Source organism: Oncorhynchus masou, chromosome 31 (genome assembly GCF_036934945.1).
Source record: "Oncorhynchus masou masou isolate Uvic2021 chromosome 31, UVic_Omas_1.1, whole genome shotgun sequence".
Lineage (NCBI taxonomy): Eukaryota > Metazoa > Chordata > Actinopteri > Salmoniformes > Salmonidae > Oncorhynchus > Oncorhynchus masou.
This window is the reverse complement of record NC_088242.1, coordinates 61,419,084-61,542,544: the sequence shown is the minus strand read 5'-3', so window position 1 is coordinate 61,542,544 and position 123,461 is coordinate 61,419,084. Positions and strand designations below refer to the sequence as shown.

Genomic DNA, 123,461 nt, shown 5'->3' with positions numbered 1-123,461 from the left:
GGTCTAAAATCTGCCCTCAGGCCTTCAGAATCAACAGTGCAGGCGCTTGTAGCTTAAAGTGAATGGAAATTAAAATTTAGTGTCAACCAATCAGCTTTAGAGTTGGCTATTGTACGCCTGCTGGCTGGCTCCAGTGTTACACAGGAGCCAGCTAGCAGGCGTAGTGCCTGCACGTCTTTTGATTGGATTACCAATATTGAGAGGCAGGTCCTATATGGGCAGGTCTCAGAACTAGGAAACTGAAATTGATCAACAAATTACTACTAAGCTGTTTTTTCAACCCACAATGGCGGAAGGAGAAGATATCGATTTGGTTGAGGATATAATTATAACGGCATTCTCAAGACAAACTTTTCAAGAAAAGTTAGACATTGTCAGGAGAGGTAGACGTCGACGCTACAAAGCCGACGCTACAAAGACAGGCTCCGAGAAGCACTGCAAACTGTACTGCTGGGAATGCCTATTATTTGCAAGTGATCGATTTGGTGTTTGGAGCCACACTGGCTTTGCAAACCTGAGTTGTCTAACCAAGGCAGCAACGAGACACCAAAGTATTGCTGGGCACTTACAAACAATGGTGCTTTTGAAAACTTTTGGGGACACCCGAGTGGATCTACAGCTCAACGAACAAGTGCGCAGGGCAACGAAGCTGCACAATGAAAAAGTATTGTACTCTTTCCCTGCAATTCTCTGAATAAAAATGTCAATTTCAAGGTGACGCAACGCCTGGTTATACTGCGTTTCTGTCTAAATATATAGTGTCTAGAGCCATGGCATCATAATGATGGTAATAAGAGGTGGATTAATTCGGGTGGGACTGTGTAGGACTTCACTGAAGGCCCAGGCCCCAGAACCACGGCATGCTACTGGATCTAGAACTAGCATCTCCGAGTTTAAAAGGAAAGAATTTGTCGCCATCCACTTCCTGAGACGTATACTACGTAAACTCACAAACCGTAAATCCCACCTCACTTCTCAACACATTGAATAGAAGGGCATTTTCCATTTCGACTGTTTATTGATTCATGGGATCAAGTGGGGATGTCACACGATTGGTTGCCACTTGCATGTCAAATCTGGCCAATCACGAGCATGATCAAAGATTATGGCACAGACAGTAAAGCCATGGTAGAGCCTTATTCAACACAGCTCATTCTCAACAAGCAAACAAACCGTGAGGTGTGAAAACATGTGCCATAAATACAGGCTGGTCCTAAGAAAAAGACAAACATTTGATTATATCTGTTTTAGATTTAAAGATTCGTTTTTTACTAAATTAATTGTACTATTTTTGTGAATGCCCTGAATTGAGACTGTTAAAGTGTGAGTTTGTACAGTAGGCCTAAAGCCCACCTTATTGTTGTTGTGTGGTGGCATTGAGTGGAAGTGAAATACTGTTCTGTGCTTTGGTTTGAGTCTACCTCCATTGCTCCTGTCCCAGTTAAAAATATCAAGTCTTATCCAGGGTAGATTTTTAGATTTACTATTTTTTTCTTTTCTTTTCTGTCCTGCTCAGCTATCACATTGCATGCAGCTTTCATATCCTTTTAGTAGTTTGTTTTTCAAACTGGTGCTTCTACACCTGCATTGCTTGCTGTTTGGGGTTTTAGGCTGGGTTTCTGTACAGCACTTTGAGATATCAGCTGATGTACGAAGGGCTATATAAATCAATTTGATTTGATTTCAAATTTTTGGGGGTTAATGACTCAGGTGTTTTTTGCCTTTAAGACAGACAGGTGTGTGTAAGCGTGGGAATGAGAAGCCTAACCATTAAACATAAAGTGTCACCGGTAACCTGTTAGTCTAGCCACACTTAAAAACTTATTTGGGATCAGCATCCCTTCCACGGGATGGATGAGATAACGTAGGCTAATGCAAATAGCGTGAGGTTGTAAGTTACAAGAACATTTCACAGTACATAGACATATTTGATATTGTCAGAAAGCTTAAATTATTGTTAATCTAACTGCACTGTCCAATTTACAGTAGCTGTTACATTGAAATAATACCATGCTATTGTTTGAGGACAGTGCAAAACTTTGAACACAAAACGTTATTTAATAAACATATTGGGCACAATTTGGCAGTCTTGATACAACATTTTAAACAGAAGTGCAATGGTTCATTGGATCAGTCTAAAACATTGCAGGGTGGCAGGGTAGCCTAGTGGTTAGAGCGTTGGACTAGTAACCGAAAGGTTGCAAGTTCATATCCCCGAGCTGACAAGGTACAAATCTGTCCCCTGAACAGGCAGTTAACCCACTGTTCCTAGGCCGTCATTGAAAATAATAATAATTTGTTCTTAACTGACTTGCCTAGTTAAATAAAGGTAATAAAAAAAAAAAATACACTGCTGCCATCTAGTGGACAAAATCTAAATTGCATTTAGGCTGGAATAATACATTATGGACTTTCTCTTGCATTTCAAATATGATGGTACAAAAAAAATACAAAATAATGTTTTTTTTTCTTTTACCAGATCTATTCTGTTATATTCTCCTACATTCCTTTCACATTTCCACAAAGTTCAAAGTGATTCCTTTCAAATGTTACCAAGAATATGCATATCCTTGCTTCAGGTCCTGAGCTACAGACAGTTAGATTTGGGTATGTCATTTTAGACGAAAATTGAAAAAAATTTGGTGTATCCTTAAGAGGTATTAAGCAAAGCCATTTACAGTAGCTGTGGGCTCTGAGAAGCGCTATTTGTTAGGAAGCGAGGCTAGTTAGTGACACATTCACAGTGACACATTCATCTACAGCTTCAAAATGTAATATTCAGCTAAAGCACTAAATAAACTTCAGTTTGTGCTAAATACTGCTGCTTGAATCCTGGATAGAACCAAAAAATTTGATCATATTACTCCAGTGCTAGCCTCCCTACACTGGCTTCCTGTCAAGGCAAGGGCTGATTTCAAGGTTTTACTGCTAACCTACAAAGCATTGCATTTGCTTGCTCCTACCCATCTCTCTGATTTGGTCCTGCCGTACATACCTACACATACGCTATGGTCACAAGACGCAGGCCTCCTAATTTTTCCTAGAATTTCTAAGCAAACAGCTGGAGGCAGGGCTTTCTCCTATAGAGCTCCATTTTGATGGAATGGTCTGCCTATCCATGTGAAAGACGCAGACTCGGTCTCAACCCTCAAGTCTTTACTGAAGACTCATCTCTTCAGTGGGTCATATGATTGAGTATAGTCTGGCCCAGGAGTGTGAAGGTGAAGGGAAAGGCTCTGGAGCAATGAACCTCCCTTGTTGCCGGTTCCCCTCTTTCCACTGGGATTCTTTGCCTCTAACCCTATTACAGGGGCTGAGTCACTGGCTTACTGGTGCTCTTTCATGCCGTCCCTAGGAGGGGTGCATCACTTGAGTGGGTTGAGTCACTGATGTGATCTTCCTGTCTGTGTTGGCGCCCCCCCTTGGGTTGTGTCGTGGCGGAGATCTTTGTGGGCTATCCTCGGCCTTGTCTCAGGATGGTAAGTTGGTGGTTGAAGATATCCCTCTAGTGGTGTGGGGGCTGTGCTTTGGCAAAGTGGGTGGGGTTATATTCTTCCTGTTTGGCCCTGTCCGGGGGTATCATCGGATGGGGCCACAGTGTCTCCTGACCCCTCCTGACTCAGCCTCTAGTATTTATGCTGCAGTAGTTTATGTGTCGGGGGCTAGAGTCAGTTTGTTATATCTGGAGTACTCCTGTCTTATCCAGTGTCCTGTGTGAATTTAAGTATGCTCTCTCTCTCATTCTCTCTCGCTTTCTCTCTCTTGGTGGACCTGAGCCCTAGGACCATGCCTCAGGACTACCTGGCATGATGACTCCTTGCTGTCCCCAGTCCACCTGGCCGTGCTGCTACTCCAGTTTCAACTGTTCTGCCTGCGGCTATGGTATCCTGACCTGTTCACCGGACGTGCTACCTGTCCCAGACCTATTATTTGACCATGCTGGTCATTTATGAACATTTGAACATCTTGGCGATGTTCTGTTATAATCTGCACCCGGCACAGCCAGAAGAGGACTGGCCACCCCTCATAGCTTGGTTCCTCTCTAGGTTACTTCCTAGGTTTTGGCCTTTCCAGGGAGTTTTTCCTAGCCACTGTGCTTCTACACCTGCATTGCTTGCTGTTTGGGGTTTTAGGCTGGGTTTCTGTACAGCACTTTGAGATATCAGCTGATGTACAAAGGGTATATAAACACATTTGATTTGATTCACAATCACCTTTGTTTTTTTATATATCTGTTTTGTTTGTTTTATTGGTGGGCTTATTATGAGGCACTTAAATGTTCAAGGCATTATTGTTGCTTCAACAGTTCTGGTTTGTGGCAGAGAATGCATCTCTCCAAGCTGTCTTGTAAAAAAGGTTTTTAATAAACATTATTTTCCTTTTACTACAGTTGTCCTTCGGTACACATGCACATGTGCACACTACATATGAAATCAATGTTGTTGTTGTTTCCTGTCTGTACAAATGTACTCTTTCAATCCATAGACTTACTTCGTCAACATCCCTGTAAGGCTAAAAACTAGGTCACTCATGACTGCAGCTTCTTTTTGGGTAATTACTTTTATCTCAACCTCACTCCTTCCCACTCCTCCTTTTTGCCTCCGTACTAGAGGGATTACATTTCCCTAATTTCTCAAATGTGATGATAGGGCACTGGTAAGTGTGATTAAGTGTGCCCAGGGTAAGCTGGGATAGTCCTGTATTCATAAAGCACCTCGGAGTAGGAGTGCTGATCTAGGACTAGTTTTGCCTTCCAAATCATGACAAATAAAATTACATAGACGGGAGGGACCTGATCCTAGGTCAGCACTACTACTGTAAGATGCTTTGTGAATACAGGCCCAGGTGTATATATAAAGTCAGCACTGTGGAGGATCCATTCTGTTGAGGATGGGACGAGCTGCCTCTCTACCCTGCAGGAGAGGAACCACCTATGTCACAGAGATCTATGAGTGGTTAAGGTAAGACTTGTATCTAATTGTATCTACATTCAAAATATCAATTTGTGCTTTAAAGATCTTAATTGATTGTTCTTTTAAGGACTTTGAAGTTAAATATTGATTTTGTCTGGTTAATGAATGATGGCAATCAACTAGATGGGTTGGTTGTTTAGCAAAAAAACTGATGCGTGCTCAACTATGGGGCAACACAGACGGGGTTGGATTTGATTGTTGGCAACATGTAACTATATTTTGTCTTCAATGTTTATTGAAAACGTAAATAAATGTGCACAGTGAGCACTTGTTGTCTCTCAAATACATTGTTTCAGTTGTTTTTTTAGCTAGCCAGCAAATGTTTTGCCATATTAGCATAGACTTGAAATCAGTCAAAACAGCTAAAAACAAGACATGGTATCAACAACATAAAACTAGCTTCTTGTCATTGTTGCTAGCTATCGGGCCATCCAGAATCACAACATCACACAGACTTCTGCCCCATTGAAGTGTTTATAGATAACCACTTAGAAAAGTGACCATAAAAACCAAAACCCATTCAACTAAAGGCAAGAAAAGCAATCTACTGTATTACACATTGAACCTCATGTAGATTTAGAAATCCATTGAACAGTTTGATGACAAAAGTATTTAAAATTATAAGTCTATTTCAGAAAAGGACAGTGAAAAGTAAAATTGTACACTTCTGTTAAAAGTCTCAAATAGCTACAATTGTTTGCAATTTTCCATCAATCTTTTGCTGGACTGCTTAAATAGAAGTGTCCTGAAATGGCTTCCCACTGGACACTGGTTGAATCAACGTTGTTTCCACATCATTACAATAACATGAGTTTGAACCAACCTGGAATAGATGCTGAATTGACGTCTGTGCCCAGTGGGTTATCAGTGATAGTTTAGCCTAATTACCCTAACACTCACCTGCCAGGATGTAAAGAAGCCTTCAGCCATATTAAACCACTCCAGGTTATTAAAGAGCCAGTGTTGGAGCTGTTTTTTTTTTACTTAGCTGTCTCAGGCACTGCATCTCAGTGCAAGAGGCGTCACTAAAGTACCTGGTTTGAATCCAGGCTGCATCCCATCAGGCCGTGATTGGGAGTCCCATTGGACGGCGCACAATTGTCCCAGCATTGTCCGGGTTTGGCCGGTGTAGGCCGTCATTATAAATAATAATTAGTGAACTGACCTGCCAAGTTAAATAAATAATAATACATGTAAATCCATTATTCACGATACAGTTGAGTCTATATAATTTTACACTGCTGATTGATGAGATCTACTTTTATAATTAAGCGGAGTAAATCTTTTCATTTTAAAACATTTTTGTCTGTGTTCTTTCTTTGGTTGTGTTTATTTGTGATAGAACATTTATGAATGAGTGCCCTAGTGGACTGATCACTCTGCATGAGTTCCGGAGACACTTCTGTAAGGGTACTGTGGGCAATGAGTCAGCTGAGTATGCGGAGCAGATATTCCGTACCTTGGATAATAATGGGGTAGGCACCAAAAACAAACTTTTCTCATCTTTACGTCTTTTTACGTTTCTTATCTTTAATTCTTTCCCGTCTGAAAATCTGAAAAGTGTTAGCCATCCTTAAAACAGACTGCATATCAGCTCTGTATAGGTGCACTGCTATTAACATATTTCTTTACAAAATAATGGAAATAATTTACATTGTGTACCTGTGTAGTATCACACTAACTATTCTATAACAACATTGTATTAATATGTTGCTAGTAAGTTAGAAATGTACTGCAAATCATTTCCTGGTAATTGCATAGTAGTGGAATTAAACATTATTTGGTTATTGCACAAGTGGAATAGGGAACAGGCGTTACCACACAGGTATAAGGGAAACTTAGTGTAAAGATTTACTGGAATGCTTATCACTGTGTGTGAAACTGAGGTTCTGTGGTTATCCACAGGATGGGGTTGTTGACTTCCGGGAGTATGTGAAAGCCATCAGTATGCTGATTGAAGGTACCCCAGTGGAGAAACTACGCTGGTCCTTTAAACTCTATGATAAAGACAAAGATGGAGCCATATCACGCAGGGAGATGCTGGAGATCATGCAGGTAGGTCCTAACCATAGATATATAACATAATACATTATATTTCATTTTGTGGTTCCAACTGGAAGGTGCAATGCTAGGACACAGTGGGAGGATGCAAATTGAACAATGTTACTGTTCTTTACCTTTACTCAAAAAATATTTGCTCAAAATCAGATTACCTCTCAGGATAATTCATGACTGGAATTTGTGTGGCTGCTGTGGGAGCCTACTGGCACTGCATTGCACTGGCAGTGGCACTTGCCCTAGCTGCATTCATAGCAGACATAACTGTGCTGGTTGTTATTCACTAGATGGCGCTAGATGTCCAATTTCACAACAATGTGTATGGTCTCTGTTTACAGGCTGTGTACAAGATGAGCGTGGCAGCCTCACTCACCAAGCCTAACCCGCTTACAGCTGAGGAGTGCACCAACAGGATATTTGCAAGATTGGATAAAGACAACAATGGTGAGGACTGCACAGAAACCATTCCAAAACACACATTATCCTAATTTACGGTTATAAAACTTTTAGCATCCTCAGCTGGTTACCTATTGCTGCCATTATTCTGCTTCTACTGTAATCATCCAGCCCTGCCTTGAACTCTATGTTCTGGGACTTGTGATTGTATCTTAGTCTTGTGAGTGTGCAGCCAATACAAGGCTGTAAACATATTTTTTATTATTCTATTCTATTCAGCCATCATCAGCCTGGAGGAGTTCATCGAGGGGGCCCTGGATGATGAGTGGATAAGGGAAATGCTGGAGTGTGACCCCAACATTGTGAAGGTTGAGAGGCCCCCCAAGGGCCACATCTTGCTTTAGTAAGGACAGACAGAGAGGTGCTGTGGATCCAGAGTTTTGTTTCATTCTACCTTGGATGTCAGCTGATGAACTGAACTGGGCTGAGACAATATATGTAATCTAGCTATATTTGTAATGCTTCAACTGTTTCCAAAAGCCAAAACTACATCAAAGTGTTTACATGGTGTTACAGGTCTTAAGCGCATTTCTATAGCCTACTACCATTTCTGAACAAAATGCCATTCTATTAATTAGGTCTAAGATGTGATTTATTTTCTTACTTTGTGTAAGCTATACATATTTATTTGATTTTTTTGCCGTTTTATTCTGTCCTCACACTATTTAAAAAGGCTCATTAGTGTTTTCTAGCTGACATTCATTTCACATTATGTAGTTTTACTCTGTCCTCTTGTATAACAACACTTATTTTAGCAGTGTCTGTGTCTGAGACATACTACAAGCCAAATAAAATGTGTGGGAAATGGCATCTTAGTTATCCCTTATATTTATGAGCAGAAAGAAGGATTATAAAACACTGACATTTGTAAAGTAACGATGAAATACATTTACAGACAATTTCACTTAGGCTAATTCTGTGCCCCCGTCAGACCACATGGGAACATCTTGCTTTTTCAAAGTTGATTGGCAGGCACCTCCCAAACACGGAAAAGATCCCAGAGAAATGACTCTTCCCAAACCAATCCAATCGGGAGCGGGGCGGGATGTATATTCAATGACGTTTCCACTTTCCAACTTTCCACTCAACTCCCATTTTTGACATGGCGTAGGGAAGAGGCAACGCAGCGGGCAGGCATTGTAGCGGGAAAACCGCGATCAGTTGATAAAGTAGAGGAATTTCTATGTTTTTATTTCAGTAGGTTGATATACATTTGCAAGTTGTAACTAAGAGTCAAGCAGAGTTTAGGTAAGTGCGACATTTACGCAGTTTTGTATCCATCAAACTCTGTCTTATTGCGTAGCGTCTGCTGTGATTCAACGCAGAAGTTGGCAACAACGTTGACAGACGTTGTAATGTTACTGTTATCCGTCTCGTTCTAATCTTTGCCATTTTAATAATGGCATTGTTTCAATATTATCTTTGCACGTTGATTTATTTGCCAGGGAACTTGTCTTAATCATTTTCGAGTAATTGCTTCTACAGTTATTTGCCTTCAGACAGCATTTATTTTGATCCAGTGAATGCATTTCGCCTACGTCAAAGGAGTTTGTTCCAGTGAAAAGTTTTAATAATTAAAACCTAAGATACAATGTAGTCAGCAACGTGGCTTGTCCCTACATTGCTTTTGTTAGGTTTGAAGTATTATAACATTTCACTACAGACAGCTTTGAGATGCTTTCAAACACTTGCTGCCATTCATCAATAGCATGTTAACGATTTCGCAACACAGACAGCAGTGTTTTTACAGATTGCCCGGAATGTTCTCACCCAGATTCAGCTTGATAACTTTTCTCTAACCTTACAGGGTAGAGTTTATAGACCTAGACACAATCTCAACTGTAACTAATGCTTTTCGTGGTTTGTTTTGGTTGATTGCTCATTGCTCCAATCCAGACAGTAGTCAAGTCAACTGTGATATTGACATGTTCTATTCTGTTATATATTTTTTTAAATGTCTTAGTTAATATTTCTGCATTGGCTTTTCGGGTAGAGAATGCATCTCAAAAGGAGTCTACTGCAGCTAATAGCCAACTAGTCAAAGACAACACATTTTGTTGTTGTCACTCACAGATGTTGGGCAAATTGAGGTAATGATTAGTTTGCCCCATATTCAGAGCACTGGTCTCCTCCTGTCTTTTTCCACAGATGTCCAACCCTGGTTCAAAAGTCAGGGAACCCCTTCATGTCAGAGGTTGTTCTCCTCTACACTGCACAATAGCAAATAGAAGTCGACGGTAAAATCAATCAGTTCAATGGCGTCCTTGGTATGTTCTCTTCTTATCAGGCATAGGTTACTTGGCTTTTGAGTATGACCTGTTCTAGAGCGGCCAAAATGGAATGCTATTTTTTTTTATTCCAAACTTGAACAACTGCTGAGTAATGTTAAAATAATGTCATTCATGCTACTTAAAAGAGTAACTATAAGTCCTCCAACCAACTGAACAAGGCATGCATGTGGCGAAACATAGACACTTCAGAACTCTGTAAAAAAAAAAATGTATTCAGATGCTTGTCATCACATTCAAACTATTTATTTTAGCTGACAGCTGTCTCTGATTTTCTCTGAAGCTTCATACTTTTTTGTTTTTGTAGCTCTTGTCTTGCACCATGTGCACATAAAAATGCCATAGAGATGCAGTATTTTTTACAGTAAACTAAGCTATATAGAGACATAGGGGAAGGCCCCTTTTGATCATTAGCTTTTAACCATTCATATAGTTGTGTGGGGTATAAAATGTGTGATATATTTTGCCCCCTCACCCAGACCAGGTTTGAAATAGCTGGGAGTTTATATCAGATCAGCCAGTGTCCTAGAGGCTGCCTGCCCTGGATGGCTTGACTGCATCTCCTGCCTGTGGAGAATAGAAATGCCATGATTACATGCAGGTGGGAATAACTCTGGACAGCTCTGAACTTGAGGACATCACAGGTGTAAATAGCAATTTGTTGCCATACTGGCACTGTGTGTGTGGCACGTACATTGACATATATAAATGGGGCATTTACAATAGAGAAATATACTAAAGAAAATCACATGTTGATTGATTGGGGAACCAAGTGTACAGTAAAGACACAGCTAGACCACAGCTAATACTGCATACTAAAATAAGGTGCTGAATAGCAAGAGCATGGCATGAAGTGAAAAAACTACTTTTCTGACAGTCAAGATCCAGGTAACCTCTAGTTCGCTGTCACATAATATTGTGATTACCTTCTCTATCATTCATCCTCAGTACAGATGTCTGTCTTTGCTATTTCCTGTGCTGGGGAGTACATTCCTTCTTTGAGCTAAGAGGAGAAGATCATAGGGTAAGAAAGCTAGGCTCAAAGTGGGTCAAACAGACTCAGTTCTGAGTTGTTAATGTGTAAAAGTGGTTTATTCAAGGCATATGTCTCAAGAAATGAAATCCTAGGAGGAAAGCCAAGTGTATCTATGAAGAATGTCTTTGGTGGATCCAGCTCTGGCTGAATCAGATGTTTATGATTGAGTATTGTTAGATGTTCTATTATTTTAACATTGACTGGGTCAACAGTACTGTCCCTCCCTCCCTGGCTGTCTGTCAGAATACTGTGCAGCACACATGGGGATCGGTGCCAAGATCGTAAATTCCTCTCTACTATGCGGAGCTCTTTATTGCCAGAGAAACAACACATAGCAATGCATTTCAGCTTAGTCTCTTGGGATTCAGAGCCAGCTCCCAGAGTTGCATGGCTGCCATAAATGCTTATTTTCTTCCCAGACGAGTGGCCCTCAGGCTAGTGTTTTTCTGAAGCATGTGCCAAGAGAGGGTTTTCTCTCTGTTAGTCAGACAGGCAGAGTTCAGCATAGGACAGGGGTTTGTATGCTGTGCTCATCAGGGAACGCGGGGGAAATCGCTTTAAAACGCTTCGCCACTGAAATTAAAATGAGCATTTCTTATTGTCCAGGTTGTCCCTTCTTGTTTTAGTCCATTTTCTTCCATTTGGTGACAAATTAATGCGACCCAGGATGTGCTTGGTGCTCTGTGGTGTGCAGAGGATGGGTTGTGATGCTTTCTCAGCCTGAAGGGCCCAAAGCTGGATCTGAAAAGCCATTAGTGAGATGATTACATGCCTGAAGTTGCTTCTTGAGGACAATAGTGTTTGTGAGTGACTGTTGAGCAATGTTTTTACTCAGTACAGTAGGTCTGAAAAGCATATTCAATCAGACAACTGCCATTACTGTGCAGTGTTGCCGCTTGGTATTGTCATTGTGATTTCTTTGCAACCGTCCCTAGAGTCTTTGTGTTTGTCAGTTCAAACCCCCTTCAGCATCAACAACAGTTGATCTTGTGTCTTCTTGCACTTAGTAGTTATGGAACACACTAGGTTTTTCTCAATATGCATGCTACCGTGCACCACACGCTCATGCTCCTAGTGCATTCTCCGAGGATGTTCTCTTGAGTACATCCTTGTGTGCATAAAACATTACATTTGAGAAGCACTCTCACTCCTACTGTATTACCTCACTCTGCACCTCCCCATTCACTGGGTCGCAAGATAGCAATTCTTTGTAGCCAGCCAGCCCTATTGACTTGCTATGGACTTACCCATTCACTGAACCTTCTTCCAGCCAGAACAATGGCAACAATAGTCAAAATAAGATATACACAAAGCAAATGTTTTGAAAAAAATGACCTAAAACTAATGTTATGTAAGGTAGATGTCAATTCTTTGTGGGTAGCTAGCTAACTAACAATTATTTGTGGCTATCTGGCAAGCTAACAGTAGTAGCTAGCTAGTTAGCCCCATTGACTTACTATGGGCTTGCGATCTACGCACACTACGGTGGGTATTGTAGGCAGGTAAAGATGTCAAAATTTAAATGGCATGTATTTATTAACATATCAAGATCAACTATTGTAGTCGGGCAACATATGAGATGTGAATAGGCAACATTTCATTCCAAAGTTGGCGTGTATACTGTCTCGCTTCAGCTCAATGTCTGCCATTGATTTCAAGAAATGTTGTGAAATTCTTTGTGGTTGGGGCATATTTCTGGGCATACTTTCAGTTGAAGCTTGCATTGATGCATGCTTCAAAATATGTACAAACTGAGTACGCATTCGAGAAGTGCCCGCCGTGTTCTATTTCGCATACTTTCATTTGGACCATTCCGTGCTCTAATTTGCGTGTTTGGAGAATGGCAGTATGCATTTTGAGAAACACCCGCTGAGGCCTAGATGACTTTCAAATTATTTCAAATAGTATTTGAACCCATGTCAGGCTGGCTGCAGACAGTTGTTCATGAGCGATGAGTGGAACATAGCTGCAGAGTAAGCATTACCTCCATTAAGCATGCTTTGTTAGGAAGTCTTGTCGAGCTGTTGCGTACACAACACTAACACATTGAATGCATAGAGGCCTTGGAGGATGATTTAATGTCAGAACCGCTCAGATGGAAGTGTTCAGACATGATTCCTGAACTTGTGAACTTAAAGTGGATGACAAGTGGGCAGCAAGCTTCAGAGCAGTGAGCACATCTGGTGTGGAGATGCCTGTCTGTTTGAAGTGTGAGGGGCCAAGTGTTTGGCAGGTGTCAGCCAGGCAGGCCACTATTTGTCTTCAGGGATGTGCTGAAATAGGGGTTTTGAGTTGGGCTACATCACAGATTGTGTCTTTGACTTTGATTGAATAGCATCATGAGACATTGTAAACAAATTGCTCCCGCAGAAAGGATGCAGGACATGTGCAGTCTTAGCTGTGGATTGTTACGGCTGTTGGCTCTGTGACGTTGTGGCTTAGTATATCTTAGCCTTACTGTTAATTGATCAGATTCTAGTTTTTCCATGGTTCCTCCAATGCACAGTGAGAACACTGCTATCACTAATAGCCTCAACCTTTCATTTTTTTTCTGGATTGTGCTGAGTCGAGTGCAGTCTACCATCTAATTCTGTTTGTCTGACATGTGAAGAGACAAAATAAAAGCAGACTTGTGGACAAATTCCACCTTGAGACAAGTCAAGTTAATTCTCCACTTGCCCTCTGTGATTCTCTGAAGCTTTGTATGTCTGCAGCTTAGGCTAAATCAGTGAAGATGCAACTTTTTACAAATAAACAGGACTGACTTTTGTTATATGCTCTATTGACAGTTTGTGTCACTGATGTTGATTGTCTTTTGCTCTGAAATGATTTAGTCCTATTTTTGGCCACCTGAGTTTTGGATTATTACTTTTGAAATGACTTCAACCATGAGCCTAATACAAATCCCAAATATTTAGAACTGCGTATGCTTCTGAAAGTTAATCATTTTAGAGTTACCAGAAACTCTGGAATTACATTTCAGGGGGAGATTAAAGGGTTTTAGGCTCTTGGAAGTATTTTAAAGTCATTCAAAGGATTTCTGTCAAACTTGCTGATTAGCCCCAAATTACAGTGCCTTCAGAAGTATTCATACCCCTTGACATTTATCACATTTTGTTGTAAGAGGCTGAATTTAAAATTGATTAAATTGAGATTTTCTGTCACTGACCTACACACAATACCCCATCCATGTCAGTCTTGCATCATTAAGTATTCAACCACTTTATGGCAAGCCTACAGTGCATTCAGAAAGTATTCACCTTTGGCAGTGATTAGAGCCTCAAGTCTTCTTGGGTATGATGCTATTAGCTTGGCGCACCTTGTCCCGAAGCCACTCGTGCGTTGTCTTGGCTATGTGCTTAGGGTTGTTGTCCTATTGGAAGCTGAGCCTTTGCCCCAGTCTGAGGTCCTGAGTGTTCTGGAGCAGGTTTTCATCAAGGATATCTCTTTCCCTTGATCCTGACTAGTCTCCCAGTCCCTGCCGCTGAAACATCCCCACAGCATGATGCCGCAACCACCATGCTTCACCGTAGGGATGGTGCCAGTTTTCCTCCAGACGTGACGCTTGGCATTCAGGCTAAAGAGTTCAATCTGGGTTTCATCAGACCAGAGTATCTTGTTTCTCATGGTCTGAGAGTCCTTTAGGTGACTTGTGGCAAACCCCAAGCGGGCTGTCATGTGCCTTTTACTGAGGAGTGGCTTCAGCCTGGCCACTCAGCCATTAAGGCCTGATTGTTGGAGTCCTGTAGAGATGGTTGTCCTTCTGGAAGGTTCCCTCATCTCCACAGAGGAACTCTGGAGATCAGTCAGAGTGAACATCGGGTTTTTGGTCACCTCCCTGACCAAGGCCGTTCTCCCCCGAATGCCCAGTTTAGCCTGGAGGCCAGCTCTAGGAAGAGTCTAGGTGGTTCCAAACTTCTTCCATTTAAGAATGGTGGAGGGCACTGTGTTCTTGGGGACCTTCAATGCTGCAGACATTTTGTGGTACCCTTCCCTAGATCTGTGCCTTGACATAATCCAGTCTCGGAGGTCTACAGACAATTCTTTCAACTTCATGGCTTGTTTTTTGCTCTGACATGCACTGTCAACTGTGGGACCTTTCCAATCAGGCCTGATCATCGACAACGACGAGACAGAGACCTGGCCGTGTGGTGCCAGGACAACAACCTCTCCCTCAACGTGATCAAGACAAATGAGATGATTATGGACTACAGGAAAAGGAAGACCAAGCACGCACCCATTCTCATCGACATGGCTGTAGTGGAACAGGTTGAAAGGGCACAACAAAACAGGAGACTGAAAAGATTTGGCATGGGTCCTCAGATCCTAAAAAAAAAGCCAGACTACGGTTTGCAACTGCACATGGGAACAAAGATCGTACTTTTTGGAGAAATGTCCTCTGGTCTGATGAAACAAAAATGGAACTGTTTGGCCATAATGACCATCGTTATGTTTGGAGGAAAAAGTGGGAGGCTTGCAAGCCGAAGAACAACATCCCAACCGTGAAGCATGGGGGTGGCAGCATCGTGTTGTGGGGATGCTTTGCTGCAGGAGGGATTGCTGCACTTCACAAAATAGATTGCATCATGAAGGAAGAAGTTGCTTCATTATATCCACATCAATATCTCAAGACATCAGTCAGGAAGTTAAAGCTTGGTCGCAAATGGGTCTTCTAAATGGACAATGACCCCAAGCATACTGCCAAAGTTGTGGCAAAATGGCCTGACAACAAAGTCAAGGCATTGGAGTGGCCATCACAAAGCCCTGACCTCAATCCCTTGAATGTATTAGCAGAACTGAAAAATTGTGTGTGAGCAAGGAGGTCTACAAACCTGACTCAGTTACACCAGCTCTGTCAGGAGGAATGGGCCCAACTTATTGTGGGAAGCTTGTGGAAGGCTACCCAGAACATTTGACCCAAGTTAAACAATTTTAAAGGCAATGCTACCAAATACTAATTGAGTGTATGTAAACGTCTGACCTACTGGGAATGTGATGAAAGAAATAAAAGCTGAATAATAATCAATGAATAATCAATAATTCTCTATTATTCTGACATTTCACATTCTCAAAATAAAGTGGTGATCCTAACTGACCTAAAACAGGGAATGTTTTCTAGGATTAAATGTCAGGAATTATGAAAAACTGAGTTTAAATGTATTTGTCTAAGGTGTATGTCAACTTCCGACTCCAACTATGTAATTATAAATAAGTTGACGCTCAACTACTGTATGACTCTTTCCACATGCAACTGAAACGGTTGAAAGCTACAATTAATTTTATTACACCTGACAATACTGCAGAGTAATTTAAAGCCATTTGCAAATAACAAGTTGGATGCTTTGCAAAACACATACTTTACCATGTTTGAAGGGATAGTTTTTTAATAATACAAACTAACATGAAACTCTATATTAACTATATTCGACTACCTCAAGTATTTGAAAAGTTTGTATTTTCAAATAAACTACAACTTTTTTCTGCCCAGGTCTGGTGCCAAGTCGTCAGACGAGTATCATAACGGATATGAGCAATTGTCCTGATACAATTATGATCAGAGTTTTTTTTAATTTGATTTTATCCTTGATCAGGAACGCCTCTGGGTGACTGGCAAACCTGTCTGCCCACTGCAAATTGAGGACACAGACACACACACACCCCTCTGCACACTGTTATTAATCCGCAGCTTGTTTAAATCTATAAACATGCAGGAAGAATATTTTGCCAACCTCCTAGTTAGGCATATTAAAACACTTAAGTGTTTTACGATCATGAGTATGATCTGATCCGACTATCAACTGTCATTACGGATACAATTATGAATATGAGTATGGCCACGTCGACACACCCCTAGTAAGGCAACAGCCGGTGAAGGAAAGCTCTCAGGAGTGTGTGACTCGAGTGGAGTATCACAGGCTCTGGAGAACACTGCACTGTGTGAGTGGGTCAGTGGGATGATTGAAGTGGGCAGGACCACATCGACTCAAATCGTAAAGCAGTGTCCTAACATGCTGGACAGTTGAACTGATGGACTGATTCATTTTGAAAGTAATTTTGACATAGAAAAGGCCTGTATTGTTACTTGCATTGATGAAGATTGTCAGAGCTGATATCGTGTGTGTGTGTGCGCAGCCTTTTGATCGGGAAGCTAGACTGAAAGAATGGCCCTGCTGTGCTTTTTTGGCATTTGTACAATCTATGGCCCAGAAGATGTTTCCTCACTGGTCTCCAAAACAAAGTGTCCAGTGTCCATAGCGGCAGCTCACTCAGTGCAATAAGTAGGGTAAATGTCTTAGTTCTTATCCTAAATGTGTCCAATGACCCACACCTGACAGGGTTACCCAGGGAACACAGGAAGGGCTGAACTTTGGCCAACATTTCACCTCAAGCACAACAAGGAAATCCTATTTCTCATTTGGATGTGAATATGAACCCCACCTCCTGCCTGTATTAAAACAACTGTGTCCGTGTTTGAACAGAAGCAACCACTTTAAGAGTGGGGAGAAAAGAAAAGGGGCTACTTGTGATGCTGCCGCACATTTACATTGTTTGTTAAATCCTCCTTATGTGAGGGTCTTGTTCCAGCCAATACGGTGTGTGAGTTTTCATTTTCTTATTAATTATGAGTCTTAAACATGTGCACCCGTGGAAAAAAACAACAACTCCCTATTACTGATTGTTGTTATGTACAGTCTCATTCAACCTGGAGTACTTCTCACAACACTACATGTCTTCTCTTCCTGGCCAAACTCTCTAACAGCTAAATCTATAATAAAATAGGTGTACAATGTGTCATTTGAGAGTGTTTTCTCCTTTCATCCACTGAAGAATTTCCATCCCATTGCCTCTGTGCAGACTGGGTGTAATTTCTGGGTGGATAGCTTATGAAATGACAGGCTTATCAACAGAGCTGCGCATTGAGGTGTACAGTAGGGAGCTGCTGCGTTGCTGCTGAGGCTTTGGTTTAAGACTGCTCTGGATTTGCTACATTGCTGCTCAAAAGTTGTTTCAAAGTTTGCTACTGAATCGAAGTATTTCAGGCTATTTGTATTAACCAACAGAGCCTATGCACATCTTCAAAATCTCCCCATGATTCTGGTCCAGTAAAGCCTACACTTACAGTGCCTTCAAAGTATTCAGACCCATTGACTTTTTACACATTTTGTTACGTTACAGCCTTATTCTAGAATTGATTAAAAAAAATGTTTTCTCCCTCATCAATCTAAAGACAGTACCCCATAATGACAAAGCAAAAACAGGTTTTTTGCTCATTTATAAACATTTAAAAAAGTGATATGACATTTACATAGGTATTCAGACCCTTTACTCAGTACATTGTTGAAGCACCTTTGGCAGCGATTACAGACTCGAGTCTAATTTGGTATGACGCTACAAGCTTGGCACACAAGTATTTGGGGCAGATCCTCTCAAGCTATGTTAGGTTGGATGGGGAGCGTTGCTGACCAAGACCCTTCTCCTCCGCTTGCTCAGTTGACCTGGTGACCAGCTCTAGGAACAGTCTTGGTGGTTCCAAACTTCTTCCATTTAAGAATGATGGAGGCCACTGTGTTCTTGGGGACCTTCAATGCTGCAGAAATGTTTTGGTACCCTTCCCCAGATCTGTGCCTTGACACAATCCTGTCTCGGAGCTCTACGGACAATTCCTTCAACCTCATTGCTTGGTTTTTGCTCTGACATGCGCTGTCAACTGTGGGACCTTTTTTTTTTATATAGCCAGGTGTGTTCCTTTCCAAATCATGTCCAATCAATTGAATTTACCACAGGTGGACTCCAAGTTGTAGAACATCTCAAGGATGTCAGTGGAAACAGGATGCGCCTGAGCTCAATTTTCGAGTATCATGGCAAAGGGCCTGAATACTTATGTAAATAAGGTATCTGTTTTTAATTTGGGAACATTTCTAAAAATGGGGTGTTGTGTGTTGTGTGTAGATTGATTAGGAAATGTTTTAATGAATCCGTTTTAGGATGAGGCTGTTACGTATCAAAATGTGGGAAAAGTCTGAATACTTTCTGAAGGCATTGTGTATATAATGTGTATACTTGTAGGCAATCGGCATATCATGAATACACCGCAATCATGAACGATTCAGTTGTAGTGCTGAGCGATTGGTGCTTTTTGAAGTCTGTTTCGAATAGATTTTTACTAAATCATTTAAAAAAAGTGTCCCTGTCAATTGTGCATTCTTCTCTCCGTGTCTTCCCCATACAGCCTAGACAAGCAGGCATGCAATGGATTATGGTTATTGTACTTAATTACCATGTTTTCTGCACTAAACAATGTAGAATATTGGCCTGTTGGAAACTACAACCCCCTTCACATTGCACATTTCAGGCTTGATCTGATTTATCTCTAGAGAAACTGCATATTGAGATCACAGAACAAAATGTAATTCAAATAATTGAACCGACGTTGGTCAGTTGTTTTAAAAAAACATTTGGTTAATCGCTCAGCACTAATCAATTGTCATTTCCTTCCTTTGTCCATTTTACTTTACGTAGTTTTTCTGCCCTTGTATACACTCAGCGCCACTGTAGTACTGTAGTACTGTATTGTAGCTTCTTTATGCCGACTGACAGTGTTGCAGGACTCGCGCGTGGGCCTAAAATGTAGGCGCTCAATAAAAAATTATTTTGGTAATAAAGCTAGAGTCCTTAATTTTTCTTGGCGCTCTGGTGCTCCTAAATTACAATTCCAGGTCGCAGAGCAAAATATTTTGGCTCAGATGCGAGTAAAATGGTCGCACTGTAGAGCCCTGTGTGGTGGAGAAAATTCCATGTGAGATGCAGACCTTTCTCTAACTTGATGATGCTCCATTTGTCATGTCTCCACCATGATATTATTAACTGCAAGTCTGCACTTAGATATTTTTGTCCCCTCGAGACTTTTATTCCAGACAGTTAATATTTACTTAGGTAACCATTCTACCTAACCATGTCATTTCGTGACCGGCTAATGTCAGAAGGCATGTTTGACTAAGAGGAATCCTTTAAGTTCTTATTGTATTCTTCTTGCATAGCTAGATTTATTGGCTAGGTTTTGGCTGTGTCCTTGCATATTCTGGCTCTTGGTGATCTCGTATAATGGCTTTTGTGTCAGCAAGCCAGTAATGAGATTTCCCTGTGAAACACTGAGCCGACTGTTGACAAGAAAGCGTCACATTTCTGTGCAGGGGTTTCCTCTACTCACTTCCTACCCTTTTCGACTCTAGCTTGGCCTCCCCAGGGTTTGTTTCCATTTCATTATTTTAGATTTTCCTTTTAAAATACTTACATCTCCTTAACTGCTCTAGTGATGTAGTGATTTCATTTTTAAAGTAGGTAGGTGTAAGTAGGTCTACGAGCCTATACTTATGAGCAGCATTTTTTTTCTGATCACAGATCAGTTGATAAGAGCATGACAGAGCAATGCCCTGGTCATGGGTTCCATTCCCACAGGGATCACACAAATACAAAACTTTTACTCACTGCAACGTAAGTAAATAGTGGCATGTATTACACAACCCTAGTGGGGGAACTCCTATCCCAATTATATGTTTCCTTCAGCCGCATGATTCCCATCCAAAACATTTTGTGCATATATATAATGACATTTTGTGACATTTTGGTCTTTGGCAAGGTTTTTTTCTCGAGGCAAGCCGAAGTTCGGAGCTGGCGGCTACACCCCTTCATCGCCATTGGTCAACAGATTCTTCAATTAAGTGTTTGTCATTCAACAATAGACTTTGTTTTCGTGCACATTTTTTCTTGAGAAATACTGCACCAAACATACTTTTGGTCATGTAGTGTGGACACCTTTTTGTCGAACATCTCATTCCAAAGTCGCTGGCATTAATATGGAGTTGGTTTCCCCTTTGATGCTATAACAGCCTCCACTCTTTTGGTAAGGTTTTCCACTAGATGTTGAAACATTGCTATGGGGACTTGCATCCATTCAGCCATGAGCATTATTGAGGTCGGGCACTGATGTTTGACAATGAGGCCTGGCACGCAGTCGGCGTACTAATTCATCCCAAAGGTATTAGATGGGGTCAAGTTCTTCATTTACATTACATTTACATTTAAGTCATTTAGCAGACGCTCTTATCCAGAGCGACTTACAAATTGCACACCAGTCTCAACAAAACATTTCTGTATGGACCTCGTTTTGTGCACGGGGGCATTGACACGCTGAAACAGGAAAGGGCCTTCCCAAAACTGTTGCCACTAAGTTGGAAGCACAGAATCATCAAGAATGTCATTGTATGCCATAGCTATAAGAGTTCCCTTCACTGGAACTAAGTGGCCCAAACATGAAAAACAGCCTAGACCATTATTCCTCCTCCACCAAAATTTACAATTGGCACTATGCATTGGGGCAGGTAGCGTTTTCCTGACATCCGCCAAACCCTAATTCGACCGTCGGACTGCCAGATGGTGAAGTGTAATTCATCACTCCAGGGAAGGTGTTTCCAGTGCTCCAGAGTCCAATGGCGGCGGGATTTACACCTCTCCAGCCGACGCTTGGCATTGCGCATGGTGATCTTGGTGTGCGACTGCTCGGCCATGGAAACCCATTTTATGAAGCTCCCGGAGAACACTTCTTGTGCTGACATTGCTTCTAGAGGCAGTTTGGAACTCTGTAGTGAGTGGTGCAACCAAGGACCGAAGAATTTAACGCGGCATGCGCTTCAGCAATTGGCGGTCTCGTTCTGTGAGCTTGAGGCCTACCACTTTGCGGCTGAGCTGTTGTAGCTCCTAGACATTTCCACTTCACAATAACAGCACTTAAATTTGACCGGGGAAGAAATTTGGCGAACTGACTTGTTGGAAAGGTGGCAGTCTTTGACAGTGCCACGTTGAAAGTCCCTGAGCTCTTCAGTAAGGCCATACTCTACTGCCAATGTTTGTCTATGGAGATTGCATAGCAGTGTGCTTGATTTTTATACACCTATCAGCAACAGGTGTGGCTGAAAAGGCCAAATCCACTCATTTAAATGCGTGTCCACATACTTTTGTATACAGTACCAGTCAAGTTTGGACACATACTCCTTCAAGGGTTTTTCTTTATTTGACTATTTTCTACATTGTAGAATAATAGTGAAGACATCCAAACTATGAAATAACACATATGGAATCATTTAGTAAGCAAAAAAGGGTTAAACAAATCTAAATATATTTTAGATTCTTCAAAGTAGCCACCCTTTGCCTTGATGACCGCTTTGCACACTCTTGGCATTCTCTCAACCAGCTTCACTTGGAATGCTTTTCCAAAAGTCTTGAAGGAGTTACTATGTATGCTGAGCACTTGTTGGCACTTTTCCTTCACTCTGTGGTCAAACTCATCCCAAACCATCTGTTTGGTTGAGGTCGGGGGATTGTGGAGGCCAGGTCATCTGATGCAGCATTCATCACTCCTTCTTGGTCAAATAGCCCTTACACAGCCTGGAGGTGTGTTGGGTCGTTGTCCTGTGATAGTCCCACTAAGCACAAACCAGATGGGATGGAATATCGTTGTAGTAGCCATGCTGGTTAAGTGTGCCTTGAATTCTAAAACAAATCTGACAGTGTCACCAGCAAAGCACCCCCACACCATCACACCTTGTCTATGCTTCACGGTGGGAACCACATACATGCGGAGATCCGTTCATCTACTCTGTCTCACAAAGACACGCCGGTTGGAATCAAAAATCTCACATTTGGAGTCATCAGACTAAAGGACCGATTTCACCCTGTCTCATGTCCATTGCTTGTGTTTCTTGGCCCAGCAAGTCTCTTCTTCTTATTGGTGTCCTTTGTTAGTGGTTTCTTTGCAACAAGGCCCGATTCACAGTCTCCTCTGAACAGTTGATGTTGAGATGTGTGTTACTTGAACTCTGAAGCATTTATTTGGGCTGCAATTTCTGAGGCTGGTAACTCTACTGAACTTATCCTCTGCAGCAGAGGTAACTCTGGGTCTTCCTTTCCTGTGGCGGTCCTCATGGGAGCCAGTTTTATCATAGTGTTTTGGTTTTTGAGACTGCACATGAAGAAACTTTTAAAGTTCTTGAAATGTTCCTTGATTGACTGACCTTCATATCTTAAAGTAATGATGGACTGTCATTTCTCTTTGCTTCTTTGAGATGTTCTTGTCATTAATATTGACTTGGTCTTTTACCAAATAGGAATGTCTTTTGTATACCACCCCTACTTTGTTACAACACAGCTGATTGGCTCAAACGCATTAAAGAAATAAATTCTACAAATGAACTTTTTCCATGGCACACCTGTTAATTGAAATGCATTCCAGGTAACTACCTCATGAAGCTGGTTGATTGAATGCCAACAGTGTGCGAAGCTGTAATCAAAGCAAAGGTCATTTCAAATATAAAATATATTTAGCTTTGTTTAACAATTTTTTTTGGTTACTACATTATTCCATATGATTTCATAGTTTGGATGCTTCACTATTATTCTACAATATAGAAAATTGTAAAACTAAAGAAAAATCCTTGAATGAGTACAGTAGGTGTTTCCCAACTTGACTGGTACTGTGTAGTCAGATGTAAAATTGTGTGACTAAGATCTCCTTGTCAAAATATTAATTTCTTAGACAAAATCTGAGTATTTTGAGGAGGTACATACTGGCTACAGTAAGATGGACAAACGGTACTATAGTTCCTTTCTCAGAATGTTCAATGAAGGTCTTTTAAGGGAGTATGCGATCACACTCCTTCATCTTGCCGAACCTAACCCGAAGCATATTGAACCCTTAATGGTTCATTGTCCCTTTCTCTTTCTCTCCCAGGGTGCCCACTAAGTGTTGAAGATGATGTCTGATGCCAGTGACATGTTGGCAGCAGCTTTGGAGCAGATGGATGGGATAATAGCAGGTAAGGGTCTATTTTGCATTGACATGAGGAAGAACAAGGAGTGATCTCGCAACGTCACATTCACTGGCTCCACATTATCAGTCAGTAAGACTTGTGACTGTATTCACAGTGAGTCATTTTTTTAACTTCTAGGTCATAATAAGCTCATATGGTCAGGGGGTACCTGATCCTCTCTAGATCAGCACTCCTTCGCGGAGACGCTTGGTTAATACAGTAATTAATTTACAGTAAAATATGCGTCAAAATGCTCACTAATGGCTTGTTGGTCATACCTGGCCAAACCAGTGTAGCTCTACAACACATATTTCAACATGAGGACTAACATTTTTAGACTGGTAAATTAACCTTTTCACACATGAGTTCCAAATATCTCTAACGGTCGCCCCAGCTTGAGTTTTTTTTTAATGCGCGTGATGTCACAATGCACTCACTGTTCCAAAATGTGATCGGTACGCCACAGGACAGTTAACCAGCACTGCCCTCAAGCCAAGGCACGTTGCCTGCTAATTATCTATAGGCTATGTTTCAACTTCTCAATCTCAATTTATTTTCTAACAATTTCAAGTTTTTAACAACCGTTTGAATTAAGATGTTTTCCGCATCATTCATGTACATAGAAGTAGCCCATTTCACTGTTGGGGACAATTTCTGTTTGAGGCTTTTCTGATCCGTACAAACTTCTCTCTTCAACGAGAGGCCAAGCACTTCCCCAATGTTTTCCCAGATTGAGTATGCAGATATTTGTGCATCTCCAGGTTCTGTTTGAACAGAACCTGCGCAAACTATTATCCCTGGCACATTTTCCTGCGGGCAACGGCATTGGCTTTGTTGTTTTCCTTACTACTAATAACTTTGGACATGTGTGCGTTCCTATCAAAGTAAGTGCCTTATTACGTTATCAATATAGTTTCTGTATATCGTGTTGTCATTTCTACTCGAGCACACCGTGTGTATTCAGACCACTTATTCTAAAATGAATGAGTGAAATAAATACAAAATCCTTAATCTACACACACTACCCCATAATGACAAAGTGAGAGCAGGTTGTTAGACATGTATTAAAGATACCTTATTTACATAAATATTCAGACCCTTTGCTATGAGACTTGAAATTGAGCTCAGGTGCATCCTGTTTCCATTGATCATCCAACTTGATTGGAGTCCACCTGTGGTAAATTCAATTGATTGGACATGATTTCCAAAGGTACACACCTGTGTGTATATATATAAGGTCCCACAGTTGACAGTGCATGTCAGAGCAAAAATCAAGCCGTGAGGTTTGAAAGAATTGTCCTTAGAGTGCAGAGACATGATTGTGTCGAGGCACAGATCTGGGGAAGGGCATCAGAAAATCTGCAGCATTGAAGCTCCCCAGAAACACAGTGGCCATCATTCTTAAATGGAAGAAGTTTGGAACCAGCAAGACTCTTCCTAGAGCTGGCCGCCTGGCCAAACTGAGCAATTTGGGAAGAAGGGCCTTGGTCAGGGAGGTGACCAAGAACCCAATGGTCATTCAGACAGAGCTCCAGAGTTCCTCTGTGGAGATTGTTTTTGTTTTGGAAGGTTCTCCAATCTCTGCATCACTCCACCAATCAGGCCTTTATGGTAGAGTGACCAGACGGAAGCCACTCGTCAGTAAAAGCCACATGACAGGACTCTCAGACCATGAGAAAGACTCTTTGTCCTGAATGCCAAGCGTCATTTCTGGAGGAAACCTAGCACTATCCTTACGGTGGAGCATGTTGGTGGCAGCATCATGGTGTGGGCATGTTTTTCAGCGGCAGGAACTGTGAGACTAGTCACGATTGAGGAAAATATGAACGGAGAAAAGAACAGAGTTCCAATGCTGTGTACGATTCCCTACACAGAACTGCGCAAACTGGCTCTAACCAGAATAGAAAGAGGAGTGGGAGACCCGGTGAACAACCAAGCAAGAGGACGAGTACATTAGTGTCTCGTTTGAGAAACAGCTGCCTCCCAAGTCCTCAACTTTCTCGCTGTCTCAACTTCTCAATATATTCCCGATCAATTAAATAAGGCTGTGTTCCGATGTAAAAGAACATAGAAAGAAGAAGCAGCCATTGTAATTATTTAGCAATCTCGGATAAACAGTGCACTGTGACATAGTGCCCATGAACCTGTATAAACTAGTATTTCCCCCATTTTGAAAAGCCAGCTTTCGAGGGTGGGAACACCGTTTGAACAAGGAAAAGGGCTCCTGTCAGGCTGTAGTATTTACAAAGCCAGGGAAAATAAGTAATCCTAGATATCCTGCAATATCCTGGCAGATAGGAACATCATTGAGACAAGTCCAGTGGCTCTATTGAACAAGGACAACCATTGCTACAGAACACGACTCCATTCTTGTTCAGATCAGACAGCAGGCTCAATCAACCGATGACATCATTGGTTGAACTCTCGCTGTGCGACCCCAAAAAAGTAGACTGGAAAAACACCCCAAATTGTGTGTAGCTGTGAAGTTTCCCTTGAACTCTTTTTGATGATTATCATGTTTTCAGGCCAGAACTGTTGTCAGGCTAATTCCATAAAGGTTTCTCTTCAGGAAGTGGACATTTCTTCGGTTGTTTTTATAGTAGCTGATAAGAGTGAATCTATGTGAAGCCCATTTCAGTACTGCTGTATGATTGTTTTAGTATAATGTTAATGCCCAGAGTCGGCGTGGACCTATTTTTCTGCTTTGGGTTAATTATAGGTCTGACATTTTTGTAAACTTTCCGATCACATGAAGTCCAGGTCCACATTGCCCAAGTAACTCTTTCTACTGTCCTCATTCAAGTTTTCTCTTTCTCACCATCTCGATCTCTCGGTCTCCCGTAGCTGTTTTCCTATAGTCTCTTGTGTAAAGTGATTTGGCTTTAAGTAGCCAGATTTCCCCACTTGCCATGTTGGCTAATTCTTGTAACAGGGAGCATGATTTAATGGTCGAACCAAGAGTTACTTTCCACTATTCATTGATGTTTGGCCTGTGCTTCATGCATTGATTAGAAATGCAGGGCTGGCATGCACCCATTATATGTACCATACAATCTTGTTTCTTGGGCTAAAATAAACTCCTCCTTGTTATGTGGGTATAACATTGAAATTGGACTCAAATAATCAATTGATTAACTTAATACCATTGATCTACAGTAGACCTTATGAAAGACTGAACCTTTGTCCCTCTTTCATAGGGAGGCACGTTGCAAATGGAGAAAGATGCTCTATCTAATTGTGTGCCTCCCCCACCCAGGCTCCAAGTCCATGGACTACTCCAACAGCCTGTTTGACTGCCAGTCACCAACCTCTCCCTTCTTGGGAAGCCTGCGGGCACTGCATCTGCTGGAGGACCTCCGGGGCGTGCTGGAGCTGATGGACACAGAGGAGAGGGAGGGCCTTCGCTGCCAGATCCCTGATGCCACCACAGACAGCCTGGTGGACTGGCTGCAGCAGGGACACCTGATGGTAAGAGCAGTCAAAAGTAGTGCACTATATAATCCATAATGGGTCTGCGGTCAAACGACCACCCCTCATCACTGTCAAACGCTCTCTAAAACACTTCAGCGAGCAGGCCTTTCTAATTGACCTGGCCCGGGTATCCTGGAAGGATATTGACCTCATTCTGTCAGTAGAGGATGCCTGGTTATTATTTTAAAAGTGCTTTCCTCAAAATCTTAATTAAGCATGCCCTGTTATAATTTTTTTTAACCAGGAACAGATATAGCCCTTTGTTCACTCCAGACCTGACTGCCCTTGACCAGCACAAAAACATCCTGTGGTGTACTGCATTAGCATCGAATAGCCCCCGTGACATGCAACCTTTCAGGGAAGTTAGGAACCAATATACACAGGCAGTTAGGAAAGCAAAGGCTAGCATTTTCAAACAAATTTTCATCCTGTAGCACAAACTCCAAAAGTTCTGGGACACTGTAAAGTCCAGGGAGAATAAGAGCACCTCCTCCAAGCTTCCCACTGCACTGAGGCTAGGAAACACTGTCACCACCGATAAATCCACGATAATTGAGAATTTAAATAAGCATTTTTCTCCGGCTGGCCATGCTTTCCACCTGGTTACCCCTACCCCAGTCAACAGTCCTGCACCCCCTACAGCAACATGCCCAAGCCTCCCCATATCTCCTTCACCCAAATCCAGATAGCTGATGTTATGAAAGAGCTGCAAAATCTGTACCCCTACAAATCAGCCGGGCTAGACAATCTGGACCCTTTCTTTCTAAAATTATCTGCCGAAATTGTTGCAACCCCTATTACTAGTCTGTTCAATCTCTCTTTCGTATCATCTGAGATCCCCAAAGATTGGAAAGCTGCTGCGGTCATCCCCCTCTTCAAAGGGGAGATACCCTAGACCCAAACTGTTACAGACCTATAGCCATCCTGCCCTGCCTTTCTAAAGTCTCCGAAAGCCAAGTTAACAAACAGATCATCGACTATTTCAAATCCCACCGTACCTTCTCCACTATGCAATCTGGTTTCTGAGCTGGTCATGGGTGCACCTCAGCCACGCTCAAGGTCCTAAACGATATCATAACTGCCATCGATAAGAGACAATACTGTGCAGCTGATATTCATCGACCTGGCCAGGGACTTCGACTCTGTCAATCACCACGTTCTTATCGGCAGACTCAACAGCCTCGGTTTCTCAAATGACTGCCTCGCCTTGTTCACCAACTACTTCTCAGAGTTCAGTGTGTCAAATCGGAGGACCTGTTGTCCGGACCTCTGGCAGTCTCTATGGGGGTGTCACAGGGTTCAATCCTCGGGCCAACTCTCTTCTCTGTATACATCAATGATGTCGCTCTTGTTGCTGCTGGTACTTCTGGCCCTTCTTTGGACACTGTGTTTGGACACTGTGTTAACTAACTTCCACACGAGTTTCAATGCCATGCAACTCTCCTTCCATGGCCTCCAACTGCTCTTAAATACAAGTAAAACTAAATGAATGCTCTTCAACTGATCGCTGCCCACAACTGCCTGCCAGTCCAGCATCACTACTCTGGACGGTTCTGACGTAGAATATGTGGACAATTACAAATACCTAGGTGGTTGGTTAGACTGTGACCTCTCCTTCCAGACTCGCATTAAGCACCTCCAATCCAAATTTAAATTTAGAATCTGCTTTCTATTTCGCAACAAAGCATCCTTCACCCATGCTGCCAAACATACCCTCGTAAAACTGACTATCCTACCGATCCTTGACTTCGGCAATGTCATTTACAAAATAGCCTTCAACTCTCTACTTCGACTGCTTCCAATTTGCTATCACAGTGCCATCCACTTTGTCACCAAAGCCCCATATACTACCCATCACTGCGACATGTATGCTCTCGTTGGCTGACCCTTGCTTCATATTCGTCGCCAAACCCACTGGCTCCAGGTCATCTATAAGTCTTTGCTAGGTAAAGCCCTGCCTTATCTCAGCTCACTGGTCACCATAGCGGCACCCACCCGCAGCACGCGCTCCAACAGGTCTATTTCACTGGTCACCCCCAAAGCAAATTCCTCGTTTGGCTGCCTTTCCTTCCAGTTCTCTGCTGCCAATGACTGGAACGAACTGCAAAAATAGCTGATGCTAGAGACTCATATCTCCCTCACTATCTTTAAGCATCAGCTGTCAGAGCAGCTCACAGATCACTGCACCTGTACATAGCCCACCTGTAAATAGTGTACCCCATACTGTTATTTTGCTCCTTTGCACCCCAGTATCTCTACTTGCACACTCATTTTCTGCACTTCTATCACTCCAGTTTATTTGCTATATTGTAATTATTTCACCACTATGGCCTTTTTATTGCCTTACCTCCCTTATCCTACCTCATTTGCACACACTGTATATAGACTTTTTCTATTTTATTATGTATGTTTGTTCCATGTGTAACTCTGTTGTTTGTTGCACTGCTTTGCTTTCTTGGCCAGGTCGCAGTTGTGAATGAGAACTTGTTCTCAACTAGCCTACCTGGTTAAATAAAGGTGAAATAAATAAAATATATATAGGTACTATGTTGCTGTTTTGTGTACATCCACTCATGATCATAATCTCAAAGGGTCAATGTGGTTTAATTTTTTGCATTGTGAGGACTGCAAAGTCTTCCTGGTTTCATTGGTCAACTAACATTTACTTTGATATATTTAGCACCTACTATAAGCCATGTGTTTTAACTTTAAATACCTTGTCACACCTGATGTGAGAGACACGTCTGTGATTAGATAAAGAGGGCGAGGAGAATGTCATAAAGACAGATGTACTGTACACAGACATGGGACACGAATGTTACTATCCGTTGAAGTTGATGTTCAGCTCTGATTACATCCCTCTTGTCACAGCCGTCTCCACAGCGGTGTCTTGTTACGGCTGGTGTTTGTCCAGATATGTCATAGCGTGTATAAATATAGGCCTGCTGTTGCTGTGTCCTGATTTAGGTTGAGAAAAGGTTAGAACCATACGGGACATCTCTTTGTTGTGGCGTCTGAGTTATTCCCTCCGGTGTCACTACAGACAACCTGTCAGAGACTGTGTCGTGGGGAATCTGGGATGGTATCTTGATGAGTTCTGCTGCTATTTAAAGGATATGTATGGTATGAGGTGCTGCATTATCACCGACATTTGCTGGTCAGTTTTAGCAGCAGAGTAGTAATATAGAAACCCTTTACCTATTGGTTGGGGTTGAAGGGGAGGCAGGTACCCTAGTGGTTAGAGCGTTTCTTCTGGAACTTGTCGGTCTATTCTTGTTCTGAGAGGTGAAGGCTATTCCATGCGAGACATTGCTTGGGGGTAAAGGTTGTTGAGAATACCTTTTGGACCTAGACTCGGCGCTCCGGTACCACTTGCCGTTCCGTAGCACAGAGAACAATCTGGGGTGGCTGGGTTCTTTTAGGGCCTTCCTCTGATACCGTCTGGTGGAGAAGTCCTGGATGGCAGGCAGCTTAGCCCCAGTGATGTACTGGGCCGTACACATTACCCTCTAGTGCCTTGCGGTCGGAGGCCGAGCAATTGCCGTACCAGGCAGTGACGTAGCCAGTCAGGATGCTCTCGATGTTGCAGCTGTTAAACCTTTTGAGGATCTGAGGACCCATGCCAAGTCTTTAGTCTCCTGTGGGGGAATAGGTTTTGTTGTGCCCTCTTCACGACTGTCCGGTGTGTTCGGACCATTTTAGTTTATTTATGTGGACACCAAGGAACTTGAAGCACTCAACCTGCTCCACTACAGCCCCATTGATGAGAATGGGTGCTTGCTCGGTCCTCCTTTTCCTGTAGTCCACAATCATCTCCTTTGTCTTGATCATGTTGAGGGATAGGTTATTATTCTGGCACCACCCGGCCAGGTCTCTGACCTCCTCCCTATACGCTGTCTCATCGTTATCAGTGATCAAGCCTACCACTTGTCGTCTGCAAACTTAATGATGGTGTTGGAGTTGTGCCTGGGACATGAAGTCGTGCATGAGCAGGGAGTACAGGAGGGGACTGAGCACGTACCCCTGAGGGGCTCAAGTGTTTAGAATCAGTGTGGCAGATGTGTTGCTACCGACCCTCACCACCTGTTGGCGGCCTGTCAGGACGTCCAGGATCCAGTTGCAAAGGGAGGTGTTTAGTCCCAGGATCCTTAGCTTAGTGATCAGCTTTGAGGGCGCTATCGTGTTAAACGCTGAGCTGTAGTCCTATGAATAGCATTCTCATGTTAGTGTTCCTTTTGTCTAGGTGGGAAAGGGCAGTGTGGAGTGCATTAGAGATTGCATCATCTGTGGATCTGTTTGAGTGGTGTGAAAATTGGAGTGGGTCTAGGGTTTCTGGGATAATGGTGTTAATGTGAGCAATTACCAGCCTTTCAAAGCACTTCATGGCTACGAACGTGAGTGCTACGGCCTGTATTCATTTAGACAGGTTACCTTAGTGCTCTTGGGCACAGGGACTATGGTGGTCTGCTTGAAGCATGTTGGTATTACAGACTCAATCAGGGACATGTTGAAAATGTCAGTGAAGACATCTGACAGTTGGTCAGCACATGCCCAGAGCACACGCCCAGAGCACACGTCCTGGTACTCCGTTTGGCCCAGCGGCCTTGTGAATGTTGACCTGTTTTAAAGGTTTTACTCACATCGGCTACGGAGAGCGTGATCACACACCTCAGTGCTGCTTGCCTCGAAGCGAGCATAGAAGTGATTTAGCTCGTCTTGTAGGCCCGTGTCACTGGGGAGCTCGCGGCTGTGCTTCCCTTTGTAGTCAAATAGTTTGCAGGCCCTGCCACATCTGACGAGTATTAGCGACATTTACTGGTGCTTCCTGCTTACATTTATGCTTGTCATCAGGAATCAGGAGGATACAATTATGGTCAGATTTGCCAAATGGAGGGCGAGGGAGAACTTTGTACATGTCTCTGTGTGTGGAGTAAAGGTGTTCTAGAATTTTTTTCCCCTCTGGTTGCGCTTTTAACATGCTGATAGAAACGAGGTAAAACTGATTTCAGTTTCCCTGCATTAAAGTCCCCGGCCACTAGGAGCGCCGTGAGCGGTTCCCCTTTTGCTTATTTCCTTATACAGCTGACTCAGTGCGGTCTTAGTGCCAGCGTCTGTCTGGTGGTAAATAAACAGCCACAATTTCTTTAATGAAAGCTCTCTTAGAAAATAGTGTGGTCTACAGCTTATGAGATATTCTACTTCAGGCGAGCAAGAGACTTCCTTAGATTTTGTGCACCAGCTGTTGTTTACAAATATACACAGACCACACCCCTCGTCTTACCAGCGTGTGCTGTTCTGTTTCGCCGGTGCAGCGTATATTCCGCTAGCTGAATGTTTTCCATGTCGCCATTCTGCCACAATTCGGTGAAACATAAGATGTTAGTTTTTTATGTCCTTTGGTAGGATATTCGTGTTTGTACCTCGTCTAATTTATTGTCCATTGATTGTACGTTGGCAAATAATATTGATGGTAAGTGCAGATTTCCCATGGTAAAGGCAGATTTAAGTCTTGGTTCAAACAAACTAGTTGAAGCCCATCTGGTACATCCTCAGCTTGCTCACAGTTCTTCAGCCTGTCCTCGCTTTGAGCGTTTCAAAAACACCCCTAATATCAGGCTCCATTGTCCAAGAACCGTATCTCTGAATGTACCAAGCAAATATCTCCCTGAACTCTTACAATATGCTTTAGTTAGTGTTCCCCTGGAAATGTGAGATACAACCCAGGTGTTGTCACAGACTGCTGTGAGAAACAACCCACTGATGTGTTGAAATTGAGAACCAACAGTATGCTGTAGAGAGAGCACTGAGATTTAGGCTCTGGGCCAGGGAAATGCCAGAGCCTCTGTGTAATGCTGTAACTCTCTGTGTACACAGTCTCTGGAAATTGTTCTCTCTTTGACCATTTAAGGTGTTGCTGGCAAATGCAACATCAATCATGCTAGCTGTCACTCGAAGACTCGTGTGCGATTGTTTGATAATTGTCCGTATTCAAGGTACTTAAAATCAAATCAAATTTATTTATATAGCCCTTCGTACATCAGCTGATATCTCAAAGTGCTGTACAGAAACCCAGCCTAAAACCCCAAACAGCAAGCAATGCAGGTGTAGAAGCATGGTGGCTAGGAAAAACTCCCTAGAAAGGCCAAAACCTAGGAAGAAACCTAGAGAGGAACCAGGCTATGTGGGGTGGCCAGTCCTCTTCTGGCTGTGCCGGGTGGAGATTATAACAGAACATGGCCAAGATGTTCAAAATATGCCCTGTTCACCCTTAAAATACTGCAGTGCCACAACACAACTCTTTAGGTTTATCTGACTTTATCTTGATACATTAGTGACAATGTTACTTTTTGGGCGACCTGACCAAATTCACATAGGAATGTGAGTTATTGATCTATCATTCTACTTGAAAGCAAGTCTAAGAAACGATAGATGTGCTATGCTCTATTCCTATGCTTCCCGTTTTTGCTTTCGGTTTTGTACGCCAGCTGGAACAACAGCATTTTTCGTTATGGAATATATATTCATCAAGTTTGCGGACGACACAACAGTGGTAGGCTTGATTACCAACAACGACGAGACGGCCTACAGGGAGGAGGTGAGGGCCCTCGGAGTGTGGTGTCAGGAAAATAACCTCACACTCAACGTCAACAAAACTAAGGAGATGATTGTGGACTTCAGGAAACAGCAGAAGGGAACACCCCCCTATCCACATCGATGGAACAGTAGTGGAGAGAGTAGCAAGTTTTAAGTTCTTCGGCATACACATCTCAGACAAACTGAATTGGTCCACTCACACAGACAGCATCGTGAAGAAGGCGCAGCAACGCCTCTTCAACCTCAGGAGGCTGAAGAAATTCGGCTTGTCACCAAAAGCACTCACAAACTTCTACAGATGCACAATCGAGAGCATCCTGGCGGGCTGTATCACCGCCTGGTACGGCAACTGCTCCGCCCTCAACCGTAAGGCTCTCCAGAGGGTAGTGAGGTCTGCACAACGCATCTCCGGGGGCAAACTACCTGCCCTCCAGGACACCTACACCACCCGATGTTACAGGAAGGCCATAAAGATCATCAAGGACATCAACCACCCGAGCCACTGCCTGTTCACCCCGCTATCATCCAGAAGGCGAGGTCAGTACAGGTGCATCAAAGCTGGGACCGAGAGACTGAAAAACAGCTTCTATCTCAAGGCCATCAGACTGTTAAACAGCCACCACTAACATTGAGTGGCTGCTGCCAACACACTGACACTGACTCAACTCCAGCCACTTTAATAATGGGATTTGATGGGAAATGATGTAAATATATCACTAGCCACTTTAAACAATGCTACCTTATATAATGTTACTTACCCTACATTATTCTTCTCATATGCATACGTATATACTGTACTCTATCATCGACTGCATCCTTATGTAATACATGTATCACTAGCCACTTTAACTCTGCCACTTTGTTTACATACTCATCTCATATGTATATACTGTACTCGATACCATCTACTGTATCTTGCCTATGCTGCTCTGTACCATCACTCATTCATATATCCTTATGTACATATTCTTTATCCCCTTACACTGTGTATAAGTCAGTAGTTTAGGAATTGTTAGTTAGATTACTTGTTGGTTATTACTGCATTGTCGGAACTAGAAGCACAAGCATTTCGCTACACTCGCATTAACATCTGCTAACCATGTGTATGTGACAAATAAAATTTGATTTGATTTCACAGCGGTTTAGATGGTACAATGATTCTCTTTTTTTTGTCACATAAACTGAAATTAGGCGAACTTTTAGGCGAGAGTTTTAGCAACCAGCACATTTCCAACCAGAGCGATTTCTGCATAGTGCAACTTTAAGCACTGAACATGTCACCAGTCTTACCAGTGTAGTAGAGGCTTAATCTTAGAACCCATAACCAATATTGCATCCACCATGGCCAGCTACTAACTTGATTAACATTTGTTAAGTCTGTCACTAGGGACAATTGGAGTCTGTATGTTAACACTCACAGACCAATCCCATGTGTCACTCTCTCATTGACTCCGTTGTCTTATCTATGCCTCCATGCAGTCCAATGGCCACCACATTTCCATGGGTGGTGACCTCTACCAGGAGAGACTGTCTCGACTGGAGGGTGACAAGGAATCCCTGGTGCTTCAGGTACTGTACAGTACACCACAACCTGTCATAGCTAGTAGCTATCCTACCCAGGCAGCATTAATGGCTCATTAAATGTCACAATAGTATTGATTAGTCTAGGCTGCCGCGGTCAGTTGATCTAGGAGGTTCTGAACATCTCCAGCACCCCTCTATCCGTGCATCGATGGTCTGTTGCACACGATCCATGGGGTCTGCCGTGACCCTCTTCAGTAACAACTGTCTGCGATCAAATGCTAAGTGGCCTTTTTAGTGCAATGAAGTGTAATGAACGTAGCCTGGTCCCAGATCTGTTTGTGGTATATAGCCAACTCACAAAATTGTTTGGGAATGACAACCACCATAGGAGTTAGCTGTACGGCACAAACAGATCTGGGACGGGGCTATGTAATAAACTTGGTATAACAACAACTCAACTCCATTACTTTGCAAATACAAATCACTATGCACCATAAGTATGTTAATCTTTAAATTGTAATGACAGAGTAACTACATAGGTATAAGAGTTAGTGTTACCCTTGTGTTCCTGTGCAGGTGAGTGTGTTGACAGACCAGGTGGAGGCGCAGGGGGAGAAGATAAGGGACTTGGAAATGTGTCTGGATGAACACCGGGAGAAACTGAACGCCACTGAGGAGATGCTACAACAGGTCAGTTTGGATGAGACGGCCCCTGAAAAGGGGTCTTTGTTGAAGTTATTTTGTCAAAGCTGCTGAACAACAAAACCCAGCAAGCAAGGTGTGTGTGTGTGTTTATATTTAGCGTGTTGTGTTATTTCGCAGGAGCTCCTGTGCAGAACGACTCTAGAGACTCAGAAACTGGACCTAATGGCTGAGGTGTCCAACTTGAAACTGAAGCTGAACTCATTTGAGAAGGACATACTGCACTTTGACTTCAGGGACAGTGAGGTATGTGATGGGAGGCCTCTGTTTAAGGACTGATTCTTCTTAGTCTTTCTCTCTCCCTCTCTCTTTCTGACACGCACTCACTTACCCTTTCATGCTGCCTGAAACCTGTTTGGGGGAGGGAAGGCTTGCATCATCATGTGCTCAGAACCATAGTGTGTTGGGGCAATAGAGACCATTCACTTCCAAGGGAATGTCAGCCTTGCCATGGCCAGAGGCACAATAATTGTCGTATGTTTGAAGCTATGAATGAGTTGCTCTTACATGAATGTGAAGCTTCAGGGCTTTGATAATAGGAAATTGGAAGATGTATTTTTCCTCTGGTTGTATGGTAGCAAACAATGAACAAATGGTGATGTTCTTGTTTACGTGGAAGTTTGGAGGAAAGGAGAACAAAGGGGGTGTGTATTTGGACTCCAATGAACTGTGGTGGATTCTTGGACAGCTCTCAAACACGTCATGTTATTGTTGTGGCACAGCCGTCTCTTCCAGTCCACTGGAACAGTCCAGTATGTTCCGCTTCACAGCCTATCTGGGAGAGCAGAACACAGAGGTTCTCCCCACCAGAGGCACTTTCCTGTCACATCTCTTAACCTGCTCTGGGATTTCTACTGTCTCTGCAAAGCAGTCCCTCCAGAACTGATATGGTCTCCATGAGGATCAGTAGTAGGCCTTGGACTATGTCGGAGAAAACTATAATATGGTTCTCGGTATAGGCTTCTTTTGATTAAAAAAAAATAATGACGTGACCATTTACTTTGATAAGGAAAAGCCACGCACTCTAATGGCCACGATGCAATACGTTTAATAAACCATTTCGACACCTTAGCTGCCTTCATCAGGGTTCAAAATACATATTTTTAATGAAAATGAAAACCAAGGCCAAGTTTTAATTAAAGTGGACCTGATATGCTCCAATCAACCTACAACATTGTTTTACATGTCCATGTTAGGTAACCTTGTTGAACGTGATGTTATGAAAATGCTTTTAGAACATATTAGATGTTTTTTGAGCGCCTAGCACAGGCTAAGAAATGTTGCCGCAGCCATATTGGAACAACGTCATGGTAATGGTAGCGCGTCCGCGCATCTACTTTACTCATGGCTTTTTAATTAAGACTGATCAAGAAGTTAATCAACTTAAAGCTAAAATGACCAATTGAGATTGAAAAACTAAATACAAACAATAATGTTAACAAGCCTGTATAGTCAGGTCAAAAATCCACTTACATACGTGTTTGAGCTCATTCAGCTGTAGGTTACGTTAGTGATTTTCACATGGGCAGGGGCATCGAATGTAACATTAACTGTTACCCGACATTAACATTAGCAAGCTAGCTAAATGCATGACGTCCAAAATAATCAAGCATGTAGCTAGCGTCATCAATCCTGTATCGTCCAGTCAAAGCCCCACTTGCATATGTTTTTGTGTTCATTTAGCGAGCAAGGTCTAGCTGTTAAACATTACAGTAGTTTTGACATGGGCATCGGATCGGGCTTTGTTAGCCAGCAAGCTAGCTAACAGCAAACACATTTATTAAATTAGCTAACTGCATGGTAATGCCAACAATAATAGTCACTTCTGCTGGCAGATATTGTGTACCGGTACACTATACATAAAACACTATTCAATATGGTTTGCGGTGAGGGACTTCAAATGTGCCAAATTAGGAAAGGCTATCTAACTTGCTGGCTAAAAAAATAGTTTTCAGTCAATGCAACCTAGCTAGCTAAGTGTTATGAAATAGTTAACATCCCTACCGGTCTGTAAGCTAAGTGTCCACTCCTATTAAATCAATTGCAGCTAGTTGTGAGTCATCAAATGATGCTGCGAATGTCCATAGTGAAATTCATAATCCATTGTAAAATCCTGCACTGGTAGCAAGCTGTTCTGCTTCGGTCACTACAGTAGCTAGCAAAATATTCATCAATGATAGCAGAGCTTGCTGGGTTTTTGAACTAGTTGGCTAGATATCATAGCTGACCTTTCACAGTATAAATGTTTTTGTCAATTTAGCGTGCATGTTACTTGTTACTCTAACAGGATAGCCTTTTACAAAAGCACTTGTTTTCATATTTTTTGTTGTCAAAATAAAGACATTCTCAGTGAGGCTACTAACATGCATTGTAATCTGGGATGCCTTTCAGATGAACCATTCAAGTGATGTCATTGATGACATGTTGTCAAGGTTACTCCTGCGGTCCTCACCCGTTGCACCCTCAACAACTACTGTGATAATTATTATTATTTGATGCTGCTGGCCATCTATGAACATTTGAACATCTTGGCCATGTACTGTCATAATCTCAACCCGACACAGCCAGAAGAGGATTGGCCACCCCTCAGAGCCTGGCTCCTCTCTAGATTTCTGTTACATTGCTTGTTCCTCTGGGATCATATCTTACTGATTTATCAAGCCATCAGGGTGACTGTTGCTCTATGACTCCTTTTACTTCTGAGAAATTCTCTGATTTAACAAGCACGTATACAGCTTCTCTCCTTCCCCTGTGTAAGTCAGTCTTTCTCTCCCCTCTCAGGACATTGGTCTGGAGATTAATGAGCTGAGGTACAAAGTGACTGAGATGGAGAGTGAAAGACTACAGTATGAGAAGAAACTGAAATCTACTAAGGTTAGTTATCATGCGTTAGGGTTGGCCTACCTATACTGCAGTACGCAAGCATAATTCTGCAGATAATTATCTAGTTCCAAAGGAAAGCTTTTCACTAGCCATTTATTTTTTACACCTATATCCTTTTCTTTTGACTACTTGTCAGCTCTTTGGGTATCCCCTCCTTTTTGGCATCGCTTCTCTTATGACATATCTCTCTTTCTCTTTTTCCATGGCTTTACCTTCCTCTCCACTGCTACTAGTCGCTAATGGCCAAGCTTTCTAGCCTGAAAATCAAAGTGGGACAGATGCAGTATGAGAAACAGAGGAACGAGCACAAACTGCAGGCACTGAAGGTTGGCTTCTTCCAGGGTTTCTGCTTGTTGCCATCTAATGTCTTTCTACTTTTTACTTTGGTTTAGTTTTTGGTTTTTGAGCAAGAATGTTTCAACTGCTGTTTTTTGTGTTTTTGTTTTTACCTATCTCTAGATGAAATTAAAGGGGTGTGTAATCAGAAATATAATCTAAAACACACTGATCCAAATGATTAAATTCATTATTTTTTTGGTGCCAGTGAAAAAGCCAAAGCACTTAAACGTAAATATAAACCCTAAAATACACCTTCCTTTAGGCGACACCCACAAGGCACCAGTTTAAGCATATACTGTAGCACATGTAAACCACTTTACATGTGCTTTTTGGCTTTCTTTGCCCTCATTTGTTTCTTTCTTTTCCTCCCTCCCTTCTTCTCATGGATGAAATGCCATCTGAAAGATTGTTTAATTTCTCAATTTGCCTTTTAGTTTTTGAAAGAATGACCTTTTCACTCTAGCCTGGTCCCAGATCTGTTTGTGCTGTTTTGCCAACACCTGTTGTCATTGTCACGTCAATTGACTTGGCAAGACAGCACAAACAGGACTGGGACCAAGCTATTTTGATACTGCCATGTAAAACGGCCCCTCCAGCACTTGCTGAGACATCAACCACCCCAGACCCAACCACCCCAGACCCAACCACCCCAGACCCTTGCACTGACCCCTACATCCCCACCTCCCCCTCTTGAACACATACTCCCAGAGCAGGTGTTACCATTGTCTCTGTCTGCCAAGTCAGCATCTGAATGGTTGTTATGGTTTATTTGTGGTGTTGGGTATGAAGGTAAAATAGGGGGGGTGATAAGTCAGTGGCCACATTCCTGGCTGACTACGTTGCAGACTCCTGCCAGATCTCACAACACCTGCATAGGTGGTTAACATATCAGTTAACCGCACCACACGATATAGTAATCTGATGCTCTACTGCACAGTCGATGACGTGGCACACAGCCATTGGCAATGCAACGTCTGCAATTTAGTCGGTCTGGAATGCAGCCAGTGTTTTTTGGGAGGATGTCCCTGACTAACTGTTGTGTGTTGAGCAGGAGGAGCTGGTGACGCTGAGGAGGCAGCTGGAGGGAAGAGACAGAGAGGTGAGGAGGTTACACGGCGAGACTGGGTTCAGAGCAAACACCCCGGGTGGCATGGACTGTGGAGAGAGAGGTGAGATCATGGCCCATAATCACTGTTCCTCTGTGTCTTTACTCTATGGGGTCGTTTTCCAGGCACAGATTAAGCCTAGTCCTTGACTAAAAGCATGAAGTGCGGCAGGTAGTCTAGCGGTTAAGAGCGTTCGGCCAGTAACCAAAAGGTTGCTGGTTCGATTCCCGAACCGACTAGGTGAAAAATCTGTCTGTGCCCTTGAGCAAGGCACTTAACCATAATTGCTCCAGGGTCGCTCGCCGTTGGTTGATCAATGGTTGATCCCAGGCAGTGACACCACTCTCCGAGGGTGTTTCAGGTAGTGGGATATGCAAAAAAATAAAAAATCCCAATTGGACAAATTTAAGCACCCACCTAATTATTATAATACTGTGGTATTATTATGTCTTTCAAATGTAGTTCTTTGTTCAAGACTAGCCTAAATATGTGTCTGGGAAACCAACCCTATAAGACAAACATGTTCCATTAAGCCCAGATAACATTTTGGTAAAGCTTTACTTAAAGCCGATAGTTATAATGCATTATAACGTGTTCTAAGCATGTATGATCATTTGTCTTATTATACTTAAAAAATATTATCTCAGAAATGTCTGTCATATTTTGTGACCAATCAACATGATTTAAAAGAATCCAGTCTTGACAGAAGTCATGATGGACAGTCTTCAGAATCTGGAGCCAGTTTTTGTTTCATACAGTAATTCTGTGTCCTGTTTAGTCTCTCACCCAGATGAAACTCTTAAAAAGAGGCTGAAAGAGAAACGTAAGGTTATGGGTTTTATCAATGCTTGTATTTATTATTATTTGCTCTTGCACAACTGTCACTGTTGCATGTATGGGCATGAATGACCCATCTGAACCTTGCTTCTCCATAACCCATTGGAAAGCTATTTAATACCATGTGTAATCTGTGAGATTGTTTTATCAGTTCAGCCACCGGTATTTTAGAACTCAGGGAGGTGAATGAAAAGATGATATCAGTGGTTTATATTGCAGAAAGGGTTGGCCTTTATGTACTTTAAGAATGGTAGAATAAGTTTACTTAATGGAAATTTCTTAATGGTGAAATCTGTTCCTTTTTTTGTTCTCCATGGCAACCAGATGAAGTTCAAATGCAAATAGTGTGAAACGCAACCTGCACACAACAACAAGAAATATATGCTGTTCAAATTAACTCACCTGCGCCTCTTTGGTATTGTGATTTCAACAGCTTCAAAAACTTTCTACACAACATATTGATTACAATGGGAATCAAACTTAAGAATTGTGCTTTAAGATTGCATTTGGGATTTTAGATCAAATGTTTTGCGGTGACAGTACAGAATTTCACCTTTTAATTTGAGCCTATTTTCATACAGTGCATTCGGAATGTATTCAGACCGCTTTTCCACATTTTGTTATGTTACAGCCTTATCCTAAAATGTATTAAATATTTTTTTCCCCTCATTAGTCTACACACAATACCCCATAATGAAGTGAAAACAGGTTTTTAGAAAGTTTTCAAATGTATTACAAAAAAATAAATAATAATAATTACAATAAGTATTCAGACCCTTTGCTATGAGACTGGAAATTGACCTCTGGTACATCCTGTTTCCATTGATTGGAGTCCACCTGTGGTAAATTCAATTAATTGGACATGATTTGGACAGGCACACACCTGTCTGTATAAGGTCCCACATTTGACAGCGCATGTCAGAGCAAAAACCAAGCAATGAGGTTGAAAGAATTGTCCGTAGAGCTCCGAGACAGGATTGTGTTGAGGCACAGATCTGGGGAAGGGTACCAAAACATTTCTGCAGAATTGAAGGTCCTCAAGAACACAGTGGCCTCCATCATTCTTAAATGGAAGTAGTTTGGAACCACCAAGACTCTTCCAAGAGCTGGCCGCCCGGCCAAACTGAGCAATCAGGGGAGAAGGGCCAAGAACACGATGGTCACTCTGACAGCCCCAGAGTTCCTCTGTGGAGATGGAATAACCTTCCGGAAGGACAACCATCTCTGCAGCATTCCACCAATTTAAGCCTTTATGGTAGAGTGGCCAGACGGCAGCCACTCCTCAATAACAGGCACATGACAGCCCGCTGGGAGTTTGCCAAAAGTCACCTAAAGGACTCTCAGACCATGAGAAACAAGATTTTCTGGTCTGATGAAACACAAATTGAACTCTTTAGCCTGAATGCCAAGCGTCACATCTGGAGTAAAACTGGCACCATCCCTACGGTGAAGCATGGTAGTGGCACATCTCTGAAGAGACCTGAAAATAGCTGTGCAGCGACGCTCCCCATCCAACCTGACTGAGCTTGAGAGCTTGAAACCCCCCAAATACAGGTGTGCCAAGCGTGTAGCGTCATACCCAAGAAGACTCCAGGCTGTAATATCTGCCAAAGGTGCTTCAACAACGTACTTATTAAAGGGTCTGAATACTTGTGTGATTTTAAGTTTGTTTTTTTTGCAAAAAATGAACAAAAACAATTGCTTTGTCATTATGGGTTATTGTTTTACAAACAATGTCATCAATTTTAGAATAGAGCTGCAATGTAACAAAATGTGTAAAAAGTCAAAGGGTCTGAATACTTTCTGAATGCACTGTATCTATTTAACCGTTCAGAAATGAAAACACAATGCATGTGGAGCGGCAGGTAGCCTAGTGGTTAGAGCATTGAGCCAGTAACATCAGGTTGCTGGTTTGAATAACCGAGCTGACAAGGTGAAAACTGTCTCCTTGAGCAAAGCACTTAACTCTAATTTGCTCCAGGGGCACAGTACTAATATGTCTGATTCACTGAGTAGTGTATAAATTCATGGTAAATAATGTATTGTGTCATTTTGGAGTCACCTTTTTTCATTTTAAATAAGAATAGAATATGTACTTGAACACTTCTACATTCATGTGGATGCTACCATCATTACGGATAATCATGAATCAATCGTGAATACCGATTTAGTGAGAAAGATGGTGGCATAAATATCACAAACAACTGCAAATTAATCAAACAAGTTTGTCGATTCACAAGCTTAATGTCGTCATTGTGTGCTAGAAATACAATATCAGTCAAAAGTTTGGACACACCTACTCATTCAAGGGTTTTTCTTTATTTTTACTATTTTCTACATTGTAGAATAATAGTGAATACATCAACACTATGAAATGGAATCATGTAGTAAGCAAAATAGTTTTAAACAAATTAAAATATATTTTATGAGATTCTTCAAAGTAGCCAACGTTTGCCTTGATGACAGCTTTGCACACTCTGGGCATTCTCTCAACCAGCTTCACCTGGAATGTTTTTCCACCAGTCTTGAAGGAGTTGTGCTGAGCATTTGTTGGCTCCTTTTCCTTCACTCTGTGGGACTATCATTTGTTTTTCAACAGGACAATGACCCAACACACCTACAGACTGTGTAAGGACTATTTGACCAAGAAGGAGAGTGATGGAGTGCTGCATCAGATGACCTGGCCTCCACAATCACCCAACCTCAACCCAATTAAGATGGTTTGGCATGAGTTGGACCACAGAGTGAAGGAAAAGGAGCCAACAAGTTTCAAGCACAAGTCCTTCAAGACTGTTGGAAAAGCCTTCCAGGTGAAGCTGGTTGAGAGAATGCCAAGAGTGTGCAAAGTTGTTGTCAAGGCAGAAGAATCTAAAATATATTTTGATTTAACACTTTTCTGCTTACTACATGATTCCATGTGTTATTTCATAGTTTTGATGTCTTCACTATTATTCAACAATGTAGAAAATAGTGAAAATAAAGAAAAACCCTTGAATGAGTAGGTGTGTCCAAACTGTTGACTGGTACTGTGTGTGTATATAGGACAAAATACTAAACTTTTGACAAAATGTATTAAATTATTAATGAATTTGTCCAAATACGTAAGACACCTTGACATTGGGGGACTAGATACATAAAGTGCATTAATTTCTAAATGGTAGAACAGATATGTATGAAAATATCCTTAATTGAAAGGTGACGTTATGTACTTGTCTCATATACAACATTTGATCTCAAATCTAAAATGCTGGAGTACAGAGCCAAATTAAACTTTTTAGCTTCACTGTCCAAATAAATACGTAGGGGAGTGTGTATAAGATCATAACCTGTCTACATGTAAAAAGAAAAACACAAAAAAAACATTCCTTTCTGCCACCTGTCATGGATGCGAGCTCACTGTTCAGTCTGTGCTTCTATCCTGCTTTTGCCTACAAACAACAATAATCACCTTTTAACACAGGCCTCTCCTCACCCTTTCCTTACCTCCGTCTCCTCTCACCACTTGCTCCCACCATCAACACCCAGTGTGCTGTCTGCTAACCCTCATCAAAATCATCCTTGTCCTCCTCACAATGTCTCCTCTCATTATGTCTTTGTGACAGAACAGCACATTGACATGGCTGTACCCAGCAAGTCCAAATCATCCACCTCAAGGTTCCCCCAACTGTGTTAGATGGTGTGTTTATCTTACTGTGAGACTAGGAAGTGGTTAGACTAGATGGACAGGGAGCCAAAATGTCCCTCAGGAGCATTCCCTGTTCGTTTAGATAGTACTGTTGTATAACGATGTATATTGACAACGGACAGAGACGCCACTCTGAATAGATATATATGCTGTATATATGCTGTTGTACCATGGATCACAATGGATGAGACAGTCAGAGGGACCCCAGACATATCTTTGCCCAGAATTGACCATGGTTGACTGCTGTATATTCACTTGCTGAAATCCAGTTCTTCACCCTCCAGATGTGGAAGTGCAGAGAATGAAAAAAGCGGTGGAGTCACTGATGGCAGCTAATGAGGAGAAGGTACAGTGAACTACAGTTGACCCCCTCACCCCATCTCATTACTCTCGGATAGATGGTCTTGTTAAGTTTAATGTGGCAGGCCAAAGAAGAGGTTACAACCTCTCCGAACCTCTGTTAAAAAAAAAAGATCTCTCTGTACCTTGTCACCTGGCTTTTACTTTGACCTTTGTGTGACCCCTCTGCACCTGTAGGATCGTAAGATTGAGGAGCTGAGGCAGTCGCTGCAGCGCTACAAGAAGGTCCAGGACATGGTGATGTCAGTGCAAGAGAAGAAAGGTTTGAGAAGCCATGTTCTATTTCTAAAACCATGTCCGATCACCTTGATGTAAATCAAATCAAATTGTATTAGTCACATGCACCGAATACAACAGGTGTAGTCCTTACAGTGCAATGCTTACTTACAAGCCCCTAACCAACAATGCAGTTTCAAAAAATACAGACAAGAATAAGAGATTAAAAGTAACAAGTAATTAAAGAGCAGCAGTGAAATAACAATGGCGAGACTATATACAGGGGGTCACCAATACAGAGTCAATGTGAGGAGGCACCGGTTATTTGAGGTAGTATGTACGTCTAGGTAGAGTTATTAAAGTGACTATGCATACAGTTGAAGTCGGAAGTTTACATACACTTAGGTTGGAGTCATTAAAACCTGTTTTTTAACCACGCCACAAATTTCTTGTTAACAAACTATAGTTTTGGCAAGTCTGTTAAGACATCTACTTTGTACATGACACAAGTAATTTTTCCAACAATTGTTTAGACAGATTATTTCACTCATAATTCACTGTCACAATGCCAGTGGGTTAGAAGTTTACGTACACTAAGTTGCCTGTGCCTTTAAACAGGTTGGAATATTCCAGAAAATGATGTCATGGCTTTAGAATCTCTGATAGGCTAATTGACATCATTTGAGTCAATTGGAGGTGTACCTGTGGATGTATTTCAAGGCATAGCTTCAAATGCAGTGCCTCTCTGCTTGACATCATGGGGAAATCAAAAGAAATCAGCCAAGACATTTACATTACATTTACATTTAAGTCATTTAGCAGACGCTCTTATCCAGAGCGACTTACAAATTGGTGAATTCACCTTCTGACATCCAGTGGAACAGCCACTTTACAATAGTGCATCTAAATCATTAAGGGGGGGGGGGGGGTGAGAAGGATTACTTATCCTAGACCTCAGGGGGAAAAAATATTGGAGACCTCCACAAATCTGGTTCATCCTAGGGAGCAATTTCCAAATGCCTGAAGGTACCACGTTCATCTGTACAAACAATAGTACGCAAGTATAAACACCATGGGACCACGCAGCCATCATACCTCTCAGGAAGCAGATGAGTTCTGTCTCTTAAAGATGAACTTACTTTGGTGCGAAAAGTGCAAATCAATCCCAGAACAACAGCAAAGGACCTTGTGAAGATGCTGGAGTAAACCGGTGCAAATAGTCTGGGTAGCCATTTGACTAGGTGTTCAGGAGGCTTGGGGGTAGGAGCTGTTTCGAAGCCTCTTGGACCTAGACTTGGTGCTCCAGTACCACTTGCCTTGCGGTAGCAGAGAGAACTGTCTTTGACTACGGTGGCTGGAGTCTTTGACAATTTTTTGGTACAGAGGTCCACTACCCTCTGTAAAGCCTTGCGGTCGGCGGCCAAGCAGTTGCCATACCAGTGAGTGATGCAACCAGTCAGGATGCTCTCGATGGTGCAGCTGTAGAACGTTTGAGGATCTGAGGAGCCATGCCAAATCTTTTGTCTCCTGGGGGGGAATAGGTTATGTCGTGCCCTCTTCACGACTGTCTTGGTGTGCTTAGTTTGTTGGTGATGTGGACGCCAAGGAACTTGAAGCTCTCAACCTGCTCCACTACAGCCCAGTCAATGGGAATGGGGGCATGCTCTGTCCTCATTTTCCTATAGTCCACAATCATCTCCTTTGTCTTGATCACATTGAGGGAGAGGTTGTTGTCCTGGCACCACACAGCCAGGTCTCTGACCTACCCCCCCCTAATAGGCTGTCTCATCGTTGTCGGTGATCAGGCCTACCACTGTTGTCAGCGGCAAATGTAATGATGGTGTTGGAGTCGTGCCTAGCCAGGCAGTCATGAGTGAACAGGTAGTATAGGAAAGAACTGAGCATGCACCCGTGAGGGGCCCCTGTGTTGAGGATCAGCATGGCGGATGTGTTGTTACCTACCCTTACCACCTGGGAGCGGCCTGTCAGGAAGTCCAGGATCCATTTGCAGAGGGAGTTTTTTTCCCAGGGTCCTTAACTTATTGATGAGCTTTGAGGGCATTATGCTGTTGAATGCTGAGCTCTCGTCAATGAATAGCATTCTCACATAGGTGTTCCTGTTGTCCATGTGGGAAAGGGCAGCGTGGAGTACAATGGATATTGCATCATCTGTGGATCTGTTGGGGTGGTATGCAAATTAAGTGGGTCTAGGGTTTTTGGGATGATAATGTTGTGAGTGATGGCCAACCTTTCAAGGCACTTCATGGCTACATACTTGAGTGCTATGGGTCGGTATTTGTTTACGCAGGTTATCTTAGTGTTTTTGGACACAGGGACTATGTTGGTCTGTTTGAAACATGTTGGTATTAGACTCGGACTGGAGAGGTTGAAAATGTTAGTGCCAGTTGGTCAGTGCATGCTCGGAGTACACATCCTGGTGAACCATCTTGCCTTGTGAATGTTGACCTGTTTAAAGGTCTAACTCACTTCGGCTGTGGAGAGTGTGATCACTCAGTCGTCCAGAATAGCTGGTGCTCTCATGCATGTTTCAATGTTTGCTTAAAGTGAGCATTGAAGTAGTTTAGCTCGTCTGGTAGGCTCGTGTCCCTGGGCAGCTCTTGGCTGTGCTTCCCCTTGTAGTCTGTAATGGTTTGCAAGCCCTGCCACATCTGACAAGAAAATCAAATTTTATTTGTCACATACACATGGTTAGCAGATGTTAATGCGAGTGTAGCGAAATGCTTGTGCTTCTAGTTCTGACAATGCAGTAATAACCAACAAGTAATCTAACTAACAATTCCTAAACTACTGACTTATACACAGTGTAAGGGGATAAAGAATATGTACATAAGGATATATGAATGAGTGATGGTACAGAGCAGCATAGGCAAGCTACAGTAGATGGTATCGAGTACAGTATATACATATGAGATGAGTATGTAAACAAAGTGGCATAGTTAAAGTGGCTAGTGATACATGTATTACATAAGGATGCAGTCGATGATATAGAGTACAGTATATACGTATTCGATAAATAATGTAGGGTAAGTAACATTATATAAGGTAGCATTGTTTAAAGTGGCTAGTGATATATTTACATCATTTCCCATCAATTCCCATTGTTAAAGTGGCTGGAGTTGAGTCAGTGTCAGTGTGTTGGCAGCAGCCACTCAATGTTAGTGATGGCTGTTTAACAGTCTGATGGCCTTGAGATAGAAGCTGTTTTTCAGTCTCTCGGTCCCAGCTTTGATGCACCTGTACCTACCTCGCCTTCTGGATGATAGCGGGGTGAACAGGCAGTGGCTCGGGTGGTTGATGTCCTTGATGATCTTTATGGCCTTCCTGTAACATCGGGTGGTGTAGGTGTCCTGGAGGGCAGGTAGTTTGCCCCCGGTGATGCGTTGTGCAGACCTCACTACCCTCTGGAGAGCCTTACGGTTGAGGGCGGAGCAATTGCCGTACCAGCTGGTGATACATCCCGCCAGGATGCTCTCGATTGTGCATCTGTAGAAGTTTGTGAGTGCTTTTGGTGACAAGCCGAATTTCTTCAGCCTCCTGAGGTTGAAGAGGCGCTGCTGCGCCTTCTTCACGATGCTGTCTGTGTGAGTGGACCAATTCAGTTTGTCTGTGATGTGTATGCCGAGGAACTTAAAACTTGCTACTCTCTCCACTACTGTTCCATCGATGTGGATAGGGGGGTGTTCCCTCTGCTGTTTCCTGAGAGCCGGTGTAGTACGATGCTGCCTTGTGAATGTCTTGTCAGATGCAGTTTAAGTAGTGATACAGAAGAGATTTATAAGAGCTGATATAAGTGTTCTTGAAGTCAAATCTTTAAATTTCAAAGCTTCACATTTCTGGCATTGGTTTCCAATAGAATGGACAACTCTGAACTCTCTCTCTCTCTAGGCTACATACAAATCTGACTGCTAAAAATAACTCATCTTCCATTCCAGACAAAACCAAAGATGGTGAGAGTGATGAGAGTCACAGCGACAACTCCCTCTCTGTGATGTCAATGACGACCACCCCGGTTGCCCTGGAGTCGGAGAGGCACGCGCTAGCTGGAGTCGAGGAAGTAGCAGCAAAGAGCCCAGACGAGGTACAGGATTACGTGATGATTTATAGATTGACTAAACAGGCTAAGGCTCTCGGATCACGGAACAGATTATATTTCTATTAATTAATCTGTCACCCTCATTAGACCGTCTCAAAAATCCTTGATGTCCTCCAACCAATGAAACAGTCAATGATGACACATGCTGTCCTTAGATTTCACACTTCTGAACGAGGTGTTGAGTCGCTGTCACTTTGTCAAATTAGTCTGATAACATTAAATGTAGCTTTGCAGTGACACTTGTCTTTTTGAATTATGACAACACCATTGTCTTGCCTGCTCGTTAGTCTTAGTCTACTAAATCGTGAAAACACCTTGACACAACAGAAAAAAGTACCATCTGACTTTGATGGCGGTTGTATTTTACTACATGTTTTTCCCCGTTTTGGTCCTCTGCCTCAATGCATAGCTGGAGACGCACTATGGGGCTACTGAAGGGCCTTCGGCAACAACCCACCCTTCAGTCCAGTCAGCCTGCGCTCAGAGCGTGCCAGAGCTTAACCAAGTTGAACCTGAGAGGTGAGCTGAACTAGATGCTTATCTATAATCTCTGTAACGGGCTTCAGCTAAACCCGTGGGACTATTTCCACATTTTCTTCCAGAACAACATCTGCCTTTCTTCAAGAACAACGTTAGTGTTTGGCTTTGGGTGTCTGTCCAGTGCTGTTCTTTTTACTAGGAACCAAATGGGACAAAGCGGGAACGGACCTACCTGAATTTCCCCAATAGACACTCTTGTTTACATTGCAAAATGTTTTGCTACTGTGTACACACCTGTTGATGAACAAAGTACCTTAGTATGAACATTATATGAACAAAGTACCTGTGTACCTTAGTTTGGCCCTGAGCAGAGTGAGCTGACTAGGAAAGAGATGTCTTGAATGGTGTGTAGACCTAGTTCCTCAAATGAGACTCGGCTGTGGAAAAGGTCAACGCTAAGGCAAGACGAGGAGTGATATCTTGCCTTAGATTAACAAAGTACCTATGTACCTTAGTTTGACCCTGAGCAGAGTGAGCTGACTAGGAAAGAGAGATGTCTTGACTGGTGTGTAGACCTAGTTCCTCAAATGAGACCCGGCTATGGAAAAGGTCAACACCTAGGCAAGATATCAAGCCTCATCTTGCCTTAGCGTGGTAAATGGGGCATAATTCATGACATTTGGACACCACGAGGTCCAAGGTGTCCCATAAGGGTGTTTAAATCTGCTTGACTGACAAATAAGGCTTCCTACAACAAATATCGAGAATAATAGCCTCCACACCCATGTTTGACAGTGTACAGTATAGCGTGTAGCAGGCAGCTCACAGCTTGTCTGTTAGCATGGCGTTAGCGTCCCAACACTCTGCAGCGAGGCAGGGGATCAGGAAGTGTCACAGGAGGCCCCCCTATCATGTGATACTCCACAGTGAGTGTGCCCATGGTATGAAGCCACGTGTCGTTATCCTTTTGCTTAAAGCTTCCGCTGTCTGTCAGATTGTCTTCCTGCCAAAGGCCAGCGGTTCAGTAACGCACTTTGACCGCACCACTTGGCACATTGACTAGATTAAAGTCTTGTAGTGTTCACTGTGATGAGCTTTGCCATTTTAGGTCCCTGCATGTCCCAAAGTCAGCGAGTCAGGAAAACTTGTATGTCAGCAACAGTGAAAAGGTAAAGATATTTCTGAATTCCCTTGAAGTTCTAAAGTCATCATTATCATGATTTGTTTTGATCATTGAATTTTGTCATTAACACTCCATTCCATGTCATCATACCTGCGACAGATTACATTGGTGATTGACGAAAAGCCAACAGAGGTGAGTCTGTTCTCTACAGTGAGTGAGTGAGTTTCACCTTGGTTTCATTACATGCGTTTGATTGCCTTCTATCATATTGCATTGAAATTGATCAATCCTTTACACTTAAAGCCAAATCTACACTGTCAGTTATTTTCAAATGCAAATTCTTAAAGATTGTTTTATTTATTACTACATGTGTGTGAAATGACATGCTTCTGGCATTTGTGTGAACTGATTTAGCAGATAATGGCTATTTTGAAGGAGGTTATTACTTGCAATGACTGTGATATGTTTATTTTTACCTCCTGTGCCTTAGTTGAATGGGCTGATTGTAAGTCACTCTGGATAAGAGCGTCTGCTAAATGACTAAAATGTCAAGTTGACGTGTCAACTCTGTATGTTACTACTGTTCAGAATAAGGCTGCGGAGGACATCGGTAAGATCAGCGAGCGCCCGCCCAAGTCTCCCTCTTCATCTCGCCCAGAGGACGACAGCTTCGGTACCAAGAAGGCTCGCTCCTCCTTTGGCCGAGGCTTCTTCAAGATCAAGGGGGGCAAGAGGACAGCCAGCACCCCTAACCTGGGTAAGATAGGGTGGATGGATGGCCTAGTGTGCGTGAATGGGCTGTGGGTCTCAGGTGGAAGCTTTGTGGGGACAGGACCCATATTCACAAAGAAACTTAGAGTAGGAGTGCTGATCTTGGATCAGCTCCTCCCTGTCCATGTAACTCTGTTCATTATGAACTTAAAGGCAAAACCGATCCTAGAGCAGCAGTCTTACTCTGAGATGTTTTTTTTAATAAGGGCCCAGATATAACCCTATAACTCAATGGTTTTTGACCGTTATTTTGCTTCTTTTGTGCTCTTTTGACTTGAACTGTTAATGACATGATTAGTAAGATTGTAGTGTTATTCTTTGCTTTTAAATATATGTGCAGTGTATATACAGCAAAATGTCTTTCTCTGAGCAATTGTATTAGTATAAAATAATAAAATATCCACATTTTTTGGAGCATAGAATATAGCCTAGTATTTTAAATTATTTATTTTATACAGCCATTCCTCATCTTTATCAAGGCTGCCAATAAATTCGAACCCCACTTGTTTCTGACACTTAATTCAGACAGTAAGGAAGTTAGAGGGTTAGAGGAGAAACAATGGAAAGGGTTTACACAGGGAGTCATATCTGACATGCAGGGGAGTGGTACCACACCGGCTCTGCACAGTCTTTGTTTTATTCTGAAGACTGAGCGGTTCTTTCCAAAGAGCTTAGTTTTTCGGATGTAGCTTCTTTTTTTTTAAATGTATGCCCCTTTAACCACACCCATAGTTAAAATACATAAAAACAGCATAATTACTAGTCCCACAAACTGTTGTCTCTGTCTGATTATGAAAATGTTGCCTAGTGTGTGTGCTTTGTATGTATGTGTTATCTGCCTCCTGCCCCTACCATCATACTATGAATATCCCCTGTTGTTTTTCTCTTCAGTAACCTTTGGCCTCTTTGTGCTTTGTGTAACGCATTGTGATGACCGCAGCTGGATTGCAAGTGCCCCTATGCTAGGTACAGAATAATGGAGCCATTATGTCTTCAGGGCAAGGCGGGCTGCAGTATGGCCTCTCTGGAGGAATGACCAGTACTGGATATGACCCCTGACCTCATAAATCCCCCCCCACCCTATTCCTTCCCAAACAAACTCGACCAATTGTTGACTTTCGACTTTCACCTAACTCACAAACTTGTGTAAGCTGAAGTGTCGTTTGTAATTAAATGTCTCCCAACACTTAGAAATGTATTATAGGTTTTGAACTCTCTTGGGTGCACACTTTATATGGTATATGAGTTGAGGGTGACTTCTATATTCCATGACATATTGGTAGACATGTTGGTAGAAAGTAAGGGTAGGAATTTCTATTCTTTGTAATTCAATTTCAGAACTCATGATTCACTCAAGTTTTAATCTTGGCGGTGACCTTTTTATTCCAAGACTTAATGAAACATGCTCATGTTGATATAACTTGGGAGTTCATGCATAGAGAAGAAAGGGTTTGAATTTCCACTTTAGACATTTGACATAGAGGTTACTCTCAGGCCACCATGCACCCATGGCAAGGCCCTGTCGTGGCTCCAATTGTGGTCGTCCGTTTCGTATATAATTCTACAGTAGCTACACCAGACTTCCTTGTATACAACCACACCCATGTTACCAGCGGTTGTTCCTCGCCAAACTGCTTTTTATGAGCACCAGTGCTGGACAGCATCAAAGCTGAGAGACAGCGTTTTGTATGTTAGTTCTGTACATCTGCAAACTCTGCATGTATATGGGCTCTTTTCTATTTCTGTTCAAACTCCCCTCGCACCAAACCATATCTGGGTCTTATTACCAGATGATGTCATCTGCAATGATGCCCCCCCATAGGAATTGAACTGCCAACATTCATATAGCCTTTTCCTTAAACGCACGAACCACCGTCAGATCCTGACTGTTGTTGTTTCTCAAGGTAGACCACCTCTCTCCCTTGTACACGCTCAGTGAGGTGAGTCTCATTTAAGAATGTGTGTTTGCACGAATTATCCTCTGTTTAAGTCTAAGGAAATAGGAATTGTATGCATTTCAGTCCTGTTTTGTCTTTACACCAGTGCATAACTAGTCTTTGAATTATGTAAGGCCTACAACTAAAGTTCTCTTCAAATCAAATTTATTTATATAGCCCTTCGTACATCAGCTGATATCTCAAAGTGCTGTACAGAAACCCAGCCTAAAACCCCAAACAGCAAGCAATGCAGGTGTAGAAGCACGGTGGCTAGGAAAAAGTCCCTAGAAAGGCCAAAACCTAGGAAGAAACCTAGAGAGGAACCAGGCTATGTGGGGTGGCCAGTCCTCTTCTGGCTGTGCCGGGTGGAGATTATAACAGAACATGGCCAAGATGTTCAAATGTTCATAAATGACCAGCATGGTCCAATAATAATAAGGCAGAACAGTTGAAACTGGAGCAGCAGCACGGCCAGGTGGACTGGGGACAGCAAGGAGTCATCATGTCAGGTAGTCCTGAGGCATGGTCCTAGGGCTCAGGTCCTCCGAGAGAGAGAGAGAAAGAGAGAATTAGAGAGAGCACACTTAAATTCACATTCAATTCTCTTTAGTGCTTTTATAGTCTCCACTGCATTGCATGCATTAAGGGGGGTTCTACTAACCTAACATATGGAATTGTTTTAAAATGGTTCTGCCGTAGATCATTTAGCAACTTGATATAGAATTTTAGATTGAATTTGGCCTTTACTGCTGTTGCCCAAAGAAACACATTGAATAACATTCATAAATGGCACAAAATAAATCATAAGGAATAAGGTTTTAGAGTGTCTGTCCTATATCTAGGAGATATAAGAATGCTAGATGGGATGGGAACACAACAACTTCCATACTTCCATTTAGTGATGCACCAATATGACATTTTTGGTCGATACTGATATTTTCCTTGCCAAAAAATGAAAACGCTTTTTAGCGGCCCTTTAAGCATTCTCGTACAGTTAAATAGTTAACTCACACATGGACGCAGTGGTCTAAGGTATTGCATCTCAGTGCAAGAGGCGTCACTGCAGTCCCTGGTTCGAATCCAGGCTGTATCACATCCGGCCGTGATGAGGAGGCACATTTGGCCCAGCGTCGTCCTGTTTTGGCCGGGGTAGGCAATAATTTTAAATAAGAATTTGTTCTTAACTGATTTGCCTTGTTAAAGGTTGCACACACACACAACACACTGACCAAAAAGTTATTTTGTTAGGATTTACGCATGTCCCCATTACCAGTAGAATATAACCAAAACCCATATCTTTCACTTACTTGCTGTTCTGTTTCGTTGTTCATTTGTTCAGTCGTTTCTTTCTCAACCAGGATTTCTCATACTATGGAACCCCTTTTGGGTCTTTGCGTGTCAAAAAAGATACATGTCAAATAATGCTGTTTGACATGTCTCTGTCCCAGCTATTTGACCAATCAGGACCTGAATATGACTGCACATCACATCATTTAACAAGTTCATTCTTGTTTAAGTAGTTATTGCACATTTGATTACACAATCACTCGTATCTCATATGTCACAATGAGTCATCGATACGTATGCTATGATGCTGGTAAAGTTATCTTGCGCACCTACAGTGCTGGTCATTAAAAACAAATCTTGCTCGCTCATGGATGCAAACAATGTTCTTCCCCCAAAACATAGCAAAACGATAATCTGTTTCAATAGCTATACTTAGCTCGCTAACTATATAGCTAGGTGTCATCTAAAATAACCCTAATTTATAAGACAGTTCTTATTTGATTAATGGTGGTCGGACCCATCTATGTGAAGCTGCTAGCCACAATAATGATTAGCCACAATAGTGGGCTTTGCGGTTAGCCTTCAAAAGAAAAGTATGTCTTTGACAGTGATGCAAATTAATACAATTAGTGGAATGCCATAGTGGAATAGATCATGCTAAAGGAGTTTGGAATGTTGTTACAATAAATATGACAAAAGACAAAAAATCTGTTGAAATCACACTGGATGTATTATACTTTAGAATTGTATTGGGGCCATACGTATTTCACTATACAGCCTTAGCTATGGATTGTGAATCAATGACATGGGTTATCAGTCTACCCAGTGACACCCAGAGAATGTTAGCATCGTAGCTCTTATTGCGGGACTCTGAAACAGATGTGAATTGAGCCACATTTATTGTCAACCTATGTGTATTCCAGAGGAAAAACAATACTGCGTGGATGTTTTGGAGTCTGATAACTCTGAGGAGGACGTTGGGAAAACATATCTTGGGTATTGAGTAGACTGATACCCCATTTCATTGATCCTTAGGTAAAGCTGTACAGTGCAATATGAATGTCAATACACACAATAGTCTGACTGGGGAGGTGTTTTCACACAGTCAAAGTCCCGCAATAAGCGCCACAGTGCTAATATTTGCATAAACTCTTCACAGTTGTGTTCTGTGGGTGTCACTGAGTAGACTGATACCCATTTCATTGCTTCTCATTCCAACCTTGTTTAACATTATCTAGTCTAAATATGGCACAATTCCACCAATTATAACCTTCTGCATCACTTTCAAAGAGGTACTTTTATTTTAAAGGCAAACCGCAAATTACGCTATTGTGCCTAATCCTTTTTGTGGCTAGCTTCACAACACAACCCTGTCCAGTCGAGCCTCACTAGCCAGATGAAGCTAGCTGGCTGCTTATATCATTAGCTTCTGGAAACAGGGTTAAGTAGCTGGCTTGCTATTTATTTTCATCAACTAAAGTTCAATTTCAATAAGCAAACAATACATGGCTACCTAGCTAATACTAACTCACAAGGATTCCTAAATCATTGCTAAGAATAATGAAAATGACTGCAGTTTCTACTGGCCATTTGTTTTCAGGCTGGTTGTACTGTTGCCTGCTCGGTACCAAGCTAAAGCTAGCTACCCCAGAAGTTGTGGTCAAACAAATAATTCTTTATTACCAACCAACAGCAGTGGAGAAGGTGTACGTCGAGGAACTTAAAACGTTCCACATCACAGGCAGACTGAAATGGTCCACTCACACAGACAGTGTGGTGAAGAAGGCACAACAGCACCTCTTCAACCTCAGGAGGCTGAAGAAATTTGGCTTGACACCCAAAACCCTGACAAACTTTTACAGATGCACAATCGAGAGCATCCTGTCGGGTTGTATCACAGCTTGGTACGGCAACTGCACCACCCTCAACTGCAAGGCTCTCCAGAGGGTGGTGCGGTCTGCACAACGCATCACTAGGGGCAAACTACCTGCCCTCCATGACACCTACAGCACCCAATGTCACAAGAAGGCCAAAAAGATCATCAAGGACATCAACCACCCAAGCCACTGCCTGTTCACACCGCTACCATCCAGAAGGCGAGGTCAGTACAGGTGCATCAAAGCTGGGACAGAGAGACTGAAAAACAGCTTTTATCTTAAGGCCATCAGACTGCTAAACAGCAATCACTAACTCCGAGAGGCTGCTGCCTACATTGAGACCCAATCACTGGCCACTTTAATAAATGGATCACTAGTCATTTTATACAATGCACTCTAAATAATGCCACTTTAATAATGTTTACATTACTCATCACATGTAATACTGTATTTTAAACCATCTATTGCACTGTGCCTATGAAGCTTGGCCATCGCTCATCCATATATTTAAATATACATATTCTCATTCACCCCTTTAGATTTGTGTGTGTTAGGTAGTTGTTGGGGAATTGTTAGATTACTTGTTAGATATTACTACACTGTCGGAACTAGAAGTACAAGCATTTCGCTACACTCGCATTAACATCTGCCAACCATGTGACATTAGATTTTGATTTGTAAACACATTGTTTGTGTCGGTGTTTGCTTGTTTGTAGACCTTTTTTTGTACAGCTTTGACAGTGCTACTGATAGTGGTGGCGCTTGGCTTGCACGTGCAAATTCAGAACACACAACATTCTATAACAGAACTGTGTTATTTGACGTGTTAAATAAGCTCTAATTTGACATCAAATAGTGTTATTTGACGTTTATCTTTTTTGACAAGCAAAGACTCAAACGGCATTGCATAGTATGTCGTGAAGCTAATACCAGTGACTCTATTACTGTGTAACCCCGGTAGGGCAACATCTGAAAAATAGAGCACTTCACTTGGTAGTGTGTACCGGTGCTCGACCAGTCGGTGAAAGCCAACATCACCCACGACAGAGAACGGTTCATTGTCAAGGGCAATGAATTCCATTGTCTTGGTGTTAATGGATTTCGCCTTTTGAGTTGTCTCGCTGAAATGTTCTTACTCTTTCAAATAACTTCTTGATTTGTTAACTGCTCAAGCCACACAGCAGACATTGTGGGCTAGGTGTTGCACGTGTAGCACAACATTTTACGTGGCGTCATTACGTCATGTACCTACGTTTATATAGGTGTGCACGTCAGCATTGAAATCGGTTTTGCACATTGGCATTAAACTAGACATTGGGCCGTTACCGATGTTGGCATTTTTAGCTAATATCGTCCAATTCCGATATGTTCATTGATATATCGTGCATCCCGATTTCCTTTATTTGTTTTTAACCCATATCCAGTTACCTTCAGACGAGTCCCATGGGGCTTGTGGGGGTCGTAGTTCAAAATGGAGAACACCGTCGTGTTCTTGAGAGCCTCATCTTCCCATAGTGTCAGACCAAACCGTTCAGAATTTTAGAAAATATGTATTAACTTTAATTTTAAAGAAGTATATCTAATATTCCCAATAGCAGTAGTGTAAATGAATGACCATTATAAACAATAGTTTTTAATCTCCATCTCCTCCCTTCTTCAACATGCTCCCTTTGATGCTGTAACGTGGTCTGTATCTGCAGCCAGGCTACATCTCTAGCTATACATTTTATCTGGTTTACAAAGATACAAAAATGATCTAAAAGCCTTCATCTCTGCTGAAATTAACTACCATATGTCATTCTTGGTGAGCTGCACTTCTGCAACTGCATGATAGTGATTGGGAGTTGACTCCATAATATTCGATTCCTTGTCCGTCGACTCACATTTCTCCGCTAGGAATCGACTCCAAAGATTCAGTATTTTTGCAACAGAGGAAACTATTTGCCCTAGTCTACTTTGAGAATACAAACTCTCGCATCTTTCACAGCAAAGAAAGAGCGGGAAAGAGCGATGGGAGAGGCACAACCAGGTATAGGACGGCATGTCAGCCATCAGGTAGACAGACATGGGAGTCAACGGGCAAGGAGTCGAGGGATCAATTATTTTGAAGAATAGGGGAGGAAACCAGAGTGCCTTCATTTTGCTATTTGAATGGTTATACCAGTGACCGTGGATATTTGCATGACAAGTAACTGTTACTGGAAATTCCGGAACTGTCACAGCCCTATCGGACGCTACAGATGTTTTTGTGAGATGTCTCCTTGTCTTACAAACAGCGCTGTTGCTCTGCCACTTTCCACCGCAAATGCGGAAGGCAGACATCGGGTAGCACATGCAAGGAATAGATCTGTAGCTTAAACAGACAGATTTTTATGGGTATTTAAAACATTTTTAATTAGCGGGTTATAACAGACCAGACTGTCAGGGTATTAGTGTTGATGTCATCCCCATTGTCTCATTGTCTGGGGATTGCCTCAGCCTCTGACCCTGGGAAGCAGATATCTGTGCATGGTTTTGTCTGAAATGGCACCCTATTCCCTATACGGTGTACTATTAACCAGAGCCCTGGACAAATATAATGCACTACATAGGAAATAGGGTGCAATTTTGGACACGCCCCATGGCTGTCACCTCAGTCAGCATGGTAGCATGGCGGTGCTGATGCCTTGTTTGTACAGCTGAGACCGTGCGAGAGGGGGGCACTGACCATCTGGACCTGGCCGGGCTACCCCAGAGGTCAGCCATCAGCGACAGCACCAACACACTGACCAGTGTGACCTCCACTACCTCTCCCGAGGGCAAGAAGAAGTCCAGGGGAATCAAGGCACTCTTTGGAAAGTGAGTGTAAAGATGATTGGTACGGAACACCAAACGAAAGACACTAACTGAAAGGGAGTGATTACTTGAATTTGTCCAATACAAAATGCTTGTTTTCATTTTCTGTTCCAAAACAATTTTCTACGGTGTGCGCTAATGAATGCAACCCTGGTTAATCTTAATCTGATTTACCTTGCAATATATAGCTGAAGTCAAAAGTTTACATACACCTTAGCCAAATACATTTTAAACTCAGTTTTTCACAATTCCTGACATTTAATCCTAGTAAAAATTCCCTGCTTTAGGTCAGTTAGGATCACCACTTTATTTTAAGAATGTGAAATGTCAGAATAATAGTAGAGAGAAATGATTTATTTCAGCTTTTATTTCTTTCATCACGTTCGCAGAGGTCAGAAGTTTACATACACTCAAATAGTATTTGGTAACATTGCCTTTAAATTGTTTAACTTGGGTCAAACGTTTCGGGTAGCCTTCTATAAGCTTCCCACAATAAGTTGGGTGAATTTTGGCCCATTCCTCCTGACAGAGCTGGTGTAACTGAGTCAGGTTTGTAGGCCTCCTTGCTCGCACACGCTTTTTCAGTTCTGCCCATACATTTTCTATAGGATTGAGGTCAGAGCTATGCGATGGCCATATTCAATACCTTAACTTTGTTGTTCTTAAGCCATTTTGCCACAACTTTGGAAGTATGCTTGGGTTTATTGTCCATTTGGAAGACCCATTTGCGACCAAACTTTAACTTCCTGACTGATGTCTTGAGATGTTGCTTTAATATATCCACATAATTTTCCTACCTAATGATGCCATCTATTTTGTGAAGTACACCAGTCCCTCCTGCAGCAACGCTCCAAAATGGTACGATCTTTGTCCCCATGTGCAGTTGCAAACCGTAGTCTGGCTTTGTTTATGCCGGTTTTGGAGCAGTGGCTTCTTCCTTGCTGAGCGGCCTTTCAGGTTATGTCGATATACGACTCTTTTTACTGTGGATATAGATACTTTTGTACCTGTTTCCTTCAGCATCTTCACAAGGTCCTTTGCTGTTGTTCTGGGATTGAATTGCACTTTTCGCACCAAAGTAAGTTCATCTTTAAGAGACAGAACTCATCTCCTTCCTGAGAGATATGACGGCTGCGTGGTCCGATGGTGTTTATACTTGCGTACTATTGTTGTACAGATGAGCGTGGTACCGTCAGGCGTTTGGAAGTTGCTCCCAAGGATGAACCAGGCTTGTGGAGGTCTACAATATTTTTTTCTGAGGTCTTGGCTGATTTCTTTTGATTTTCCCATGATGTCAAGCAAAGAGGCACTGAGTTTGAAGGTAGGCCTTGAAATACATCCACAGGTACACCGCCAATTGACTCAAATGATGTCAATCAGCCTATCAGAAGCTTCTAAAGCCGTGACATTTTCTGAAATTGTCCAAGCTGTTCAAAGACAGTCAACTTAGTGTATGTAAACTTCTGACCCACTGGAATTGTGATACATTGAATTATAAGTGAAATGATCTTGTCTAAACAATTGTTGGAAAAATTACTTGTCATGCACAAAGAAGATGTCTTAAACTATAGATTTGGCAAGTCGGTTAACAAGAAATTTGTGGAGTGGTTGAAAACGAGTTTGAATGACTCCAACCTTAGTGTATGTAAACTTCCAACTTCAACTGTAAGAAACATGTTTTGGAGATGTATTATTTTATATAAAATTGCTTTCTGCAGTGGTTACTCCACCACCACAACTTTCAACCATGACCAGACTTAATTTATTTATTGTTTTTTTTGTGTGTTTTTTTTTCCTTTTAAGGCTGAGGAGAAGTCAGTCCACCACGTTCAACCTGGATGACAACCTATCAGAGCCGGTCGAGTTCAAGAGGGGCGGAGTCCGGGCCACAGCAGGACCCAGACTGGGATGGTCCCGGGACCTACAGCAATCACCCAACACGTTAGTGTGAATGTGCACTCACCTTGAATTAATTTGAAATGACAAGTTAGTGTGCACAGTGCACTCCCCTTGAATAATGATGATGATGAAGTTAAATCGAAACTACAATGGTCAAGTCATTCAGAAATATAAGCTAGTGTGTCCTACTGTAATTCTCTCGCTTGTAGTGACCTGGACACCCCGTTTGCCCGCTGGTCCAAGGAGCAGGTGTGTGACTGGCTGCAGGAGCAGGGACTGGGGCTCTACCTGAACATGGCCCACGTGTGGATCTCTTCTGGACAGACTCTGCTGCAGGCCTCACAGCAGGATCTAGAGAGGGTGAGAACTGAGCAGGAGAGATTGTATCTCAATGAGACTGACCTGTATGAATAAAGGTTAAATGGAACGAAAAAACACCTGCAGTACATTGCAGTACACCTAAAGTACAACCATATGTTATTTGTTATTATAAACTGGGTGGTTCGAGCCCTGAATGCTGATTGGCTGACCGCCGTGGTATATCAAACCATATAATCTAGAGGGGAAAGAAACGCACACCTATTTAGGCGAGGTGCTGGCTTGAGGAGTGGAACACTTAAAAATAAAAATAAAAGGAGAGCCGCACACTCTAGGAGCTCAGATGCAAAAAATGTTATGTCCAATGTTTCGACAGACAAGCTGCCTTCATCAGGGTATAATGACAAACACTGCGGGATGACTAATTTATGTAGTGCCAAAAGAGAGACACGGGTGTCTGTAATCATGACTGTGTGTGGCCGGATATCATTGCTTAATTCTCCATATTAAAACAGCATACAAAAAACAAATGGATAGCGTACGATCATAGGTACAATTTGGCTACATCAGCCTACAAACATTTACAATAGCAAAATCACATTAATTGCTTCAGATTAGTCTACGTTGAGACCGAAGGGAGCAATGGTCTTTAAATTAAAGATCCAGACAGCCTCTTGTTTTAACAATAAATTGTCGGGGTCACCCACAGCCATCCACATTTGTATTTTCCATCCAGTAGGGGTGCAAATACACTCTGTGCAGGGATATCTTGGGGTGGTAAATCAGAGTTTACCAATTAATCTCTGAGGTTTCTGCCCCACGAGAATACGACCAAGGGAAGGTCTGAAAACACATTACCGACACTATCATCGGATCTTAGAATAGCGGGTAGTTCGAACGCAAGAATGCTTATTTTTGCGACTCTGACCTTGAAAAGGGTCATGTTTTGAATTTTCTCAATGGCATTATTAATCTGACCATTTTTGGTACCCGCTCTCTATTTCTGTTGAAATCTGATTTTCTTTTTACAAATTATTTTGATTCGACAGAATTGGTTGTCGGGCAAACTGTTTCTCAAGGGAAGTGGGTGACAACTATCAGCCCTCAAACTGTTACGATCAGTAGGCTTCCTGTAAAGATCAGTGTATAGAACATTATCTTCACACAAGATCAGAAGATCAAGAAAACTGATTTGACGTGTATCAGATTGCATAGTAAATCTCAGATGCTTAGAACAGTAGTTAAGAAAAGCATGGAACGCCTGGAGCTGTTTTGCATCAGCCCTCCATAGAACAAAAATATCAATATACTGTTTCCAAATAATGATGTGAGGCAAGAAAACATTTTTGAGAGGATTGAAAATGGACTGTTTCTCCATGTAACCCACATACAAATTAGCATAGTTTGGAGCCATGGGGGATCCCATAGCAGTACCCTTCGCCTGAATAAAGAAATCATTTAGAAACATGAAGTAGTTGTGTGTGAGTACCATTTCAGCCAATGTTATAATGCACACACTGTAAGGTAGTTCATTAGGGTCACGTTGCAGAAGAAAATGTTCCACAGCTTCAATACTGCCCTCGTGTGGAATATTAGTGTATAACGACTCAACAACATAAGCAACTAACAAATTATTATCAGGGAGAGGATCAAGAGATTCAATAATAGAGATCATACTGCTGGTGTCCTTTGCAAGGGAGGGGAGCTGTTCTGCGAGTGGTCTAGTAAAAAAGTCAACAAGGGCCGTTACTCCATCAATGCCCGCTACAATAGGGCGCCCTGGAGGTTTTGTAACATTCTTGTGTAATTTCGGGTAGTATAAAAAGTGGCAATTGTAGGGTGTTGAATAGCCAAAGAGTCATGTTATTTTTTGGTTATCTGACCAGAACTTAAATAACCATCTCGGACATTAAAGATCATGTTCTGATATTGGGCAGTGGGGTCACTTCTGAGTTTCTTGTAAAAGGTGTTGTCTATGACACTCATTTACATAAACTGTCCTATCCATGAGTACAACTGACCCACCCTTATCAGCATGGCGGGTAAGGACTGACATATCGAATTGTAAATCAAGCAAAACTTGTTTTTCATCCTTCGGTAAATTATGGAACGATATGTACTCATGTTTGTTCGTAAGGAGATGAACAACATATTTTTCAACAAGTCTGCAATATGTCTCAATAGAGTGATTGTGATTGGCTGAAGGTATAAAATAACTCTTACTTCTAAAAGGAGTCGTAGTATGTGCAGGTGAGCAACCTACATGTTCAGTAGAAATATCACGATTAGGGGAGCTAAAGTATCCCCTTAAGTTTCTAAAAAACTTAAACATGCCTACCATAACATCAAAATTGTTGCACTGAGTTGTAGGCACAAAATATAACCCTTTATTATGCAAGGAGACATGGGCAGGGCTCAATATCTTGCTTGATAAATTAAAAACACTGTGAATGGTCCCCTCTGCCTCTGGTAGTTGTTTCTTATTACCCTGTCGGGTGCTGCATCTCGTCGGTGCATGTGCCCGCAGCCACCTCCGCCCTAATATCGGCCCAGTCTCTCGTTGGATAAAAAACTGCCTCTGGAAGCGGATGAGGTGCTGGTTGTAGAGCGTTGGTCAGATGGGGGTGGATAGAAGTAAGCAGCAGCCCGCCTGCGTCTGTCACGGAGAGGAGGAGCAGGACCTCTTTTATCAGTGTTTCTCCAGAAGTAGACTTTGTCCTTGGACTTGTCTTTTTTGTCTTGGTTGAATTTCTTGATTTTAAGTTCCTTTATTTCTGTAGACAGCTTGTCCTGGAGCGCTTGGTTAGTTTTCATCAGTTCATTGAATATGCCATCATCATTAACAGCTCCTTGCAGAGCTGTGCGTTTCTCTTTAATCGTGTTATCCATTTCAGTAAAATCAACAATTGTCAACAACTAATGTCTTTAAATCAATCAAGCTTTTGTTCAGGATGGCACACCAGCGCTCCCAATGATGGTTCATTTTGCCACCTGAGTCCCCGTGGAATAATGTCTTGACGCACATAATCACTAAGAGTGACTATATGTAGATGCATTCTCGTCTGGCACTTAGATAAATGTAACAGTTCTTTCGAGAGGTCAGAATTGCCCCCCCCCCCCGGCATGTCAAAAAGGGACTACGATACAATTCTCTTATCAAGTTCCCTTTGGCTGTATTCAAAGTAATCTCGTTTTGGTCTTTGACCAGTGTCTTGAAAATAATTATCATTCGGCGTCGTTTTAGAGATTTTTGTTGGTAGGGTGCTGTTTACTGGGTAACGGAATATTCTATAGGCGAAAGAAACGCACACCGCATACCACGGGTATGACAAACTTTTATTTTTACTGCTAAACTTAATTTTTACTGCTGAGCTTAAGAACAGCCCTTAGCCGTGGTATATTGGCCATATACCACATCTCCTCGGGCCTTATTGCTTAATTGACCTTAACCTTAACCATCAGACAAATAATCCTGTAAGGCAGCGGTTCTCAACTGGTGGGTAAGAACCCAAATTTGGGTCGCGGTACGTTTTGAATGGGTTGTGGGTGTTTGAGTAAAAAGTATGAATATTAAAAGAATACTCCAGTCTGAATTTAGAGTAAACAACTTAAACCAGGTAAAAGGTGATTACATTATTTCATCTCTCAACAATTGTTCTTCAATCACAGTATTTTCAATATACGCTGAGTGTACAAAACATTAGGAACTCCTTCCTAATATTGAGTTGCACCCCCTTTTGCCCAAGGTGTCAAAAGCGTTCCACAGGGATTCTGGCCCATGTTTTCTCCAATGCTTCCCACAGTTGTGTCAAGTTGGCTCGATGTCCTTTGGGTGGTGGACCAATCTTGATACACACAGGAAACTGTTGAGCGTGAAAAACCTAGGAGCGTTGCAGTTCTTGATACAAACCGGTGCGCCTGGCACCTACTACCAAACCCCGTTCAAAAGCACTTGAATCTTCAGTCTTGACCATTCACCCTCTGAATGGCACACATACACAATACAGGTCTCAATTGTCTCCAGGCTTAAAAATCATGATTTTTTTTCCTTCTACACTGATTTGAAGTGGATTTAACAAATGACCTCAATAAGGGATCATAGCTGTCATATGGTCAGTCTGTCATGGAAAGAGCAGATGTTTTGAATGTTTTGTATACTCTGTGTAATTCGTTCATTCACATAAAAGTATTCTATATTATGGCAGAATTGTTGAAGCCCGGTGCATCTCAACATCAGATTTCAGATGTTCATATCCCATATATTCCATCAAATATTCACAGCACTTTATTTGGAACCTGCCTCTTTTTGTTCTCTGTAGCCACTCTGGCCAAACATACTGTACTTTGTAAGCAGTTAATCAAATGGATGGAAGTAATCCTTGTTGTCAGGCTAACTGTGTCTCTGTTCTGCCCTGGGGGTGTAGTGTACAATACACTGACTTTGGGTGGTTATCTCTGTGTGTGCATTTGCACGTACGTGTGTGTTTAGGAGCTGGGCATCAAACACCCGCTGCACAAGAAGAAGCTCCAACTGGCCCTGCAGGCTCTGGGCTCTGAGGAGGATGACAATAAGGGCAAACTGGACTACAACTGGGTGACCAGTGAGTAGATGAACTGCCAGTATGGGGTCAAGGTTTTATACTGGGGTTTTACTATGCCTTACGTCATCTCATGTTTTCTAAATTATATGGTGGGCGTTTTGAATGAATTGTAATCCAATTTACTAGTTATACATTTTGATTCAAGTGCTCTCAAAATGCAAGTTTGACTGTTTGATTTCTGATGGCAAATTGAATGGCAGGTTGGCAAATCTGACTCTTTCTTGCCCTCTCTCTTGACTTCTCTCCCCCTCTGTCGTCTCCTTCCTCAGGGTGGCTGGATGACATTGGCCTGCCTCAGTATAAGACCCAGTTCGATGAAGGGAGGGTGGACGGCCGCATGCTGCACTATATGACAGTAGTGAGTCAGACCGACTGATGCTTGCGCACACACACACACCCACCAATATTCCTGTCCTCAGGCCATGCATGGGTCTGATCAGAGCCACAGATAGAGAGATATGTCGTATGTCTCTGGGCATAATGATCACACTGCTAGTTCACATTAGGCTGAACAGACTGAACAGCGTGGATTAGTAACACTGGAGAAGGCATAGTCTTACCCTCTGGACGCAATCACTACACAATGGCTTGATATAAGACCGCTCACAAAAACACTTGCCATGCACCACACTACTATTTGTTTTTTTCCCGTCGCTTTCGTGCGATTCTCACAAGTACAGTGCCTTCGGGAAGTATTCAGACGCATTGAATTTTCCACATTTTTTACGTTACAACCTTATCCTAAAAGTGATGAAATAAATCAAAAAAATCCTCAGCAATCTACACCCAATACCCCATAATGACAGAGAAAACAGGTTTTATTTTTTTTGTGCAAATTTATGAATAATAAACCATAATGACCTTATTTGCATAAGTATTTGGACCCTTTGCAATTAGACTGATAATTGAGCTCAGGTGCATCCTGTTTCCATTGATCATCCTTGAGATGTTTCTACAACTTGATTGGAGTCCACCTGTGGTAAATTCGATTGATCGGGGATGATTTGGAAAGGCACACACCTGTCTATATAAGGTCCCAGAGTTGACAACGCATGTCAGAGCAAAAACCAAGCCATGAGGTTGAAGGAATTGTCCATAGAGCTCCGAGACAGGATTGTGTCAAGGCACAGATCTGGGGAAGGGTACCAAAACATTTCTGGAGCATTGAAGGTCCCGAAGAACACAGTGGCCTCCATCATTCTTAAATGGAAGAAGTTTGTGTATTACTTTGTTAGTTACAGCGAACAAGGACAACCAGCACCGTCAATCATAGTTAACGCGTTGTAATGTTATTCCACCATTGCCTCACATATACCGCAGGTGTCATAAGTGTCATAAACCATCACTCAGAACCCCATCAGTACATAGTAAAAAAATATCTTCATCTATGTTTTTTTTTATATACAAACGTACACATTTCATCAACAAGTAATGCCAATTCACAAATATCAATTCTTCTCTGTTTTCCAATAGTCAATCATGAACATATCAAAACAAACCCCAAGTCAGTCTTTGAGTCCATTAAACATCACCACTGAATATTCAGTCTTTATGGAGGCCTGCTGGCCCTCTCAGACCTGCGCAGGTTCTAAGGCTCTGTGTTTGAAGCTTCTGACCACTCCTAGTACCTTCTGGCACATCCCCACTTGTTCTCCATTCTTTGGAGTCCAGTGGCAGTATGCCGGTGTCCTCAAACGTCTCCTGTGTTCAAAAAAGGTTTTGTCTATTGCGCCGATACACAGACACATCTTCTGTCCTGACTGTATATGATCAAGGCGCAACCTCCAATACAGTAGCCTTTCTATCCCATGAATTCGGATCCTGAATTCGTACCACATCCTGAGCTGCCAACGGTAACAACTCTCGAGCAGTTTTGTTATAGTAGAATTTGTTTCTTGCCTTCAGCTGTAGGGCCCTATCATTCACAGCTAATGACAGTCATTCAGGCAGAAACTAGGCAACCTTGAACGCAACTTGCGTCCCATTTTAAGATTTCTGCAGGTGACCGGCCACATTCCAAGGGCGCTGTTCTGTCAGACAATAAAGCCAAGTATTGATCAGTCCCACTGTGTGCTGCCTTTTTTTAAGTCTCTTCACGATTTGCACACCCTTTTTCAGCCATACCATTATTTTTAGGATATAGCGGACTAGAGGTTATATGTCTGAACTCCTAATGCTCTGCAAACATCTAAAACTCACTGCAAGCAAGCTGAGGTGCATTATCAGAAACAACCACTAGGGGGAATCCCATGGCTAGCAAAACATTATTTCAAGTGCAAAATGACAGTCTTTGCTGTTGTGCTGGGCAAGAGTGCAATTTCAGGGTAATTTGACAAGTAGTCGATAATCAACAAATAGTCCTTACCATTGCAGTGAAACAAGTCGACTCCAACCTTTTCCCAGGATGAGGCGGGTACCTCTCCCATAACCATGGGCTCCTTAGGCTGTCTAATGCAATGTGAGATGTGTCACAATTTCCCACCATTTGCTCAATGTCAGAATTTATATTTGGTCAATAAAGGGACTCTCTGGCCCTTCGCTTACATTTCTCAGCTCCCAGATGTCCTTCATGTACTCTCTTTAGCATCTCCTGACGCATTAAAGTAGGTATCGCCATTCTGTTATTATTCAACAGCACACAATTGACCACTGACAGCTCTGCTTACAAGAGCCTTTTTGCCAGCCATTTTCCAGATTATGGATCACCTTGCAAAGAATGGGATCTGTTGTCGTCTCTAAAGCTATTCTCTGTCGTTGCTGCTCTGAAACAGGAAGTGACTCCATGACCATATCCACATGCAAGGAAACCTCTTCCTCATAGACTCCTGATTTGGGCCACCACAGATGGAGCCCTTGAGAGGGTATCTGCTACCACTAAAGTTGACCCAGGCACATTGGTTAGAACAAAATCATAGCGTTGCAATCTAATCAACATCCTTCGAAGACGAGGAGGCGCATGCCATTCAGATTGTTTTGAGAGATTGGAATACGGGGTTCATGGTCTGTTTCTAGAATCACCATTAAGCCGTAAATGTAACAGTGGAACTTCTTACGACCAACCCTAGGCGCTCCTTTTCTATTTGAGCATAACACTTCTCGGCATCAGTCAAACGGGCCACATCAGCCACAGGCTTCCACACACCTTGATGGTGGCGTCCATGGTCACCTTAGTAAGCCTTGTCAGGTTCGAGAAAAGTTAGCACTTGCTCTTCAGGCAAAATGTTCTTTACATTGTTCCACTCTCTTTCGTGTTCTCTGTTCCACGAGAACTCTGTCTTGTCCTGAAGGAGTGTCCTTAAGTTCACTCTTTTAGCTGACAGATTTGGTACAACCATACCCAAAAGCCCGCTGTATGTCTTTCCTATCTGTGGGATTAGCCATCTTCCTCACCGCCTTGACCTTGGTATGATCAGACTGCACACCCTCCAATGATAGCCTATCCCCAAAAAATGTGATTTCCTTCACACAAAACCGACATTTAGCCCGATTTAGCTTCAAACCATGCTTCTGAACCCTCTGCAGATTATTTTCCGACTGCTCATTTTGTTCCTGAATAGTGGACCCCCAGACCAGGAAATCATCCACACACACACACACAAACTCCCTCTAACCCCTCATTGACCCTTTCCATGGCCTTGTGAAAGAGCTCAGGGGCAGAACTTATGCCAAAAGGTAACCTCTTAAAGGAATATCTTCCAAAGGGGGTATTGACTGTACAAAACTTGGTGCTGGCTGCATCCAACCTCACCTGCCAGAATCCATTTGAAGCATCCAACTTGGAGAAATAATGTCCGCCAGCCATTTCACACACTGACATCCTTCTTAAGAATCTTAAAATGCTCCTTTTGATACATTTATTAAGGTCTTTGGGGTCCATACACACTCTCAGATCGCCATTCCTTTTCCGAACAACACCATGAAATTGACCCAGTTGGTTGGTTCCTCTGTTTTCACGAGCACATTGAGTTTCACCGTTCTTCCCAACTCGTCCTTTAGATCCTTCCGTAGTGGCACCGGTACTCTGCATGGTGCATAAATCACTGGCTTGGCATTCTCTGTGAGGGTAATAGAGTGAAGGAGAGGTACTGCTCCAAATCCTGTGAACACATCCGAATATCTTTGTGCAATCTCCTCACCATTTTGATTACTTGTCACCCGTTGAACACTGTGCAGCCAGTCAGTCATTAATGGTATACACTCGCTTATCCAGTCTCAACGACTCACATGCTGTATTCCCCAAGAGAGAATCATGCCCCTCTGGTACAATCACAAACATAAGTGTGTGGCTTCTTGTTTTTCGCTTTACAGTTAGCCCACACAAACCTTTAGTCTCAATTGCGTGGCCATTGTACACTTTGAGAGCCACCTCCTTTTGCATGATGACTGGTTTGTGCTTTAACTCATGAACATCCCTCATATTAAGTAGGTTGACTTTAGCTCCTGTATCCAGCTTTAAGGTCAAAATTGTACCATTGACCACTAGTGGTACAACCCAATGGTCACTAGCTATAGTATGGACCTGTGATGGTTCTTGCCCATCCTCCATGCACCCCCTTGTGTCCTCACAGTGCCCACAAACAAATCACTTTGTTCATTCTCCTCCATTTCAATAGTGTGAACATTTTGTCCCCCATACTTGTCCTTTGCAATACACATTTTTCCAAAAATGTTTTTTCCCCTTGCACTTGTAGCGAAATGTCACAAAGGCAGGACACTTCCTGTTCTGGTGCCTGGTGCCACACCTGTTAGATTCATATTGCTTGTGAATCCTTTGCTCATAGCGCCCCCTTGTGTCCTTATCTACAATATCCACTGCATTCGCCTGACATATATTTTTACTAGTGTCCAAATGTAACTCACTTTCCCTCTTTCTATAACTCTGGAGTCATTTATACCAAACACAGTCTTATCTTGAAGCATAGATGAGGTTAGGTCTACAAAATTACGTCTGTGCTTTTAATTTCAAATCAGTAAGAAAGACGTCAAACTTTTCACCTTGCTGTTGTATACGACAGTGAAACACGACATTCATATGTCTCGTTCTTCTTAGGTGAACAATATGCATCAAACTGATCCAGTTCCTCCGTGAACTCGTCTTTATCCTCATTTGCAAACGTGAAGGTATTGAATATATCGATTGCCCGCTATAGTAAGAAAAATAGCAACTTGACATTAATCCGGCTCCTCCGTAACTCCAATGGCAGACATATACAGCAAAAACCGCTGCCGAAATGTTTTCCAATTCGCATCCACATTCCCATCCAGGCTCAAAGCCTCTGGTGGCTTGACTATATCCATTGCATTTACATAAACGCCAACATTCACAGAAAAAACATGATTTCCACTCCTAGTACCATGTATTACTTTCTTAGTTACAGCAAGCAAGGACAACCAGCACCCAGCGAGCAAGGACAACCAGCACCACCGTCAATACAGTTTGGAACCACCAAGACTCTTCCTAGAGCAATCGGGAGAGAAGGGTCTTGGTCAGGGAGGTGACCAAGAACTCAATGTGCACTCTGACAGAGCTCTATAGTTCCTCTTGGGAGATAAGAACCTTCCAGAAGGACAACCATCTCTGCAGGACACCACCATTCAGGCCTTTATTGTAGAGTGGCCAGACGGAAGCAACTCCTCAGTAAAAGTTACATGACAGCCTGCTTGGAATTTTCCAAAAGGCACCCCAAAGAAACAAGATTCTCTAGCGTCAGGTCTGGAGGAAACCTGGCACCATCCCTACGGTGAAGCTTGGTCACCACCAGCAATATTCTGTGGTGTTTTTTTCCAGTGGCAGGGACTAGGAGACGAGTCAGGATCGAGGCAAAGATGAACGGAGCAAAGTACCAGAGAAATCCTTGATGAAAATCTGCTCCAGAGCGCTCAGGCTGGGGCCAAGGTTCACCTTCCAACAGGACAATGACCCTAAGCACACAGCCAAGACAACGCAGGAGTGGCTTCGGGTGGCCCAGCCAGACTCCTGACTTGAACCTGAACAAACATCTCTGGAGAAACCTAAAAATAGCTGTGCAGCAACGCTCCCCATCCAACCTGACAGAGCTTGAGAGGATCTGCAGAGACGAATGAGAGAGACTCCCCAAATACAGTTGTGCCAAGCTTGTAGTGTCACACCCAAGAAGACTCGAGGCTGTAGTTGCTGCCAAAGGTGCTTCAAAAAGTACTAAGTAAAGGGTCTGAATACTTATATAAATGTGATATTTATTAATCTTTTCTCTTTTTTATTTGTCATTATGGGGTATTGTGTGTAGATTGATGAGAATAAGGCTGTAACCTAACAAAATGTGGAAAAAGTCTGAATACTTATCGAAGGCACTGTGTGTGTAATAACTGTGTGTGTACAGTAAATGTTTCCAAAATGGAGTTGCTGGGGTCTTTTTGATGGGGGGTTTACACTGCTTTACTAAAATGTAATTGGCCAATACAGTACTTTATTACTGTAAAATGTGCCATTTACTTAAAAGATGCTTTTATCCAATGGGACAACAGTGAGTCCAATACAATGCATGATTACAATACAGATAGATGTATGATTGCCATCTGTATTAGCATGTGACTCTCCTCCAGGCCATGGGTGAGGCATGCGATGACGTCATTCCAGACCAATGTCAGGCTTGGATTCGCCATGCCAACAGGTTTTTCACCAAGCGAATGAACAATGAGGACATTGACTGCAATGTCGATGAGAACCTATGGCTGAGAGTAGAGTTAGTGCTTGATGCAAACTAGTGCCTGCTAAACGTTAAGTTTCTTTCATTCCTTTCAGTTGTTTAATTTGTTGCTGGGTTTTTCACACTCAACAGTTTCCCGTGTGTATCAAGAATGGCGCCGATAGGAGATGGCCGCCGTTTTACGATCTGTAACCAATTGTGCTGTTGTGTATGTTTTTTTGCGTTATTTGTGACTTATTTTGTACATAATGTTTCTGCCACCATGTCTTATGACCAAAAAGAGCTTCTTGATATCAGGGCAGTGATTACTCCCCCCGTACTGGATGCATTTTTCTTCTTCAACGAGTCTGATGGGAGGGATTTCTCCAGACCCCCGACAAGGCCCTCATCCCCGTCATTCGCAGGAGGAAAAGACGGAGGAATCGTGGACGACGGTCCGGGTCCCTTGTAAGGATCTGTCGCTGAGAGGGTAATTGACCTTTACCATCAGTTCTATTAGCCAACTTACAATCAATCAATAATAAAGGAAATCACTCATCCAGAGGCGGTGCTCCTAGTGGCCGGGGACTTTAATGCAGGGGAAATCTAATCCGTTTTAAACCTGTCCCTGACGGAATCTGTAATACCAACATGTTTCAAGCAGACCACCGTAGTCCCTGTGCCCAAGAACACTAAGGTAACCTACCAAATTACTACTGACCCGTAGCACTCACATCTGTAGCCATGAGGTGCTTTGAAAGGCAGGTCATGGCTCACATCAACACCATTATCGCAGAAACCCTAGAACCACTCCAGTTGCATACCGTCCCAACAGATCCACAGATGATGCAATCTCTATTGCACTCCACACTGCAAGGAACACATACAGTTGAAGTCAGAAGTGTACATACACTAAGTTGACTGTGCCTTTAAACAGCTTGGAAAAATCCAGAAAATGATGGCATGGCTTTAGAAGCTTCTGATAGGCTAATTGACATCATTTGAGTCAATTGTAGGTTTACCTGTAGATGTATGTTCAAGGCCTACCTTCAAACTCAGTGCATCTTTGCTAGACATCATGGGAAAATCAAAAGAAATCAGCCAAGACTTCAGAAACAACATTGTAGACCCCCACCAGTCTTGTTCATCCTTGAGAGCAATTTCCTAATACCTGAAGGTACCACATTCATCTGTACAAACAATAGTACAAAACTATAAAGACCATGGGACCACGCAGCCCTCATACCGCTCAGGAAGGAGATGCGTTCTGTCTCCTAGATATTAACGATCTTTGGTGCGAAAAGTGCAAAATCAATCCCAGAAGAGCAAAGGACCTTGTGAAGATGCTGGAGGAAACGGGTACAAAAGTATCTGTATCCACAGTAAAACCAGTCCCATATCGACAAAACCTGGAAGGCCGCTCAGCAAGGAAGAAGCCACTGCTCCAAAACCGGCATAAAAAAGCCAGACTACGGTTTGCAACTGCACATGGGGACAAATATCATTATTTTTTGAGAAATGTAATCTTGTCTGATGAAACAAAAATAGAATTATTTGGCCATAAAGACCATCGTTATGTTTGGGGGATGCTTGCAAGCTGAAGAACACCATCCCAATCGTGAAGCACGGGGGTGGCAGCATCATGTTGTGTGGGTGCTTTGCTTCAGGAGGGACTGGTGCACTTCACAAAATAGATGGCATCGTGAGGTAGGATAATTGTGGATATATTGAAGCAACATCTCAAGACATCAGTCAGGAAGTTTAAGCTTGGTTACAAATGGGTCTTCCAAATGGACAATGACCCCAAGCATTCTTCCAAAGTTTTGGCAAAATGTCTTAAGGACAACAAAGTCAAGGTATTGGAGTGGCCGTCACAAAGCCCTGACCTCAATCCCATACATTTGTGGGCAGAACTGAAAAAGTGTGTGCGAGCAAGGAGGCCTACAAACCTGACTCAGTTACACTGGCTTTGTCACGAGAAATGGGCCAAAATTCACCAAACTTATTGTGGGAAGCTTGTGGAAGGCTACCCGAAACGTTTGACCCAAGTTAAACAATTTAAAGGCAATGCTACCAAATACTAATTGAGTGTATGTAAACTTCTGACCCACTGGGAATGTGATTTCTCTCTACTATTATTCTGACATTTCACATTCTCAAAATATAGTGGTGATCCTAACTGACCTAAAACAGGGAATTTTTACGAGGATTAAATGTCAGGAATTGTGAAAAACTGAGTTTTATGTATTTGCGTAATGTCTATGTAAACTTCTGACTTCAACTGTATGTGAGAATGCTACTCATTGACTACAGCTCAGCGTTCAACACCATAGTGCCCTCTTAGCTCATCACTAAGCTTAGGACCCTGGGACTAAACACCTCCCTCTGCAACTGGATCTTGGACTTCCTGACAGGCCGCCACAGGTGGTAAGAGTAGAGAACAACACATCCGCCATGCTGATCCTCAACACGGGGGCCCCTCAGGGGTGGGTGCTCAGTCCTCTCCTGTACACCCTGTTCACTCATAACTGCATTGCCAGGCACGACTCCAACACCAAGCTTAAACAACAGCCCAATCAACGATGAGACAGCCTATAAGGAGGAGGTCAGAGACATGGTCTTGTGGTGCCAGGACAACCTCTCCCTCAATGTGATCAAGACAAAGGAGATGATTGTTGACTATAGGAAAAGGAGGACCAAGCACACCCCATTTTTGTCATTGACGGGGCTGTCGCGGAACAGGCTGAGAGCTTCAAGTTCCTTGGTGTCCACATTACCAACAAACTATCATGGTCCAAACACACCCAGACAGTAATGAAGAGGGCACAACAAAGCCTATTTCCCCCTCAGGAGACTGAAACAATTCGGCATGGGTCCTCATCCTCAAAAGGACCTCTGTGTCAGAGGAAGGCCCTAAAAATTGTCAGACTCCTGGCACCCTAGTCATAGACTGTTCTCTCTGCTACAACACGACAAACGGTACCGGAGCGCCAAGTCGAGATCCAAAAGGCTTCTTAACAGCTTCTACCCCCAAGCCATAAGACTCCTGAACAGCTAATCCAAGGGCTACTCAGACGCCTCTCTTACTCTGCTGCTACTCTCTGTTTATAATGAATGCAGAGTCACTTTAGTAACTACCTACATGTAGATATTACCTCAACTAACGGGTGCCCCCGCACATTGACTCTGTACCGGTACCACCTGTATTTTGCCTTGTTATTTTGCTGCTGCTGTTTAATTATTTGTTACTTTTATTTTCTATTTTTTTTACTTAACACTTGTTTTAAAATCTTAACTTCTTCAAGCATTGTTGGTTAAGGGCTTGTAAGTAAGCATTTCACTGTATTTGGCGCATGTGACATACAATTTGATTTGAATGGTCCACCACCCAAAGGACATCTCAATATAAGGAAGGTGCTCTTGATGTTTTGTTCACTGTGTATCTGAACAATACATAAAAAACATTTTTTTGCATAAATGATTGTGAAAGATGTCTTTAATGACCACACCTTTGATTACACATGGGATAGAAATTATATTTCCAGTCAATTTTGATGGGTGTATTGCATACTGTGAAAACAGTGTAATGTACTATCATTTACAGTACTGTAGCATATACTTTCTTTGCTATTGGATTAACTGGTTGTTAAAACAAGTAAATTGAGAAGATATTGTTTCAGTGATTAAATCAAACTGTTCTCATGGTATTTCACTTACCTATATTTTGAATATAAGACTTACTGTGTTAGAAGTGTTACCAGTTTGGCATTTTGTACTAGAGTTTGAGAATTCACTGCGTACTTGTGAAAATAGCAGCAACGTGATTGGGGGAAAAAAACGGTATTATCTTGATATTACTTCAGTCAAGACAACCAAATAGAATCTCATCAGATTATATGACTTTACCTGCTGGGTAGTAGTTTTTTTTCTTTGCTTAATGAAAAACTCATCACTAACTCAACTGAGGGCTCCTGCCGGCTTTTTCCGTCTGACCTGACATATTACTCTTAACATTGTTGTTCCTGTGTGTCCTCTGTTAGGATGACCTGTTGTCTCTGAAGGTGGGCAGTGTGCTCCACCACCTCAGCATCAAAAGAGCCATCCAGGTGCTACGCCTCAACAACTACGAGCCCAACTGCCTGCGCCGACGGCCCTCCGATGAGGTTAGGCCACTGGAACACTGGTCGTTTTCATTAGGCAACAAACGCAAGACAACTGACTGAAACAGGGCTTATTGTTTCTTTCCATTGTTTTAACTTGTTTTCTGGTGTGGGCCCTAATGAACACAACCCTGGTTCCAGGGATACATGAACACTTGTCAATGCTACTGTTACTGTTGTGAAGGCTCATGTCCTCACCCATAACCTCTGGCCACGTCCCTCCGTTGCCACTCACCTCACCTGTCTTCACTTTGCTCATTAGCACCCTTGACTATTTAAGCAGTAGTTTCTCCCTCTAGTCTTCCTTATTCCTGTTGGTGAATGCATGGGGCGGCCAACTTATATTTTCCTTTCAATGTTGTGCTTGATGGACAATAAACATGTTGAGCTCCTGTTGGAGAAACTCCCCGCTGAGCAGTTTAGCGAATTCAAGCATTTCATCTGTACAGTCGTGGCCAAAAGTTTTGAATGACACAAATATTAATTTTCACAACGCCTGCTGCCTCAGTTTGTATGATGGCAATTTGCATATACTCCAGAATGTTATGAATGGTGATCAGATGAATTGCAATTAATTGCAAAGTCCCTCTTTGCCATGCAAATTAACTGAATCCCCCAAAAACATTTCCACTGCATTTCAGCCCTGCCACAAAGGACCAGCTGACATCATGTCAGTGATTCTCTCGTTAACACAGGTGTGAGTGTTGACGAGGACAAGGCTGGAGATCACTCGGTCATGCTGATTGAGTTAGAATAACAGACTGGAAGCTTCGAAAGGAGGGTGGTGCTTGGAATCATTGTTCTTCCTGTGTCAAATATGGTTACCTGCAAGGAAACACGTGCCGTCATAGTTTCTTTGCATAAAAAGGGCTTCACAGGCAAGGATATTGCTGCCAGTAAGATGGCACCTAAATCAACCATTTGTCAGATCATCAAGAACTTCAAGGAGAGCGGTTCAATTGATGTGAAGAAGGCTTCAGGGAGCCCAAGAAAGTCCAGCATGCGCCAGGACCGTCTCCTAAATTTGATTCAGATGGCCCGGTATCAAAAAGACAGCAAAGAAGCCACTTCTCTCCAGGAAAAACATCAGGGACAGATTGATATTCTGCAAAAGGTACAGGGATTGGGATGCTGAGGACTGGGGTAAAGTCATTTTCTCTGATGAATCCCCTTTCCGATTGTTTGGGGCATCCGGAAAAAAGCTTGTCCGGAGAAGACGAGGTGAGCGCTACCATCAGGCCTGTGTCATGCAAACAGTAAAGCATCCTGAGACCATTCATGTGTGGGGTTGCTTCTCCGCCAAGGGAGAGGCTCACTCACAATTTTGCCTAAGAACACAGCCATGAATTAAGAATGGTACCAACACATCTTCTGAGAGCAGCTTCTCCCAACCATCCATGAACAGTTTGGTGATGAACAATGCCTTTTCCAGCACGATGGAGCACCTTGCCACAAGGCAAAAGTGATGATGAACTGGCTCGGGGAACAAAACATAGACCTTAAAAACTCCCCAGACCTTAATCCCATTGAGAACTTGTGGTCAATCCTCAAGAGGCGGGTGGACAAACAAAAACCTTCAAATTCTGACAAACTCCAAGCATTGATTATGCAGGAATGGGCTGCCATCAGTCAGGATGTGGCCCAGAAGTTAATTGACATCATGCCAGGGCGGATTGCAGAGGTCTTGAAAAAGGGTCAACACTGCAAATATTGACTCTTTGCATCAACTAAATGTAATTGTCAATAAAAGCCTTGGACACTTATGAAATGCTTGTAATTATACTTCAGTATTCCATAGTAACATCTGACAAAAATATCTAAAGACACTGAGACAGCAGAGTTTGTGAAAATTAATATTTGTGTCATTCTCAAAACTTTTGGCCATGACTAGATCTAGCACAGGTGCTGTATCCTTCAACCTACCAGACTTTGCCACCTGGCTCCAGGCAGAGGTGCCTGCCTCGACACAGAACAGCATCAGGTCAACAGCGTCACTCCCCTCGCCGGCCCATCCAAGGCACTGCATCTTCCATACCAGACTGGTCAGGTTGAGTCGTCAGCCATCATCACCCCGTATACCCACATGTGCAACCTGCTATTCAGCTGATCACCACATTAGTAGATGTGCACACTTCAGACATTACCAATGACCAGACAGTAAACTGGATCGAGAACCTCAAGAGATGCTGGTGCTGTGCCTGAAACCACCAAGCTGAAAAATGCGATCAATCCACAACATTATCCTGCATCCTTTCCCCATGTGCTCCTGTGTTTGTGTGAAATAAAACCCCACTATTTGGATTCCTGCTTTATCTCGTTTTATTTGCATTCTTATCGATGTGCCATGGTGGCACTTTGAACTCTGAACCAGTCAAACCTCTTTATAAAGTCCACCTTTTCTATAGTTACTGTACCATCCCCTTTTTGTTGTTTACTCATTCTCTACTTGTTCAATCTACACAAGTGTTATCATATCCTGTCGCTCAGTCATGTGTTGTGTTGATAAACACATTATGTTCTCCTGATTTGTCAGAACAATATCACACCAGCAGAGATCTCCCAGTGGACCAATCACAGAGTAATGGAGTGGCTGAGATCAGTAGACCTGGCGGAGTACGCCCCCAACCTGAGGGGCAGCGGTGTGCACGGGGGACTCATGGTGAGAGAGAATGATCCGATTTAATGTGGCCCAAAATTGTCTTTAATTGTGGGCCACAAGTTTAAACTCGAATATCTAAAACCAGATAGAGACTGTGTAGAAATAATGATGGGTTATTTTGTCTGAAACTTTGATTATTTATAATTTTATCTTTATAATGAGAATGGGATGCGTCTCAACCTATCCCACATATCATAATGTTCCCTCTTCCCCCAGGTGCTGGAGCCTCGGTTCAATGTGGAGACCATGGCCCTGCTGCTGAACATTCCCCCCAACAAGACCCTGCTGCGTAGGCACCTGGCCACCCACTTCAACCTGCTGGTGGGTTCTGAGGCCCAGGGGCTCAAACAGGATTATCTAGAGAACCCCGACTACACCCTGCTTACAGCCACCGCCAAGGTCAAGGTAGGGGTCAAAGGTAGTGCACAATATAAGAAATATGGTGCTATTTTGGATGCAGCCATGGTTTTACTGTAGGTAGGGTTGAGGAGTGATGGAGAAGGGGAAGATGTGGGTTTGGCTGTGGTAAGATATTGTTTTGGTTATTAACTTTAGTCACAATTCATAATCATTTGAGAATTGATCTGTTTCCCACCAGCTGAGGAAGATGACGTTTGGGAGCTTTGGCAGCCTGAGAAAGAAGAGGCAGGATGAGAGTGAGGAGTATGTCTGCCCCATGGACGTGGAGATGCCAAAGGGACGTAGCTTCCAAAAAGGCTATGAGCTCTACGAGGACGATCTGGACCGGCTAGAACAGGTCAACTTCCGGTTTGGTCCCAGATCTGTTTTTGCTGTCTTGCACAACTCCTATGCTGATTGTAGCCCACGCATTTTAGCCCAACATTTCTCTGTAGTAGCGGCATTGTGCTCAGTACACATAAGTTCTCCAAATAATAAATAAGTCATCACATCAATGTTCTCTAAATGTTTAGAGTTTGGTCGTCAGTACCGTGACAGGAGATGTATTGAACACTGAGGCACACTGTGCCTACTTAGTGTTCAGCTGCTTTGAAGGAATACACAAACAGGTTTACTAACAGGTGTTTTTAGAAGTGTTGAGTGTCAAAAAACGTATCTGTTATTGTAGATGGAGGACTCCGAGGGAACTGTGAGGCAGATTGGAGCCTTCTCTGAGGGCATCCAAAACTTGACGGTATGAAGGAAACTATCTTGTGTTAGTGTTATGTTGATATGGTTTGTGGATAACAATATGTCACTATATTTGGGTAGTCCCATATAGATGATCAACAGATGGTCATGCAATCAACAAACTATCTGTTGATAAGCAACATCTTGCAAGGTTATGGTTAGGTTTAGAATAAAGGTTAGGGTAAGGGTTAAAGTTGAGGCTTAGGGTTAGTGGATAGTTATTTCAAATGTTGTTGACAGAGTATTGAACATCTACTAAGGACTACCCAAATAGTTGTACTAAACAATATTTTAGAGTATAAGAGGCCTTTGTGATATAAATATGGGAATATTTCAGTGTTTTTTTTTACAGTTCTCCTCTAGTATTCATTCTTATTTTCCTGTATTTCCTGTCTGTTTCCAGAGCATGCTGAAAGATGACGAATTCTTCAAAGAGATCTCTAACTCTCCCAACCCCAGCGTAACAGATGACGATTCCAACATTTGAGGCCAGCGCCATGGGACTAGCCGACCAGGATTGAAATACAATTTGGAATCATTTAAAATACTTCAGCTATGCTTGATTGAGCTTGCCTTTTGGGATGGAATGCATAAAAGTGGCACTCCAGGCAGTCTAAAGCAAACACTCAAAGTTTTTCTGAACCAAGGTGTGCCACTAGCACACACCGACTCCACCGTACCCCCCAACTCTCCGTACCCCCCAACATCTCTCCATACCCAACAACTTTCTGTAACTCCCAACAAACACCATATCTCCTTTTAGTATTTTGGGTTAAAACATTAAAGAAATTCAAAAGTCCATGTCTGTTGTCATGTGAACTGATACACTGTTGTTTTTTAAGGTGCTGTCAAAGCTAAAATACCACCTCTGCAGGATTAACAATTCAACTCGCCCCTGTCTACCCAATAGCAGGTCAGTTATCAATCCTCATTAATCCCTACAGATCTGATAGATCCTTCTCTGCCTTACCTCTGAGCTAGTCTACATCAAGGGACTGTTCCTCAAGCTCAACAGTAAGGGCCTTACAGTAAAGTGGGCTATCCCCGAAGTAGAGTGCCTACGCTCCCTCACCCTGAACCTTATAAACCCGGCGTCTTCTCAGGATTATCCGGGCCAGAGTGTCAACCTCAGCACACTGAACGGGTCTCCCTCCTCTGGGTTGGCTTTTAGCTGAGAGACACCCCTTCCTACGACTCCTACCAATGCACTCAGTACCTATAGTTCGGGTCCCATGTTCCTTTATACAAGCAACTCGGGTTTCCTATGGAACGATTAACCAAGAAAATTAGCTAGAGATCCTCAAATAATCAAGCATATTTCATAAACCTAGAGTAAAACGACATGCAGTTGTATGACTGATGACACAGGGTTTTAGAACAATAAAGTGAGTTTATTAAAAATTCCCCAATCAATCACAAATCATTTATAAAGCAAACATTTACTGTAAATTTAAATTGATAGACAACCTTCAGCACCCTTAACTAAATCCCTGTTGGGGTGTTCCAATAAAATGTTTTGTCTGTTACAATTTTATGAGAAGCACATGATTTAATAACAAGAAAAAGCTTCTACAACTCTCAACAGTTTTTTTGGCTCCCCCCCCCCAGGATGATCAGTCCCTCCGAAGGCGTCTAGAAACTCTCTAACAGCTACTTTACCACACCTCTATCAATGAGGTAACCTTAAGGATTCCTCCGAGAATGTTACTTTCAATTAACTGGGTATACCTAAAATGTAAATGTGATAAGTAAACAATGTTTTTTTTAAATATATTGTAGGCTATAAAGCTACAGCATTAGTGGTTAACACCTTATGTGGCCATCGTACAAAAAGGTGCTTTTTCAGCCCCCTTAACTCCCACTTTTTCTCACCTAAATTGCATGTCAATCCGCTTCACCCCTAAACGTTCTAACCTGGAGATTGATCAAGCTAACATCCTTAAACTCATTTTTAAACTTAATTTTTTTTCACATTACCATTCCCCACTTGGCACCATATTAATCCCCCTCCAACTTAACTAATTACTCCCATTACCTTTTAAATATCCAAAAATGTAAACATTTAATCATTACATTTCAACATTATAACCTTCCATTAACAATCTCCAACAGGCCCTAAGGCCTTGTTCCTCTAAACTTAACAAACATAGTCTATATGCATCATACCTTAAAGTAAACATCACATTATCTCTTTTACTGGATGACTTAACTCACACATTGTTAACCCTCGTACTAAATGATTCTAATCACCCTTTAATCACCTCTGCCACTATACATTTCTCCATGCTTTCAAAATTTAACATTTAACCTTTAATCAATTTATTTATTTTACTTATTTTATTTTCCTTAGTCAACGTCAATTCTCTCTCAATATTCATTATTCTCTCTCGTGTGTGTGAGTGTGTGAACGAAACATCTTGAGTGTGGGCAAATGTTTCTCTAAAATGTCAAAGAACTGGGCCTTAGCCAACTACTATTGACAGTACAAGTCCATTTTAACTGTCCTATTTGGAGAGGAATTATTTCAGAGCAATATGCCACCATAATTTGCCTACCAGCTGGATACTGGAGACGTTTGTACTCATTGTGTTTATACTAGCCATCTTTCTGTGGAATTTAAATATTAAAGTGAGCCATATCAATATCTGATAAACCCTTTTTTTACATTAAGATGTAATGTAGGGCTTTTGCAAAGTCTATGTCATTTTAAAGAATATGTTTGGCTTTTTAAGAGTCACTGTCGGAGGATGAAAAACATTGTTATATGCTGTGCAGTTTTGCCCAAGTTAAATGAATTCCCCAAGACAGCTGCTATGGTTTACAAAGAAAACCAGACTATTTCAGCTGCAACTTCTTTATTCTTTCAGCACATCTCGCAATATCCTAGACACTCCCAGTAATGGTGTTTATTTAAATGCATTTGCACCTATAATGTACAGTTCAAAGCACATCATTCCTTTTTAAAGTGTCATTGCATGTTATTGAAGCCTTTCTAGTTGCCAAAATGTTGTACACCTGCTAACGGAATATGGATTTCTTGTTTATTAGAATTTGTACTGAGAACTATTCATAAATATTGCCAGATCGCATAGTTATTTTGAGAATACCGTAGCTAGCCTGGGTGCCAGTCTGTTTCTGCTCTCTTGCCAACTCCTTTATGGAATTAGATTGGCAAGAGAACAGAAAGTGACGAACTCAGGCTGTTGTAGCATGTTGAAAGAGTTGAGCGATAAAGCAATGACACTGTTATGCAACACCCTAACCACATGAGGATAAAGTTGGTACTGTGTACTGGTTGAGTTTTTACCCATTTCTCGGGTCAATAAATTCATTGAAACTGTCTGTCTAATTTCTCAAGTAGAATTGGATATTTAGAACGTATAGCATATAGGTTTGTTTTGCAATTCAGATTCATTACCATTTAAAAGCCTTTACCTCTCCATGTTTGTAAAGACTCTTATTTTTGTTAACGCCAAGCCAATAAAGGGATACATGACAGTCACAGACCATTTGTACAGTAGTTGCCCAACTTGAACAACGTATGCTGTTTCCTGTGTGTACTTTAAGATAAAGGTTTGACAAGCCACTATTTGCAGAATGATGACCAGATAAAACACATTTCAAAGATATTAAAGCAGAATAGAGGGTCAGGACAAGAGCATTGCAGCGTCCTCGGTTCTGTTCAGGCAGAAGTAGAGTAGGCTGCTGTGTGTGCCATGTTCTTTATGTAAAACTACCTCATTCACAGCTAGCTGCTGTTGATGTCGTCTGGACAATGTATTTTGTGTGGCAATCACCTTGATCATCCATCATGATATAGTGGTCCTGAGCTAAACTAGGGATATAACCTCAACTCTATAATGAACAATGACTAGAGAGGTTTCATTGAAGGAGAAAAATAACACTGAACTCATCTAAGGGTCTTGTAAATTTTGTGAAGGGTTTTAGTATTTTCCATTGTCTCTAATGGGGAAACTCTTTCAATAGCGCCAGACTAAAAATGTTGCTCTAAGTTCAATTTGAGGTTTCAGTTGAAGATGTCTGCCATCATGGACCTGGGAAGCTCTCAGAAGCTGACTGAGGAGATGCAGAGGGGCATCCAGTCTGAGGTCTTCCGGGCATCTCTTTATACAGCCTGCCAGCTGAGGGCCTTCCTTTCTGTAAGTGCAGATCGTAATGTACAAGTTATATTAAAAAAATAAATTTAAAAAAAGTAAACATTGATGGAATATTGTACTTGATGTGGTGTTTCCTTTGTGAATATTTGTGGTGCATTTTGTCTAATATAATTTCAGATAATGTTAGTTGGTTATTCACTGTGTCTGGGTGTGTTTTATGTATTTTGTACAGCGCACGTGCACAGAGTAGAATGATCTGTGGTTGCTGCGTTGCATGGCGTGCTATCCATGCTGTTTACCAATCAGGTACATTTGTGAAATTATTAGTATATTGCGCATTGTAATTTTCATGTTGTAAACTATTTTTGGTAACTATGGATTTCCCAGTCAACAAGCGCCAAACCAGCGTGCGCGTGCAGAGTAGAATGATCTGTGGAGGCTGCATTGCATGACGTGCTATCCATGTTTCCCTATCAGATAATACACTTGTGACTGGTGCTACATGCTGGAGTCCTTGTCAATATTATTCATAACACAATGGAAGAAGAGTACTCTTACACAGTACATTAAGAAAAATTGATTTATTTGTATTTTATTTAACCTTTATTTAACTAGGCAAGTCAGTTAAGAACAAATTCTTCTTTACAATGAGAATTTGGGACTTTTGTGGTAGTGGAAGAAGTTTAACTTTTTTAACTTAAGCCAAGCAGTTAAATATTGTCAAAGTGACATTTAGTAAAATAATTGGTCTTATTATTTTGATAGTGGGGCACATATTTCATTACAAATAACTACTCTGACTAGCCTACTACACTTTTATACGCCTCTCCTACTAGAATACCACAGTATATTCAAACTGTAACAAAAGAGTACAGAAGACAAGGAGGCATTGTTGTAAAAAAAAAAAATATTTGACAAAAATGGCTCCCCCATTGTTATAATTTTCAAGTTCCATGGTAGTTATTCAACAGTGGGAAGTTAGCTAAATTAGTTGATGTGGTTACTAAAACAGCTGTACCTCCTGATTGGTGTTAGATATTTATGTTCTTATTTCAGATATGAATAGCAGAGAAGTAGACCAAGGTGTCATAACCGCTAAGTTTGTCTAGCTTGTTGGGAAAGTGGTCAAAATGGCTGGTGTTTGTAAAAGTTGATACAAAAAGATGTTGATGTGGTTACTAAAACAGCTGAATCGTTTGATCCTATGAATATATTTGTGTTCCTATTTCAGATTTGAATAGCAGAGAAGTAGACATGTCATATTCTCTAACGTTTTGTCTAACTTGTTGGGAAAGTGGTCAAAGTAGCTGATTTGTGTCAAAAGTTACATTGTTTACACTGAATGTTGGAAGTCATGATGTCACAATGGGCCCTTTAGATTGTTTAGGAAATCCCATTAAAGTGGATGGAGGACAAGTGTAATAGTATAAAAGCTATCCAAAAAGTTAGATGGAAGCACACTATTCCAGATCAGTGTTTACGTTTGAAAGTTTGAATGGCGTTTATAGCTTAAACCAGGGGTGTCAAAGTCAAATGGACGGAGGGCCAAATAAAAAATTTAGCTACAAGCCGAGGGCCGGACTGTTCGAATGTTCATTGAAAAAATTTTAAATGACGCATATAGTCTAGTGAACCTAATTGAACCTACTGAAAACCTAACAAATATATTCCAATATGATCAGATAAATAAAGCAATATTTTCTTATGGCTCTGTCAGTAATCTTTAATTTTCAACAGACACAAAAGACAAATTTCCTTTATATAAAAATCCCCATAACATGAACATTAAATGAAAGAAACCGGTATTCAAGGCACCATCAGTAGCCTATATTTTCTATTTTAGCAAAAGTGGGCTAAATTTACTTCAAAGAAAAAAACAATAATAGCAATTTTCTATCATCCACTCAACTGAAATATTTTTAAAATATAATTGGATTGAAATACAATAAAATAAAGTGCAAAAATCTATTAATCAAAAACAACACTTTGTTTAAGGAGAAGTAACATGCAGTGAAAACAAATATTAAACTTTAACTTTTAAACTTGAACTCTCTAAATATGTGATTGCACAGTAATTTCACTTGTTTGAGGTTGAGGGTGATACTTGGTGGTGTCCCATCTTTTCCACAAGTTCATCAATGTTCGGGGTAAGGCTCTGAGCTGAGGAAATCCTCAGAATTGAGTGGAAGCAGTAAGTCGACTTCTGTGTGATGTTTTGTTCAGGTTCATCAAAGAAAAAAGTTGTTCACAATGTGCTGCCAAACATAGACAACGTTTGAGCAGCCTGGATGCGCAGCTGGGGCATTGTGTCGGGGAGGAAACGGGCGAACTCCGCAGCACCCACTGCCGCATATTTTGCCCTCAGTGCATCATTGCATTGGAGGTCAATCAACTCCATTTGGAGGTTTGGTGGTGAACGTCAGCAAATGGGTTGAATTCCAACCTGCTTTTTTGTGCTTCAAAGTTCGGCGTCGAAAGTCAGCTAATCAAACTGTGCGCTAACGCACTGGTAGAGAGCTTCTTTTCATGGTCTGGCAGCTGGGAAAGTGGCTCAAATTTTCTTTCCGCATCTGCGTCTCCCACAGAGTCAGTTTGGTTTTAAATGCCTTCACTGTACTGTACATATCAGAGATGACATGATCCCGAAGCTGCAAGTTCATTGCATTCAGATGACTCGTAATGTCACACAGAAAAGCCATTTCACACAGAAACATTTCGTCTCGGAGTTGTGTTGTGTCTTTCCCTTTGCTGTCCAAGAACAGACAAATCTCCTCACGAAGCTCGAAACATCTTTGAAGCACCTTTCCCTGGCTTAGCCATCGCACCTCTGTGTGATAAGGCAAATCACCATGCTCCGTTTCTAACTCCGTCAGAAATGCCTTGAACTGGCGGTGATTCAAACCTTTGGCTCTGATAAAGTTAACTGTGCGCGTGATGATGCTCATTACATGATCCATTTTCAAATTTACCGCAAAACGCTTCCTGGTGTATGATACAATGATAAGCTGTCAGCTCACCTGTCGCGTATCTTTTCCCGTATCTTCGCCACCAGTCCGCTCCTGACACATTGCTCCGTAAACCCACGAGTTTTTCCCAAGGCAGCTCCATCTTCTTCATACAAATCATGCCCCGTAGTTGTGCCATGCATAGGACGTAAAGCCAAAAACTCCTCTGTCACGCTTAGGCTGGAGTCCACTCCGCGGATGAAAATTGACAACTGGGCAATGTCAGAAATGTCGGTGCTCTCATCCACAGCCAAGGAATATGCAATGAAATCTTTTCCCTTTTTCACAAGCTGCTCTTTTAGATTGATGGACAACTGGTCTACTCTCTCGGCAATGGTGTTTCTGCTCAGACTCACATTTAAAAAGAGTTGCCTTTTTCTGGGCAAACTTCGTCACAAACTTTAATCATGCAGTTTTTGATGAAATCCCCTCCGTAAATGGCCGGGCTGATTTAGCGATCTCTTCTGCCAAAATAAAACTGGCCTTGACAGCAGCCTGGCCTTGTGATTTGGCTTTTTTGAACAGAGCCTGTCGAGATTTGAGGCCTCGTTTTAATTCCTCTGCCTTTTGTAGCCTTTGTTCCATGTCCATATTCTTGTTTTTGTCCGCGTGTTTCGTTTCATAATGTCATCTCAGATTATACTCTTTCAGTACCGCCACACTTTCTCCACACAGAAGACACACAGGTTTTCCAGCTAAACATATACTCCGACGCCCACCTTGTTTGAAACCCCCGGTTCTCAGTGTCCACCTTCCGTTTTGCCATTTTTGATGGGTATCTGAAAGTTAATTTTACTGACGACTGCTGTGCCAATAAATATTGAAATGAAGCAGCCTACTGCTCGGTGCGTCACCGTTGCATTGTGGGAAATGTAGTATTGGTGCGTGTAAAAGATCTGCGGGCTGCCGGCTTGCTGCGGTCTGCGGGCCGGTTCTAATAATAAATCAAGATCATCCCAGGGGCCGTAAAAAACCTTCTCGCGGGCCGGATGTGGCCCCGGGGCCTTGACTCTGACATATGTTTAAACGGTGTAAGAGGAGTAGCGTGCATAAGAATAAGAACTATGACGAATATTTAAAGTTGGGACTTTTGCGTCAAGTCACAACTAAGTGGGCATATATTATACAATCCAGGTATTATAAAGCTCTTAGAGACTTACCCCAAAACACTCACAGCTGTAATCGCTGCTAAAGGTGATTTTAACATGTATTGACTCAGAGTTGAATACTTATCTAATGAAGATATATTCACTTTTTTTCTATAATTTTTCTTCCACTTTGAGATTAGAGTTGTGTGTGTGGATCGTTGCCAAAAAGGGATAATTAAATAATTTTAATCACACTTTGTAACGTGTGTAAACAAAATGTGTAAAAGGTCAAGGGGTGTGAATACTTTCGGAAGGTACTGTAATTATTTTATGCAAATGGAGGATATGATGAATAAGTGGTGTATTTGAGTTATAAAAAAGGAAAACATAATGACAAGATGTCGTGATTTGACATCAGTGAGAAGAGCGAAAATCTATTCTCTAAAATAAATGGAATATAAAATGAGACAGGAATCTATTTCCCATTTATTTTATTTTCATAACGATTGCAGAATAAATTCCTCATGTTTTCTGGCCATGATGGATTCATATTTCCGAAGTATCCATACAACAAATTACCATACACATCTCTCATTTCATTGGGCCTATAGTAGCCTAGTAAATAGATAAGCTATGCACGTATTTCAAATGTTGCTGTATGATATTCCATAGGCAGCACAGTTTATAATAGGCCTATAACCTACAGTTGAATTAGACAGGTGAACATGCAGACCATATATCTTATACTTTGAAGTATGAATGCTACTACTGTATGTTGTCACGCCCTGACCTTAGAGATCCTTATTGATTCTCTATGTTTGGTTAGGTCAGGGTGTGACTCGGGTGGGAGAATCTGTTTTCTATTTCTTTGTTGTTTTTGCCTAGTGTGGTTCCCAATCAGAGGCAGCTGTTTATCGTTGTCTCTGATTGGGGATCATATATAAGTTGTTATTTTCTGTTTAGTCTCTGTTACCTGACAGAACTGTTCGCTTTCGTTTTGTTACTTTGTTCGAGTGTTTTTTGATTAAAAAAAAACAATCATGAACACTTTTCACGCTGCGCTTTGGTCCACTCTTTCCGACGACAGGCGTTACATATGTAGCCTACTGTAATTTCATTATATATTTGTATCCTCGATGATGTTTCAGAATTCGCGGGCAGTCCAGCATATTTAGGTTGGGGGAAAGTCCATGAGAAACATTGTTGAATTGAAACGTTCTGCTGACAGGTCCACAACAATGTGTTATTTTCGCTTTCAGGAGCTGTCAGTCCTTTGCCAAATACAGCATAAGTTACTGCTAAATATCAAAACATTCTGCCCACACTTCTACAAAATGATCATTTCTCTTTCTTTTAGAAACTGCCGTGGCCTAATTCCAATAGTTCCAAGTTATACAGCAAATAAAGGGCTTATTGTCACCATAAATTGTGCATGAAGGGCGTTTTCCAGGCAGTTAAAATGCTTGTTCATGCAGTCAGTGTTAGGATGGGTTGGATTTGTAAGCGGAAAACATCCGTATGTATGGGGTGCGCCAAATTCACAAATATCAATATATTTAGACATACATATTCTTTTCAGAAATGGCACATGCAGATATTTAGTGTGACAACGTAATATGCTAGTTAAAAACGTTAAAAATACATACTATCAAAGGAGTGCAGAAAGGATAAATAAATATGGCATTGTTTGATTCCCTGTGAACCATGTCCTCACATCAAACAGCAATTAATTTGTATAAGGAGGGAAGACCAGTTCTGTCATTTCATATATGCAAGATAAAAATATATATATTTTTAAACATAATCTACAGGGTTTCAAACATTTATCAAACACAAACTCACCTTTGTTGCATTCATGACTAGCAAAAGTATAACTTATCTCCACAGTCTCTGAAGGTACGCTGGATGTTTTCCAAGTCGATTGCACAGGTGAAAAAAGGAAAACATTTGTGCATATCCACATCTCCACTGGCTGTGATCTTCAAAAACTTGTCACTATGAAGTACTTTGCCCTGGTGACACTTGGATCCTCCCCTTGTACTGGTGTTGTATGTTCATGCAAAGTGTAGTGTGCAAACTCTGGAAAATAATCCTCTATTTTAGATTTCCCCGCCAACACCTTCTCTGCTAGCAGGTCCTGTTTGTTCAAAAAGAGGAGGACAGGACGGTCGATTGTCCGCATTCTGCGCCAGAGGTTCTCTAAGTTGTTTAGTGCCTCCTGCAGTTGGTTGGTCTGATTGTCTCCCTGACACACCATATCATAGCTGCTGCTGTCCACCACTAAAATATAGGCAGACTGGTCACAAAACACTCTCCTTGCGGATCTCCATCCACCTCTGCCATTGAACAAATAAAAAACGTATTCTCCTACTCTGAAATATGTCTCAAAAATGCCTGAAGCTTTTTTGTGTTGCATGTATTGCATTAATTTCTCCTCCGCAGTTAATTCTGTGTCCAACAATCGCATCTGATTGAATATTGTGCTTTTCCCTGAGTCACAATCTCCTAGTAGTAGGAGCCTGTGAGATTTATAGTATTGCTGTTTATCTTTTTTAAGCTGTTTCTCAATCCTTTTGTTTGCTTCTCTCCGTGCCTTCTCCTCTTCTTCTCCACATTTGCCTTTGGTCTTATTACCAATGCCAAAACAAGCCATCTTCCTAAAAAAAAATACAATAAAAGGAGGTAAAGTAATAAGTAGCCTTGTCTGGGCCAGAAAGGCCCATGGGCAGGAGCCTATTTCTGTAGTGTGAGGCAGCTTGATGTACAAGTACACACAGGACAGGATGCTAGTCTATTGCAGGGCCTTCCCCCTAATCCATTTAATGAGTGCCAAACAGGGAGAAAATGAAAAGGAGGGGAAATGGTACATTAATTATGCTAATTGCTAGACTGATCAGAGAAAAAAATACCTCAAGATTTGTGACAGGTGTAAAAGAAAAACGTGTTCTTCAATCAGATTATGAGGAATTGAGAAAACGGCACAAAAAAAAGACCCCACGAAAAACACTGTTTGGGTATAGGACTTTTTCACCAAAGATGTACTATTTTTAGTTCTAAAAAGCGACATTCCCTCCACCACAGCCAGATGGGTAAAACAAATGGAATATCACAGCAGATGAATCAGACCTAGCTCTAGTCCAGGGCACCGTTCGGCTGCGTACTCTCACGAACAGAGGCAATGTTGTTGTGGTTGTGGCGCCATGTTCCAAAGCTAATTTTGACCAACCTTCTTCCGAGTGTTTTGTTGTAGCCTTACCACGTTATTCTGGTTTAGTCACGCTTTTTATTTTCACTTCTTGTCACGTTGTTTGATTTTGGATTAGTCTCAAGGCAGTAATTGTTTTAGAATATGATTCGAGACAAATATGGTCCAAAGTAGCCTGGAAACGAGTCTTTTTAGCTACTATAACATTCAACTCCTTCCTCTCTGAGTCATGTGTGTTTCGCAAGGAGTACCTAGGTGCAAAGTTCTTACTTGCTCTGTCGTAGGATGTCCCTTGGGGGTATCCTCACCTATGTAGGACATGCGAGGGTTGGGTTAATAAACATGCTGGAGCAAGAACCTGGTTGTCGCGCGTCCTTATTTTAGATCATACTACATTGTGTCAGAAGTGGTTTTAAAATTAACATAAACGTGAAGGACGTACCAAGTAAATCATACATTCAGGCTGTTTCAAAGCAGGGAGGGCACAGTGTTTGAGATAAAAACAGCGCGTATCATTATTTTGCTAACTAACGAGCAAGGAGTACGTTACTGCTAAGCAACATGTTGCAAGAGGAAGAAGCTGGCCGGATTTCAGGGTTTGCGACTCAAAGTTCAACGGGCTCTGGCGCAAACACGGACAAGCCCTGTGGCTAGTGCTGACGGATTTCGCATTCGTCCCCCGGATAATTTTGTTTGTATGGACATTAAAAACGGTCCGAAATGGATCAGGCGCTTTGAAAGGTACAGGGTAGCATCCGGCTTAAACGTGAAAAATGAGGCATTTCGAGTTAATACACTGATCTACTCTATGGGTGATGAAGCCGAGGATACATTAAATGCTTCAACGTTGACCGAGGAAGAGAAACTTAACCACAGTGCCGTTAAAGACTGTTTTGAAACGCATTTTGTAGGGAGACACAACATTATTTTTGTGAGAGCTAGGTTTAATATGCGCCAACAGGAGCAGGGTGACACCACCGACAGTTTTGTCACAGCTGTTCACAAACTAGCAGAACATTGACAGTTTGGCGCGCTCAAGGAAGAGCTGATCCGAGATCGGATTGTGGTCGGAATAAGAAATATAACTTGATGAAAAGTTAGTTGGATTCCCAATTTACCTTGTCCAAAGCTGTAAACCAGGTTAGGCAGAGTGAGACAATAAAAAGACAGCAGACGATACTGCGCGACAGCAACTCCTCGCAGAACGAAGAGAGTGAGGAAATACATGCATTTTCAGAGCTAAAAAAACGGAAGGGAACACAGAACAGAGACAGACGTGGAGAAAACAATCACAGACAGCACCAGTAGCTAGTTCAAGTGTTTGTCGCAAATGTGGGAAATCCCCTTTCCACAGATGGAAAGATTGCCCAGCAAAGGATGCGGAATGCAGGAAATGTCATAGGAGAGGACACTTTTCAGCTGTCTGTCGATTAAAGCAAATGCATGAGGTCTCAGAGGAGGCACAGCAGGACAGCATCTTTCTGGGAGAAGTAAAGGAAAACAATGCGGGCTGGCATTCAGACATTAAACTCAATGTGGAGGTTGTGTCATTTAAACTAGACACTGGGGCAGCAGTGACAGCTATCCCGACTAGGCTGTATAGCTATATCTGGTGTTAGAGTTGCGTAAATTCGAATCTGGTATCAGGATAAATATAACAATGAGTCACCGATTTTATACTATGTATTTTTTATTAGCTAAGTAATAAATGGCAAATGCAACTTTCGTATATACGGGCTCTCTGTAATACCACGCAGGGCAGAACAGAGAACTGACAGGATGTATGTAAACAGTATTCTTTATACTGTGATAGGCCAACAGACGTGTTGAAACTATGTCTATCACAGTAGAGACTGGGCGTGGTTTAAACTTGCCCAGCCTATTGCAGGCGCTCAGGCGGGTCCCCGCCTCTTGGCGCTTCTTGGAGTTCTCTGTCCTCGATGTATAGATCCTTCCTGTTCTGGTATCGCAGCCTAGTTAGAACAGTTGCTCAGTTCCTGCTATTGCTATAGTGTTGTTCAGTATTTTTCCATCTCAGTTAAACCTCGTGATGACCACCCCTCCCTATCACAACTTTGTAAGATACAGCAAGTCACACCATGTGCTCAATATTGTTACATACAAACACAAGGACAAAGCATCTGCTGGGCTGTTATCTACAGATTTGCAACATCCAGGTCACACCATGTTACTCAGTTCTTGTCACACAAACAGGCAAGTAGCAAGCAATAGTTTAATCTCATAATGATGCTCCAGTGCACAAATGCAGACACCTCACACAACCAACATCAGATGATATTTAATCATATATATATACTAAAGGCTATAATGTAAAACACAGGATCCAACACTGGCCTTTTGCTCTCTACAAACAAATAACTGTACGGGCCCAGTAATAAGATTTTACCAGTGGTAGGGCACTTAGGTGATTAAACTGGAGAGTAAAGACTAAAGTGCCATCCAGCCTGTCTTCATCATTGACTCTCGAGCCAGACCGTTGATGGGGCTGCCAGCATTTGAAGCATTGCAACTCATTGAGAGTGTGAGCGAATTAGAGGACCCAGGTGAGGTTTTTAAAAAGAAATTCCCAAAAGTATTTTCTGGTCTAGGAAGGATAGAAGGTGACTACAAAATCCGCCTGAAAGAGGATGCTGTCCCCTACGCCCTTACCACCCCCCGCCGGGTGCCTATCCCTTTATTGGCCAGAGTAAAGGAAGAGTTGGGGAGGATGGAAGAAATTGGGGCAGTGTCTAAAATAGAGAGTCCCACAGACTGGTGTGCAGGGATGGTAGTGGTCCCAAAAGCCAATGGGGAAATAAGGATCTGTGTGGACATGACTAAATTGAATGAGGCACTCTGCAGAGAGACACATCTTACCATCAGTGGAGCAGTCACTTGCTCAGTTGGATGGCTCACAAGTCTTCACAAAGCTGGATGCCCGCTCAGGTTTCTGGCAGATACCGCTGTCATCAGAGAGTAGGACACTCACAACATTTATAACACCGTTTGGCCGTTACTGTTTTAATGTTTTTCCATTTGGAATCGCTTCCGGCCCTGAGCATTTCCAAAGACGCATGTCCCAGCTGTTGGATGGGTTGAGTGGCTTCATAGTCCACGTGGAAGGGACAGAGCAGAACATGATGTAAGGCTCACAGCAGTTCTGAACCAACTCCAGGAGACTGGCCTGACACTCAATGAAAAATTAACTTTTGCACAATCAGAGGTCTTGTTCTTGGGACACAAAATCAGTGCAGCTGGAATAGAGCCGGACCCAGAGAAGATCAGCGCCATCACAGATATGCCCAGACCCCAGAATGTGGCTGAAGTCAGGACCTTCTTAGGCATGGCCACATATGTGGGTAAGTTCCTCCCACAGTTCTCAGATACAACCAAACCTCTGAGAGACTTACTAGCCAAAGAGAATGACTGGTTATGGGGTCACATGCAACAGGTAGCGTTTGACAAAATCAAAGGAGATCTGGCCTCACAGAGAGTGCTGGCCCAGTACCGTCCCCACGCTAAGACAAAAGTATCAGCAGATGCATCATCCTTTGGGCTAGGGGCGGACCTCACACAGATGCAGGACAACATGGAGTGGCGTCCAATAGCTTACATCTCCCGAAGCTTATCCGACACAGAGCAAAGATATGGTCAAGTGGAGAAGGAGGCGTTGGCTATCACATGGGCTTGTGAAAGGCTCAGCCAATACCTTATTGGCCTGCAGTTTACAGCAGAGACTGACCATAAACCGCTGTTGGCTCTGTTAGGGACAAAAGCACTGGACGACTTGCCTCCCAGAGTTCTGCGCTTCCGCCTCAGATTACTGAGATTACAAAATTGTGTATGTGCCAGGGAAGGCACTGATCACAGCAGTTGAACTCTCCAGGGCCCCAATTAAACATCCATTATCAGAGGAGGAGCAATGGCTAGAGGGTGAGGTACAGGTGTCCATTAATGCAATAAGGGACAGTCTACCTGCATCTCAGACCAAACTGCAGCAGATTGCAGAGGAGCAACAACGAGACCATATCTGCCAACAGATAGTGCAAAAAGGGATAGCCCAGGCAGGAGGAACTGCCTCAGCTGCTGAAGCCCTATTGGGTTCACCAAAGTGACTTCCACTGTAATGGAGACCTTCTCATGAAAGGACAACGGATAGTTATCCCAGAGACTCTACAACAAGAAATGCTAGACGGAGTGCATGATGGACACATGGAGATAACCAAATGCAGACTGTGGGCTCAACAGTCTGTGTGGTGGCTTGGTCTGAGTACTCAGATTGCCAAGCTAGTGGCCCAGTGTGAGGTCTGTACAAAATGTCAACCTTGTCATCCGGAGCCAATGATGTCAACGGAGCTGCCAAAACGGCCATGGCAAAAGGTAGGGGTGGATATGTTCTATTGGAAGAATGACACTTATCTGCTAGTGGTAGATTACTACTCAAGATGCATTGAAATAGCAAAGACACCCATAACCACATCAGCTAGTGTTATCAATGGATTAAAGTCAATTTTTTCCCAGGCAAGGGGTCGCTGAGGTCCTGGTTACAGATAACGCTCCCCAGTTCTCTGCGAGCTCCTTTTCTGCTTTTGCCGCAGAATATGACTTCATACATGTGACCAGCAGCCCCTACCATGCACAGAGTAATGGTGAGGCAGAGAGAGCTGTGAAAACAGTCAAGGGACTGCTGAAAAAGAACAAGGATCCATACAGGGCTCTGTTAGCTTACAGAGTTACACCACTGCATCATGGGCCGTTGCCTGCTGATCTCCTGATGGGCAGGAGATTGCCTGTCTCGCCGGCTCAGCTTAAACACAGAGGGCCTAACAGGAAGGCCTTCGCTGAGAGGGACAAACGGCTGAAACAAACGCAAACTGGAGACTTTAATCGGAGACACCGTGCTAAGGAGAGGCCAGAGTTGACCGAAGGTCAACGCGTGTGGATTACAAACTCAAAGACACCAGCAATAGTGCTGAGGAAAGCGGATGCCCCACGCTCCTATGTGGTGGACACAGGCTCAGGAGAGGTATGAAGGAACAAAACACACCTCAGAGCTCTTCCAGATCTACCAGCCACACAGACGGAGGCCACAGAAAATGCACGAAAAGAGGGTGAAGGAGAGAGAATGAGGAGAGAGAATTTCAGTTATGCTTCAGTGGTTATGCATGTTGAGTTCTTGTTCATGGGAGAGGGGAAGATGTAGTAGGATGACCCTTGGGGGTATCCGTACCTATGCAGGACATGCGAGGGTTAGGTTAATAAACAGGCTGGAGCTAGAACCTGGTTGTCGCGCGTCCTTATTTTAGATCATACTACAGCTCTATTGTGAATGTAGTATAGGCTACCCATATTCAGTCTGGCTGATACGCGATCCACATGACTACACAGCAAGCATAGACAGGCCTACATGAGTAATGCCTCAATCACAGCGACAGTGCTTTGCCATTTGGTACACTAGAAGTATGTTTATTTCTAATGGAATGCTGTGTTTGCCTTGCAACGTTGTATTGGAGAGGCGGTTTCAGTGCGTTCTGTGTGATGCATTGTGACGACCCTCCCACTCTGTCTGCCATATTCTGTCTTTGTTCTTGATGCCGGTGGGGGGAGTTGGGGGGTTCGTCAGCTACATGGGAAACACCTGGGCCCGGTGTGTCCCAGGATAAATACACCACTTCCCCATTCATGGAAGAAACTCTCTCCTTTATAGATTTTGTTGTGTTTCTTGGTGTTTTTTTGGTTGTTTGCTTTAGCATCTTTCAACACCCTGCATTATCACATTCATGCCTGCAAAACACTCACTTACACTACTGATTACTGATTACACACACCATTGTATATTATACTTAGTTACTCATTTAATAAATATATATTTTGTTACTCCTTATCTCCACGTTGTCTCCCTTTTGTTACGGGCTTTGAGCCGGTTCATGACATGCATAAATTGGATTTTTCCAACGTTTGCGTCAAACTGTATGTGTAGACGGCTTGACAGAAATGTAAGCAGAAAGTGAATGTTGAACTTTTGTTGTACACATATCCAGATGATGCTGCTTACCAATTTGCACAATACATCTGTCAGTGTGATCGAGGCATAAGGCTATTCACACACACACACACACACACACACACTGCTTTGGACTGGGCATTCAACCAGGCCAGTTTGCTTCAGAATTAGGCCTACACCACATAACCTTTCTTTCGACTGCACTGGAACATAAAAGGACACATCTGATACTCAGGGCATGCATGTGTGGGATATAAAACTATGGACTTGTGTTGTAAAGTCTGAGTTAACAAACATGTTTCAGAAGAGTAAGGACAGTTTAACTTTATTATTAACTCACTGTCCGATTTCAACAGCACTACAGTAGTGACTCCTAGATACTGCTCATGTTCATAAATCATTAATCAAAGTGTCATTTGTTTATAAGCCATGTCATGAAGTGTAAATTAAGCATATGTGTGCGGTATGTGGTAAACACAAGCTTAGGAGATACTATTAGTTTTGTTCTATGAGATTATCTTTATCAGCTAATGTTAATTTTTAAGAATTTATATAATAAAAAACAGAAATCACAAAGGATTCATAATAAAGGATTCATAAAGGTCATGTTAACTGACTGCTATTATCTCATAGAACAAAACATATAAAACCCTATTCTTAAATTCCCACATTCAATCTCCATTCATTTTTCCCATAAGGATGGCTGAACGAACCAGAGGTAACTTATTCCCGGGTTTTAGGACTACAAGCTGGCGTGCTCAAATAACAGCCAGTTAGGATACTTAATTGCTTTGCTATGCTACTCAAATGTTTTCCTCTCATTTATTAAACATCTTTAGAAATGCAATGGCCTTATTCAAAATAGCCCATGTTTTGGTCCTTAAATGTAAGTAGGCCGACTGTCACGCCCTGATCTGTTTCATCTGTCCTTGTGCTTGTCTCCACCCCCCTACAGGTGTCGCCCATCTTCCCCATTATCCCCTGGGTACTTATACCTGTGTTCTCTGTTTGTATGTTCGTCTTGTTTGTCAAGTCAACCAGTGTTTTGTCTCAGCTCCTGCTTTTCCCCCCAGTCTCTCAGCAGGGGTTCAAACTGTAGAACCCAGTTCCTAAATTTGAATATAAAAATAGATTTTATCAAACAAACTATGCTACATTGTATCTCTGGGACCCTCAGGATGACAAATCAGAGCAAGATTACTGAATGTAAGTACATTATTTACCTTCAGAGGTGAATGTATCAAACCAGTTGCCGTGATACATTTTTTTGTGCACTCTCTTCAAACAATAGCATGGTGGCCTCCCGGGTGGCGCAGTGGCCTAGGGCACTGCAGCGCTAGCTGTGCCACCAGAGACTCTGGGTTCGCGCCCAGGCTCTGTCGCAGCCGGCCGTGACCGGGAGGTCCGTGGGGCGACACACAATTGGCCTAGCGTCGTCCGGGTTAGGAAGGGTTTGGCAGGTAGGGATATCCTTGTCTCATCGTGCACCAGCGACTCCTGTGGCGGGTTGGGCGCAGTGCACAGTAACCAAGGTCACCAGGTGCACGGTGTTTCTTCCTGCACATTGGTGTTGCTGGCTTCCGGGTTGGATGCGCGCTGTGTTAAGAAGCAGTGCGGCTTGGTTGGGTTGTGTTTCGGAGGAAGCATGGCTTTTGACTTTCGTCTCTCCCGAGCCCGTATGGGAGTTGTAGCGATGAGACAAGATAGTAACTAACAATTGGATACCACGAAATTGGGGAGAAAAAGGGGGTAATTGTTTTTAAATAATTTTTAAAACAATAGCATGGTGTTTTTTTCACTGTAATAGCTACTGTAAATTGGACAGTGCAGTTAAATTAGCAATAATTTAAGCTTTCTGCCAATATAAGACATGTCTACATCCTGGGAAATGTTCTTGTTACTTACAACGTCATGTTAATCACATTAGCTCAACTGTCCCGCGGGGGGCACCGATCCCGTAGAGGATATAATAATAGTTAATTTTAGTATACTGTAAACAAAATGTATCATTTCAGTTGAGTGTACTTGCGGGCTAACCAACAACTGTAATGATGTATTTGAGACAACAAGTGCTTAATGTGGAAATGTATTTATGTTCTCAATAAACATTAAACAATAAACATTTGAAGAGCTTACACGTTGTCAACAATCTAAGCCAACCCTGTATGTTTTGCCCCATAGTTGTGCACGCATTGGTTTTTGAAATCTGGAAGTGACATACTTCCTTCTTCATGAATGATGCAACGTGATAGAATATAGACGCCAGTGGAGTAACAAAACAAACACAGAAATAAATCTAAACTTTCATCGGAGCTGGACAAGTACAAGTTGGGATGTCACAATCTGCATTTTGATGTAGAACTTCCCTTGTAGCAGTGGCACAACAACTTCAACTTTGCCTTCCATCCCATCAGCTTTCAAAAGTTCAGTTCTTGTATGAAGGTCAATGAGAGCGTGTTGAATTTGGTTAACAAAAAATGTAATGGCTTATTTGCTATGTGTTGCGTATTTGATCAAATAGACATTTATTAATGATTAAGTTGTTACAAGTGTACTGATTTAAGTAGGACACCTCACATCCCGGCAACTTTGGAAAAAAAACACTTGATATATGAGTTGAGCCTTGTCGTCATTAGTTATCACAAAGTCATAAACCTCGCCTTATATAATTTAGATTTATGGCTGTGGTAGCTAAGGGAAACCGTTGTGCCTGTTGTTTACACGGGTATCTGCCCTCTCATTGGCTAGAATGGTCCCACCTGATCTTGCCTCCTCCCGACTGCCTTCCATTTTTTAAGACATTTCTTTTCATTCTTCGAATGGTCACTAGAGTATCTGGTCAATAAACTGGATAAAGTATTGAAGATGACTCCGGAAGGTAGGGCTGCCGTCTTATTGGCTCTTAACCAACCTTGCCATTTTGTTTGTTTTTTCGCGTTGTTTGTAACTTGTTTTGTACATAATGTTGCTCCTTGCACTTGTCCCCAAGGTAACACCAGTGCCGGCACCAGGCCTACAGTGCGCCACGGCAGTCTGGAACCTCCGACAGTCCACTGTCCGGAACCTCCAGCGACGGGCCACAGCCCGGAACCTCCAGTGACGGGCGACGGGCCACAGCCCGGAACCTCCGGCGACGGGCCACAGCCCGGAACCTCCGGCGACGGGCCACAGCCCGGAACCTCCGGCGACGGGCCACGGGTCAGTCCATTAACAGATGTACGCTTACCACACAGCGCCTTGGTCTCCTCACGATGATGAACGTGACAATTTCCCTGTAAGGTCTACACCTGTTGTATTCGGCGTATGTGACAAATACGATTTTGATTTGACTCGACAACGTGTCAAAAGTGTTCCACAGGGATGCTGGCTCATGTTGACTCCAATGCTTCCCACAGTCTCAAGGCTTAGAAATCCTTCTTTAACCGGTCTCCTCCCCTTCATCTACATTGATTTAACAAGTGACATCAATAAGGGACCATAGCTTTCACCTGGATTCATCTGGTTAGTCTATGCCATGGAAGGAGCAGGTGTTCTTAATGTTTTGTCTACTCAGTGTACATGCATATATTATTTCCATCCTCCAGGGAATTAGACACAGGTCCTGGTGCAGCCCAACCTCCAGCCTCAGCCCAACCTCCAGTTAAAGGCCCAGACCCAGCACCACTCCCATCTCCAGGCCCAGCTCCACTCCCATCTCCATGTCCAGCTCCACTCCCATCTCCATGTCCAGCTCTAGGCCCAGCACCACCCCCAGCTGCAAACAGATATTCCAAAATAATCAGCAGACACGTTGGCCCATAAAAAACAATAACAAGTGGTGGATGGCCATATATACAGTGGGGCAAAAACATATTTAGTCAGCCACCAATTGTGCAAGTTCTCCCACTTAAAAAGATGAGAGGCCTGTAATTTTCATCATAGGTACACTTCAACTATGACAGACAAAATTAGAAAAAAATCCAGAAAATCACATTGTAGGATTTTTAATGAATTTATTTGCAAATTATGGTGGAAAATAAGTATTTGGTCACCTACAAACAAGCAAGATTTCTGGCTCTCACAGACCTGTAACTTATTCTTTAAGAGGCTCGTCTGTCCTCCACTCGTTACCTGTATTAATGGCACCTGTTTGAACTTGTTATCAGTATAAAAGACACCTGCCCACAATCTCAAACAGTCACACTCCAAACTCCACTATGACCAAGACCAAAGAGCTGACAAAAAAAATGTCCTGTATTGCATAAAAGTTGTCCTGCAACAGTGTGATCAAGTTAGCTGTATGCTTGAGGATAAGTGGTAAAGTTATTTTTTAAATATGTGTACCAGAAAAGTGTACAGAAAACTTGCTGATCAGATCCTGGCCCTCAACAAATTCCTTTCCCCTCCCATACCTTCCAACTCGATAACCTAACTAAAAATTATGTAGAAATAGACAAGATTAATAATACATGAAATTAGATGTTAAAGAAATACAATACCCAAAAATGCTTATCGGAAAAGAGTTGGTGAAAAGAGTCAGTGTACCTTCCATAACTCCTGACATACAACAGAAAACATGACAATGTCAGTGACGTTGTTTTATCTATTCTATCAAAGCATTACAACAACAAAACATTTACTTGTTGAAACTAAGTAATAAATATGTGTCAGATGGAGTCAGTATACTTTAGAATTTGTTGTTAGACCCATAAAGTTCTGAAGAGAAACCCCTCTGATAATTCATCTAAAAGTAATAATAATGAACCTACAAAGACACACCGATTTGAGAAATGCATTTTGTCTACTCTTTATTAAAAGAGTAGACACAAAAATATTGCTCCACCAACTCAGCTTTTTATCTCGCAGATGATTGAAAAAAGAGCCCTTATATACTATGAATTATCTGTATTGTGTCACAACTAGAGGGGCAACGAGGGGAGTTTTGAATCTGGGTTTTACCAGGCAATATGAAACTAGAGGCAACATAAACAGCTACTGGAAAAAAGTATCAGCATTATCACAACAGCAGAGGAAAGGATCTAGGATTTGCATGTTATTTTGTAATGAATTTGAAGTCATACCCCTCTGATAGCTAGACAAGGGGAAGGGGTAGGGAGTGCATTGGGACCAAATGAGGGAATCCAATAGCACGACAACAATGGATGAATGAATACTTCATTGTTCCCTAATGGCATTTGTTTGGGAATAATGGCACACATGTAACACATCACAGGACATTCAACACTTCACTTAAATACAACATGAATATCATAGCAAAATACTTCACGAGGTCAGATAGACAAATAAATCGAGGTATACTGTAAGTGCTGGGTTACGGTTTAGTCTTCCTGTATTTAGGAACCTGATGCTGGTTGATAAGAATGTCTTGTGTGCCCTGTTTGTTCTACAGACTGGGGTTTTGAACCTTCAACCTGACAGCAGCAGTTGGTACTGGTTGTGTAGTGGATGTGACTTAGTAAAATTGTCTGGATTTATAGATGGTTCTTGATTTGTAGAGTGATGGGATGCTTTGTGATTTGACGGTGCCAACCATCCCACCCAAGGAAGCAGGTTAGGATGCTTTGAATGATTGTCTTATATAAAAGGTGAATCATCAGTAAGGCCATAGGATGTTTCCTAAGTAGTCCTTAGCCAAATTGTCATGGCTGTTGAAGAATGAGGACCAAGGTGCAGCGTGGTGAGCGTACATTTTACTTTATTTGAGAATGACGCCGACAAAAAACAATAAACCATACAAAACCGTGACGCTAAAGGCAATAGTGCCCGCAAACAAATACAACTTCCCACAAAGAACGGTGGGAAAAAAATCTACCTAAGTATGGTTCCCAATCAGAGACAACAATAGACAGCTGTCCCTGATTGAGAACCATACCCGGCCAAAACATTGAAATAGAAAATCATAGAAACACAAAACATAGAATGCACACCTCAACTCACGCCCTGACCAAACCAAAATAGAGACATAAAAAGGATCAGAGTGTGACACAAATGTTTTGCCCAGAACCCATAGAGATATTACAAAAAGACACTTTCTTATGTTATAGAATACAAACCAGAACATTAATGACCTCCACCACACTCTCCGATAGTCCAGTTCTGGCAGCTGCCTCAGCTGTCCCTGATCACATAAGGCTTTCAAAACCTCTCTTTGATAAGGAAAAATTGACAATCTTCTTTGTCCTAAGAAAAGAATGACACTTGTTAAGACATGTCCTAATTCAGTGTTACGTATGGATTGGTATACATATCACAGACTTCATATGAGAAGTGGGCCATCAATTCAGCATCAATTCAGTGGCCATTTGTTTTGCAAACTCCATCTCATGTGCAACAGAAACACTGCTAACCAAACAACAGTGATAGGTGCCTGTGCACTTGAATTAAGGGGTAACTACACTCAAATCAACATTTCTTAGATTTTTCCCAGACCTCAAAAGTGGTCTCCTAATTTAGGTTTAAGCCTTGTTATGGACATAGAACATACAATGCTGTTGTTTGTTCTACATAAAAAAGTGACTTGACAGCGAAAACCTGAAAAGAAATGGGAGAAATCAGAAACCTGTTAATTTCTGGCTCAGTTGACAGTCATTTATCTGTTTCAATAGCAGGCCTACTATTAGCCTACTTGCACACAGTGGTGAGGTGCTCTCTTTTTTAAGTGAGGGAGCGCAACAAAATTGTAAATAACAGCATGATTTCCTCAATCCAAGTTTGTACCAACAGATATAGCCATTTGAAAAGCCTATCATATAATATGCATATTGTCACGTTCTGACCATTGTGTGTTTTTCTTGTTTTCTTGCCACCCGTCTGCCCAGCGCCGCCAGTGCCGCCAGTCTGCCCAGCGCCACCAGTCTGCAAGAAGCCGCCAGTCTGCAAGGAGCCGCCAGTCTGCAAGGAGCCGCCAGTCTGCAAGGAGCCGCCAGTCTGCAAGGAGCCGCCAGTGCCGCCAGTCTGCAAGGAGCCGCCAGTGGCGCCAGTCTGCAAGGAGCCGCCAGTGCCGCCAGTCTGCAAGGAGCCGCCAGTCAGCCAGGAGCCGCCAGTGCCGCCAGTCAGCCAGGAGCCGCCAGGAGCCGCCAGTCAGCCAGGAGCCGCCAGTCAGCCAGGAGCCGCCAGTCAGCCAGGAGCCGCCAGTCAGCCAGGAGCCGCCAGTCAGCCAGGATCCGCCAGTCAGCCAGGATCTGCCAGAACTGCCAGTCAGCCAGGATCTGCCAGAGCCGTCAGTCTGCCAGGACCCGCCAGTCTGCCAGGATCTTCAAGATCTGCCAGTCTGCCAGGATCCGCCATTCAGCCAGGATCTGCCGGAACTGCCAGTCAGCCAGGATCTGCCGGAACCGCCAGTCAGCCAGGATCTGCCGGAACCGCCAGTCAGCCAGGATCTGCCGGAACCGCCAGTCAGCCAGGATCTGCCGGAACCGCCAGTCAGCCAGGATCTGCCGGAACCGCCAGTCAGCCAGGATCTGCCGGAACCGCCAGTCAGCCAGGATCTGCCGGAACCGCCAGTCTGCCAGGATCTGCCGGAACCGCCAGTCTGCCAGGATCTGCCGTAACCGCCAGTCAGCCAGGATCTGCCAGGACCGCCAGCCAGGATCTGCCAGGACTGCCAGCCAGCCAGGATCTGCCAGAGCCATCAACCTGCCTGAGCCTCCTCTCAGTCCCGAGCTCCCCCTCAGTCCCGAGCTCCCCCTCAGTCCCGAGCTCCCCCTCAGTCGCGAGCTCCCCCTCAGTCCCGAGCTCCCCCTCAGTCCAGTGGGGCCCGTTGTTAGGGTTCCTAGGCCAAGGTCAGTGGCGAGGGTCGCCACTCAAGGGACGCTAAGGAGGTGGACTAAGACAATTATGGAGTGGGGGGGGGGGGGGTACTGTCATGTTCTGACCATCGTTCTTGTGTGTTATTCTTGTTTTAGTGTTGGTCAGGACGTAAGCTGGGTGGGCATTCTATGTTGTGTGTCTGGTTGGTCTATTTCCATGTTTGGCCTGATATGGTTCTCAATCAGAGGCAGGTGTTAGTCATTGTCTCGGATTGGGAACCATATTTAGGTAGCCTGTTTTGTGTTGGGTTTTGTGGGTGATTGTTCCTGTCTTTGTGTTTGTGACACCAGATAGGACTGTTTCGTTTTTTTTACGTTTCTTGTTTTTGTAGATTGTTGTATTTTCATCTTTATTAAAGATGTACAAAACTAACCACGCTGCATTTTGGTCCGCCTCTCTTCCACCAGAAGAAAACCGTTACACATATAATCTACACGCATCTTCCAATTGCAACGTCTGCCTGTACCCACACATATTGTCTCAAGAAAAAAAGTCATAATAATGTCCAAACACCAAGTTAGGTATAAGCTACACAATTTCAAAATAGGCCATCATCAGTCAATTGTGAATGATAATTATTCACGTTTTACTGGTGAAATGTTCAAACTGCATCTCCATGCAACTCATTTGATTGATCTCAATCAGTTTCATGTGAATATGCATTTAGATCTTTTGAATGGCTGTTTCCTGAGCAAATTAGAGCAGATGCTGTTAACGAACTATCGTTTATTGTATTATTGTATTTTGTGTCAAAGAATATACCCTGCCTACTAGTGGTGCGCTCTGATGAGTTTTGGCGTATGAGGAAAACAATTAGACTATTCAGCTTCAGCTAACTATCCTAACATCTCATTGGAAATTAGGTGTTTTTGGTGTAATAGTAATCTATAGGCCTACTATGCTATGGTATTATATTCGGTTTTGTCATGTAAATGCTAATTAATTAAACATGCTAATTAATTGATCTTGCATTGATCTAACTTTACTAAAGGAGCACCATAGTGAGAAGTAATAATCTTATGATTTTTGATGAGTATGACTATTAGGCGTAGGCGACAGACCTAGATGAGATGTAATTTTAAGTGGTTGGGGCGCTCTTGGTGGTGCTGAAAGGACAGCGCCAGGATCGATCAATGATGTTAAAGAAGTTGAACCAACTCTTGGTGCTGAAGGATAAATGATGGGCAGCTCTGCCATTCGGCCAGTTCAGTAACAAACAAAAATAATTTTCAGTAGGCTGTCACAACACGAGAACTAACTTGTTATTTTTTTACGATCACCCTTTGGCCACCAGTGATCTGTTAGCTCAGCGCTCCGTTCCCTGGATTGGACAGGGCACTATAGATGCTTAAGATTATTACTCAATAATCAGGGCCGCTCGTGTAACCCTGCAAGTGTTTCTTGTTTACGTGATCCGGAGGTACACTAGACGTTTTCCTTGTCACTTACTATTGCTCGGTTTTAGGGTATGTTTTCAAAGTGATAGAGTCCGTATAGTTTAGTTCTCACCTTTAACTTTCTCTTACTGTGTGATTGCTTGGTGAACTGTTTTTAGTTATCTTTTGTAAACAGTGTCCGTCAACTATTATCACTAGAATAATATCACAAGAATCGTGCAGAATAATTATAATATAGAGGCAAAGTAATGGTACTCCACACTGTTGCTTTGTCTTTTATGCTACAGCTATTCAACCTTCAACCAAAATCGCTCTCTGTTCAGCGGGAGTGTCAGAGTTATCTCCCCAGATTGTTCCTTTGGTGTCTAGTCAATAGTTTTTAGCTTTTATTAAATCACTCTATTTTTGGTCTTTATAATTACATACAATAATAAAATCACAATGGTTACAGGTTATAATGTTTCAATGGCTCCTATTCTATTACAGCGTTATATTCTAAAGCAATGCAATTATTTTATGCCACTTTTAATGCCTTATTACTTTAATGCATAAACACTTCCTCAAATAATATAAAATATTATTTACCTTTTAAAAAATGCTCTTTCGCTGAAGGTCCCCTCTGAATCAGATCCTTTCAAACAGTTACTTTTTATCAATTTAGAAAGGTCACTTTCTAACTACTTATGATAAATTACTTCGCTGTTAAGATTAGATTCAAAGTCTAGGCTAACACCGTCTCTTTGGTCCAGATACAATATCAACTGAATAAGTTTTTATCACTCCGGGTTTATAGTATTTCTAGGGTTTTGAGACCCGTCTTGTCTGTAGTATGCCAAGCACTGTTATAACATCAAGCGGGGCTAGCCCAGCTGGAATCGTTATGAACACATACTTCCCGCAATGTACCAACAATCCTTCCTCAAATCACTTAAAAATACAACCGGCGTTTAATGACGAAATAGCTACTCATTCGTTGTCTTTGTAAATGCGTTAAAGAGTACAGTGTAATTTACCTTTCTTTGCTGGATGATTTCTCTAAGTAATGTCCAAATCACTATGGTGGAGAAGTCATGCCTTAGCATTGAGTTCTTCCACTATATATACTATTTTATTTCAGAGGAAACCTTGGACAGCTTCAACAATTACATAGTATGGCGACCATGGTCGATACATTGCTTATTCTATCTTCAATGCTTCCATGATATCACTCCATAGTTCTTCGGAGTCCAAGTCGTTTGTGGGTAGTGGTGGTGCTTCGTACCACTCTCTCTCGGACGAGCTGTTTGCTGCTTCGCTCTGTTCACTCGTATGGCATACGTCGGTGTCCTCCGTTGCCCATTGTGGTAGTGGTGGTGCTTTGGATGCCCATGTTTGGATTTCTGACTCAACTGTGACTGGCTCTTTGCTATCCTGGTCTATTGGAGGCAGGGTTTCTGGAGAATCTCTTTTGGTTTTTGCTACGAGGCATATAGGCCTACTACCAGTAGGCCTATGACGAAGTGGTATAGGCATTTGTAGGCTATAGCCTAACGTACTGTAAAAACAATTACATATAGCTTAATATTGCAACGCATGGAATGGAATGTCTGTGGTAATTAAACAGTTTTAAATGTTCAGAATACATTTTACAGAAATAGCTTTACCAGGTCAAATTAGTAAATAGTTTCAACCAGCTCAAATTGAAATACATTTAGTGAGCACTGCTCCTCCGCGCTCCTGAAGCACTACGCCACTGCTTGCACAGTAAAGCTTGGCCTGACTGTGAAAGACAAATATGGGATTTATCATGTTAGTTAATTCCGAGTGTATGTAACTGTTTCTTATAGAATTTTCCACACAGGGTGCCTTTCCTGCCGTTTGGGACATTTTGGGCAATATTAGAGTATACACACTTCTCCAGGCACCACACCACTGGGTTTGGTATTTCATATATTTTCTATGTAGCTAGCCTGTATGTTTGTTCAGTGGTCTTAGCTTTTTATGACACAGCAACAATAACTTTATGTATCTTCATTCTAAATCACACTCAAAGTGATTGTTGTAAAGATTATTCCAAAATAAACACCATCTGGAGGAGTTGTAGTTTAACTAATCTAATGCATATATGGTACATACAGATCTGTGTGACCAGGTTAGTAGTATTGGGAAGGATTGAGAATCATTGGAATTACTGATAGCCTACCTGGAGTTTGACTCTGGAGCCTGGTTACAAATTATATACCACAGAGATTGCAGCCTCAAGCTGCAGTTGGATTGAGCGTGTTTCTGTTATACTTAAAATGTATAGAAAGACTCCTGGGCATCAACCATGCAAAATGACTGTCACACCAAGAACAATAGATATACGGCCACCATCATCACATCTGCACTAGCCATCATATTCCTATCCAATATCTGCACCTTCACCTGTAATATCCTGGGAGGCCAGCAGATGACAGTGCATTCTAACAGCCTCTGTCATAAGTGAACCATCAAGTTCAGTTTTCACAGTTCCACACAGTTTACATACCAGTCCAATGAGCCGTATCCAGTAAGTAGCCTATGACAGGTAGCTGCTAGTTGTCCTGATTGTTGAGTGGTTGAGTTATTCATGTGGTCAAATTTTTGAAGATTTTCCAGAATGGACCATATTGAAAATTGTGATGAGCATAAACAGGCAACTAATGACCATCGTGCTTAATCTTACACTTTGAACCTTCCTTTATTATACTGTCCATTCTCAGTTGGTTTGAGTGGTTTGCCTACAAGCATTACTTGTTTGTTAAAAACAATAGCTTCACTTTTGTGAAGATTTATCAAATACCAACAAGCCAGTTACTGCTCTTTATGTCCTATAACTACAGAAAGCAAGAAAATCCATGCCTTTTATTAATTCTGCTGGCAGTACTTCATTAGAAAGTAACTGGAGTCAAAAAAAGAAGTAACGAGTCAGAGGTGATAGTCATTTGTGTTGACTTAGAAATCACACTACTAGGCAACGCGGCTCTCCCAGACACAACCTTCCATTCCCTTCTCTTTCTTTCTCTCTCTCTCTCTCTCTCTCTGAGCAAACAATATACCCAACACAAATGAGTTGCTTTGTGCCAATTGAGAATACAACACAGATGCAACACTAAGTTATATGTCATTAGTGCAGGGGGGACGACGACAACGACGGACCCCTTTGCCTCTTCAGAAGTGTTCAAGTGGTCTCCATGGTGACTGACCTGCCTGTCAATTCCGATCCTTGCCATAGAGGGGCAGCATTGATCGACAGGTTGGCCGGGTGGAGAAGTGAAGTTTGGCAGCAACCAGAGGGTTAATGATTTTAAGTAACATTTTTACTGCCTGTCTTTTGGCCTCTGATTGTGTCTTCTGGTTTATTAGTGTGCAGAGTATTCGTTAAAACACACCAGGATTCTGCGACGCTCACTCTCTCAACTTCTAACAGTGTCTCTTTAGTAAAACACCATGTTCAGCTACATCTTTGATATTGAATAATTAGTGTGGCACTTTTTTCTCTCCACATGAGGCAAACTTTTCTTGTGAAGTAGCGGGTATAGGCTATTGTGGGACTTTGGCTGGATCTACATGACATGTTTGTTTTTTTTTTTTTTTTTTTTTTTTTAAGGGGGGGCAGAGCAGAGTGCTGAAGCACCGCCCAGTTTTGGAGGACAGCTGTAATTAGATTACTGTAACCACCATACGAGGGGCCACCTCACCCCTGGTGGTCCCTGCACCCCACACCGTCACTGAGGCAAGACCGGGACACTGGGGAGCGGATTGGGACTGGGGAGACTGAGCTTTAGGCTGGGGAGAGGTAGCTGCCCCAACTCATAGGCCATGTCGAGGGCTCTCAAATCCTCTCTAAACCTTTTGTCATTTATACAGGGATTTATTAGTCATTAAAGAACAATCATGGGATCAGAGCAGCATCAATTAGCATAATTACATATAATAAGAGTTTTATTGTGGGAAAAAACACATCCTTCCTGGCCATTCAATGTAGCGTAACCCATTTAGCTAGAGATAGTATCAAGGCACTGGGTATTCATATATTTGTTCTGTGTTTGGGTCTATATTCAGAGGTGTTATGGATGGTTATGTCCTATGAATATGGTGAATTGGAATTCACCTGCTGCACTTGTGCTGCCAGTCAGGCCCAGGCTAAAGAAATGATAATCAATTTGTCAACACAAACAGCTGACTGATTATTCCCACTCTCTCTCGTCGCTTGGGTCAACTCTGTGTATTTCCCCCAGTGTCTAGTTACCGCTTCTGTCGGGCTGCTCATTCCATTACTGACAGGCGGTTGCTAGCCTCCTCACCATGGTTTCCTCCAACCCCGGCGACCATGTTGGTTTTTCCCCTCCCCTTTGGAGTTAAGCCCCCATGTTCAGGCTAGTTAAGTCTCTCTTTAGCACAAGACAACTTTCTCCCCCCTCACTCACAATAGAGCGGACCTCTGGAGCATGTATCAGCTGGACATTACCATTCAACCCCCCACTGTAGCTGTTGTTTTCTGATCTAGTTTAGCATTTATTAGACTAAACTGTGCTAAAGTTGAAGGTGAAATTGACCACAATTATATTTATGTTCATTTTTGTTTTAGTGTGATAATCTTTCTCTGAGATTCATTCTTACCTAGGCCTTAAGGTCCCTTAATATTCATTCTTAACATATCCTTAACTAGGCCTTTCTTTACTATTGAATGGATAGGCTACCCATTCTTCAAAGTTAAGACATAGTTAACGATTTTCAGGTATTAAGCTCATACGATCACATTATCTATACAAATTCTCCAACCAATTTTCATGAGGTCTAAACTAAGTCCCCATTTATCCTGGTCCTCCTCTAGAGCAGTGTCATGTGGTTCAATAAGATCAGCCATCAGGTATGTTGACATGAATGTGTTGAGGTGAGTTATGGTTGTAATTAACCCACTTTTCTGTTCACAAGGCAGGCTATATGTGTGGGAGACCAATGAAGCATTCAGCCTACTGCTTAATTTATTGTCCCCAATCATTCCACCCTAATGAAACTTGCCCTCCCCCTTCATCATGGCTCTCTGGAATGCCCCTTTGCACAAAAAAGGGCAAACAACATCAGCACACACACTCTCGTTGCTGTTTCTTGCTTCTGCTGTTCCTTTACTTGAATATGACTGCAATACCATGTCTTATGCCAGAGGACTGCGTGCTGGGAATGAGTCTACTAGCCCGTAACCTTGCACCATCTGTGTGGGACCTTAATAACCAGTGCAGTGATTTATTGGTCCTACTCAGCAGTGCCTTTCTGGGGGGACCACGGACAAAGCCAGTAACCCCCCCCCCCCTCGCGACCCCCTGTGGTTTTTAATAGTACTGCAGGAACATACATTAAAGCAGTGGTGATGTGGAGGCTTCAGCCTTTCAGGACAAGATGCCACTGGTCTGGTGGTTAAAAAGATTAAACACCCTGAAAATGAGCTTGGGGTGTTTTCTTGGCCAACATTTTTTTCCCTAATAGTCAAGTTGCTGTAATTGTCCTTCCATGTAGGCCTATTTCTTCTTCAAGAACACCAGCAAGTACAACACCAGTACGTTGGCTACAAGATTTTCTACCATGTCAATGCTACCCACCATAGATGCACTTGCAGCAGAGCTTTCATCCCCCCCTTCCCTCAGTCAGTTTTTTAAATGTTTTTATGGCCTTGTTGTGTATTGCAGCATTGTCATTGGAACTGCTTTCATTAAGCCCCCCCATGTCTCCTCCTGAGGCCGATAAGGAGCCCTAGTGAAAAGCGGGGTCTTATCTCCTCCTCATGCTCTGACGCTGGCCCTGCTTTATGGGTATTAGCTCTTTTGTCCCCCCCCCCCCTCGATCACTCTCACCCATTGCCCATCGAAGTTTGAAGGCCCAGAAAAGCTTTGCAAAAGAAAACCCACCCTCCTTCCCTCCCTCAAATCCGCTGTCTTCCTCCTTCGTTCCCTCTTTGAATCCTGCCTCCATATAATTTATCTCTGCACCCCCCCCCCCTTTTCTCCTCCATTTGAGGGGGCTTTTGAAGGGGCATCCTCCTTTTTCTTCCAGCTGAGTTTGTTGACACAGTCAATCTAGGGTTCTCTTTTACCCCTGTCCACCACGCCTCTTTTTACCCTCGCCTTTGCCACCCTCACCCCACCCCTCCTCTCTCTCTGAACAGTAAAGCTGCCACAGCTGTGGACTGTATTAGCATAGCTGCTGAAGAGGAGGAGGAGGAGGGGGATGCTAAATATATCGCAGCCATTACCTTTTGTTTGAGCGGTGACAGTTTTAAAACATTTCAGCTTTTCACAGGGCCAAGGGAGCGAGCACAAGGAGCGCTACTATGATTTTATTGTAACTGCTTTTTAAATATGGGTCAAAAAGCTATCGAGAGAGCAGGAGGGGGTTCAGAGTGTTAGAAGCTGTGTGAATCCTGTTGGAGCCATAAACAAGTGAGTAAGTCATTTGTTATAGACACATGGATTAAGAACAAATTCACATAAAAAAAATAAGTGGCTGAACAACAAACAAGTCTGGTGGCCTTTACATCCTGCAGGCGTTTCTACAACTTCCACCTGTGGTAAATTGAATTGATTGGACATGGTTTGGAAAGGCACACACCTGTCTATAGTAGACAGTGCATGTCAGAGCAAAAACCAAGCCATGAGGTTGAAGGAATTGCCTATAGAGCTCCAAGCTCCTTCTGCAGCATTGAAGGTCCCCAATAACACAGTGGCCTCCATCATTCTTAAATGGAAGACGTTTGGAACCAACAACTCTTCCTAGAGCTGGCCGCCCAGTCAAACTGAGCAATCGGGGGAGAAGGACCTTGGTCAGGGAGGTGACCAAGAACCCGGTGGTCACTCTTACAGAGCTCTAAAGTTCCTCTGTGGAGATGGGAGAACCTTCCAGAAGGACAACCATCTCTGCAGCACTCCACCAATCAGGCCTTTATGGTAGTGGCCAGACGGAAGCCACTCCTCAGTAAATGTCGACCCGCTTGGAGTTTGCCACAACGCACCTAAAGACTCTCAGACCCTGACCCTGGTCTAATGAAACCAAGATTGAACTCCTTGGCCTGCATGCCAAGGAGGAAACCGAGCACCATGACTTGAGTAAAGGGTCTGAGAACTTATGTAAATGTTTGTTTTATATTTTTTATAAATTAGCAAACATTTCTGAACTGTTTTTGCTTTGTCATTATGGGGTATTGTGTGTAGATTGATGAGGGTAAAAAACTATTTGAAACATTTTAGAATAAGGCTGTAACATAACAAAATGTGGAAAAAGTCAAAAGGGTCTGAATACTTTCTGAAGGCACTGTACTTGAGTTCAGTTGCTTAACAGGGGTAAACTTTTAAAACAATTGCTGATCTTAACCAGATCGCACATCCCAGTTTTGATGAAACAACTACACCCGAGGTCGAAAATAAGTAACAACTAAAAAAGTGAACATTCTTTTTAATGGTCAAAACAACAATGTTCTTTGACGTATCTGACTTGCCATGTCTCACATCACATGGTTCTTGCCAGATTGAGCCCTTTGCTATCCTGGTGAACACAGTGAGGTCCACGGTCCAGGGCGCAATGGGTCAACAGTTTCATCCAGCCCAAGTAAGTAACTAAGACTGAGCATGTCCTCTGGGTCTGAGAAATACACTTTTATTGGTACTGCAAAAAATGATCAGTGTCTGCTTGTGTTTAGCTGGTTTTACAATCAGATGTGTGTGTGCATGTTGTACAGTATGTATGTTTCATAGCAATGCAAATTGGAAGCACTTTTTTTGTTGCCATGCAGTCACATTTTCAGAAATTAGAGGTCGGCATTTCTTTCCTCATTGTCTGAAATGAGGGGGGTGTAGAAGGGTTTTCAGGGTTTGGGAGGGGGCAGGAACTTGGGCTTGGGCCCAGCTCAGAGGACAGTGCTAAATTACCATGGATGGCGTGAACCCCGAGTGTGCAGTGCCCCACTGTGTTTTCACAGGCACCGCTGCCACAGAGTGGGGGGCTCCATCCAAAACTCTCATAAATGTCTTTGCCCCTCAACAAAGGAGCCAATATCTGTTTATGTGTGTGATCGTGTTGTTGTTTGTATGGAAGAGGAGAAACGTGCAGAGTTTGCTCTGAGAGACAGGTTCCATGCTCTGTCAATGTTGGTCAAATGCAAGTATTCCATTTTGCACAGACTCCATACACACGATTGTCCACAGGTCTTTTGTACACCCGTCTACGCACTACGACTCTGGGGTTCAACACTTCACATTGTACATTTAAAGACTGTTGAGCACTTGAATTTATGACAATGTTATCAGATGACCTAATGATAGTTTAGAAATATTTGTTAGGTTTTGACTTGCATGAATGGTCTAGTAGAGCACTTTCCTTTTTCATCATCCTCTTTTGAAAGGTTCAATTTCAACGCAGCTACAGGTTGTTATTTTTTCAACTACAGTATAAGGGTTGTGCTTTAACCCCCTAAGGTTGATGTCCATGCCCCTGGGGAATCTAATTAGCATAACACAAAAATCCCCATACAAATATGTCAGTCTAAGCTAGAGATATGGTATGTGTTTTTGCATTGAACGCCTCGCAATCCATCGCATTCGCCTATGTAGCACCATTTCTCTGTAAACAGGAAACAGGAGTGTCGAGAAATGATCGGACTTGCTGAAGGGGGGATGGGGAGGGTCTTATATGCTTTCTTGTGGGTTGAGTAAGTAGCCTAGGACTTTATCACCCCTAGTGGAGGAGATGTGTTGATAAATTGGGCATCACGTGTCTTAGTGACGTGGAATTCAAATTACCAGCAACAAGAAAAGCAGCGTCCGGGTGTATGGTTTCCAGCTTGTTTCAGTTCATTAAGTGCCAGCGTGTTGTTGTCCTGAGGTGGAATGTATACAGCAGTCACGAAAACACAGGAAAACTCTCTGGGGAGGGAGAAGGGTCGGCATTTGACCATCAGGTATTCCAAGACGGGTGAACAATAGGTTGAGAGTCTGCATCAAGGGTTGGAACCAGTTCAAGGAACAGAACCGAAAACCAGAAAATAACTAAATTATTTGAGGAGTAGAACCCGAACCAGAAACGAAAATGATCTATACTGTTCCGGAACAGAACCGTTAATTTAAAAGCATGGAAACCGGTTAATAACATTTTACGTTCCGGGCATTTTATTTAGTCCCACAAAAAATGCAACAAAGCGCCTATGCAAAGCCCTCTGTCACTCAAACATATTCCAGAGTTTGCCTGCCAGATGAAAATCTTTGCCAGAGGGTATGCAGGCTTACCTGCCTTTCCCTTCTGAAGCATAGGTTGCTGTAGTCTACTGACAGCGTTACAAGCATGATTCAGAAATTAGGGAGAGATGTTTAAATGAATGGATTAACTTTTTCAATGCTAGGTCAGGATACTATAGTTATCACGTTTCACATTGGATTGATTAACTACAGAAATACATGTTTTTAATTCTAGTGCTGCTCTGCACAAACAAGTTGTTAACTAGCTAATGTTTTCTCTGGTCCAATGTTAAACCAACTCGGGAGTTCAAAGACATTATAGATTCCTTCATAGAAGCCGCTCCTCCATATAATTCTGTGGGCCTAATTCAGATAATGCATGTCATAACAAGATGCCCAGCGCTTCCATTATCCTCTCTTGTGCTCTCCTCATCCGCAAAATTTCAGTTGCATCTCGCACCCAACACTGTGACTGGCAGCACAGTGTGTGTTTGTCTTTCATTATGATTAAACTACCTGCCCCCCAGGACACCTACAGCACCCTATGTCATAGGAAGGCCAAAAAGATCATCAAGGACAACAACCACCCGAGCCACGGCCTGTTCACCCCGCTACCATCCAGAAGGCGAGGTCAGTACAGGTGCATCAAAGCTGGGACTGAGACACTGAAAAATAGCTTCTATCTCAAGGCCATCAGACTGCCATTCATCCGCCGCCATCACTGGATGTTTCAGCATGATGATGCACTGCCCCATGTTGCAAGGATCTGTACACAATTCCTCGATGCTGAAAATGTCCCAGTTCTTCCATGGCCCGCATACTCACCAGACAAGTTAGCCATTGAGCAAGTTTGGGATGCTCTGGATCGACGTGTATGACAGCATGTTCAGCCATTAAAAAGGAGTGGGACAACATTCCACAGGCCACAATCAACAGCCTGATCAACTCTATGTGAAGGAAATGTGTCGCGCTGCATGAGGCAAATAGTGGTCACACCAGATACTGACTGGTTTGCTGATCCATGCCCCTACTTTTTATTTTAAGGTATCTGTGACCAACAGATGCATATCTGTATTCCCAGTCATGTGAAATCCATAGATTAGAGCCTAATTTATTTATTTACGTTTCCTTATATGAACTGTAACTCAGTAAAATATTTGAAATGGTTGCGTTTATATTGTTGTTCATATTGTACATATAAAAACAATCCTTTGTTTACAGTGTTATTACATTTTCTGTCAGAACAAATGTACAAAAAGAACACTCACATGAAAAGAATACACCCCTTGAATATACATTCTTCCTTCCAAACTGGAACTCAAGTGCTCAACAGTTTTTTTTGTGTGGAGGCGTCTGACAAGAGTATGTAGTTCAAATTGTATTATTTTACAAGTTACTTCTGTTGTTCTAGCTAGGGCATGAGCAGGTAGTGGTCATTTACCAAGGAAAACTACTAGGCCTAGATTCAGTCACATGAAGAGTTAATTAACCGGTGATAGCTGACACCTGCATAGCTGATGTTTTGGAGGTGTCCAAGGTGTAACTGCATTGGAGCTGTCAAATCGTCGAGCAGCTGCTCTTGATCATTGTCAGGAAGCCACTCCCATCCCACCAGCGTTAGAAGTTCAGAACAAGAAAGTGTAGGCTACATAGAAATAATGACGTTCAAATTGAAAATCATTCAACAAAGATAGAAATCCTATCAGCCTAATCAAGCTGTAGATTACATCTCACATTCCAGTGTTTGAACTTGTAAACAAGGCTGCATGAGATTTATCTTAATTATACTCTCAACAGCCAATGGCAATTCCCCCACTTTAGGTAATGCCAACAGCCGCTTGTGGATTTGACAGCTCTATTACAGTGTCACCCCTGACACCGCCAAAACAACCGCTCTGCGGATGTCTTTGGTGGTGTTCCTGCCTGACTACATTGCAAACACCTTCCAGATATCACAACACGTGGATACGTGTTTAATATATCAGCAAACCACATATCTTATGATACAGCAATCTGGTGCCCAACTGCATAACATGTGGTTGTCGTGATCTAATCAAGGTGATCAATCATTATCTGTTCAAGGTTAAATCAGAACACAAGATACATGTTAGCACCAGGTACTGTATAAACAGAGCGAAAGGAATACTCTCCTTCACACATGCCATGATTGCCAGAAAGAATATTCTAAGGGACACACTAGAGACTGCTGCTGTGTACTAACCAAAGAACCAAACCTCAACCATGCCATTTTCTTCAAATGGAGTGATGGTCAACAATATTATAAACTCCACGACCTATACAGAAGGCCTATGCATCTATTCAATATGCAGCAATGTAAATCAGTATCTATACATCAGTAGATTACACATATATAAAATACATTGCGTCTTCAAAATATTTTTTTCTATTGTTTTAATGCCATGCGGAATCGGCTAATGAAAGTTACATTTAGAAAAGTAATTTTAATAAACATTTCTGAATGTTCAGAGTCCCCAATGGGTAAGGCAGAAACCATCCAAATACTTATCGCCCACCAGAGGAATATACAGTGCCTTCAGAAAGTATTCATACCACTTGACCTTTTCCCACATTTTGCTGTATTACAGCCTGAATTTAAAATGGATTACATTGAGATTTTGTGTCACTGGCCTACCACACACAATACCCCATATTGTCAGTGGAATTATGTTTTTAGAATTTTTTAGAAATGTAATTAAAAAATAAAGCTGAAACGTCTTGAGTCAATAAGTATTCAACCCCTATGTTATGGCAAGCCTAAGTAAGTTCAGGAGTAAAAATGTGCTTAACAAGTCACATAATTTGAATAGACGCATTCTGTGTGCAATAATAGTGTTTAATATGATTGTTGAATGACTACCTCATCTCTGTACCCCACACATACAATTATCTGTGAGGCCCCTAGTCGAGCAGTGAATTTCAAACACATATTCAACCACAAAGACCAGGAAGGTGTTCCAGTGGCTCGCAATGAAGGGCACATATTGGTAGATGGGTAACAAAAAAGAAAAGCAGATATGGAATATCTCTTTGTGCATGGTGAAGTTATTAAATACACTTTGGATGGTGTATCAATACACCCAGTCACTGCAAAGATACAGGCGTTGTTCTTAACTCTTTCGCTGGAGAGGAAGGAAACCACTCAGGGATTTCACCATGAGGTAAATGGTGACTTTAAAACAGTTACAGTTTAATGGCTGTGATAGAAAACTGAGGACGGATCAACAACTTTGTAGTGTCCTAATTGACAGAGTGAAAAGGAAGCCTGAAGAGGATAAAAATATTTCAAAACATGCATCCTGTTTGCAACAAGGCACGAAAGTAATACTTCAAAACATGTGGCTAAGCAATTCACTTTTTGTCCTGAATATAAAGTGTTGTTTGGGGCAAATCCTGCTACATCATGTTATGGGTATGGTTGTAATCGTTAAGGACTGGGATGTTTTAGAGGATAAAAAAATTGATGGAATGGAGCTAAGCACAGGCAAAATCCTAATGTAAAACCTGGTTAAGTCTGCTTTCCAAAAGACAGAGATGAATTCACCTTTCAGCGGGACAATAACCTAAATCACAAAGGCCAAATATACACTGGAGTTACCAAGACGACATTGAATGTTCCTGAGTGGCCTAGTTAGTTTGACATAAGTCGGGTTGGAAATGTATGTCTAGCAATTATCAACAACCAACTTGACAGAGCTCGAAGAATAATGTGCAAATATTATACAATCCAGGTGTGCAAAGCTCTTAGAGACTTACACTGAAAGACACAGCTGTAATTGCTGCCAAAAGTGATTGTAACATGTATTGACTCAGGGGTGTGAATACTTATGTAAATAAGGTATTTCTGTTTTTTAAATCTTTAAATTTGCAAAAATATTCTAAAAACCTGTCTTCCCCTTTTCATTACGGGGTATTGTGTGTAGATTGACGAGGATTTAAAAAAAATGTAATCAATTTTAGAATAAGGCTGTAATGTAACAAAATGTGGAAAGAGTGAAGAGGCTGAACTTGTTCCAAATGCACTGTATACAGAAAGTATTCCTACCCCTTAACTTATTCCACATTTTGTTGTGGAATTCAAAATGGATACAACTTTAACAATTGTCACCTATCTACGCACAACACCCCTTAATAACAAAGTGAAAACATGTTTTAAGACATTTTGGCAAATTTTTTGAAAATTAAATACAGATATCTTATAAGTTCTCAGACTATTTACTATGAGACTCGAAATTGAGCTCAGGTGCATCCTGTTTCCATGACTTGGGAGTCCACCTGTTGTAAATGTAACTGATTAGACATGACGGACACACACCGGTCTCTGGTCTATATAAGGTCCCACAGTTGACAGTGCATGTCAGAGAAAAAAACAACAGATGAGGTCGAAAGAATTGTCCGTAGAGCTCCGAGACAGGATTGTGTTGAGGCACAGATCTGGGGAAGGGTACCGAAAAATGTCTGCAGCATTGAAGAGCCAAGGACACCGTGGTCTCCATCATTTCTAAATGGAAGAAGTTTGGAACCACCAAGACCCTTCCTAGAGCTGGCCTCCCAGCGAAACTGAGCAATCGGGGGAGAAGGGCCTTGGTCAGTGAGGTGACCAAGAACCTGATGGTCACTCTGACAGAGCTCCATAGTTCCTCTGTGGAGATGGGAAAACCTTCCAGAAGGACAACCACCGTTGCAGCACTCCACCAATCTGGCCTTTATGGTAGAGTGGCCAGATGGAAGCCACTTTTCAGTAAAAGGCATGACCGCCCGCTTGGAGTTTGCCAAAAGGCACCTCAGACCACGAGAAACAAGATTCTCTGGTCTGATGAAACCAGGATAGAACTCTTTGGCTTGAATACCAACAAGTGTCACATCTGGAGGAAACCTGGTACCATCCCTACGGTGAAGCATGGTGGTGGCAGCATCATGCTGTGGGGATGTTTTTCAGGGAAGGGACTGGGAGACTAGTCAGGATCAAAGCAGAAATGACTGGAGCAAAGTACAGAGAGAACCTTGATGAAAACCTGCTCCAGAGTGCTCAGAACTTCAGACTGGAGCAAAGGTTCACCTTCCAAGAGGACAACGACCCTAAGCACACAGTCAAGACAATGCACGAGTGGTTTTGGAACAAGTTTCTGAATGTCCTTGAGTGGCCCAGCCAGAGCCTGGACTTGAACCCGTTCGAACATCTTTGGAGAAACCTGAAAATAGCTATGTTGCAACGCTCCACATCCAACCTGACAGAGCTTGAGAGGATCTGCAGAGAACAACGGCAGAAACTTCCCAAATACAGGTGTACCAAGCTTGTAGCGTCATACCCAAGAAGACTCAATGTTGTAATCGCTGCCAATGTTGCTGAGTGAAGGGCCTGAATACTTACGTAAATGTGATATTTCCGTTTTCTTTATGCATTTGCAAACATTTCTAAAAACCTGTTTTTGCTTTGTCATTATGGGGTATTGTGTGTAGATTGAAGAGGGAATAAAAAAATTACATCTAGAATGAGGCTGTAATGTAACAAAATGTGAAAAAAGTCAAGAAGTCTGAATATTTTCATATGTATGTATGTATGTATGTATGTATGTATGTATGTATGTATGTATGTATGTATGTGTATGTATGTATGTATGTATACACATACATACACACACACATACATACGCACGCGTGTGTGTGTATAGATAAACTCAGCAAAAAAAGAAACGTCCCCTTTTCAGGACCCTGTCTTTTAAAGATAATTTGGAAAAATCTAAATAATTTCACATATCTTCATTCTAAAGTGTTTAAACACTGTTTCCCATACTTGTTCAATGAACCATACACAATTAATGTGTCGTTTCGACACTAACAGCTTACAGACGGTAGGGTATTAAGGTCACAGTTATGAAAACTTAGGAAAAAGAGACCTTTCTACTGACTCTGAAAAACACCAAAAGAAAGATGCCCAGGGTCCCTGATCATCTGCGTGAACGTGCCTTAGGCATGCTGCAAGGAGGCATAAGGACTGCAGATGTGGCCAGGGCAATAAATTGCAATGTCCGTACTGTGAGATGCCTAAGACAGCGCTACAGGGAGACAGGACGGACAGCTGATCGTCCTCACAGTGGCAGACCACGTGAAACAACACCTGCACAGGATCGGTACATCCGAACATCACACCTGCGGGACAGGTACAGGATGGCAACAGCAACTGCTCGAGTTACACCAGGAACACAATCCCTCCATCAGTGCTCAGACTGTCCACAATAGGCTGAGAGAGGCTGGACTGAGGGCTTGTAGGCCTGTTGTAAGGCAGGTCCTCACCAGACATCACCGGCAACAACGTCGCCTATGGGCACA

General features: G+C 42.4%; 2 protein-coding genes, 1 long non-coding RNA gene and 1 pseudogene across 7 annotated transcripts; 3 read left to right on the top strand and 1 right to left on the bottom strand.

The window, feature by feature from the left end:
* Positions 1-4,890: 4,890 nt before the first annotated feature.
* On the top strand, positions 4,891-8,250 carry si:ch211-245j22.3 (uncharacterized protein LOC563798 homolog). Its single transcript, XM_064952978.1, has 5 exons — positions 4,891-4,961; positions 6,316-6,448; positions 6,879-7,028; positions 7,370-7,475; positions 7,707-8,250. The coding sequence occupies exons 1-5, from the start codon at positions 4,891-4,893 to the stop codon at positions 7,829-7,831; spliced, it is 585 nt and encodes a 194-aa protein (XP_064809050.1). The 3' UTR covers positions 7,832-8,250.
* Positions 8,251-8,569: 319 nt separating this feature from the next.
* LOC135524233 (liprin-beta-1-like) lies at positions 8,570-84,772 on the top strand. Of its 5 annotated transcripts, XM_064951589.1 has the most exons (29): positions 8,570-8,735; positions 9,636-9,754; positions 23,596-23,680; positions 26,931-27,142; positions 35,219-35,308; positions 35,840-35,953; positions 36,086-36,211; positions 38,747-38,839; positions 39,082-39,174; positions 40,239-40,356; positions 41,072-41,116; positions 45,100-45,161; positions 45,353-45,437; positions 49,345-49,490; positions 49,915-50,024; positions 51,094-51,154; positions 51,268-51,300; positions 51,697-51,865; positions 59,659-59,818; positions 61,619-61,756; positions 61,924-62,074; positions 66,522-66,633; positions 66,903-66,991; positions 77,339-77,461; positions 79,992-80,117; positions 80,334-80,522; positions 80,716-80,874; positions 81,205-81,270; positions 81,670-84,772. In XM_064951589.1, exons 3-29 carry the CDS (start codon positions 23,617-23,619, stop codon positions 81,751-81,753), a joined length of 3,018 nt encoding a protein of 1,005 aa, XP_064807661.1. In that variant the 5' UTR covers positions 8,570-8,735; positions 9,636-9,754; positions 23,596-23,616; the 3' UTR covers positions 81,754-84,772. The 5 variants fall into 5 exon arrangements, with proteins under 5 accessions (XP_064807661.1, XP_064807660.1, XP_064807663.1 ...); XM_064951588.1 differs by lacking the exon at positions 9,636-9,754; XM_064951591.1 differs by lacking the exons at positions 9,636-9,754; positions 39,082-39,174.
* On the bottom strand, positions 82,637-93,138 carry LOC135524234 (guanine nucleotide-binding protein G(s) subunit alpha-like; annotated as a pseudogene).
* Positions 93,139-94,087: 949 nt separating this feature from the next.
* On the top strand, positions 94,088-98,566 carry LOC135524236 (uncharacterized). The gene is made up of 2 exons (XR_010452920.1): positions 94,088-97,062; positions 97,204-98,566. It is a non-coding gene; the product is annotated as an uncharacterized LOC135524236 (long non-coding RNA).
* Positions 98,567-123,461: the final 24,895 nt, after the last annotated feature.

Excerpts from the sequence above, each read along its gene's own strand:
- si:ch211-245j22.3 (XM_064952978.1), top strand. The coding sequence starts at position 4,891 with ATGGGACGAGCTGCCTCTCTACCCTGCAGGAGAGGAACCACCTATGTC. Across the intron at positions 6,449-6,878 it reads GTACCTTGGATAATAATGGG|GATGGGGTTGTTGACTTCCG; the intron begins GTAGGCACCAAA and ends GGTTATCCACAG. Across the intron at positions 7,029-7,369 it reads AGATGCTGGAGATCATGCAG|GCTGTGTACAAGATGAGCGT; the intron begins GTAGGTCCTAAC and ends CTCTGTTTACAG.
- LOC135524233 (XM_064951588.1), top strand. The coding sequence starts at position 23,617 with ATGATGTCTGATGCCAGTGACATGTTGGCAGCAGCTTTGGAGCAGATG. Across the intron at positions 45,162-45,352 it reads TGGCAGCTAATGAGGAGAAG|GATCGTAAGATTGAGGAGCT; the intron begins GTACAGTGAACT and ends CTGCACCTGTAG. Across the intron at positions 51,866-59,658 it reads AGCCAGCACCCCTAACCTGG|CTGAGACCGTGCGAGAGGGG; the intron begins GTAAGATAGGGT and ends TTGTTTGTACAG.